The sequence below is a fragment of the Haliotis cracherodii genome, unplaced genomic scaffold (genome assembly GCF_022045235.1).
Source record: "Haliotis cracherodii isolate W230 unplaced genomic scaffold, xgHalCrac1.p SCAF_11, whole genome shotgun sequence".
NCBI classification, from domain to species: domain Eukaryota; kingdom Metazoa; phylum Mollusca; class Gastropoda; order Lepetellida; family Haliotidae; genus Haliotis; species Haliotis cracherodii.
Window position 1 is genome coordinate 8,915,531 of NW_027266266.1, and position 135,413 is coordinate 9,050,943.

The 135,413-nt window shown below is 40.2% G+C and overlaps 5 protein-coding genes and 1 pseudogene across 7 annotated transcripts; all 6 read left to right on the plus strand.

Annotated features, from left to right (window-relative positions):
- The first annotated feature begins 3,091 nt into the window (after positions 1-3,091).
- On the plus strand, positions 3,092-49,603 carry LOC139456182 (zinc finger protein 721-like; annotated as a pseudogene).
- Positions 49,604-62,316: 12,713 nt separating this feature from the next.
- On the plus strand, positions 62,317-65,333 carry LOC139456070 (zinc finger protein ZFP2-like). Its single transcript, XM_071237575.1, has 3 exons — positions 62,317-62,350; positions 63,088-64,620; positions 64,957-65,333. The coding sequence occupies exons 1-3, from the start codon at positions 62,317-62,319 to the stop codon at positions 65,331-65,333; spliced, it is 1,944 nt and encodes a 647-aa protein (XP_071093676.1).
- Positions 65,334-74,702: 9,369 nt separating this feature from the next.
- LOC139456190 (zinc finger protein 658B-like) lies at positions 74,703-88,631 on the plus strand. 3 transcript variants are annotated; one of them, XM_071237745.1, is made up of 6 exons: positions 74,703-74,796; positions 85,888-85,979; positions 86,046-86,191; positions 86,360-86,521; positions 86,690-87,014; positions 87,183-88,631. In XM_071237745.1, the coding sequence occupies exons 2-6, from the start codon at positions 85,916-85,918 to the stop codon at positions 88,319-88,321; spliced, it is 1,836 nt and encodes a 611-aa protein (XP_071093846.1). In that variant the 5' UTR covers positions 74,703-74,796; positions 85,888-85,915; the 3' UTR covers positions 88,322-88,631. The 3 variants fall into 3 exon arrangements, with proteins under 3 accessions (XP_071093846.1, XP_071093845.1, XP_071093844.1); XM_071237744.1 differs by lacking the exons at positions 85,888-85,979; positions 86,046-86,191; positions 86,360-86,521; positions 86,690-87,014; positions 87,183-88,631 and adding exons at positions 80,106-80,263; positions 80,306-83,667; XM_071237743.1 differs by lacking the exons at positions 85,888-85,979; positions 86,046-86,191; positions 86,360-86,521; positions 86,690-87,014; positions 87,183-88,631 and adding an exon at positions 80,106-83,667.
- Positions 88,632-107,976: 19,345 nt separating this feature from the next.
- LOC139456195 (zinc finger protein 658B-like) lies at positions 107,977-110,766 on the plus strand. The gene is made up of 3 exons (XM_071237750.1): positions 107,977-108,037; positions 108,975-109,132; positions 109,217-110,766. The coding sequence occupies exons 1-3, from the start codon at positions 107,988-107,990 to the stop codon at positions 110,764-110,766; spliced, it is 1,758 nt and encodes a 585-aa protein (XP_071093851.1). The 5' UTR covers positions 107,977-107,987.
- A 13,891-nt stretch (positions 110,767-124,657) lies between these two features.
- LOC139456071 (zinc finger protein 791-like) lies at positions 124,658-126,978 on the plus strand. The gene has a single exon (XM_071237576.1). It carries the CDS (start codon positions 124,658-124,660, stop codon positions 126,566-126,568), a length of 1,911 nt encoding a protein of 636 aa, XP_071093677.1. The 3' UTR covers positions 126,569-126,978.
- Positions 126,979-131,567: 4,589 nt separating this feature from the next.
- Positions 131,568-132,913, plus strand: LOC139454802 (zinc finger protein 501-like). Its single transcript, XM_071236428.1, has 2 exons — positions 131,568-132,067; positions 132,386-132,913. The coding sequence occupies exons 1-2, from the start codon at positions 131,568-131,570 to the stop codon at positions 132,891-132,893; spliced, it is 1,008 nt and encodes a 335-aa protein (XP_071092529.1). The 3' UTR covers positions 132,894-132,913.
- The last annotated feature ends 2,500 nt before the right edge of the window (positions 132,914-135,413 follow it).

Genomic DNA, 135,413 nt, shown 5'->3' on the forward strand with positions numbered 1-135,413 from the left:
TATACAAATGGTCGATACAGTTTCTGTCAGAACGGAAACCATTTTGTTCCTGAGACAATATACTGTTCTCCTCAAGCCAGTTCCTGATTCTCTTTTCAAAACGCCTGCATATATTTTACACAGACACAAAACGTACCTCTATACGACAGACGATTAGTCGGGACACTTTTATCTTTTGGCATGGGGCTAATAAGTCCTTGGTTCCACTGTGTAGGTAACACAGAATAATGAAAGCAGTAACTGACTAATTTATGCAATACTTTTATGCAGTGAGAGTTTTGTAAAACTTCAACTGGAACACCATCCAGATGGACAGCTTTGCCTTATTTGGTGTGTTAAATCGCTCGTTCGACTTCCTGGTATGAGATGGGCATGTTGAGTTCGAAAGTATCCATCTGCACGTGCTCTGTACCGTAACGTACACGTTCACACACTTTATAATAGTGGTCTTCATCAAACGAGCTGTTATCACTGCCGTTATAAAGCATGTTGTATGAGTCCCTCCAGTGTTCCTAGGTAACATTATACTATTTCTGTGTTTTTGTGGGGGGTTTATTCTTTTCGTTCCAAGTGGGTAGATGAGACTTGGTTAGAATACGTGTATATTTGTGACAGCTTAAAGCTGGTGACATTTAGTGAACTTTAGAAATGATGAGGAATAATATTATTTTTGTCAATTTGTTAATAGAACTGTGTTGGTTGTTGTTAATATCACTTTTATTCAGTGTGGGGAAATGTCATATATACCACGAAGTGGTCATAACATTGACACTGGACGATGAGCTATTTGTTTATCAATGTTTACTATCGATGTTAACTATGTAATGAGGAACATCAGTTGAATGAATGCTTGGATGCAGAGAGCATGTATACACGTAAAAGCAAGAGTAAAAAGACCACAAAGGTGGAAACAATGTAAGCCAACAGTTGGTGATTAGCAATGGACAAATGGAACAGAGACGTTAATTAGCACTAAATGGTAATCAGCAATGGACAAATAGAAGTCAGTTGCGTGGCACAGACCAATTAAATCGATAAGTGCAAGCATTATCAGATGTTCCCTGGCCACGATGTATGGCTTTCCACAATGGTGGAAAGACGATTATGAGGTAGTAAACACCACAAAGAAAAGGGACATAACTCCACGACGCTTTCAAGTAATCCATTTTAACGCAATTAACTTGGTGAGAATTTGCCGTGGATAGTATCTTGTCTAAGTGTTTTGTTCATGAAGAACCAAACTGTTCTAACACAAATATCAACATTGAAGTCGTGTTTGTTTAGTATTGTCCTAGTGCCAATATTAATAATTCTCTATTCATAAATAAATATAATAATCAAGAGTTCACACATGCATATCTGCAGTCAATCTTCGGATGTCTCACAAAAACAACTCACATCAGTTGTAAAAACATGTCGCCAGGCCTAATTTAGTAGATGCATGCCTGTTTACATGACAATCCTTACCAGACAAACAACACGCCGACCAATAACGATAATCCCCCCTCAAAGTGCCAGCCTCTGTCTCCAATAACCATAATCCGCTAGAACAACCTGTATTGTATCAACCAGGAACTAAAGGTGATAATAAATGGAATTATTGTCTTCGGAAAATAACCAATCAGCGATTGCTGTGCGTCCTTCCACTATATAAGTAAGTAGAGTGCCAAGCCATACTGCATCCGAATACATTGATTCTATCTGAAGGTAAGATATTTTCATGTGTTCTTTTAAGTTGATTTCTCTTTGTTAATATTGTATACTTTCAACTACGTGCGTAGGTTTATTGTGAAGTTTACGAGATTACGCTACTGCGATATTTGTATGTCGATTAAAATATGTCTCGTTCATAATATGAAGGGGCGGTCGGGTTTCTGGTGTCCCCCGCCGTGATATGGCTGTAATCTTCATTGGACAAGACGCATCTGTTAGGCATCCAATTTGCATCAATCAGATACTCAAAAGAATATTTCAAAATAAACAAATATATATTTAATGTTGGACATTTGTCAAGTATTACCTTGTCATTTCTCAACCTTTCGTGTCAGAAGTATACAATGAAAGATGCGCAAAGGCTTTTACATGGAATTATCAGGGCAAGTGTACATGCATAAGGTTCCACTAAGTGGATACGGGGCACTGTTTATATTTATTTTGTAAAGTCGGACAGAAATAAAGTAATAAATTAAATACTTCAAGTATTAAAATATAGATGTATGAAGCAATTGTTTATATTCTGAACGAGAGTACTTCGTGAATCGTTTGTCACTAACGCATACCTGGTAAATCGTGACACGTCAATGTTCTGTGAATCAAAAGATCAAAAATAATTCCAGGACTAAGATAATTTTTCCTACAAATGCATATTTTATTAGAAATAGTTGTAATGCAACGGGATCTATGAACCAAGTGACAGAAAAAGAGACTGGTCCCTGGCGCCGTTGAGGCGAAGGGCAGGGTACTAGTTTGTTACTAGCGACATCAGCGGTCCGAGCTGTGACTGCTGTCACAAAGCCGGGTGGTTGTACCCAGTGACGACAGTTTTTGATAGCGCAAATTTCGCCGATTATGCCTTCCCCCCCAATATGCTGTGGGTAGCGGAAATATGGAACGCCCAGTATAAGAACTAGAAAAATATCACTTTTTAATCGGTAATTGTGGTGGAATGATAGGGTCTATCTCATTGGCTCTGATATCTGGCCTCTGGATGTTACATTATTGTATTCTCTAGCGTTGGCGATTTATATTTGCAACACAGCCATGTCTATTCTCTTGACAGCATGACGCCTATGCCCTTTTAAGTATTACAGCAGTCATGGTACGGTAGCTATATACACTTCAGGGAGAGATTGTAGAAAAGATAACAAATAACCCCATTGACATATTATAAGATACAAGATATAATGGATGTGTTGAATGTAGAAACACATTTACAGTATCAGGTAGTTTATCATGATACATATTGTGTCATATTGTGTGGTCCTAGCCCGAGTTGTGATTGTGAAAACATCTGTAGGAAATGCATTCATTTGATAAAGGATCGTCACAACGCATTTATGTTTTCAGTGAACACGATACCAAGAAGTTGATAATGGAAGCACAAAGCCAGCCACAGAATACTGGCTCTGTTACTGAAACACGTGTGACCACCGTCTGTGAGAGTGAATTGCTGGAAACAGATCGTCTCAAGAAACACTGTGTTGCTGACACGCTGGAAACAGATGATCTCCAGCAACACAAAGATCGTGGTAGTCCTTCAAAGCGATCAAAGTGTGGAAAGTGTGGGGCAACATTTATTAAATCAGGTGCCATGAAAAGGCACATGCTTTGTCACAGTGAAGTCAAGCTTCATCAGTGTGACGAATGTGGGAAAGGATTTACTCAATCATGCAGCCTGAAGACACACATGAGGATTCACAATGAAATCAAGCCTTTTGAGTGCAGTGTATGTGAGAAAACATTTACATTTTCAAAAACTCTACAGAAACACATGAGGATTCACACTGGGATGAAGCCCTATCAGTGTGTTGAATGTGGGAAAAGATTTACACAATCATACAGCCTGAAGGTACACATGGGTAGTCACAGTGAAATCAAGCCTCATCAGTGCAATGTGCGTGAAAAAACAAATTCACTGTCCAGTTCTCTGCGGAAACACATGTTAATTCACACTGGAATTAAACCTTATCAGTGCAATGTATGTGAGAAAACATTTACATTTTCAAAAACTCTGCAGAAACACATGAGGATTCACAGTGGAATCAAACCCTATCAGTGCAATGTATGTGAGAAAACATTTAAACTATCAGATGCCTTTCAGAGACACATGCGAGTTCACACTGGAATCAAGCCTTATCAGTGTGTTGAATGTGGGAAAAGATTTACACAATCAGGTAGCCTGCAGACCCACATGAGGATTCACAGTAGAATCAAGCCTTTTCAGTGTGTTGAATGTGGGAAAAGATTTACACAATCAGGTAGCCTGCAGACCCACATGAGGATTCACAGTAGAATCAAGCCTTTTCAGTGTGTTGAATGTGGGAAAAGATTTACACAATCAATTAGCCTGCAGACCCACATGGGTAGTCACAGTGAAATCAAGTCTTATCAGTGCAATGTGTGTGAAAAAACATTTACATTATCAAAAACTCTGCAGAAACACATGAGGATTCACAGTGGAATCAAACCCTATCAGTGCAATGTATGTGAGAAAACATTTAAACTATCAGATGCCCTGCAGAGACACATGCGAGTTCACACTGGAATCAAGCCTTATCAGTGTGTTGAATGTGGGAAAAGATTTACACAATCAGGTAGCCTGCAGACCCACATGAGGATTCACAGTAGAATCAAGCCTTTTCAGTGTGTTGAATGTGGGAAAAGATTTACACAATCAGGTAGCCTGCAGACCCACATGAGGATTCAAAGTAGAATCAAGCCTTTTCAGTGTGTTGAATGTGGGAAAAGATTTACACAATCAATTAGCCTGCAGACCCACATGGGTAGTCACAGTGAAATCAAGTCTTATCAGTGCAATGTGTGTGAAAAAACATTTACATTTTCAAAAACTCTGCAGAAACACATTAGGATTCACAGTGGAATCAAACCCTATCAGTGCAATGTATGTGAGAAAACATTTAAACTATCAGATGCCCTGCAGAGACACATGCGAGTTCACACTGGAATCAAGCCTTATCAGTGTGTTGAATGTGGGAAAAGATTTACACAATCAGGTAGCCTGCAGACCCACATGAGGATTCACAGTGGAATCAAGCCTTTTCAGTGTGTTGAATGTGGGAAAAGATTTACACAATCAATTAGCCTGCAGGCCCACATGAGGATTCACATTGGAATCAAGCCGTATCAGTGTGTTGAATGTGGGAAAAGATTTACACAATCAGGTAGCCTGCAGACCCACATGAGGATTCACAGTGGAATCAAGCCGTATCAGTGTGTTGAATGTGGGAAAGGATTTACACATTCAGGTCACCTGCAGTCACACATGAGGATTCACAGTGGAGTCAAGCCGTATCAGTGTGTTGAATGTGGGAAAGGATTTACACAATCAGGTAATCTGCAGTCACACATGAGGATTCACAGTGGAATCAAGCCGTATCAGTGTGTTGAATGTGGGAAAGGATTTACGCAATCATGTAACCTGCAGTCCCACATGAGGATTCACAGTGGAATCAAGCCGTATCAGTGTGTTGAATGTGGGAAAGGATTTACACAATCATGTAACCTGCAGTCACACATGAGGATTCACAGTGGAATCAAGCCGTATCAGTGTGTTGAATGTGGGAAAGGATTCGCACAATCATCTAACCTGCAGAAACACTTGAGGGTTCACAGTTGAATCAAGCCGTATCAGTATATTGAATTGTGTGGATTGTAATCTCATAAGTGAATGAGTGTGCATAACAACTGAGAAATGATAAATCAGCCGTCGTGTTATCGGGTATCCTTTAATTCATGCATGGGCTACTGACACCTAGAGATTGGTGTATTCCATCTGATCTACATAACTACAGATATAGTGGGGTCAAGATTAGACTTTCTCCATTTATATACCAATTATTATCATTTGAAAACAAATATCTTGGTGGGTAACTCTTTTTTATGGTTATCCATCATCAAGACACACATTATTATTTTTCAAAATCTTTCATGGTCACAACATGGGAAAACGTTTTGAAAGTACACCAAAATGTGAAATGAAGTGTGTTAATTATCGGCAAGCATTTGGGGCCATTTACTAATTGGACGACGATGTCAGTTGTAGAAACCATTTACAAAAATAGAAACAGACCTTCTGGTATTCCGTTTTCGTGGTTTTATTTTCATATTGACGTTTGTTAATTTCATTGTCAGCCTTTTGTGATAAAGGCTATATTCAAGCCTGCGTGGGTACACTCTGAGGTTGTTTAACATATATAATATGCAATTTAATTGCCTGTAAAAAGAGCCAATTCTGGATTCTATGAACTGAAATATATTCTGTGGCGTTTACTGATTCTTTCTGAATAAAATATTGAATCAATATGAATCGTTAGTAGCTCCCTTGTTGGTCACACTTCATAATGACACTTGTCGGTTAGAGTAACAGACGTGCATATGATCTTCTGATAGGTAGAATGATGGGCTACAGATTAGACAACTGTCTGGTTGGTCACACTGCAAAACGACACCTTGCCAGTCTGGATTGGTGGGTTGGTTGGTTTGTTGTTTAACACTGCACTCAACAATATTCCAGCTATATGGAAATAATCGCGTCTGAACCAGACAATCCAGTCATGGATATGATGAGCACTGATCCACGCAGTTGGGATCGATGACATGCATGAACCAAGTCAGCGAGCCTGACCACCTGATCCCACCAGTCGCCTCTTACGACAAGCATGTGTTGCTGAAGACGCATTCCACCCCGGATCTTCATGGGTCGCTAGTCTGGGTGACAGACTTACTTAGTTTGGGTTTTAATGTGCGCTGTCTGACATGTGTATTTCGCGCACGGGCCCACCAGGCCATTTAATAATGTGGTGGAGAAGGTCAGGCAACCTGGAGGGGGTTTATGGTTGCTTAATCTATTTTGGCGGAATTTTTTTGTTTTCAAATATGCCATGCTAAAAAGGTGGGTTAAACTAAAGAAGTTTGTGTGGTTGTGTGTTTTTATGATTTGTGGGTTATATTTTATTGGTAGCTTGTTTGTTGTGTTTTGTTTGTTTGTTTTCTAAATGTGGTCTAGTAGGCCTGTTTGGGGTTAGATAATCTAGTTCTAAGTCTTTGCCTAGTTTAATAACATTGGTGGCGCTATTAGGTGTCTGAAGTATTAGTTTTGGTCGGTGTTTGTGTTTGTGTTTTTGATAGTGTGGATAAGGGTTAAGAGTTTTTAGTGTTCTTTTTGGGGGCTGTTCCAAATTTCAACACTGAAACAATGTCATGTGCCTGCTGAGTGTGTTGAATGTGAGAAAGAATTTACAGCCAGGTAGCCGGAAGCCACACATAAGGATTGTGTCACTTCAGAAACCTATGATTATGGGTTCAAATCACGGTAAACATCAGATCCGGGTTAGAATAGGTCTTCAGAATCCATGCTTGCCGTAAGAGGCGACTATGCTTGTCGTAAGAGGCGATTGGATGGTCAGGCTCGCTGACTTGTTTGATGCATGTCTTTGATCCAAACTACGTGGACCGATGCTCATGATGTCAATCACTGGATTGTTTTGTTCAGATTCGATTACTTACAGACCGACGTCATAAAACTGGAATATTGCTGAGTGCGGTGTAAAACAACAAACCAACCAACAAACAAACATAATGTGTCAAAAAACCCGTAACAGGACCACATTCGAATGTCCAAAGATCAGCTGTGAAATGACCGAACAACATACACATCACCGGCAAAGACAATAGGGCGGTCGGGTAGCCTAGTGGTTAAAGCGTTAGCTCATTACGTCGAAGACCCGGGTTCGATTCCCGACATGGGTACAACGTGTGAAGCCCATTTCTTGTGTCCCCCGCCGTGATATTGCTGGAATATTGATAAAAGCAGTGCAAAATCAAACTCACTCATTCACTTGAATTTATTAATAGCAAATTTCCCCACTCCAAACTGTTTTTTTTAAGAATTAATAAGTGGAAGTGGGATGGGGACTATTTTAAGTTTCTCTCCCATTTACCACTAATTTAAATAGGATGCTGGAAACGAATATACACTGCCATCTTGACTGACTGTAGATAGTATTTGTGATCTCAACAATCACCGGGCGTGTCCATGCAGAGAGGATCTCATTTAGGCACTTGCTCTCTAAGCATGCTGAGTATTAGTGCTGAGGAATTCCATAGGTAGTAGTAGTAAAATGTTTATTAAAGTGTCACGCGCACAACATGTACAATATAAAATCGATGCACATAAGATAAAAGGTGTTAGAGTGCGTCCAGCCAGACATTGGCTTATGAGACACTGCATACAATATAAACAAAATACATACATAATATATATAATGTGAGTGGTGGGAAGTTTAGCTACGAAATCAGAAGACTCCCAGGAAACAATAACAAACTCCTCGATTCAACAACGAAAGAAAAAGAAAGGATAGGTAGAGAGAGAGGTAATTTAATAATCATGGCGACGACTGTCGCCTTTTAAACATTTTAAAAAGCATTGCAGCAAGCAATTTTTGTTAAACGTTTGAATTCATTAAGTAAATAAATTTCTCTTCTTCGCATATCACATTAAAATTTCGGTTGTTTTCTTTAGCTGCTCAATATAAATCATGCCGTAAATCTTCATAAAAACAGCATTGTAGTAAAAAATGACATTCATCTTCCACCAAATCAAAATTGCAATAATTACATAACCTCTCCGATAGTGGTATAGGTGGCATGAAATACCTGCCCATCTCAACAAACAAATGAAAGATTCCAAATCTTGGCTAAAATACGGCGGTGGTCTCTAACCAAAATATTTTAACATAGAAATCAACAGAAAGTGTACACTTATATTTTCTGTAGGTATGTAACTTATTTCCTTTCACATTACCCGTATCATTCCAAAGCGAAGTGTGCCAATAAACTGCGTCATCTTGAAATAAACCGTTTTTAATATACCTAACACAGCGTTTAACACCCCATCTGATTTCCAGTAAGTGAGTACAATTATACTGGTTCAAAAGGTTCATAATTTTACTATCCCAAGATGTGGTAATTTAATTCTTTATTCATGTACATGTGTAGGCCAGCGGCCCATGGTACAATATTCGGTCCATCATTAACATTTATAGGGTTAGTGTTTGGAGTCTAACATTCGTAGCATGGTATATAAAAGTTGCAACATTTCTAATTACAGTTTCATTGTTTACCGCCATAAGCATATTGAATTTGGCAAGAGTAGGATGTACAAAATACTTCTGTGGTAAATACTGAAGACGAAGTTCATCATAAGCGTTACAAATTAATAAAAAATGATATTCATTCTCGACATATCTTTGGTTGCAACTATTGCACAATCTCTGCTCTCGTGGAGTATTAACGTATCTACCAGTCTCAATATGGAGAGTGTGGGAGCTACAGCGAAACTGGGCTAGTGCAACACGAAATTTGTTGATAGTGATAGCAGACAAATGCAACTCTAGACTGAATGAATTTTTGAAAAGTGTATAATGGAACATTTTAGAACTATTTGCTAAAGACCAATGCCAGTCAATGCCAGGCAAATAACATATTGGTTCTCCCATATATATCCAAATCCAAGGCTGTATAAAAGAGTTTTGACTTTTGTAGCCCAATTAGTTTTACCATGTGTGGCTAGCTGAAATAACATATCATAACTTTTCTTAGGATATCGTGAATTTGGTAGGGACATAAGTTTACACCAATATTTTATACAGCGTTTATACGCAGAAATGTACAGTGGGTATCTTCCACACTCTCCTCGCACAACATGATTGGGAGTAGACGTTTTTAACACCTAGCAGACGTTTACAAGCAAGAACATGGATACTTTCTATTTCTTTGCAGTTTTCAAAACTCCACATTTCAGCCCCATATAACATAATTGGAGCAATTTTTGTATCGAATATTTTAAAAAATAGTTTCAGTGGAATAGGTTTAAGTGATGAAAGGGATTTTAGAACCGAGAACAATACCCGTTTAGCCTGTAATGAAGCATTGTAAGTATGTTTCGACCATGATAAATTCTTTGAAAATACAACTCCCAAATATTTGTACGATGATACACATTCCAACTGACAACCACTGAAATACCATTTCTCAGATCTAGAAAGTACACCACCATTCTTAAAAACTACTATTTTCGACTTATCAAGATTTACCTTAAGGAAATAATTATGGCAATAGTGTTCGAGTACATCGATGCGTTTTTGGAGGCCATATACAGTATCTGATATAAGAATTACATCATCAGCAAAGAGTAGCAGGAATAGTTGAATTATGCCTGGATGGAGCTGGATTCCGGGTTCACAGTTAGCCTCAATGTCAACAGCTAGATCATTGATAAACAATGAAAACAAAAACGGGCTCAGTACACAGCCTTGACGGACACCCAAGTCACAATCGAATACATCTGAGAAGTTATTGTTAAACTTTACACAGGAACGTACAGTCGTATATATGGATTGTATACATTTAAACATTTTAGGTGACACACCACTGTTATTCAAAACTATCCATAGTTTTGATCTGTTTATAGAGGCGAACGCTTTGGAGAAGTCTACAAATAAAGCATATAGTTTACCTCGCTTCTTCCCCAGGTAACGCTGTATAACTGACTGTAAAATAAACATATTATCAATTGTGGAATAGCCACAACGAAATCCTGCTTGCGACTCCACAACTTTATCATAGGCATCACACCAAGCCTGCAACCTTCTATTTAGAACAGAAATATATAACTTGCTAAAAATACTTAATACTGTAATCCCTCGGTAGTTATCGGGTGTATTAGTATCCCCTTTCTTGTGTAATGGTACAATTTGGCCAGTCGACCAGGAAATCGGAAAATAAGCGGAATCAAACATAACGTTAAACAGACGGGTAATATAGGGAACTAACACATCGCATGCGTATTTGAACATTTCAGCAATAAGTTTATCACTGCCGGCAGCTTTGCCTGTTTTCAATTTGTTAATTGCCTCAATTACCTCCTGCTGTTCAATTGGCGAGTCTAAGATAGTTAAGTCATCAAAATTGTTATCTGGCACAGTGTTATCTTCATCCCCCATTTCTGAATCGAACAACCCCTTAAAATGTGAAAACCATTGCTCAATATTTATATTTGGCTTAGGACGGACAGTGGTAGCAGACAGACGTTTCAAATTTGCCCAAAATATTTTACTGTTATCCAAGTTAGTCAAAATGGTACTCTGTACATTGTCTTGATATAACTTCTTTTTTTCACGGATAACATGTGTATAAGTATTTCTTGCCTTAATATAGTTACAAAGTGATGACGAATCTTTTAGTGATCGGAAAACCTTAAGAAGCCTATATCTTTCACAGCGGTGGCATTCACACTCCTTATCGAACCATGGCTGTTTACTTCTAGAAATATAAGAAGGGCGTTTCATACATTTCGCAGCGGTACATAAAACATCTGAAAATACCTCAACTGCTTTATCAATTTTACCTGAAGCGATAAAATCTGAACACTTGTCAAGCATTGAAATAGAATTTGTAGACAGTAAACTGTCTCTTAAAGTTTGAGTTTTGTCCTCGTTCCACACAAAGCGGTAGCTGTCCCCTGGGTCTCGTGCAACACGCTCACGGTCTCTCGATCCAGCTTTGGCACGTGCGTGAAATGAACATGTAACTGGCATATGGGTCGACTCTGTTCTATTTGCAATGTCAAACTGTTTGCACAACATAAACAATGGAGGGGATGCAACAATATAGTCGATTACGCTTGTGCCATTGTGGCTGATGAAGGTATAATCACCTTTTGCCGCGTCTGATCCACATCGGCCATTGAAAATGCACAAATTCAAAGCACTACATACGTTTAGTAAAATCTTACCAAGGCGATTAACAGTAGTATCACAAGAGAAACGTTTGGTGATCACGTTGCCATAAATATCAGAAGGTTCCTGGATGCCAAGCCTTTCAGCAATATCACTCTCTGCGGCATCGGGCTCATTACCGGTTCGGGAATTAAAGTCACCTCCAAGCATGATAAACATATCACCATATTTTTGTATAACATCTAACAAGGATTCAAATAATAAACTTATTCCACATTTTGTTGGTTTACCCCTGTACCAAGTTGACCCATCAGGATTGACATAAACACAAGCTACCAATACATCTTTTTCTAGCTTAAATACCGATTTATCCAAAATAACATATATCACATTCTGTCCAATAATGTGCTCTTTGACATAATTGACTAGAGACTTTCTAATAAGTACTACAATCCCCCCCGATAATCTCCCAAAAGATGACAATCTCTCTGCAGACAAAACATATGGCTGGTAATCACCAAGCTGTTGATCAAAATCACAGTCCTTGGCCCATGTTTCTGTGAGTCCAATAAAGTCAAACTGTGTGATATATGAAACAAATTCATCGTCTAGAAGTTTGTTAGTAATACCGGAAATGTTCCAGAACAAGAAATCTGAAATTGATTTAGTAACACAGCGATAATCCGGCGCTCGGCCACACCTCTATTTATCATTAGTATCTGTGTCCTGCCTATCTGAATGCTGTTGGTAATCCTTAACTACAAGGGCACCATTCTTGTAGTAGCCTTGCTTGTTATTACGTCTCAAATCCTGGAGTAAAACATCTAGACCCTCGGTGAATAATATTAGACAGGCGCTCCTGCTGCATAGATTTAAGTCTGAAAAGATATCTGAAACATTCTATTTTCTGAGTAACCCAAACTGAGCACCAGCCCATCTCCCCTCTACTTGCAAGAACAGGAGCATATTTATTTAAACCAAGGAAAATCCTGGCGGTCTATTTTGCACAACCACAACGTCTTTAACACTATGTAAGCCCTATGTACTGGCACCATAAAACAAAACTGTTTTAAACAGTGATTTATACAACTTCGTAAAAACATCATATAACATTCCACCAGCATAACTATACTTAGTGCGCAGAGCAGATACCGCTCTACTAGCGGACTTACAAAGCTCTTTCATGGTCTTGTGCATGTCTTAATATTCGTTTAAACACAATCCTAGATAACGGTAACCACTCTCATAAGAAATGGAGTATTGCCACACGAAAACTGATAACAAGATCTAACGACAGATTTCTTCCGAAAATGGACAATTTGTGTTGTCATCATTGATGCTTATACGCCATTTTAAACACCAAGTAATTACAATATCTAACATATTTTGGAGATATGCTTCCCAATATCATCAGCGTATAACAAAATGGATAACATTTTATCTCCGTGGCTAGATCATTTCTATATATAGAAAATACAGTTGGTGACAATTTGCAACCTTTCTTAACACCCTTGGAAACATTAAAAGAATCTGTTATATAGTCATTAACGCGTACTTCACATCTCACATCTTGATATAGGGCTTGAACAGCTTTCAATATCTTCCCTTGTACTCCAACAGACATAAGTTTAAACCATTGACAATTGCGGTCAGCATACTTTCTTTAAGCCTATAAAACAAACATAGGTTCATAGTCAAGCTCATTTCCTATTATTTATCACATTATATAAAGTATACAAATGGTCGATACAGTTTCTGTCAGAACGGAAACCATTTTGTTCCTGAGACAATATACTGTTCTTCTCAAGCCAGTTCCTGATTCTTTTTTCAAAACGCCTGCATATATTTTACATGGTATAGACACAAAATTAATACCTCTATACGACAGAGGATCAGTCGGGACACTTTTATCTTTTGGTATGGGGCTAATAAGTCCTTGGTTCCACTGTGTAGGTGACACAGAATAATCAAAGCAGTAACTGACTAAGTTATGCAATACTTTTATGCAGTGAGAGGTCTGTAAAACTTCAACTGGAACACCATCCAGATAGACAGCTTTGCCTTTTTTGGTGTGTTAAACCTCTCGTTCGACTTCCTGGTATGGGATGGGCATGTTGAGCTCGAGCGTATCCATCTGCACGTGCTCTGTACCGTTACCTACACGTTCACACACTTTATAATAGTGGTCTTCATCAAACGAGCTGTTATCACTGCCGTTATAACACGTGTTGTACGAGTCCCTCCGGTGTTCCTAGGTAACATTTTATTATGGCTGTGTTTTTATGTGGTTTATTCCTTCGTTCCAAGTGGGTAGATGAGACTTGTTTAGAATACGTGTATAATTGTGACAGCTTAAAACTGGTGGCATTTAGTGATGATGAATACTATTATTGTTTGTCAATTTGTTAATAGAACTGTGATATAAAGTATATGTTGTCTGTTGTTTACATCACTTTTATTCAGTGTGGGGAAATGTCCTTTCTACCACGAAGTGGGCATAACATTGACACTGGACAATGAGCTATAGCTATTTGTTTATCAATGTTTATGTTTGAGAGAGCATCTATCGATGTTAACTATATTATGATGAACATCAGGTGAATGAATGCTTGGATACAGAGAGCATGTATACATGTACACGTAAAAGCAAGAGTAATGGACAAATGGAACACAGAGGGTTAATTATCACTGAATGGTAATCAGCAATGGACAAATAGAAGTCAGTTGCGTGGCACAGACCAATTAAATCGATAAGTGCAAGCATTATCAGATATGTTCCCTGGCCACGATTTATGGCTTTCAACAAATGAAGAAAAAACATTTTCCACTATCAGGTGAAAAGACGATTATGAGGTAGTAAACACCACAAAGAAAAGGGACATTACTCCGCGACGCTTAGAAGTAATCCATTGTAACTGAGTTCACTTGGTGAGAATTTGTCGTCGATAGTATATTGTCATAATGTTTTGTTCATGAAGAACCAAACTGTTCTAACACAAATATCAACATTGAAGTCGTGTTCCAAAATGTATTCGGATGCAGTGTGACTTGGCACTCGAACTGCACCTACTTATATAGAGGAAGGACGCACAGCAATCGCTGAGGCAAAATATTAATTATTCATTTGCAAATAAAATAAATATAATATTCAAGAGTTCACACATGCATCTTTGCAGTCAATCTTCGGATGTCTCACAAAAAACAACTCACATCAGTTGTAAAAACATGTCGCCAGGCCTAATTTAGTAGATGCATGCCTGTTTACGTGACAGTCCTTACCAGATAAACAACACGCCGACCAATAACGATAATCCCCCCTCAAAGTGTCAGCCTCTGTTTTCAATAAACATAATCCGCTAGATAACCTGTATTGTATTGTTCACCAGGAACTAAAGGTGATCATAAATGGAATTAATGTCAATGAAAAATAACCGATCAGCGATTGCTGTGCGTCCTTCCTCTATATAAGTAGGTGCAGTTCGAGTGCCAAGTCACACTGCATCCGAATACATTTTGGAACGCTAGCAACACGTATATCATCATTCATTGATTTTATCTGAAGGTAAGATATTTTCATGTGTTCTTTCAAGTTGATTTCTCTTTGTTAATATTGTATACTTTCAACTACGTGCGTAGGTTTATTGTGAAGTTGTATTGTCAAATATATTTTGAATATCCTATAACGTTTTATGAGTGTTTTGAACATCAAATTGTTCCACTGTTCCAACTATATGTGTCACCTAAGTATGTTGTTTAAATCTTCGGTCACCAAAATAGAAGTACAGTTATTCCTAATCAATATTTGGTAACGGTTTGATAAATGATAAATAAAGTAACAACAACGTTTTGTAAGTAAATTATTTTATGTCGTGAATGAGCATTGGACTACAATGGTCATCGGTAACAGTCAACTTTTTTCGTCTAGGAAGTATACATGTAACTCTAAAAGCTCAAAATAAAATAGGTCATGGGACATGTATTAACGACGGTGAGTCGGTTGACTTTATTACCCTAATAATCTAAAATGACGTCCATAATTTCAAACTGACAGTAGCATTGAGAATCACGAGTATTGATTGGGAGACTGTGACTGTGATCAATGACTGTGTTTCCCATGACATAAATGACAACTTGAATAGATAAACAATGAAGATACTCAAAAGAATATTTCAAAATAAACAAATATATATTTAATGTTGGACATTTGTCCATTATTACCTTGTCATTTCTCAACCTTTCGTGTCAGAAGTATACAATGAAAGATGCGCAAAAAACTTTTACATGGAATCATCAGGGCAAGTGTACATGCATAAGGTTTCCCTAAGGGGATACAGGACACTGCTTATATTTATTTTGTAAAGTCGGACAGAAATAAAGTAATAAATTAAATACTTCAAGTATTAAATTGTATAGGTATGAAGCAATTGTTTATATTTTGAACGAGAGTACTTCGTGAACGCACACCTGGTAAATCGTGAGACGTCAATGTGAATCAAAAGAACAAAAACAATTCCAGGACCAAGACAATGTCTCCTACAAATGCATATTTTATTAGAAATAGCTGTAATGCAACGGGATCTATGAACCAAGTGACAGAAAAAGAGACTGGTTCCCCTGGTGGTGTTGAGGCGAAGGGCAGGGTACTAGTTTGTTACGAAATAGAGACCCAGAGACGACAGTTTTTGATGACGCAAATTTCGCTGATTATGCCTTTTCCCCCCAATATGCTGTGTGTAGTGGAAATATGGAACGCTCAGTATAAGAACTAGAAAAACATCACTTTTTTATCGGTAATAGTGGTGGAATGATAGGGTCCATCTCATTGGCTCTGATATCTGGCCTCTGGATTTTGCATTATTGTATTCTCTAGCGTTGGCGATTTAAATGTGTAACACAGCCATGTCTATTCTCCTTTGACAGCATGCTTACTTACTTACTTACTTTGGAGATTTAACGTGCGCTTTCCGACTGATGCGTATTTCGCACACGGGCCCGGCCAGGCCATTTAATGTGTTTCCGAAAGGGGCGAGGGTGGTCTGTGCAACCCAAGAGGGGGCTTTAGGGGTTGCTTATATAGAATTTGGGAATTTTGAGATTTGGAATAGATGCTGATGGGGTTGGGGAGGAGAACTAAGGGAGCTGGGTATGGTGGATGATTGTTTGTTTATGTGATTTTGATTTGGTAGGTTATTATGGTTTTAGATGCGTTTTATTAGTTCCGTTTTTATTAAGAATACGCCTAAGGCCTTGAAGTTTTCTAGTTTATTTTGTGGGTTTAGTATTGCTTCTAGAGTGAGAGCCTTGTTTAGATTGAGGGTGGTTTGTAATGCGGTTCGATGTGTTAGGTAGTGTGTGCAGTGGATGAGTGCGTGTTCTGGGGTTTCTGGTTGTTTGCAGTGTGGGCAGTTACCTGTAGTGTGTTTTTTAAATTTTTTTAGGTGGTTATTTAGGTTGGTGTGTCCTGTTTGGAGTTTAGTGATTACTCTGTCGATTTTTTTTGATGGATGGAGAATTTTTGGTTTGGTTAGTGGTTTGCTGAGCACTCTTTTGATTTTGCTATTTGAGTTTAGATATAGGTTATGCCATTTTTTTGTGATTTTTTGTTTGTTTACACTTTTAATTTCTGATTTTGAGATGGGTAAGTTTAAGCTTATTTCTGGGATTTTAAGGGATAGTTTAGCTGCTTTATCGGCGTTTTCATTACCGTATATTCCTACGTGGGCGGGTATCCACAAGAAGGTTATTTGTTTGCCTGCTTTTGTTAGGTCGTTGGAGCTTTTAAGTATTTGATTTATTAATTTAGGTCGGTTTTTGGTATTTTTGTTTTGGAGGGCTTGTAGTCCACTTAGGGAGTCAGTAAGTATTAGGATTTTTTGGTTGTTTTTGGATTCTTGATTGTGGAGGGCTGAGGCCATGCCCATTAGTTCGGCCGTGAATATTGATTGGTTATTTGGGAGTCGGAAGGATTGTGTGGTTTTAGTTGGTTGTGTGGTATGGACTCCGAAACCCGTGTATTTGGAGGTCGGATCTGAGGATCCGTCCGTGTAAATGTGACACCAATTTGGCCAATTTTTGTGTATGTATGCTAGTGTGGTAGTTTTAGCTATGTTTGGGTCGGTTTGTTTATTTATTTGGCTAGCTAGTGTTGTGTCTATTTTGGGTATTTTAAGTTTAGGGGTGAAGATATTTGATTGTTTGCAGTTTTGTTTAAGATTTTTAATTTGGTGTTCATTTAGGTAGTTTGTTATTCTTTGGGATATTGGGGTAAGTAAGGGGTGTTTACGAGCTAGAGCTTGGTTTTTAGGGCTGATGTTTTGGTTTATTAAGTTTTGGATGAGAGGGTTTGATTGGGACGCGGCCCAGAAATTTAAGCTTAGCTGTTCCCTGCGTAGACTTAGTGGCATTTCTCCTGTTAAGGCCTGAAGTGAGGTGTAGGAGGTGCCATGTTGGGTGCGTGTAATGAGTTTGAGAGCCTGATATTGTATTGAGTCAAGTTTTTTGGATAGAGAGTTGTTTAGGGTGTTGTATATGGCGCAGCCGTAGTCTAGTTTTGATCTAATTAGGGATATGTAGAGAGAGAGGAGAGTATCTTTGGAGGCTCCCCAGTTAGAGCCAGTTAGGCATCTTAGGGTGTTTAGGTCTTTACTGCATTTAGTTGTTAGGTTTTGGATGTGAGCATCCCAGGTGAGATGTTCATCGAAAATAAGTCCTAAGAATTTGGTTTGTTTTTGAAATTTGATTGTTTGGTTGTTTAGCTGGAGGATTGGGGAGGCGGGTTTCATGTTTTTATGTTTGAATACTATTCCTGTTGTTTTTTCTGAGTTAAGGGAGAAGCCCCATTTGTCAGCCCATTGTTGTATTTTATTAAGAGATTTTTGGAGTAGATTTGTGGCCATTTTCATGCTTTTAGTGCGGATCCAGATGGCTCCATCATCCGCGAATTTTGATGTGTTTACTTTAGGGGATAGACCCTCGAATAGATCGTTTATCATTATATTGAAGAGGGTGGGGCTGAGGATACTGCCCTGTGGAGTGCCATTTTCTAGGGGACATTGGTCCGATAGAGTTTGGTCTATACACACGGTTATTTTACGATTGTTTAGGAAGTCCTGGATGTAGTTATCTGACCTTTGAGTCCTATTTTTTTAAGTTTTTGTATTAGCCCATCGTGCCATACCATGTCGAAAGCTTTAGAGAAGTCTAAGAAGATGCCTGTGGTATATTGTTTATTTAGTTGTCCTGTCTTAATATCTTGTTCTAGTCGGGCGAGGTTATCTAGGGTTGAGCGGCCAGGAGTGAAACCGCTTTGATCTGGGTTTATGGTGTTATTTTGGGTTAAGTAATGTTGTAATCTATTTTTAGCCATTGATTCCATTACTTTACATAAGTTTGAAGTTAGGGATATTGGTCTATATGAGTTAGCTTGATTAGCTGGTTTATTAGGTTTAGGGATTGGTATGACTAGGGCCTGTTTCCAGGGTGTAGGAACCTGTCCGTTTAGGTAGATGAGATTGTATAGTTTGAGTAGTGCCTGGAGCAGTTTTAGGGGGAGTTTTTTAATTATTTGGTAAGAGGTTAGGTCTAATCCTGGGGCTGTGCCCTTTTTCCTGTTTTGGATTACGTAGAGGAGCTCCTCCATTGTGTAGGGTTGATTTATTTCTAGATTGTTATTGTTTGGTTCTTTTGTGGGTTTGTTTTCTGTTTTAAGTTTATCTTGGAATTTTTGGCTGAAGTTGCTGTTACTGCTAACGGCCGAAAAGTGGTTGGCGAGATTATTTGCTTTTTGGGCGGGGTTGGTTGAGTTGTTAATGTTAGGTTTTTTTTTATGTCGTTTTAAGCCTCTAATGGCGTGGATTTTGCGCCAGACCGTTCTGGCATCTGTACGGTTATTTATACCTTCGCAGAATTTTTTCCAGTCTCTACTTTTGGCTATTTGGACTAGTTTTTGAACCTGGTGGTTTAGTTCGTGGGCTATGTTTAAATATTTGTAGTCGCGTTTTGCTTTATTGAAGGCTGATTTACGTTTTCGTCTAGTCTGTTCTATTTCCTCATTCCACCATGGTACCGTCGGTTTGCCTGTCTTAGATACTTTGAAGGGGATGGAGGTTTTGGCTGCGTTTATTATATAGTCTGTTAGGTTTTTACAATAGGTTTCTGGATCATTATTTTCTATTTCGTTTAAGTTAGCTTCGTTGCAGATATCTTGGAATTGGTCCCAGTTAGCTTTGTTGTAATGGAATTTTGGTTCTTGGTTTTCTGTTTGGATTGGTACGTTTGTATTTCCTATGGTTATGTTTATGGGGAAGTGGTCGCTACCTAGCGGGACGTCGTGCACTTCCCATTGAGTGCTTTGGGCTAGATCTGCGGTGCATATGGTTAGGTCGATAGCCGACATTTTTTGGTTTATCTTATCGTACCTCGTGGGTTGGTTGCTATTAAGGAGTACTAGGTCGTTTGTTTCTATCCATTCGGAGATTAATTTGCCATGATTATCTATTTTATCATCTATGCTCCATGTAGGATGGTGAGCGTTAAAGTCTCCTAGGAATATAGTAGATTTATCGCTTATTTTGAGTAGTTTGTTTAGATCCTCAGGTTGGACTTTTTGTTCCGCCCAGTGGTAAATATTTATGATGTTTATGTTTCGGTTATTTAATGTGATTTTAATGCCGTTGGCTTCTAGGTTTGGCGTGTCTATTTTTATTTCTTCGTAATTTATATCTTCCCTGATAAATATGATTAGTCCTCCTGCGGCTCTTCTTGTTTTCGGTTTAGCTCTGTCAGTTCTAACTGAGTTGTAGTTAGGTAGTGTGAATTTCGATTTTTTTGAGAATTTGGTTTCCTGTATACAAGCAATGTGAGGGCCTTTATTTAGTTTAAATTTAGTTTTTAGTTCATGGCCGTGGGAGGTGAGTCCGTTGGCGTTCCACTGAAAAATATTTAGTCCTTCGAATATTGGGTTCGGGTGATTGGTGATTTAGTTTTTAGTTTTTATTTTATTCGGTGAGTTCTTTTAGATGGAGGTTAAAGGTTAAAGAGGAAGAAGGGAAGATCGGTTAATTTTAGATTGAAAGCTACTTTGTGGAAGGATTCCATACTAGCTTTTGGTGAGTTTTGACTATGCATATATGCTAGGAGTAAGGTGAGGTTATTTAGGTTTGGGGTGTTGGCTGGTTGGGAAGTTTGGTTTGTTTTAGTTGGAGTAGTGTCTATTGTTTCCTCAGTAGTGGAGAAATCTTCGTCATGGGTTGGATTAGGTTTAGCTGGTTGAGTTTCCATGGGGGAGGCATGTGTTGTGGAGGGTTGTGAAGGTGTTGGCGGGATGGGTGTAGCTGATGTTTTCTTAGTGTTTGTGTTTTGTTGTTGTGCTTGCTTGTGGGAGAGCGTTGTTGCCATATGGGCTGTAGGGTGCTTGGATGAGGGTCGTGTTGTGGTGGTCATTTTGAGGTTTGTTTTGCATGCGGGGGTTGATGTTTTGGGAGGGTTCGTGGTTGGTTGAGTGGCTGCTTGTGTGTGTGAGGTGGGTGCGGTTTCTCGGTAGGGGTCCCAGACAGAGCTGTCGGTTATGGGTGTGGTGTTTGTTTGTGGGATGGTGTTTGGGTGTGGTGTAGGGAGGAGTGGTTTAGATGCAGGTGTAGCAAATTTTCGTGTTTAGATTTTAGCCGTTTCTATGTTTATGTGTTTTTTGGCCTGCTGGGTGAGTGTGTGTCTGTGTGGGCATTGGTTTGAAAGTGAAGTGTGTTGGGTGGATTTGCAGTGGATGCACCAGGGTGTGCATGTGCCTGGGCAGTCTGTTTGTGCGCATTTTTTACATTTAGTTTTAGGGTAGGTGCATTGGGAAGCAGTGTGGTTGTATTTGAGGCACTTTGAACATTGCTTAACCTGCTTTATATAGGGTTTGACTTCTAAGTTTGTGTGGGCTCCGAAGGATATGTGTTTGGGGGCTTCAGGGAATTTAGCGGTTTTTTTAAAGTTGATTATGACAATGGAGGTTGGGACCGTTTTTCCGTTTCTAGTTGAGGTTATTCTGCGCGTGCTGGTGATTAGGGGTTGAGGGTTTTGGTCTTGGTTTATGTTAGCTTCTAGAGAGTATAATTGTAAGTCCTCAGTTGTTTCCCTTGGGTTAACCCTAATTACGCCTCGTGTATATTGTTGCCAATTAGGTGTTTGTTTGATTACCGTGACGTGGAATATTTGAGTTATTTTATTTGCTGCGTTGTAAGATTCTCGGTTAGGAAAGATTATCTGGTATCCTTTGTTGGCTTTTTTAATATTGTTGTAATTTATTTTTTGTCTTTTGAACCAAAGTCCTATTTTGTCTGCCGAAAGTTCTAGTGAGAGAGTGGTGCCTGAGCCTGCTGAGAAGAAGTAGAGGGCGAAGGTGGTGAGGAAGGCGGCCGGGGAGGGTGTTTGCGATGGAGGTGGAGTGGATGTGTCGAGTTTGCGTTTTTTGGTGTTTTGTGGTGGCGAGTTAGCTGGTTTGGTTGGGGTGGTGTATGTCGTGTTTTCGCCATACTCGGTCGGGACAATGTTTTCGAGTGACCTCCCAGAAGTGTTGACAGCATGATGCCTATGCCCTTAACGTATTACAGCAGTCATGGTACGGTAGGTGAATACACTTCAGTGAGAGATTATAGAAAAGATTAATATAACAAATGACACCATTGACATATCATAAGATACAAGATATAATGGATGTGTTGAATGTGGAAACACATTTACAGTATCAGGTAGTTTATCATGATACATATTGTGTCATATTTTGTATGGTCCCAGTCCATAGTTGTAATTGTGAAAACATCTGTAGGAAATGCATTCATTTGATAAAGGAAAGTCACAAGTCATTTTTTATGTTTTCAGTGAACACGATACCAAGAAGTTAATAATGGAAGCACAAAGCCAACAACAGAATACTGCCTCTGTTACTGAAACACGTGTGATCACCGTCTGTGAGAGTGAATTGCTGGAAACAGATCGTCTCAAGAAACACTGTGTTGCTGACACGCTGGAAACAGGTGATCTCCAGCAACACAAAGATCGTGGTGGTCCTTCAAAGCGATCACAGTGTGGAAAGTGTGGGGCAACATTTATTAAATCAGGTGCCATGAAAAGGCACATGCTTTGTCACAGTGAAGTCAAGCTTCATCAGTGTGATGAATATGGGAAAGGATTTACTCAATCATGCAGCCTGAAGGCACACATGAGGATTCACAGTGGAATCAAGCCTTATCAGTGTGTTGAATGTGGGAAAACATTTACACGATCAAATACTTTGCAGACACACATGAGGATTCACAGTGGAATAAAGCTTTTTGAGTGCAGTGTATGTGAGAAAACATTTGCATTATCAGATGCCCTGCAGAGACACATGCGAGTTCACACTGGAATCAAGCCGTATCACTGTGTTGAATGTGGAAAAAGATTTGCACAATCATGTAACCTGCAGACCCACATGAGGATTCACAGTGGAATCACGCCGTATCAGTGTGTTGAATGTGGGAAAGGATTTACACAATCATGTAACCTGCAGTCACACATGAGGATTCACAGTGGAATCAAGCCGTATCAGTGTGTTGAATGTGGGAAAGAATTTACACAATCATCTAACCTGCAGTCACACATGAGGGTTCACAGTGAAATCAAGCCGTATCAGTGTGTTGAATGTGGGAAAGGATTTACACAATCATCTAACCTGCAGAGACACATGAGGGTTCACAGTGGAATGAAGCCTTTTGAGTGCAGTGTATGTGAGAAAACATTTGCATTATCAGATGCCCTGCAGAGTCACATGCGAGTTCACAGTGGAATCAAGCCGTATCAGTGTGTTGAATGTGGAAAAAGATTCACACAATCATGTAACCTGCAGACCCACATGAGGATTCACAGTGGAATCAAGCCTTATCAGTGTGTTGAATGTGGGAAAGGATTTGCACAATCATGTAACCTGCAGTCCCACATGAGGATTCACAGTGGAATCAAGCCGTATCAGTGTGTTGAATGTGGGAAAGGATTTACACAATCATCTAACCTGCAGTCACACATGAGGATACACAGTGAAATCAAGCCGTATTAGGGTGTTGAATGTGGGAAAGGATTTGCACAATCATCTAACCTGCAGAAACACACGAGGGTTCACAGTGGAATCAAGCCGTATCGGTATATTGAATTGTGTGGATTGTAATCTCATAAGTGAATGAGTGTGCATAACAACTGATAAATGATAAATCAACCGACGTGTTATCGGGTAATCCTTTAATCCATGCATGGGCTACTGACACCTAGAGATTGGTGTATTCCATCTGCTCTACATAACTACAGATATAGTGGGGTCAAGTTTAGATTTTCTCCATTTATATACAAATTATTATCATTTGAAAATAAATATCTTCAAGAAGGTGGGTTAACCAGATTTTTATGCTAACCCATTATTAAACACACATTATTATTATTCAAAATCTTTCATGGACACAACATGGGGAAACGTTTTGAAAGTACACCAATCTATGTTAAGTGTGTTATTTATCGGCAAGCATTTGGGACCATTTACTAATTGGGCGACGATGTCAGTTGTAGAAACCATTTACTAAAATCGAACCAGACCTTCTGGTATTCCGTTTTCGTGGTTTTATTTTCATATCACGTTTGCCAATTTCATTGTCAATTCAGGAGATTTAAACTTTACATTTGTCAGCCTTTTGTGATAAAGTCTATAGTCAAGCCCGCATGTGCACTCTCTGAAGTTGTTTAACATATATGATATGGAATTTAATTGCCTGAAAAAAGGGCCAATTCATGATTCTATTAACTGAAATTTATTCTGTGGCGTTGACTTTTTGAATGATCTGTTACTGAATCTTTCTGAATAAAATATTGTTTAAATCAATATGAATCGTTAGTAGAATGATGAACAACATGCCAGACAACATCAGCTCTCTTGTTGGTCACACTTCATAATGACACTTGTCGGTTAGAGTAACAAACGTGTATATGATCTTCTGATAGGTAGAATGATGGGCTACAAAATAGACAACTGTCTGATTGGTCACAATGCAAAACGACACCTTGCCAGTCTGGATTGGTGTGTTGGTTGGTTTGTTGTTTAACACCACACTCAGCAATATTCCAGCTATATGGCGGCGGTGTGTAAATAATCGAGTCTGAACCAGACAATCCAGTCATGGATATGATGAGCACTGATCCACGCAGTTGGGATCGATGACATGCATGAACCAAGTCAGCGAGCCTGACCACCTGATCCCATCGGTCGCCTCTTACGACAAGCATGTGTTGCTGAAGACGTATTCCACCCCGGATCTTCATGGGTCGCCAGCCTTGGTGACAGACTTACATAGTTTGGGTTTTAATGTGCGCTGTCTGACATATGTGTATTTCGCGCACGGGCCCGCCAGGCCATTTAATAATGTGGTGGAGAAGGTCAGGCAACCTGGAAGGGGTTTATGGTTGCTTAATCAATTTATGGCGGAATTTTGGTGTTTTCAAATATGCCATGCTAAAAAGGTGGGTGAACTAAATGAGTTTGTGTGGTTGTGTGTTTTTAGGATTTGTGGTTTATATTTTATTGGTAACTTGTTTGTTGTGTTTTGTTTGTTTGTTTTCTAAATGTGGTCTCGTATAGTAGGCCTGTTTTGGGTTAGATAATCTAGTTCTAAGTCTTTGCCTAGTTTAATAACATTGGTGGCGCTATTAGGTGTCTGATGTATTAGTTTTGGACGGTGTTTGTGTTTTTGTTTTTGATAGTGTGGATAAGGGTTAAGAGTTTTTAGTGTTCTTTATATGGGGGCTGTTCCAAATTTCAACACTGAAACAATGTCATGTGCCTGTTGAGTGTGTTGAATGTGAGAAAATATTTACAGCCAGGTAGCCGGAAGCCACACATAAGGACCCACACATAGGTCTTCAGCAATCCATGCTTGCCGTAAAGGCGACTATGCTTGTTGTAAGAGGCGATTGGGTGGTCAGGCTCGCTGACTTGGTTGATGCATGTCTTCGATCCAAACTACGTGGATCGATGCTCATGATGTCAATCACTGGATTGTCTTGTTCAGACTCGATTACTTACAGACCGACCTCATAAAGCTGGAATATTGCTGAGCGCAGCGTAAAACAACAAACCAACCAACAAACAAACATAATGTGTCTAAAAAACATAATAGGACCACATCCAAATGTCCAAAGATCAGCTGTGAAATGATCGAACAACATACACATCCACGGCAAAGAAAATAGGGCAATATGATAAACGAAAATGTCCGCATCTGTTGTGCTTGGATGTGGTCACCATGATCATTGACAACAGTTACCCATAGAGGCAATGAAATGCCGAATATCGCGTTTAAGAATGTTCTGCCAGTCTTTCTGAAGTACAACAGGCAGTGCTTGGAGTGTCTGCTTTGTTGGATTCCGTCGGGGCACACGGCGATCCAAAACATCCCATAGATGCTCAATCGGAGAGAAATCGTGTAAACCTGTGCAATATGAGGTCATCCGCTTTCTTGTTGAAAAGGTCCACTGTTGACGTAAATGAACGCGATGGCGTGATGTTGCACGATGTCGTCTCCATGTGGTCTTCTGATAGGTAGAATGATGGGCTACAGACTACAATATTAACTTTCTCGTTGGTCCCACTGCAACACATGCAATCAGTGAAACGTCCAAAGATACTGCTGGTAAAACAATGTAGAAAGTTTATTGCTGTACGATGTGATGATGCATATTATTATTGTTTGTCAATGTTTTAATAGAACTGTGATATAAAGTATATGTTGGCTGTTGTTTATATCATTTTTATTCAGTGTGGGGAAATGTCCTATATACCACGAAGTGGTCATAACATTGACATTGGACAAAGGGCAATATATTTGTTTATCAATGTTTATCTTTGAGAGAGATCTATCGGTGTTACCTATGTTATGAGGAACATAACGGTATGTTCTTATTCCTTCATCAGGTGAATCACTGCTTGGGTGCAGAATGCTCTGAACCGCAAAAGAAACGTCACCCAAATTAACATTGCATGAAAAGTTGTCATTTAAATATCTTGGTAATTTTTGTCAAAGTTTCTAAAATTTAACATTACCTTGTCCGGAAAAAATAAATTTGATGATAAAAACATAAAGCAGATAACAACAAAACCGATCGCCCAAACGCATCACGGCAACGGCCATGGTAACCCGACGCACGTGAGTTCCGTGCAAATTGAATGCACATGTGTTCCCCCATTTCTTGCCCTATAAAAATCCACCCAGATCAGATAACATTCATTCGTTATTTAATTGCGACCACACATCAACACTACAGATGACAGACCACTTAGTGGAAGACCAAGGGTCACCACCCGACGTCAGCATCGTCAGATTGCGCGACAGCATCTTCAAGATCGCTTTGTTACTGCTGCGGAAACTGCTCGACAGACCATGGGGACACACCAGTGACACATTAGTGGGACGTCGTGCGTCAACGATTGACGAACGGACACCTCCACTGTCACAGGGAGTTGCCATGCAATGCCATTATGCATCCAGAACAGTTAAGTACTGGTGCAGACTGATCCACAGCCACAGCCACAGCATAGACTTCCCCACCAAGCATAGAAAGTGATTAAAACTCTTGATGATAATGGTATTAATACTTGGGCCTCATCTACAAGAAATATTTTATTTAGAATATGGTTTTGAATCTTTGTACCTGGTATGTCTGTCTCAAGACATTGACTCCAATTCAGCATTTACGGAGATTTGGGGCAGTGGGGTAGCCTAGTGGTTAAAGTGTTCGCACATCACGCCAAAGTCCCAGGCTTGATTTCGGACATGGGTACAATGTGCGAAGCCAAAGTCTGGCGTGCCGCTGTGATATTGCTGGAATATTGCTAAAAGCGGGGTAAAACCATACTCACTCACTATGACTGCTTCTTTTTCATTTGGCACCTCTCCCTACATCTAAATGCAATTATTATATATAGTTATACCAAGGAATTTTGTCCGTCCATCCTTCCATCCGTCTGTCCTTCCGAAGACATGTTTTGTGTGATCTATAACTTGAAAACTACAACGCAGATTCAACTGTTGAACACTGTTTATACCTGTAGGAGAGATGCAGTGCGAAATGTGATTACAAATACTGTATTTGGATTTTCTGAAAAAATACATGTGTTTTCCTATTACTTGAAAACTACTGCATGGATTCGTTACAGATTTAGGACACAGTTTCCAGTCTAACAGAAGAGGTACAATGCAAAGTTTGATTTTGATATGTGTATTTTCTGAAAAACTTAGATCACTTCATGATATCGTTGACATGAAGTGGACAAGTCTTTAGAAGAAGACTTGAGGAATCCTGTTCAATTCCCGCACCAAGATGGCTTCAGTTATCTAAGTGCGTGTCTCCCAATCTTGTCCAAGACATGCTCAATTGGCACACGTCCGGTGATTAAGATAATGTGTGGCAATATTGAACAATGGATTACCATCTATTGATAATTTATATAAAATATAAACTAGTGTCCAAAAGAAACGATACCAACTTATTTTCAAAATTGTTTTTTACTAAGTGAATTGTCTAGTATGAAAACATGCCAATTCGTATTGCACATCCCAAACACAGCATAGTCGATAAAAAATACCGGGAACACGTGATCACTTCCGGGAAAAAACGTAAATTTCGTGAAAGTGACATTTCCCTCTCTAGCATGTTCTGCACGTGCATAAAAACTGTATAAAACGGCTGATCAGACACGTTGATATCACAGCAACAAAAAGAACACAAGATAAGCCACGTTTGACAGCCATCGAGAGAGAGAGAGCCGTTGGAATGGTCCAACAAGGAGCGTCACACGTCGACGTCGTTAGAAGGTTGGGCTGCGCACGCATCACTATCACCAGGTTGATGCAGCGGTTACGTCAGACAGGTCAGACGTCAGACAGGCCCAGGAGTGGAAGACCACGAGTAACCACGCCCCGTGAAGATCGTTACATCCGGGTATTACACCTGAGGAACCACACCGTAACAGCGACGTCCACGGCGGCTACAGCACTGGGACACAGGATCAGTCGACAGACAGTCTACAGGAGACTCCGGCAGTATGGTATCCGGCCACGTCATCCCTACCGCGGACCGCTCCTGACGCCTCGACACCGGAACAACAGACTGATCTGGGCCAGGCGAGTTCGACGTTGGCAACGGCGGGACTGGGCACGTGTTATGTTCTCTGATGAGAGCAGATTCCTCATCTTCAGAAACGATGGACGGCAGCTTGTATACCGACGATTTGGTGAACGTTTGGCGCCTGCCTGTATCCAATAGGTCCGGCCGTTTGGAGGTGGAGGGTTAATGGTTTGGGGTGGCATATGTGGTGACGTCAAAACGATGCTTGTCGTAATTCGTGGAAACCTGAATGCACAGCGTTATCTTGATGACATCCTACGGCCTGTTGTGGTGCCCTTTATTCAGCAACAGCCTCATGGACTCCTTTTCCAACATGACAATGCAAGGCCACACACAGCAAGATTGACACAGAACTTCCTTGCCAACGCCAACGTACAGGTTTTGCCATGGCCCGCATGTTCACCGGACATGAATCCCATCGAGCACTTATGGGACCACCTCGATCGGCAAATCCGACGTCGCCGTGTGCCTCCAGTCAACGTCCAGGACTTGGAACGATGTCTCCTCGAGGAATGGCAACGCATCACCCCCAACGTCATCAGACGTTTGACGTCATCAGTCCGTAGGCATGTTCTGGCATGTATTGATGCTCACGATGGACATACCCGCTACTGACTTGACTTTGAGACGTGTGATGTGACATTTCCCGTTGTTTCTGTGATCAGTGCTCTAACGAAATGTTCATTTTTCGACCCCACCCATCTTTAAAGGCTTGTCATATTGGTTGTACAGATTTTATTGAAATGAAATTTTTGTACAGATGTTGTGAAAGAATTTCTCAAAAGCATAACACCAATCCTAAACTTCTGCATTGTTTAGTTTTTCTTTTATGTCGTTGCAAACAGGTGGTATCGTTTCTTTTGGACACTAGTTTACATCTAAAATTAACACAATCAACGCCCATTTGTTATCAAATGTTTTCTCTGTTATCATTTCTTAATATTATCTACATATCTTTAATGGTCTTAACGTTATCCACATTGTACAAGTTGTGTTTCTTTTGTGGTTGAGTATAATTATATAACCTGTATTACCACTCACTCACTCACACACTCACATCACGTGACTATAAACTGTATATACTTCCAGTCCCTGTCGGTGCATTTATGCAAGCTTAATGTCTCTTTAGGGATGTTTAGATTAGATGACAGAAAGTTCATGCGTCTTCTGCTATTGAACGAAAGTTCTATTTATTTCAAAGTCTTCTGAACGATTGTAACTGAATACCGAAGCGCATTATCTCTAAAAACCAAGATGGCAAATAATTGGCATGCACCAAACTCCCTTGTTAATCATTAATCATACTGTAATCGGTCGACTCATCAGAAAACGGGGGCACGGGTGGCCCTGTCGTCTAGGGCACCGCGATTCACTGTGCAGAGTTGCGTCCCTTGGACACGCCAGAAACCTATGATTGTGGGTTCGAATCCCGGTTCGCCCCGGATATGTTTCTAGGTTTGTCAGCACCATACCCGTGCTCGTGGGTTTCACCGAAGTTGTAAACGTCTGAGACCTGCATCGCTTCGGGCTTTCCTCCCACATTAAGCTGACACGCCGTGATATGACTTGAATACTGTTAAAAGCGACGTTAAATCAAACTCACTCATCAGAAAACCCATATTGACTGGACATGTGAGTGACTTGCCGAGATCAGGATGTCCATTGAAGACCAGTGCCAGAGAGGACAGGGTCCTTGTACGCCAGGCAAAACGGCTGCAAACTTCACCTAGCACTGTTATTCATCATCACTGGCCATGGCATACCCACAACAGAGTGGCCTTTTGCACCATCGGCGTCGACTAAATGCAGCAGGATTAAGGGCCAATAAATCATCCACATCCTCTCACAATATCACATGCTGGACCTTTTAGCGGTTTACCAAGACACCACTTTGGAAGGTTTTGGTGTGACTCATTTTGAGAACCATGCATTTACCACACGTCCTGCCTTAATGGATGACAATGCCCGACCCCACCGAGCACGAGTTGTGAATGACCATCTCCAGAACAACTCTGCCTGTGCTTTCTCGAAGCCCAGGCCTGGGCCCACATGCACAAAGCGATCTCAGCGTTACGACTATTGTAGGCCTATGTTAAAGTATGGCCTGGGAGTTACGATCATCCAATCCAGCAATTATATGGGATCGGTTGGGACGTAGAGTTAGAGCCAGAGACCCTCCAGCATAAAATCCCCAAGAACTGACTCGGGCATCGCTTGAGGAATGACAACACATCCCTCAGTTGAGGATCAGATGTCTGATGTTGACCATGAGGAGGCCTGCTGACGTGATCCGTGTACAGGGTGACAACACCAGACATTGACACTATTGATCATTTGACTGTCTTTGACGAAAATCGGACCGGACTTTCTGGCTTTGCTTTTTCGTGAATTTATTTTCATTTCGATGTTTGCTTTTTTTATTGTCGATTTGACAGGTCAAGGCTTCACATTTGCAGCCTTATGTGATATCTGGCTATATTCAAACTATAGTCCCACTCTGGAGTAAATGGCGTATCGTCAATACTGATGGGCTTGTATACACTACAATGGAGGAACGCACAGTAAAACAGACCCGTTAAGAATTGACAATTATATCACAGACATCCACGGGTATATAGTTATACCATGAAGCAAGGGCGTAGTGATTGTTGTTTAAAGTTGTTATACGTTGTTGATATACAATTTAGCTGCTGAAAAATAAGGACCATTTGGGGTTTTGATTACACGAACTGAACTATATTCTGTATGTAGGCGTTAATTCCGGATCCATGGTGAATGCAATTTAAACCGTACCAGCATGAATTGTACAACTCACATGTCATGAATGTCCACACGTGGTCCACGAAGAACTTGGTCAGTTTACTTTTATCCAACAGGCTCGGCAACTTTAACTGACTGGTTGGTCACACTTCAGTATGAGACATTGTCAGTCAGAGTGACATTCGTGCGTATATAGGTTTTCAGAAGATGATACAATAGTCATTACCCTTAGCAAATAACGACCGCCTCCGTCGTCCAGTGGTAGAGCGTCCGCCAAGAGAGCGGGCGGTCAGGGGTTCGATCCCCAAAAGACGTTAAGAGATGGTACTTGTTGGCGCTCGGCGCTCGGCTTTAAAGGGCGAAAAACCCACGCTTGCTGTAAAAGGAGACTCTGCTGGTTGTAAGAGGCGATTAACGGGATCGGGTGGTCAGGCTCGCTGACTTGGTTGGTGCATGTCATTGATCCTAGTTGCGCGCGCGCACGCGTGTGTGTGTGTCTTCGTGTGTGTGTGTGTGTGTCTTAGTGTGTGTGTGTGAGTGTGTGTGTGTGTGTGTGTGTGTGTGTGTGTGTGTGGCTGCTTTTACTCGTCCGGACTAATTCCGATTTCATAGCGCTAACCCACTGAGATACCATACCGCAGTTTCACATAAATACCCCACTCAGATCCCACGCACACTCCGAGCCGGCCATTCTTTGTTTTAGCCCCTGCAGGTAACAACAAGTACCATCTTTCAACGTCTTTTGGTATGACGCAGCCGGGTATCGAACCTCCGACCTTCCGCTCTCCTTGACTACGGAGGCGGTCGGAGGAATATAAACACATACACGCAGCTTAGACTAAATGTAATTTGATTCATTTCATATCACAAAGGAAAACGCTTAAACAGTGTTGATATAAGTATCTATATCCATCAAAGCAACACATAAGTGGTGGAAAATAACAACTTTCTCAAACCTCCCCTCGCATGACGCCGTGCAATAAGATATATTGTTACACCTCTATTAAGAATCTGACATTTCCATATCACGTGATGAAACAATACATTTCAATGTAGACCCACTAACATGTGACTGACACTGACCTCGAGTATTGACTCACCATTGCGTTAAGATACACATTTATTTGTTTTTAATTTGAGAAAGTTGAGAATCAGAACGATGTAAACAACTTTTAAAAGAAACTTTATCTTGTCTCACATATGTATATTGATACGGGTACATACGAAATATATAAATAATTATGAAAATATTTTTTAAAACATTCCTCACTGCAAATTATTACAGAAAACACGTTTTGTTATTCGGACGCAAACATCAGAGGGAGTCACGCTGTGTCCTTGACTGGTTTACCTGTCCTAGAGCGCAAGCGCTCCTCGCCCGCAGTCGTAAGGGACGAAGGGCAGGGGACCAGTCAGCTCTATCTGACCTATTTCTCCACACAGCATTTCGCTGCACCTATTTCGTTGACCTATTTCCGTGTGGCAAAATACAACAAATAATAACTTCCTTATGTAACAATGTCCTTATAAAGTAAAACCAGCACAAGGACACCCCAGCCCATCATAAATCAGATATAGGGGTACAGCAAGGTTGTATTCTATCACCAACATTGTTAATTCTATTTATTAAAAGATTTTGAATATTAGTTTGTTAAAGAAAAACATGGCCTCACTCACTGTTTGTTGATGATATGGTTCCTCTATCCGATTCGCCGGCCTAACTTCAGGAGCTTCTCAATAATCCCTAAAAATACTGCACTGGCAATAAACCAACTATCAACATCGAAAATAATTAATGTAGTTATACTTGTCAATAAAACTGACAATCCAACATTCAAATGGTAAGTAGCTGGACAAGAGATTAATGTTCCAGACAGATACAATTACTTAGGTGTTGTATTTCATCAAAATTATTAATTTAAACAATGTGTAGAATTTCCAAAGAGCATATACTATGTGCTCTTCTAACCTGTTTGAATTTAGACGCAAATGCCTGGTGCAAAATGTTCAAGGCAATTGTTGAACCTGCTGTCCTATATAACTGTAAGGTGTATTGACGGAGTTCTGCATAGGTATATGGATATATTTTTACAAACAAAATTTGGAAACGTGTTCTCGGAGTCTCTCAATAAACACATAACTGGGCATGCAGAGCGGAGCTTGGTTTGTTACCCCTATTTGTTAGGATCATTAAATCGATTGTTCAATTCTACAAACATAATTGACAATCTGCTGTCTTAAAACATGCTTTCAATGAATCAATAACTATGGCCAAACATAAAATTAGATGGTACTATAAATTTGACGACGCGCATGGGGAGCCGGGAACCAGCTTAAGGGCAGGGTAAGCAGGTTCCCGGCTTCTTTTGCGCATCGTCAACTTGGCTCTTATAATGTGGTAGAGACGGGGCCCAGCTACAGGATAAGGTACAGGTTAGACTGGTTCCCGGATCCTCCGCTTGGTGTCGCTGCTCTTGCTCCGCTTTCCAATGAAGCTGTCGCAGGAACGAACAGGAACCAGTCTAGGTACTGGTTCATTCTGAACATAGCTCCCCTAGCGGAGACTTCGGTCGTTACATGCAGCCCGCAAAGCAGGGAGGCCGAACGCTAAAGTTGACTCTCGAATGTAAGTAACTGCAACTGAATGAACAGATCGTAAGATTTAACAGTGAATGACTGAGAAGGGAGATAATTTCATAACGTCTGCTTATGGACTGGTCTCGTTTGTTTAGTGATTCCTAGCTATTTATCCATGAACTTTAACAGCCTGCAACCTCGGGGTATCGCGGTACTTGTCATGAACGCTGAACGGAACAAAATGCACTCACTAAACTTATTTTATGTGTCTCTCTATATCAGATGTCATTTATTTTATCTAACAATGCATATTTTACTGATGAAAGTTCATTATTTACATTAGTTGCGCCGAGTAAAAGCCGGGCCTCGCGCTCAGTTTGACAAGGGAGAGAACTGCATCGTATCGCGGTACAGAGAAAAGTTGTCGATGGAGGTCCGAATTGGACAAAAAGAGGACATAGTTCTACCTACCACTTACTGTGATGATGCCAGAATTCAGTGATTTGTCCAGACAATTTCATAAACAGCACAAGTAAAATTCTAAATGTTATAAGTAATAAGTATTCAATGCATAAGTATTCAATGCAAAAATATTTAAAGGGGCTCTGATCTAAAGCAATTCCCTGGGACTGGTTGTTGCCTTTGTTATTGTTTTTTCCCAGTGAGTACCCGGATGTATAGCAGAAATCTAGACTAGTTCGCGACCTGTGCTGCCCCATTCGTAAGCGCATTAGCCACCTTTGTGGGTAGCAATAGGGGCGTATGGTCACATTGATCAACAAAATGAAATACAGTTTTCGAGATAATAAGGAAATGTAGGTATCGTTGTGGGTAGCATCGGTGATGGTGACGAAGTTTTGATAAGTCACTTGCTTGGTAATTTTGTGATTTTCGTTTACAGTATTTTGACTTGCAACACAAAGTAAATATTTCACCTGAGCATTGCTTTTTTATAGTGTGTATATTTTTTTACTGTCAAAATTGTAACATTTTAAAATTTATTAAACGCCTAAATATTCAGTTATTTTACAAATTGACTGAAAAACATTTCCATCTGTTTTATTATGATAACAAATTCCAAACATTTTGTTGTTTAATGTCATCACCAAGAGAAATGTTATGTTGAAAAGTACATTTTTCTATGTCGTTTGGCTTCTAATCCTACATAATAATCTATTGTGGTGTTTTTAGGCCCTTTTGATCGTCTTAAACAATTTTATTTAATCTGGACAGATTCTTCAGTCAAAATGACTGAAATATTTACACAATTTGTAAAATGTGATTCTCTCAGGCAATTTATTAAAGTGTAGGGTTATCATGGTTATACCAGAAAACATGGATGACAACAAGGGAGAAGTAATCGTATTATCGACGCAATCTGAAATCCGAAAATGCTTTCACTGCATGGATACTTTTTTTTTATTATTAAACTATAACCATCTGGGGTATTTCCAAATGACGACATCTGATGGGCTCCGCCGTTCTTTTTGTCTGTTTATTTAGGCTGAAGAAATTAATTTACATGCGCCCTTTGTCGAAATCCTTAGAGATCACAGTTAACCAATCAGTGTTCAAAAATGCGTAAACAAATATTGCCTCCAAGTTTATTTAGTTGTCCTTGCAGACGGTATGCCCTGTCTCTGGTCACACTCAGTTGCGTTGCGTATCATCCGGGTATCATCCGGGTACTCACGGGGAAAAAACAATAACAAAGGCAACAACCAGTCCCGGGGAATTGCTTTAGATCAGTGCCCCTTTAAGAAATCAATAACAAAATATAATAAATGATATTTTAAGTTTGTTTTGAAAAAAAATCTGATGACAATAATTTGAACTAGAATTTAGTTTTTGTGTAACCTTGAGATTTCAGTGATGCCTTCAAATTACAAGGTATGTCATTATCACAAGGCAAAGGAGGTAACCCATAGTGGTCCAGACTGTTATTATTTACAGACCGCTGTCATATAGCTTGAATATTGCTGAGTTTGGCGTTTAGCAACAAACAAACAAACAAAGCATATAGTCAAATACAGTTGAGGTTGGCTGTTTCATCATCAATGCTACTTAGGGAGTTCCCACGCACAATTATGATGAAAATGTTTTAAAGTATTTTGGAGTTTGCAGAAAGCTAACTGTGTTTTAGAGCTGCTCTTAGTCCAGACTCCTTGGTTTCAGTGACAGTGACAGATTTGCATAGAGAGAACAGTGGTCTGACAAGTGTAAGTGGATGTACTTTCAGACTTTAAGAGGAACCCAAATCCTCACACTTATGTAATGTGTAATGATGTTGACTGCAGTGCTAGAATCATAATATTGGTATGATGAATAGTTTCCAAACGAGTCAACGAGTCATCATTCTGCCATTTAGCATGTTTTGGATGCATGTGTTAGTATTCTGACATGAGGTCATGTCTAAATTAGTTGGTCACAGGGCCTGTGTTTTTTCTGTTTATGGGGAAAGTATCCTGGGTAGAGGAGAATGGCCACTGTTTCGCTCTGATGTAATCTGATCACCCAAAGTTCCTGTTCTTGCATAAAAGTCTCTGCCTGCTATTAATTTCACTTTCCATATGCTCAAGTTTTCAGGGGGTATTTAGAGATTATTATATGATTATGAGCATGCGTGTCACACTGACTTAACACAACAAGTGTCAGAATTCTTGTGTTTCCCAATCATCATCATGCCAATGGGGGAGTGAGGTTAGTACATGATTTCTTACAAGAGTTTTGTAAAATCAGTATGACACACGTGTGAGCATAATAATTTCTGTATCACCCATTATTCATTATTCCTTTTGAGCTGCCCTTTCAAAAAATGCACCGATCACCAACGCTGTCCTAGAAAAACACTATTTGTTGAATGACGTCAACAATCTTCAGCTATGGCATTGTTTCTAGTGTGGCTTCATTCTGACCTTACGTTTCAACAAGATTCAAATGATGTCAACAATGCTAAACAATAACCTAGTGCGGGAGAAGTGATATTTGTAGAAATGAACATTCGATTTTTATGAACATGGTTATGTCTAACCCTGTGGGTAATACACATATATATAACTCCAATAATCCTCAGTACTGTTTAGTGCCTTGCCACAGTCTGTTATCCACAGCGTGTCCTCATCAGTTCTGTCAGGTGAGGTGAGGTGAAATTGGGTTTAACGTCGCGTCCAAGAGCTCACACAGATACCATGCCAAAGTTTAACATGAACATCCCACTCAGACACAGTATACTGACTCCGAGCCGACCAGTCCCTGTTTTAGCCCCTTAATCATCTTTTTACGTCTTTTGGTATGAGCGGCCGGGGATCGAACCCCGGACCTTCTGTTCTCTGGGCGGACGCTCTACCACAAGGCCACGGGGCAGTTAGATCTGTTTGGAATTGGAATGTCGGAAATATATTCTTTACTGTACATGAGAGCTGTGCCACCTCTAGTATCAACACCAGAAGTTCTTTGCTTAACTATAACATTGTTCTGTTAAATATATTTCTAATATCTTCTATTTCATCTTGGCTAATCCACCACTCTGTTGAGCCTATGAAATCTGGAGCTTCTACTCTACTAGTGAGTGAGTGAGTTGGTTTTAACGCCGCTTTTAACAGTATTCCAATTATATCAAGGTGGGCAGCTTAATGTGGGAGGAAAGCCTGAAGGGATGCAGGTCTCAGACATTTACCATGTTTACCACTTTGGTGAAACCCATGAGCACAGGTATGGTACTGACAAACCTAGAAACATAATCAAGGTGAATCGTGATTCGAACCCACAAAATCCAATCGCCATGTAGAGCTACCAAGTTTCTTCCATTCTGGGTGTGAGGGTTTCTAAAAAAATACCCAATTCATTGACATCTTCAGTATTCAGAATTGTCTTATTGCAACGATAGACCATTAACAATGTTATGATGTTATAATAATGACATCACTATATATTATATCTCTCCCCGTCGACATCGTTGTCAAAAAATATTTTGAAAATCATTGACCACAGAATCCATAAGTTTGGATTAAGGCTTCAAAATTTGACCCCGACTGCGTCATACCAAAACCACGTTAAAAGATGGTACCTGTTGTTACCCTATCAGGCGCTCGGCATTTATGGGCTAAAACAAGGACTGGTCGCCTTGGAGTCAGTATACTGTGTCTGAGGGGGGTATTCATGTTAAACTGCGGCATGGTATCTCAGTGAGCTAGCACTATAAATCGGCATCAGTCTGGACTAGTACAAGCAGCCACACACACACATACATGGGCATCCATGTCACTATATTAGTGCAATAATCTTGGACGCGACGTTAAGCCCCATTTCACCTCACCTCAAAATTTTATGTAACTTCCCAGCGTCTATCATGAAGAACTACTCAACATAGGCATGATAGGAGCAAAGCCAACCGCAAAATGCCACCCAGGTCTATGAACAGTAAACGGTAAACAGGTGAAGGTAATTAATAGATAAGTGGGTAATTTCTTGCTAATTTGGCAGGAATTTGATTCTATCCCACAGTTTTCTCAAATGGTAGTTTTCTGAATTTTGCATATTTTCTTTGATGTGTGCAATGCCGTATTCAGCAATGGTGGATAAAATTACATATATTATGGATGTCAGGATGTAAATAAGTTCAGATTTTGCGTATGAGCAGATGTTTTCAACTATTGGTAGTGTTTTTCCAAGTAAATAAATTGTGAGTGTCACATGTCATCTACGCTTGTCAGCAGTTTGTCTATTTTCGAAAGTTTATGAAACGAAATCCTCTAGGATTATACATCTTTGTGAGTATGCCCCCAAAATGAAGTTAGATATAATTACAGGATTGTTAGAGTTGTGGGGGATCACAATGTACAGTTGTTGGAGATTGTGTCCGGTTCAACCAATCGATGATGTAATCATTCATAAAGTTTTTGTTTATAATTGTTTGAAACAAAAATTGCTGTTTCTTAGAAATGAAGAAACTAGAGTGTTTTCTGTTCATCAAAGAACAAAGATGATCAAATGAAAAATAGTATCATATAAAGAAAATATCTGACTATGCGTCCCTTGACATCAAGTGCCTTCGAGTCAACAGTGGCAGTTATGGTTGTGTGCCGACAACTTTGACAAATACTTTTTTATCTTGAGCGATTTTCTTTTTGAGGTACATAACCACTTAAAGTTTTGATATTTAGAAAACTGAGCATATATTATTTATATGACACGTAAAGCCTACTTGGCAAACAGTTATTGCTTGTATTATTTGTGGGTGTGGTTATGCTATTCGCCTTTTGAACCCATTGGACAATAGTATTCAGAGCCTTAAATAAGACACTTCAGTTTGAGGAGTGACGTCCCTTAAGAGTAAGTGAACACTTGCCCTTTGCGGTCCACAGAATTTTTTTTTTTTGTGAGTAACCAAAGGTATCATGATACATATCCTATCATCATTAAATTATGTATGGAACCAACCCCAGCGGTTTTCTTCTCGAAACATCTTCAGGCAATGCATAAACGCAAAAAAAGAAAATGACAACTCATTTATGTTTTCAGTGAACATTATAACATCCACAAGTTAATAATGGAAGTACAAAGCCAACAACAGAATCCTGGCTCTGTTACTGAAACATGTGTAGTCAGGGACTGTGGGAGCGACTTGCTGGACAAAAGTGACACCGAGAAAGAATCTGCCATTGACACACTGGAAACAGGTGATCTCAAGGAACAATCTGCCATTGACACACTGGAAACAGGTGATCTCAATGAACAATCTGCCATTGATACACTGGAAACAGGTGATCTCAATGAACAATCTGCCATTGACACACTGGAAACAGGTGATCTCAATAAACGATCTGCCATTGACACACTGGAAACAGGTGATCTCAAGGAACAAAAGGCAAAGCAGTTTCAAAGGTGTAGTGAGCGTGGGAAAACTTTAACACAACCAAGTAATCTGAAGACACACATGAGTATTCACAGTGGAATCAAGCCTTACCAGTGTGGTGAATGCGGGAAAGGATATACATACTCAGGTAGCCTGAAGTCACACATGAACAGTCACAGTGGAGTCAAGCCTTATCAGTGTGTTCAATGTGAGGAAACGTTTACACAATCAGGTAATCTGCAGAAACACATGTGGATTCACAGTGAAATCAAGCCTTATGAGTGTGGTGAATGTGAGAAAATGTTTACATCATCAGGTAATCTGCAGAAGCACATGAGGATTCACAGTGAAATCAAGCCTTATGAGTGTGGTGAATGTGAGGAAACGTTTACACAATCAGGTAATCTGCAGGAGCACATGAGGAGTCACAGTGAAATCAAGCCTTATGAGTGTGGTGAATGTGAAAAAAGATTTACACTACCAAGTAACCTGAAGACACACATGAGGATTCACAGTGGAGAGAAGCCTTATCAGTGTATGGAATGTGAGAAAAGATTTACACTATCAAGCAACCTGCAGGGTCACATGAAGATTCATACCGGATCCAAGCCCTATCAGTGTGGTGATTGTGGGAAAACGTTTTCATTCTCAGGTAACCTACAGAGACACAAAAGGATTCACAGTGGAATCAAGCCTTATCAGTGTGTTGAATGTGGGAAAGAATTTTCAGATTCAGGCAGCCTGAAGGCACACATAAGGATTCACACTGGAATCAAGCCTTATCAGTGTGTTGAATGTGGGAAAGGATTTACACAGTCAGGCAGCCTGAACACACACATGAGGCTTCACAGTGGAATCAAGCCTCATCAGTGTGTTGAATGTGGGAAAGGATTTACGCTGTCAAGTTACCTGAAGAAACACATGAGGATTCACATGAGGTTTCACAGTGGAATCAAACCATATCAGTGTGGTGAATGTAAGAAACAGTTTACAGACTCAGCTAACCTGCAGACACACATGACTATTCACAGTGGACTAGCCTCATCAGTGTTCTGAATGTGGAAAACAATTTACACAATCATCTAACCTGCAGACACACACGAGGAGTCACGGTGGAACCAATTGAATAAATTGAGTTTTAGTGTATTGTATACATTACAACTGAGTCGCCATTTTCCTGAGACGGCCTGTATCAATTCTCATTGGTCGCCTGCAGGATGTGGTCACTGTCAAACACGACAGTCCATGACATCACGGAGGTGTTCTTAGGGGGGGACATGTCTGGGAAGTGTGCATGCCACGGCAATTCACTGACGTTGTTGGCTGCAAACAATATCTGTACTATTCTGGCTGTTTTGGATCTGGCATTGTCAAGCTGATAAAGGACACCACATGAGAGTTTTTGTAGAAGTGGTAGGACTACAGGACAAACAATGTCATCCTTGTAAAGTAGAGATGTCTAATTTCTATCGACGATGACCAGTGGTGTTCTCTCCTGCTGACAAATTCCTCCCCGCACCATAACATCCCCCTCCACCTTTCGGCATGACCTGAACGCAACATGCCACTGTTCATTCTCCCCTTCAGAAACGCTGTCTTCCATCAGCTCTGAACAGACAGAACTGACTTTCATCAGTGAAGACCCTCAGCCAGTCCGGCCTCATCTCAATCTCGATGACGATGTTGTGCAGTCAATGGCTGTCCACTGTAAGGTCTGTAAGCCCTAATTCCTTGAGCCCTGAGTCGCCTGGCGAGTGCCTGCCTTATAACCATATGTCCTAAGGCATTCGTCGCTGATGATGTCACAGTCAGGAATTGATTCTGGAGATGCAAAGTATTCAAGTACCGGTTTTCATTGGGCGTAGTTACCCTGAGTCTGCTGTTCTTGGCCTGTCTGATGTCTGCTTGGTCTGTCTTTACCATTGCATCAGGTTAGTCGAAGTAACATGGGAGCAACCAAAAGTTCCATCAATGTGGGCATGGCTGTCCCCCGTCTATATCATACCCAGGTCCTGGGTATGTTTGGGTGTCAGTTGTGGCATTTTTGTAATATTTTTTTTATCAGCATGAGTGTCTGACATGTAACTTCAGCTCCCCGAGTGTCACGTTTTTCACTCTTTCGCATTTTATACAAATTAATGTGTCATAGATAATTGTTGTGTTTGGGCAATGTGTTGTCCATTGATTTAGTTTGAACTTAAGTTTGATTTGAAATCATAGTTTTTGCAATTACATTTTTGAAGTGGTAAAAATTCTTTTGGCCATCAGCATGATCAGTGTATGTACAAAATATAATTATTTAGAAAGAGCCTTTTATACCATGTATGCAGAGTGACTCATCTGGTGCTGTTATTGGATGATTTTTTGTAATATTTTTGTCTTTCAATCATCTTGTGATTAACATGATTAAAACTGACCATGTATTTCTATATTTAGTGCTGTCTTTTTTAACATTAGGACTCATGCTAAATGTGATCACAGATACTTTCAAACAAGTGACATTTAGTGCAGAACTCAGAGTGGTGTGTCTTGCTTCATGTGCTTGGAAAAGGAAGTGACTAAGCTTGTCATTATCTTTGTTTTTGTTGCTACTTTGCGGCCAGACTGTGCACATATGTACATATAATATAATAGCTGTTGAATACTTAGATACCTTTAAAAAAACATGATCTAAGTACTAAAGGCAATAAACCATTAATTCCTTTTAAGGAAATTGGCAACATCAGAAGCGCTTGTTAAATCTCCAACATCATCATCATCATCATTTAAGGAAGTGTAGGGGCGGTCGGTAATCTAAGCATGCTGAGAACAGCATTGAAATTTTTGCACACCTTGAACATGTTGAAATCTGGTATTGTGCCCAGATCTGGTCACATGGGCAAAATGTAATCAGTGACACACACCCTAATTTCAGCAGCGATATGTGCCTTAATATTTCGTGTCATTTTGCTTTTGTCGCTGATAAGGCCTCAATTTCTTCCATTGTTATTACTTATTTGCTAGATTTAGATTGTTATCTGAGAGGGTCTGTCATTTTTTCTGATATTTAGCCTCTGGATTCCATTTATTTTGCATTTGTTTTAGGATGACATGATTAAATTGATCATAAATAGAGTTATGATTTGATGACATAATTGATTTATTTCACTCATGTGTTTTTGTATGAGTGTGCTTGTAAAAATGTAGAGATAAATGGCATTATAAAAATACAGAAGAATATGATTCTTGCGAACCCTCTACCTCTATTACCTCTATTATATCTTTGCCCTAAATCCTGAATGTTGGCGTCAGTCACACTGACTTAAATTTTCAGATTCAGACATCCTCTTCACTGTCAATAACACAGTTAGTTGTTCCCAAATAGCACTGTAACCACCCAAGCTATGACATGTGCAATGGCGTGAATCTCAGTGTTTTCCTGTGTGTGCTAGAGTCAACACCTATTGTTATAGTTGTAACATTCTAGCACTTGGTATTAGTCACATTAATCTAAGATTATTCTAATAGTTTTTTATAAAACAGACACAGTAAGTAAATAGTTATAGCTGCTAACTGGAGTGATGATTGTATGCATGTGAGCATGGTGAGTAGAAGCTGATGTGTGGTGTGTTTGCGAGGTCGTAATGGAGTCTCATTCTACTCCCGGTTGCAAGAAGTGTGGTCGGTTTATGATCACGGAAGATCCTCATGGTAACTGCTGGAGGTGCAGAGAGACAATATGCACAGAGGAGGCAAGATGTGAAGTTAGCCTTCTTAAAGTTAGCTGAGGCTGTAACTAAGGCTAAGAGGCGTGAAGCGGCCAAGAGAAAAGTTGAAGTCATCACGGCAACCGACAGTGATCAGGCCTATGATTCTACCCTAAAACCTTTTACTCCTACTCCAGCAAAACAGCCATCTCCTGCACTCTCCATGAGTCTGATATAACAACTATTCAAGCAACAGCAGGAGATGATGAAGGCCATGTTTGATCACCATCAAACGATGGTACCCAAGCCAGCCGCATGGACCACACGAGACAGTCCAACCAACCTGCCAGCCGACCAAGACGAGGATTACCGTACGGGCTCCTGTCAGCAATCAAAAGAATCAAGCCATTCAGAGACTAGCGGAGACCAACAAAACCAAAGGTTTTTATTCTCTGGTCATCCTAGTTCAGAAGTAAAATACGACCGACATGAGGATGATAATCGACCAAAAGATCCTCAACAAGAAATTCCTGGTACCTACGCCAGAGTTCCAGATTGACGTTGAAGACAGGAGATTGGCTCATCAGTCTTGACCAAATAGATGCCTGTCTTCACGTCCTGATACATCCATTGTCACGGAAATACCTGTGCTTCGCAATCGATGGTTGAAGTTATGAGTTCTAGGTCTTACCATTTGGGATATCAATAGCCCCTTGGCTATTTACCAGGATTACAGCGCCAGTCATCAGGTTTGCCCACCACAGCTAGTATGAATCCATGGATACCTGGACGATTTCCTTGCTGACGACCAAGAGGAAGCTCAGCTACACTAGAACATGATAGCCGAACATCAGAACATGAAGTCTGAGACCACTTGGGTTCAAGACATCATATACATCGGAGTGCGATTCCAGCAACACAAGGGTTACACCAGTTACCTCCCAACTTAGTACGAGACCTGAATTGGTGGACTCACTGAGAGCATGTGATGAGCGGCATCCCTCTGACTTCTCCGATGCTCGAACACAAATCTATTCACAGATGCGTCAGATTTGGGATGGGGAGCCCATATGGATGATCTCACGGTACAGGGATCATGGAGCTCCAGAGAGAAGAACCTTCATATCAACTGCAAGGAAATGAAGGCCATCTATCCTGGCATCAAAGAAGCGTTCAAAATCATCCATCCTCAAAGCCATGGTTAACACCACAGTAGTGGCTTACATCTAGAAACAAGGGGGAACCAGATCCAGCATCCTAATGACAGAGACTACACAATTGTTTGCCTTGGCAGACTCTATTAATTGTCGGATGGAAGCGAGACATATACCCGAGAAACTGAACATCCTTGCCGACAGTCTTTCCCGCCAGGGCAGAATAGTGGCATCCGAATGGACCTAACATCCCCAGATTTTTGTTTGGATAACCATGTTATGGGACACACCACACCTAGATCTATTTGCCAGGGATCCATCACCAACAGCATCAGAGAGTGAGTACACCCTTGATTATCCTGATAAATAAGTGTAGGATGGATAAGGAACACCTGGAGTATCAACTGCCTCCAGTGACCGGAAGTGACTTCAGAACCGGAAGGGATAGAGCCGCTAGTGAGATCGTAACTGGAAGTGACATCAGCACTGGAAATAGCACTACAAGGTCCATCTAATCAGGAAATGATATTTTGGTAGAAATAGACTATTATCCAATAAAAGGGAAATGACAAACTGGAAGTGGTGTCAGCATCGGAAGTGATATCAGTACCAGTATTAGTGCCACAAATCCAAATTTAACAAGAAATGACGTCATTGGGTAGAAATTATTACTAACAAGATCAGCAAATATACTGAACAACAAAAGTTCCTGTGACATTGAATAAGATTTAATGCAAAGTTATGTTTTTTACCAAATCTGAAACAATTTCAGTTGGCAACAGATAAAGGACTCCTGCAAGTGTTCAAATGGTTTAATTTTCCATACTGATTTCATAAAAAAAACCATGAACATGCCAAAATGTCAATTTACAAATCAATAGCGTGTGTGTCCACCTCTGGTTGCGATGCAAGCAACACAAATTCGTCTCATGGAATGGACCAGGCTTCGTTCACACAAAGTCCTGGGGGATATCTGTCCATATCTGCTGGAGCATGTTTCGAAGTTCCTGGAGTGTCGTTGAAAGCGCCGATCAATCTCATCCCACATGTGCTTGATTGGTGAGAGATCAGGGGAGCGAGCCGGCCAGGGGATGACATTCACGTTGTTTTGTTGAAGAGAATGCTGAAAAAGTCCAGCAATATGAGGCCGGGCGTTGTCATGTTGAAAGGTAATGCCTGGGCCATGCCACGCAAAACAGGGCCTATGATCTCATCGCGGTAGCGCTATCATTGAGATTTCCCTCTACCACTATCAAACGGGTCCTCTGTCTTGCTGTAATCCCACCCCATACCATAATGCTACCGCCCCCGAACCGATCTTTTTCCATGACACAATGATTGACGTAACGTTCACCTCGACATCGGTAGACACTTGAATCTGAGACTCGTCAGTGAATAGAACTTGTCCCCACTGCATGGCCGTCCAGCATAGACGCTGACTGCACCACTGTAAACCTCCTTGATGGTGGTTTCCTGTCGAAATGGGACGTCTGGCGGGTCTTCTGGCAACAATCCCTACACATCTGAGGCGTTGATATACAGTTTGTGAAGATATTCGTCGAGGGCCAGGGATGCAGTCACTGTTGCTGGCTGGAATCGATTTCGTAGGTGTGTTGTTCGAATGCAGTTGTCTTGTCTATTATTGGTTACGGGTAGCATGCCACTTCGAGGATGGTCACTGACTGCATTCGTCTGTTGCCAGCGTTGCCATAAACACCAAATGGTGTTTCTGTGGACGTTAAATTGTCTTGCAACATCATGTTGACTCGATCCTGCTTCAAGCATACCAATGGCTTGCATACGCTCATTATTGGACAGGCGTAGCATTTCGTAATGTTGAATAATTGCGTAATTTTGTTGTTTTTCTGAGTGGTTGTTGTCAGCACGATGCTAAACAATGCATATGGAATCCCGTTAACGCACATGTTTTATACCCATTCTTGGGTAGTGAAATGCATGGGGCTTGCAAAAAAGTCAATTTTTGCATGGAATGCATGCTTTTCTGTAGCAGTTGCATTTTTGTAACTTGATCCCATACATGTACTACAATATTGAAAACCAAACTTTACTTGTTTGAAAAATACACTATAATATTGGTGTCACAGGAACTTATGTTGTTGAGTATATAACAGTAACTCTGATGAAGGTATCACATATTTGACCGATTCTTGATACATTCTGATTTTCCTCACATCTCGAGTCAGGATTAGAATTAGTGAATAATGGTTTCCAGAAGAGATTAATGTCAATTTCACAGGGAGTTACTATAGGCAGAACCCAACAGGTCCCTCTGGTATATGCTGGCAAAGATGTAATAGAGGTAGAGGATTCGCAAGAATTATCGAACAATATAAGAATACTACATCTATTACATCAGGAGCACTCCCGCCTACCTCCCCAATTCATCTACCTCAAGTGTAGTTAGAGTGGGGAAAAAAGTGAGATTCCTGCCATTGCACACGCCATAGCTTGGGTGGTTACAGTGCTATTTTCATGATTTGGGAACAACTAATTGTATGATTGACAGTGAAGAGGGCGCCTGTTGAAAATCTGAAAATTTTAGTATTGTGACTGAAGCCAAAATACAGGATTTATGGCAAACAGAGGTAGTATTCTTGGAATTATTAACAATGATAACTATTGTTCAATACATGTATTTATTATTTTTACATATTTTTTGCACCGTCGTATATATCATTTGTTCATAACTTTCCAACACATCCAGCGATTTATTCTTAAAGCGAAACACATGTGAAAGTTTAAGGAGGGGAGTTGGATTTTCTCTCCTTTTGCAATATTCCAGCAACACCAAGGCGGGGACACCAGAAATGGACTTCTCACATTGTACCCATGTGGAGAATTTAACTCGGGCCTTCAGCGTGACAAGCAAACACTTCAACCACTAGACCCAAAATGTTATTAACAGTAAATCAAATTATTTATATCTTCTATTCTGCATTACTGTTTTGAATGTTTTTATACAACTGGAATATTTGTTCATATTTATCATGTTTATACACATTTAGTTTATTAGAAAATTCTGTGCTTTGCATACAGAAACAGTGCCAAGTACATACATGATAAGGGCACAATAAACAATGACAGTATGGACAAACGGTTAAAAAATTATGTTTCTTTGTTGTTTAATGCTGCGCTCAGCAATATTCCAGCTATATGACGGCGGTCTGTAAATAATCGACTCTCGACCAGACAATCCAGTGATTGACATCATGAGCATCGATCCACGCAATTTGGATCAATGACATGCATCAACCAAGCCTGACCACCCCATCCCGTTAGTTGCCTCTTGTGACAAGCGTAGTCGTCTTTTGTGGCAAAAGCATGGTAAGAGATTAACATGATTAATGTGTGCATTGCTGCAAATGCTTACATATAACTGAAGTAAAGTAGAGTACACACACAACAGGAGATCAGGATATTTCTAGACTGTAGACTGTAGACATCAAGGACAATTATGTATACAAAATGATCACATATTTGCCACTTTGTTATTTTATGAGTTATATCTCAAGATATCTCAGTCTGTCATACAAACCCTGAAACAAATATTTCCAGTACAGCCAATGCAAGTCTATAATATTTGGCAAGTCACTTGATTTAATGCAGTAATGCAGTATCTGAAAATGAAATGAATCTTTGGGCTCCTTTTTATTATGTTTTATGACAATAATTTAACAACTGTTTTTTTCTTCTCTAAGACATGTTCATTACAGTATGTTCAGGGACTAGATGTTAGTCTTATATGGTCCCTAGCCCAAGTTGTTATTGGTGGAAACATCTTTGGGAATGCATTAACAAGGGAAAGTGACAACTCTTTTATGTTTTCAGTGAACACCATAACATCCACAAGTTAATAATGGAAGTACAAAGCCAACAACAGAATCCTGGCTCTGTTACTGAAACATGTGTAGTCAGGGACTGTGTGAGAGAGTTGCTGGAAACAGGTGATCTGAAGAAATTCAAAGACTGTGGTGGTCCAGCAAAGCAGTCTCATAAGTGTAGTGAGTGCGGGAAAACATTCATTAAATCAAGTGACTTGAAAAGGCACATGCTTTGCCACAGTGGAGTCAAACCTTATCAGTGTGTTGTGTGTGGGAAAATGTCTAAAAAATCAGGTGACCTGCAGAAACACATGAGGATTCACAGTGGAATCAAGCCTTATGAGTGTGTTGAATGTGGGAAAAAATTTACAGAATCAGGTTCTCTGCAAAAACACATGAGAAGTCACAATGGAATGAAGCCTTATCAGTGTGGTGAATGTGGAAAACAATTTACACTATCAGGAAACTTAAAGACACACATGAGAATACACAGTGGAATCAAGCCTTATAAGTGCATTGTGTGTGAGAAAACATTTACAGTGTTAGGTACTCTTAAGAAACACATGGGGAGTCACGGTGGAATCCAGCCTTATGAGTGCGGTGAATGTGGGAAAGGATTTACACAATCATACAGTCTGAAGGCACACATGAGGACTCACAATGGAAGCAAGCCTTTTCAGTGCAATGTGTGCGAGAAGACGTTTTCACAGTCGGGTAACCTGCAGACACACATGAGGATTCACAGTGGAATCAAGCCTTTTGAGTGTGATGAATGTGGGAAAAGCTTTACACAATTAGGTACCTTGCAAACACACATGGGGATTCACAGTGGAATCAAGCCTTATCAGTGTGTTGAATGTGGGAAAGGATTTACACACTCGGTTAGACTGAAATCACACATGAGGATTCACAGTGAAATGGATTGAAATCTCAGTGTAATGAGTCTGTATTTTGCAACTGATAACATGTTGATTGATCGTTTATCGTGTTTATCAGTTAATCATTTAATCCATGTATGGCATTTGACACCTTGAGATGGGTGTGTTTCATCAGCAGTATATAACTACATATATCGGGCAGGATAGATAAAACTCCCTGCATAGATATAAATGTAATATACAAATTGTTATTATCCTGTTATTATCTTTAAAATATATCCTAAAGGAGATGGGTAATTCAGAGTGTATGCTGATCCATCATAAAGACATTCGACAACAACTTGTTATTCTATTATTATTTGACATCTTTGATCATGTACATATGGGAAAATATAATGAAAGTCAATCTGTGTATGTGTGCGTGTGTGCGTGTGTGCGTGTGTGTGTGTGTGTGTGTCTGTGTGTGTGTGTGTGTTCGGCAATCTTATGGGACCATTTTCGGCAATCTTATGGGACCATTTTCGGCAACCCATTTACTATAATCATACCAGACTTTCTGGTACTTCATTTTCATATTATTTTCCCTTTTTTCATTGCCAAGTCAAGAGATTCCGACTTCAAATTTGCCAGCCTTTTGTGATAGATGGCCATGGTCAAGCTTGCATGGGTACACTATGAACATGCTGATGTGAAGGTACTGAGGAACTTAGTGGTGGGTATCGTCAATACCTGTTTGTTTGTGCACACTACAACAATGGAGGGACGCACAGTACATACAAACCCGTGAAGACTTGGGAATAACATCTGCATTAAAGTCACTTTAGATGACACATCCACTGGGGGTGAAATGATATATCTGCACTGGTGCATCAAGACTTTTCATACAATGATACGATACAAGACAATACACTTTCTAAAATAAATTACCTACTACACATTTAATGACACCTTCCCCCACTCCTGCCTTTTTGTGGGTTAAATATTGCAAAATGTGGTGTAATTAGCTTTTCAAGTTCACCGCTTATGAAAGCCACTACAAACATGTGTCTACAGCAAGCTTTTCCTTTTGAACCTGCTCTGAAATATTTATTGTCATGAAGCTTCAAGAAGGTATCATATTATGTGTATCGTGATACAATTGGGATCGATGACATGCATCAACCAAGTCAGCGAGCCTGTGGTAAATAAAGAGCATGGTCAGTTTACTGCTCCAAGTTGTTTTGTCAGCTGCAAGCTGGACAATCCTCCAGGCAAGACAACATTAACTGTCTCGCTGGATACACTACAACACCATGTCGGTCAGTGACAGATGTTAGTGATTAATATGTTCACTCATTGATATATATTAGAAAGTTTTCGTTCCATGGTCCAGTGCTAGAGCTTCTGCCCGGAGAGCAAAACGTCCAAGGTTCGACTGCTGGCCGCATCATCATAAAAGATGGTACTTGTTGTTACCTTTCCTGCTGCTCGGCATTAAGGGGCTTAAACAAGGACTGGTCGTCTTGGATTCATATACTATCATTCATGTTATTGTGGACAAACTCCTTCACAAACAAAACACATCAACACATTTCATTGTTATTGTCTTTTATTTATGTCACCCTTTCAGACATTGGATAATAAAATATTCCATACCAATTTTGAAACAATATTTCAGAGAGAAAGGCCTCAAGTTGTTAAAGTCGCTGACCATATGAGATCGGACATAAGCTATAAATCTTATTGTAGGTCTTCCTGAAACGATTGTTACTGCCTTCAAGGAACAAACCGTATGACGTTGACACAGTCGTACTGGTGTACATGATGCTGTTGACATTGATAGATATATACAGTGGTAAAGTTATTACTAATCTTTGCATAATTAGTCTCTCAAAAAGTACCAATACCTCACTATGTGGAGGGGCGGTCGGGTAGCCTAGTGGTTAAAGCGTTCGCTCGTCACGCCGAAGACCCGGGTTCGATTCCCGACATGGGTACAATGTGTGAAGCCAATTTCTGGTGACCCCCGTCGTGATATTGCTTGAATATTGCTAAAAGCGGCGTAAAACCATACTCACTCACTCACTCACTACGTGGTAACTGTGCCAACGTTATGCTGTTGGCCGGTTCCCGTGCCTCTCGACAGTTGTTAAAGCGTTCGCCCGTCACGCCGGAGACCCGGTATCGATTCCTGATATGGGTATAATGTGTGAAGCCCATTTTTGGTGTCCCCGCCGTGATATTGCTGGAATATTGCTAAAAGCGGCGTAAAACCATACTCACTCACTCGACAGAAAGACCCGCTACACGAAAGTGAGCGCACGGTTCACCGCAGCGAAATGCTGTATGGGATAGATCCAGATTGGGACCCTGCCATTGCCCTCCTCGCAGCCTCATGCGAGGGGCACATGCGATCTTGGGCAGGCAAACCAGGATGATTGTGCCCGAATAAGACAAACGTGTTCAGTGTAACAATTTACAGTTAGGAATGTTTTAAAACTATTTATGTATTTCGTATGTACGCACACCATTATACATACATTGACATATGTGGGACAAAGATAAAGTTTTTTTCGGAAGTTTGTTTACACCTTTCCACCTTTTCTTCTACTTTAAGAACCAATAGCTTTGTGACGAGCGCGACCTCAATACTATGAAAAATCTGACGCATTCGGCGCTTTTTCGACACAACCTAAAATGTGTTTGCCATGTAAATAAAATTGTCAGCCAGAAAAAGTACAAAGTTTTATTTTTTTTTATAAATGTCTGCTTTTGCGGCTGTAGCTGAAAGAAAGCATGTGGTTTCAATACAAAATCTATGCAAGGGACATGCAGTGTTACCTTAAAAAAGACAGTATACTAGTATATGGTTAAAGTCAAGTACATTGATGGTGTAGGAACCTAAAAACAATGTGCGTATTGTGTTGTCGTTTGCGCTGGGTTATGAATTTTCTCAATTGTATAGGAAAAGTGCACAATAAATTCTGCAAGTTAAATATTCTTATATTAAATATTGGAATGTGGTCTCTTCCCTCAATGGATTAATGCCCGTTCTAGAGTTATAGCCTACTGGATAAGCGTCACCAGGAAGCCTTCTACAAGAGATTCTAATCGATGTTGCGATCTATTAAAGAAATTAGGAATGTTGGAGATATTAATTGGTTTTCATGTGTACGAACTACCTCATTCCAGACTGAGTTTTACATGTCTGGATTTCCCATTATGTCGGAAATAAAGATCTATTGTTGTGTCTGTTTAATACTGTCACAATATGAAACAGGCACGATAGAAATAACAAATCCCAGTGAGTGCAGCTACGATGATATCATGAAAGTAGTTTGGAAACGCCAAAGTCAGATTAAAATCTTTTAGTGACAATTTCACGAAACTTGATAACACGGTCACTAAAAAATTCACGTAATTTGATAACAAGGTCACAAAAATGACGATCGAGTTCAATCATGATATTGCTAAGCTACGGGAGGAAAACGCAAATCTACGACACAGCCTGTGCATCGTGGAAGATCAGGATGAGGTTTACAGGCTAGATCTCGCCCAAATAAGCTTGTGTTTCATGAGCTAAACGGCGAACTAGGAGGAAACTGAGATGGGTCCGAACGTCTAGTGCATGAATTCGTGAAGACACAAGTCGAGATGATGAACGCAGACGACGTTTTTATAACGAGGGCACACCGGATTAACAGTAAAGAAAGATTACTGAAGAATCCAGACGACGGGCTATAGCTAGAACGGCACCTTAGCAAAACGTCGACGGGCGAAAACGGCACTGATTGGCGAAAACGTCACCTCGCCTCAAGCGATATATGGTAACTCGGAAACACCAATAATAATAATTGTGAAATGTTAAATCAAGTTTACATTAGAAATTAGCCTCTACTCCAACTATATACCAACTTAGCCTATACGCAACTCGACGTATTGTGAAAACATAACATGCTTTGAAGTGAAATAAATGAAATTGAACTCACATCGTCTGTAACAAACACATATTATTGTGAAATGTTAAAACAAGTTTTCCTTAGAAATTAGCCCCTTCCACCAATGAACTCACCGACTCTGATTGGGAGGCGCAGCCAACTTATTGTGAAAACAGTATACGCCTGGAAGTTTTAAGTACCTTATATTTACCCGATTTAACTCAATGTCTAGCTGAAACTGCATTTAAATACATCAAATACATGTAAATAAACCATAAATATACTACTGGGGGCACGGGTGGCCCAGTTGTCTAGGGCGCCGCGATTCCCTTGGGCACGCCAGAAACCTATGATTGTGGGTTCGAATCCCGGTTCGCCCCGTTTATGTTTCTAAGTTTGTCAGCACCATACCCGTGCTCGTGGGTTTCACCGAAGTGGTAAACGTCCGAGACCTGCATCACTTGGGGCTTTCCTCCCACATTAAGCTGACATGCCGCGATATAACTGGAATAATGTTAAAAGCGGCGTTAAACTCTAACTCACTCACTCACTATTAATGCTTAAATCACTGGATGGGGTTGGAAGTACCAACATGGCTAATGGGACACAAATTAAAACACATAATGTATACATGAGAAGCACATGGTACTAAAATAACATATCAACACAAAACATGACACAGCATTGCTCAAAAATCTGTCTGGCTCACCCGTGCCAAAATTCATCATTTCCACACCATACCCTTTTACCCATAACTCCGCTCAGCCACCCGTCCATCCACCGACTCCCACTCACAACTCCCCCCTCGCCCCCACTCATACACACCCACCCGCACCCAACCATCTTCCCCAGCACCGAATCATCCGTCCACACACTCGCCAGACCCACACTTCCGCCCATCTACCCACCCTCACATCTATGGACCCATCCACCCACACAGACAGACAGACAATAGTTTATTAACGTCTCACTTCTGTACATACATAAAACAGCTTTGTACAACTTGACATAGATAGAATGTACAGAACCATTCAATAGAATTATGAGAGACAAATTATCATAAAATTTATACATAAATGATGTAAAGATGATATAGTAAAAAGTTATCCATATAAAAGATGTTTTCTACGATTAAGACTTAAAAAGCAGACTTTGGCAAGTATAAAACACACACTGGAGTCACTGAAATTTAAACAAAGTTTGTCGATATCAGGTATATCTAAAACATTATAAGATTTAGCAGTACATTCATTAAAGGAGTTGCCCTGATATCATCATGTAATACGCAGTGAAACAAAACACGGACCTCGTCTTCTACGCTGCCACACACCTATCTATCCCTCACTCAAGTGTCATTATAAGCTGTAGTCCCCGTTTGCTTAGTGTAATTGCAATAAAGTAGTTGTAGCGTAATGAATCATCACATTGCAACCAATGGCCTTTATATAAGTAATTACATGGCGTGATATGAAATTGCCTACTTTTTCATTGATAACTAATGCATTCGTTGAGGCTCAACAAAACAAAGATATTGTCTTTTCAACTTCCGTTTACATATCTACCTCAAAATGCTTACTTCAGTTACTTAAGTACATTATGGCGTGATATGCAATAGGTATATGTTTAAGCATACGCATTGAAAATGTCTACCGGCAGATAGAAGGTATCATTTTAATATGCTTCAGGATCTGAATCTGATATCATGTAATGCTCTTTCTCCTGATACATGTTGTTCTCGGGGATCAGATGGTTATACAATCTTAGTTAATATCAACAGAGAGTGGAAAGCTCGGTCTATCACTGTAACACAGACCACGCAAATTGGGTTTAACGTCGCGTCCAAGATTATTGCACTTCGCGTTCAAGATTATTGCACTTCTATGGCATATGTATGTGTGTGGCTGCTTGTACTAGTCCGGACTGATGCCGATTTATAGTGCTAGCCCACTGAGATACCATGCCGCAGTTTTAACATGAATACCCCACTCAGACACAGTATACTGACTCCGAGCCGACCAGTCCTTGTTTTAGCCCGTTAATGTCGAGCGCCAGACAGGGTAACAACAAGTACTTTCTCTTAAGGTATTTTGGTATTACGCGGCCGGGTATCGAACCCCGGACCTTCCGTTCTCCGGGGGGACGTTCTACCACTAGACCACGGAGGCGGTCCAATAGCTATTAAACTAACACAGCGACACTACTGTGCTATTTATGTAATAGCATGAATGTAACATAAATGGTTAGTACTTTTCATAACAGACACAACCTGAATTGTACAACTGACAAGTCATGAATGTCAACGCATGTTCTATAAAGAGGGTGCACAGATATCCCGGTGGTCTACGGCGCCGTAGTTCGCAGTTCAGAGTTGCGTCCCTTAGGCACGTCAGAAACCTATGATCTTGGGTTCGAATTATCGGTGTGAATAACGTGGAAAGGGTTTACACAACCAGGAAGGTTTCACAGACTAAGGTAACCTGCAGAAACACATACAGATTAACGGTGGAATCAAGCCTTATCGGTGTGAATAACGTGGAAAGGGTTTACACAACCAGGAAGGTTTCACAGACTAAGGTAACCTGCAGAAACACATACAGATTAACGGTGGAATCAAGCCTTATCGGTGTGAATAACGTGGAAAGGGTTTACACAACCAGGAAGGTTTCACAGACTAAGGTAACCTACAGAAACACATACAGATTAACGGTGGAATCAAGCCTTATCGGTGTGAATAACGTGGAAAGGGTTTACACAACCAGGAAGGTTTCACAGACTAAGGTAACCTGCAGAAACACATACAGATTAACGGTGGAATCAAGCCTTATCGGTGTGAATAACGTGGAAAGGGTTTACACAACCAGGAAGGTTTCACAGACTCAAGTAGCTTGCAGTCACACATGAGGATACACATCAGAATCAAGCCCTATCAGTGCATTTTGTGTGAGAAAGAAATTACAATATGAGGTAATCTGAAGGCACACATGAGGATTTACACTTGAATTCAGCCTTCTCGGTGTATTGAATGTGGGGTAGGATTTACAGTGTCAGGTAACCTGCAGTCACACACGAGGAGTCACAATGGAATCAATTGTGTGAATCGAGCTTGGGATTTGGGAAAGAAATTTATATACGATGTCACAATGCCTGTAGAGACTCATGAGGATTCACAGAGTCAAAATATATCAGTTTGTTGAATGTGGGAAAAAAATTACAGTCAGAAGGAGAATATGTTCATATTTCTCCTGAATCATGGTGGTGACATAGATAAGCTGACAAACTAAACACACATACAAAGTAATGAGACACATTTAAAACACTGGGCTGGTCTTAAGAGAAGAGGTTCATAAGAGCATGTCATAAGTGAAACAATTTTTTTTCAGCATTTGATAATATGATGGGAGATGTTTATTTCTTCAGTGATTCAGTTCTGGGCATTCTAGTATAAAATGAATTCCCTGTTTCAATTGGGAGTCGGTGACTGGAGCTTCTGACTTTAGTAAGCCAAATACGTAAATTATGAGGTGAAATACTGTCCAAGAGCATTGGTTTTGCCCTCGGAGGGTAGCTCAGGGTGATGACGGAAGGCAAAACTCAGGGTTGAAGGGTTGAAGACAGCAGCTATGTTTCTTGTTGATGGGTTGTAATAAGTCGGAAGGGTACAGGTTGCTGATAGAGTGACAGAACGAACACTGAGACCGAGTGGCCATGTTTGTGGATGGGGAGACCCGCTCTGTCACTTACACAAAGTCAGGAATTCTGACGGCGATGAAGCATTGTAGACGTGGTCGTTGGTGAGGCGACGGCCTTAGCTCCATGACTTGCCCTACAATCAGTTCTGTCGATGATCTGGGCCCGTCTCCCTGACTGATCATGGTTGTTGTTGCGTTAAGTGTGTAATATGTCGCCTTCTGCCTTAGCAATTTCGGCTGACCTGTCTCTCTTTGGGACATATGTGTGTGGGAGTTCTCCTGTTTCTACTTGTAGTGCTACTAGTGAAGTGCTTGTTGCAGCGCCGTTGGCCAACTGACCATGACCATGCCAGCCAGGTTTTCTAGATAGAGGAATTAGGTACCGTGGTGCAAAGTTAGTGACCCATGTGCTAAAACACACGTAAGATCCAGCGATGTGAGGAGGTGTTAATTGACAATTATAGATAACGCTGGTGATTAAGGGCCTTGCCCTGAGGGCGCTCATGATTGGGGGTACGTCGAATGTTTGCTTAATAAACAAAGAAGACAAAAAAGGTAGAATTTCGGCGTAATTTTGAAATATATTGAAACAAATAGGTATATAGTTTGGGATAAATAAAGTTTTAAAGAAAAGTATTGACATGGTTTGCTCAATAACAATACAGTAAATAATCTTCTATTTATGTGTTTGTGCATGTTATTGATAACATGAAAGCATTTACCAGTGATATTACGTTGAATCATTTTGTACCATAAGCCATAATTCCAAACCGTATCGAAAGCCTTAATAAAATCAACCAAAACGCAATACAGACTCTTATTATACGAAATAAGAATACGAATACGAAACATTATGATTCAGCAACTCTGATATCATCATTTATCCCCAATTAATCTACTCTATTTTGATGGATTTAGTTCACAGTTAGTCAGCTTTATTCGTTTAGGAAATTACAAATGAACACTTGATCAATGAAAAACGCCCTTGTGCGAGCTCTGCTGAAACTAACAAATTATTTAAAGAAGTACGGTAATTAGGGAAGCTATATTACCGCGACACATCTGCAAATACGTCCATAATAAATGTTGACCTTTCAAGCTGACAGTAGCAATGTGAATTTTAGGCGTAGTTCTGACTATTGTATTGTTTTAATTGTGAAAACAAGTACTAGTCTGACACTATTTACGTAGGTATGATACCATTACAGTTTGCAACATGCTCTATTATCTATTATTTGATATAATATAGCTTACAAGAAATTTTGATATTTGATTGAATTATTTGGCCTATTTTCAATAATTCAAATTCAGCTTTGCCCAAGTTGAAAGTCAACGTTGAAATATCAACACCTCACGGTAATTGAGCACAAAGGAGGGGCGATCGGGTAGCCTAGTGGTTAAAGCGTTTGCTCGTCACGTCGAAGACCCTGGTTCGAATCCCGACATGGGTACAATGTGTGAAGCCCATTTATGGTGTCCCCCGCCGTGATATTGCTGGAATATTGCTAAAAGCGGCGTAAAACTATACTCACTCACTCACTGAGCACAAAGGCCGTTCATTCAGCTGGTGTGATCACTACGTTTCACAGTTTTAATCCCTGAAGTAAATGGACGCCTTCTTTAGCGTAGGTGAATCCCCCTTTGTATTGTTTCGGTTAACTCTGCGAGCATTGTTAAATCCAGGAACAACAGATGAAACGAAATCAGATTTAAATTCAATATTAACCATACATATAAAACAATAAAGATACAGTTCGACCAATCAGAGCATACTGTGCGTTCTATCTCATCAACTGTTTGGGTATTATGGGTGGGTACATCAATCTAAATCACTCTGCTCCTGTTATAAACTTTGTAACGCACGAGTTGCTCTATGCCCTCTGTATCTCTACGTTGTCCTCACTCGTAGTTTAAGGTAAGTCCTGTATGTTTTGTTACCTAAATAACAATTGATTCTTTATGTTTAATCGGTGTACTTAAACTGTCAACATTGTTATTTGTATTTGCTTCTCAGCGTTAGCAATATTATTTTATTATTCATTTTAAAAGGTTTGCATAAAGAAGTCATATCATGAGTTGTATGCTAAAAACCATTGTATGACCTGTTGTTAGGGAAGCATGGTATTCTTTTTTCCACACAACATGTATTTTCACTTGGTACAGGTAAAGAGGATTGGTAACACCCTAAGCCTAATGTGGGCACTTGTTACAGGTACAGTATCACATAAATATCTTGTTGGACCACTTTTCTTTTTATGAAATATGCATAATTTGTGAAACGGGGGATAGGCCGGTGGCCAATGTTTCCGTTGGGGAGACCCGCTCTTAGACAGGCAGGATGGCAATTTTTCATCCTTACATAGTCGTTGGTGAGGCGACGGCCTTAGCGGACACCACGAGTAGCCGCACGACCCCGTCTCCCTGATTGACCCGAGGTGAGGTTTAAATTGACATTTATAAATAGGTGGGCCCTGTCCTGAGGGGGGCGTATTTACTGTATACATTAAACAGACAAAGAGGATCAAATTTCGGCGCACTTTGAAACATATTGAAATAATTAGGCATTTTAGAAAAAAAATGAATTTTAAAGAAAAGTATTGAAATACCACCGAAAGATGAGCTTTTGTCCGCAAAGGCGTTTTAAATATAGGGACAACATTGAAACTCAACAGACCGTTACACAATTTAAGAATTTGCTTCACGTAATGGGAGATAATGGTATACACTGGGAAGCAGATTATGCCAAATCATTCACAGTCGCCTCAGGTTTGGCTGCAGCGATCTTAACACAGATCAGTGTAATAGTTATATCTTTGATACAAACACTTGTTCCTGTGGATATCATACCGAAGATGCTCTACACTTCTTTTTTTTGTGTGTACAAATTACTATGCTCTTCAAAATGAAATGTATTTTTACCAACATGGTTATTCTTTACAAACAGTGCTATGAGGAAATTCGGATTTGAGTAAGGAAGAGAAAATGGCAATATTAGATTCTATTCAACACTTTACATTAAAAACTGGTAGATTTTCAGTTAAATGATTGTTTACAATAAACTGCAAATAGATGTATTATATGTACACATCTATCTTGGCATGTACAATTTATTTGTTACATCTAACCTTCATTTATGTATTCGTTGTAATATGTCCTATGTGTAATGGAGCGGTATTACCATAAGCGCTTCGTTGTTTACCAATCCATTTTCACACTTTTGTGAAAATATATATGTTTAAACCATAACATCAACAGGTTAACAAGTAGTTCCTTCTGCCATTAATCATGACTCAGATGATTCAAATGACATAAGATAAGATATAGAAGTATACAAATGAATAACCGAATTTCAATTCCATTTCAAGACATTGCTAAAGATGTCAACATCTTCAACTTCTTCAGATTCTTTATTACTATAATATACCACACAGTGGTAAATGGGATATCTCAATATGGTTATAGTGCCTAAGTGGGCAGTGATAGAGAATATATAAGTGAAATATTATGTTTCTCGACGCAAAATCTTAAATATATAAACAAAGGTATCCAAATGTATTAGGGTGACGAAAATTCTTCATCATACATATAGATATGATTATATACAAAATCAACTTTAACAAAACATATTCTTGAAAACTAGAGGACTGCTGTTGGAAGCTGGTCAAGTGACAAAAATGGCGCTTTGCGAAACGAACAGTCTCAATTGACGAATTAACCCAGACATTTACAGTTTTTAAGGAAACTATTTCGAGGGAATAACAAACGAGAAGAAGTGATATTAACTCCATAAACAACCGTCCGTCTGTGGACCTGACGTAAAAAGAACGTCAACAGTTTGTGTACGGGCTCGTCACTTACGACAAAGGGAGACAATTTAAGGGGAGGTAACTCTTGTATGACAATAGTTCCGTCAAACTGTTATGTTAACTGCAGTGAAATACCAAGTGTTATGTTCACTGCAATGAAAATATTACTTTTCTCAAGTTCGGAAATCTCAGTCTTTCACACTGAAGTATATAATAAAATATATATCAGATGTGTGAAAAAATACATTGTGTTAATGTACATAGCTTCCTTAATACAGAGGGGTCACAAGTGGTCCTGTCGTCCAAGGCGCCGCGATTCCCTGTGCAGAGTTTCATCCCTTGGACACACCAGAAACCTATGACTGTAGGTTCGAATCCCGGTTCGCCCCGATTATGTTTCCAGGTTTGTCAGCACCATACCCGTGCTCTTGAGTTTCACCGAAGTGGTAAACGTCTATGACCTGCATCTCTTGTGGCTTTCCTCCCACATTAAGCTGACATGACTGAAATATTGTTAAAGCGGCGTTAAACACAATTTCACATTTGTTATCACCTGTTCGTCTGCCTGGAGTCTCTGAAGGGATACTATTGAGTGTTTTTTTATTGTGCATAATATGATGTTGACCGCTAGCTTCACCTTTCAAGTCGTGTATGCTTTCATCAACAACAAAACCACGTGTCAGTTTGGTGGCAGCTCTTTATTGTATATCCTTTGATATAATATACGGCTTCATATTCCTCGATCCTCCGATAGGTGTCGCTTCACACAGCGCAGACAGAATAGCACCGAATACGAGTCTAACCAGTCGAAATAAAAGTCCATAATATGCAAAGATTGAATCCGCGAAGAAAAGGCCCATCTGTATTTCAATGATTCAGACTTGAAAGATGTTTCAAGTGTGCCTCTTTATGGTCTTCCTAGCATGTTTTTCCTCTCCCCCCCCCCCCCCGCTACCCACCATCACCCCCCCACCCCACCCCCCCCACCCCCCACCATCACCCCTCCAGATTACACATAATGTATATCTGCCAACTTACAAAACCCTAAAATATTTCAGTCAGCAGGGGTCCATCTGCCGACTTTAGGCGCTAAACATCTTGGGTAATTTCACTATCGCAAGATAACAGAGCGAAGGCATCCTGTTTAGACTTTTACAGATTGCAGCATAACCGTAGCATTTCATGAACTAAAGGTAAGAATTATCATTACTTAGAATTAGTAAGAAAGCTAACACTGTCTTTTTTAATGATTTAACAACTGTCCTTGGTTAGATTCCTTTTGAAGTATAGTCCAGAGACAGAACGAAGTATGGTTTATTTCACGATGAAGCATTGTTCTATCATGACGTCAATTATGGAGATTTGAAACTCGATGACGTCGTTTATTTGACGACGTTACTTATGAAAGGGTGTCTTTTGAGTTGTTCCCCGTAGATGTAGCTGGGCAACGAAGATTAACGCTATTGCCGACTGATCACATACAACAGCGGTAGAGATGTGCCAATCGGTATTGGGAGAAAAAGGTGCAGGTAGTCGACGTGAGGATTTTGAGAATATGCGGGAAATACCCACCTTACGCCGATTATGCATCATTTTCTTCCATTGTCGCATGCTGGCCTTAGCAGAAACATTGAACGCCCAGTATAACAAGGAGAATACCACTTTTGATCCGTTATAATGGACCTCTGGATAATATTCATGTTAAAATCCATTTATTTTGCATTTGTTATATTATTACTTCAGGAAATTAGTCATAAATATACCTAATAATTTGGAAGACAATTAATACATACCATCTTTTTTTTTATCGTAAAACTGCCGAGGCTAATTTTGATAATACTATAGATGGCGTTATTCGTTATTTTCAAATGTCTTTATAGCAAATTTCGATCGCACATACATGTAACAATACATCCATGTGTGCAATAGCACCACAGACATTATATTGCAATTACTTAATAAGACACTTCAGTTTTGAGATTATGGAAAAGATTATTACAAATCACACAGTTGCCATGTTGTTTGTGGGAAATTATGCCAGTGTCAGTGTCAGTGTCAGTTATTTATCATGATACATGTCATATCACCATTAAATTGTATATGGTCCCACCCCTGGTTGTTACTGGTGGTGTTCTTGTGGAAACGTCTTTTGGGATTGCATTAAAGTGACACCTGTATTATGTTTTCAGTGAACACCATAACTTCCACAATTTAATAATGGAAGCACAAAGCCAATGACATATTCCTGGCTCTGAAACATGTGCAGTCAGGGACTCTGAGAGAGAATTACTGGAAACAAGTGATCTCAATGCAGAGCCTGTAACTGACATGCTGGAAACAGATGATCCCAAGAAACAATCAATAACTGACATGCTGGAAACAGATGATCCCAAGAAACAGTCAGTAACTGACATGCTGGAAACATGTGATCCCAAGAAACAATGTGTTACTGACACACTGGAAACAGATGATCGCAAGAAACAATCAGTAACTGACATGCTGGAAACAGGTGATCCCAAGAAGCAATCAGTAACTGACATGCTGGAAACAGATGATCCCAAGAAGCAATCAGTAACTGACATGCTGGAAACAGGTGATCCCAAGAAGCAATCAGTAACTGACATGCTGGAAACAGGTGATCCCAAGAAGCAATCAGTAACTGACATGCTGGAAACAGATGATCCCAAGAAGCAATCAGTAACTGACATGCTGGAAACAGGTGATCCCAAGAAGCAATCAGTAACTGACATGCTGGAAACAGGTGATCCCAAGAAACAATCAGTAACTGACACGCTGGAAACATGTGATCCCAAGAAACAATCAGTAACTGACACGCTGGAAACAGGTGATCCCAAGAAGCACTGTGTTACTGACATGCTGGAAACAGGTGATCCCAAGAAGCAATTAGTAACTGACATGCTGGAAACATGTGATCCCAAGAAGCACTGTGTTACTGACATGCTGGAAACAGGTGATCCCAAGAAGCAATTAGTAACTGACATGCTGGAAACAGGTGATCCCAAGAAAACATTTGCAGCTTCAAGTAATGTGAAGAAACACATGAGGATTCACGGTGGAATCCAGCCTTACAAGTGCACTGAATGTGGAAAGAGATTCACAGCATCGAATAACCTGCAGAGACACATGAGGATTCACAGTGGAAACAAACCTTATCAGTGTGTTGAATGTGAGAAAAAATTTACAGAACCATCTGACCTTAAGAAACACATGTGTGTTCACAGTGGAATCAAGCCTTATCAGTGTTCTGAGTGTGGGAAATATTTTTCACGACCATGTCAGCTGCAGACACACATGTGGATTCACAGTGGAATCAAGTCTTATCAGTGTGGTGAATGTGGGAAGGGATTTACACAATCAAACAGTCTGAAAGCACACACGAGGACTCATAATGGAAGCAAGCCTTTTCAGTGCAATGTGTGCGAGAAGACATTTTCACAATCAGTTAATCTGCAGACACACATGAGGATTCACAGTGGAATCAAGCCTTATGAGTGTGATGAATGTGGGAAAAGCTTTACACGGTTAGGGTCCCTGCAGACACACATGAGGACTCACAGTGGAATCAAGCCTTTTCAGTGCATCGTGTGTGAGAAAGCATTTACAGTATCCGGAAGACTGAAGACACATATGAGGATTCACACTGGAATCAAGCCTTATCAGTGTGTTGAATGTGGAAAAAGATTTACAGAACCATCTGACCTTAAGAAACACACGAGGATTCACAGTGGAATCAAGCCTTATCAGTGTTTTGAATGTGAGAAAAGATTTACAGAGCCAGGTAGCCTTCAGAGACACATGTGTGTTCACAGTTTAATCAAGCCTTATCAGTGTGCTGAGTGTGGGAAATACTTTTCACGACCATGTCAGCTGCAGACACACATGTGGATTCACAGTGGAATCAAGTCTTATCAGTGTGGTGAATGTGGGAAAAGATTTACAGAACCATCTGACCTTAAGAAACACATGTGGGTTCACAGTAGAATCAAGTCTTATCAGTGTGGTGAATGTGGGAAGGGATTTACACAATCAAACAGTCTGAAAGCACACATGAGGACTCATAATGGAAGCAAGCCTTTTCAGTGCAATGTGTGCGAGAAGACATTTTCACAATCAGGTAATATGCAGACACACATGAGGATTCACAGTGGAATCAAGCCTTATGAGTGTGGTGAATGTGGGAAAAGCTTCACGCAGTTAGGGTCCCTGCAGACACACATGGGGATTCACAGTGGAATCAAGCCTTTTCAGTGCATCGTGTGTGAGAAAGCATTTACAGTATCCGGAAGACTGAAGACACACATGAGGATTCACACTGGAATCAAGCCTTATCAGTGTGTTGAATGTGGGAGACAATTCACAGAGTCAGATAGCCTGCAGAAACACATGAGGATTCACAGTGGAATCAAGCATTATGAGAACATTGTGTGTGAGAAAACATTTACAGCATCGGGAAGACTGAAGATACACATGAGGATTCACACTGGAATCTAGCCATATCAGTGTGTTGAATGTGGGAAAAGGTTTACACTGCCGCGGAATCTTCAAAAACTCATGAGGGTTCACATGGGAATCAAACCATATTAGCTGTTTTGAATGTTGGAAAGGATTTTTGCTGTCATCGCGTCTGCAGACACACATGAGAAATCACAGTGGAATCAAGCCTTATGAGTGTGTTGAATGTAAGAAAGGATTTACAGAGCCAGGTAGCCTTCAGAGACACATGAGGGGTCGCAGTGGAATCAAGTCTTTTCAGTGTGGTGAATGTGGGAAGGGATTTACACAATCAAACAGTCTGAAGGCATACATGTGGACTCATAATGGAAGCAAGCCTTTTCAGTGCAATGTGTGCGAGAAGACATTTTCACAATCAGGTAATCTGCAGACAGACATGAGGATTCACAGTGGAATCAAGCGTTATGGATGTGATGAATGTGGGAAAAGCTTTACACAGGTAGGTTCCCTGCAGACACACATGAGGATTCACAGTGGAATCAAGCTTTTTCAGTGCATCGTGTGTGAGAAGGCATTTACAGTATCCGGAAGACTGAAGATACACATGAGGATTCACACTGGAATCTAGCCGTATCAGTGTATTGAATGTGGAAAAAGGTTTACACTGCCGCGGAATCTTCAAAAACACATGAGGGTTCACATGGGAATCAAACCGTATAAGTGTGTTGAATGTGGGAAAGGGTTTCCGCTGTCATCTCGTCTGCAGACACACATGAGAATTCACAGTGGGATCAAGCCACATCAGTGTAATTATAATCTGCAGAGACACACGAAGGTTCACTCTGAAATCAAGCCTTATCAGTGCATTGTTTGTGAGAAAACATTTACATCTGCAAGTGGTCTCAAGCAACACATGAGGATTCACACTGGAATTCAGCTTTAGCGTGGTGAATGTGGGATAGGATTTACAGTGTCAGGTTGCCTACAGTCACACATGAGGAGTCACAGTGTAATCAATTGTTTGAATTGAGCTTGTATGCATGTTTACATTACAACTGCTAAATAATAAATAAACCAACGTGTTACCGGTTAATCATTTATTTCCTGCTTGGACCTTTGACACCATGGGAGTGTTCCGTCTGTACTGAATGACTACGTCGTTTGGTATGACGAGGCTGTGGATCGAAGCACCGATCTTTGTCTCTCCGGACAGGCGCTCTTCAACTGGACCACGAAGGCGTTTGATGTATCGTCAATTGCGTCCATGTGTAAAGAACAGTATTGCATCTACCTAAATACAAATAAAACCTCATTGATGTTGGTTTACACGTTGGTCAAAGTGAAAACCTTTTCCCTCAGCATTCTCTACACATTATCTATCAGAAGTATTCTGTCTGACTTGGTCCGGGCTTTTAAACACGTTAAAAGCAACGAAAGCCTCGCATATGGATCAAAATAAATACCACTTTATAATGACACAAGTCGTGGCATATATAACACACACGTTCATCAAAGTTAAGCTATTTTCCATCTAATTTTCAGTCACAAGTGTTGGCCTGTTTTCGACCCGACTTCTGTTAAACAGTGAATAGAAACTGAATCAGCCTCAGCATCAAGTGTATCATTAGCTGCTACGAAGATATGCATGTGAAAATAACAGACTCTGTCCATGAATTGTTTCCATTGTGTAAACGATGTTTTTAATTACGATAATTCACAGTACCTTTAGTAGTATTATAGAATTCTTTATTCATGAAGAAGTTAGGCCTCCGGTCCATGTTCACACAAGTGATCAGTCAGCATATAATGTATGTGACATAGACATCAGTCAACAATGATCTTGCTGACGCAACTTGCATTACAAATAAACATAGCCACGTGTCTGGCTACATTCGCATCCGTTGATGACAAAAAACATATTGTATTTGTGTCATGTTGGATATGATATAAATGTAGTTGATCTACATGTAATTCTCACGCAGTGTTGGACACAAACCATCCAAAATGGTATTCTTCTTCAACGTAACCTTCCTTACAAAGAGTGCACAGCCTTTTATCTCTATTAAACAGACTGCCAGTTTCTATTTTGATACCATGGTACCGGCAACGAAATTGTGCCATGCCCACACAGGATTTTGAAATTGTAATATGCTTAAGGCATAATTCTGTTCCACAGTTACCTTTGAAAAAGAATAATTTCTAGCTTTAGAATTGCTGAAAGGAAGTTGTGGCAGTCCCGTTCAAACGGACATCCTAACCTTGCTATTTGTTCCCCGAGGCTGGAATTGACAATTAATATTTACTCTTTAATGATTGTGTTTCCCATGCATAGCCAAATCCAAGCTGAAAAAAAAAATACTTCAATATAGAAACCAAATTCTTTTTATCATTATTTTCTGCTTGCAAACTGAAAGGCCATAGGCCCATAGTTCAACGTATTTACAAGGTGTGGGTGTTTCTTCTAACTAACAATGCATGATGTATGTACAATGCAATATTTTGTAATAAAGAAATATTTGAGGTTGACATGAGTATGCAAAACAAATTAATATTTGGGTAAGTTATAAACTTCTTTGGAGTATACTTGTTTCTTAATTGACGATAGAATTTACACACAAGCATTAAATGGCACTTATTTTCTACAATATTAAGGTTACAAGATGTACAGATATTGTAAAACTTTTTAAATATACCTTTATAGATATTTAAATCATAATATCCTTTTCTGAACTGCACTGTTATTGTAACAGATATCAGATATTCTTCGAGTATTTATTTTTGTTTGAAGAGAGAATAGGGATATGTACACTTGCTATTTCTTAGTTTTTCTATCCACATTTGCTGAAAACAGTCTTTAGCTCTTTGGAGTAATAATGTCATAAACATCTTGACATTTCCAACACCCTGATCCATCAATGCGTATCCAAGGCCTAAACTGAAAAGGGTGATTTTGATATTTGTTGCCCAATTATATTTATTGCATGAGTGACTGTCATTTTGATCCAGATAGAACAGCATGTTATAGGCTTTTACTGGGTATCGCGTGGATGGAAGAGCCGTTAGTTTAACCAATAATTTATACAGCGCTTAAGCGAAAGTATAATTCCCAAAGTATAATACCATTTGGGGAGGGCGAACTCCAATTACACGTTTACACGCTTAAAGATGAACTTTTTCTATACACTCATATTTTCTATAACCCCATATTTCTGATCCATTAAGTAAAATTGGCATTATCTTTGTATCAAAAAATTGAAAGAATAAATTACAGGGCAGATCATCATATTTTAACAAACTTTGTAGGATTGACATCAACACTTTCTTAGCTTTAACAGATGTAGATTCTAGATATTTATTCCCACTCAAAGTCCTAGTAAACAATATTCCAAGGTAAGTATAAGATGAAACTACCTCTATATGTGCGTCTTTGTATATCCATTTCTCTAATTTTGATAATTTCTCACCGCTTTTAAAAACAAGAACTTTAGTGTTGTTTAGATTGACGGACAGTGTCCACTTGTCCCAATAATGTTCCAAAATATTGATTTGACGAATCAATTACCGAATCAGAAAAAAGAACAACATCGTCAGCAAAAAGTAAAAGGAATATTTCTATTAGATCTGGATATAACTGGATGCCATTTTTAGATTTTGAGTTAATTTCAAGAACAAGTTCATTTATAAAGAAAGAGAACAAGAATGGGCTTAATACACAACCCTGACGCACTCCCAAAGGGCAATCAAACATACTTGTAAGGTTATTGCCATTGGTTCGTTCACAAGCTTTAACTGATTCGTAGATGGCTTTTAATGATTTTTCCATCTTTGATGCCCACCCATGTTTACCAAATAAGTGTCAGAGTTTTTTCTTTGAACGGAATAAAATGCCTTAGTGAAATCAACAAAACATAAAGCTTATTATAACACTTTTGTGAATATCTGACGTTTGCCACATACACTAATCTAATCCAAAATCTAATACAAAGGGTATCTGCCACATTCTTCTCAATACTGTGTAATTTGGTGTTGAGGTCAAAGGAAACGTTAACATGCAAACATGGGAATGGTTTCTAGATTTGCTATACTATCCAACCCCCGACATCCGACCTATACAATCAAATAGGCATAAGTTAGCATCAAATATCCTAAAACGGATAGAATGGAATTGACTTATACCTGTGTAATGTCCTTAATATGATAAGAGAGGCCGCACTTTTAGTACCCTATCACGGGATGACGTTTTACCGAACGCACGCACTCAATACATTTCCCTCTATAATATCATTGTTCACTTGTAACTGAGTTCCTGTTTTGTTAAATGTTTTTTTACACGATCAGGGCTTTCGATTAAGTTTATAAAATAAATAACCAAAGTCACCCAGATCCAGTCTTATTGCTCTGTCATCATCTATAAAGTCGGGTTCACTAGCTGTTCTGGCATTAAAGTCACCTCCAAGGAAAAAATACGCTTCATCCAAATGTTGTAAAATATCAAGAAGTGAGTCTTGTAACATTCAGATACAATATTTTTTACGGATTCAGTCTGATACCACATAGTGAGTGAGTGAGTATGGTTTTAAGCCACTTTTAGCAATATTCCAGCAATATCAGGGCGGGGGACACCATAAATGGGCTTCACACATTGTACCCATGTCGGGAATCAAACCCGGGTCTTCGGCGTGACGAGCCAACGCTTTAACCACTAGGCTACCCGACCGCCCCGATACCAAATAACACATCTTTATCCGATCGAAATAGTGACTTAGATCGTGAATATAGCATGTTGGGAAATCAATGTTTTATTCACATACATATTGGCTAGAGGGCGTTTTATCATCACAATGATCCCACCAGACAGCCTGCCCTGCAAAGCAATTCTCTCTGCATGTAAATCAAACTTGATCAAGTCATGCAGATATAAGTTTCACTAAGACTAAAGAAATTAAACTGAATTAGAAATGTGAGAAAGCTGTGGTCAGTAAGTTTGTTCCCAATGTTTAAGTTATTCAAAAATAGACTCTGCATTTGGATTGGCTGATTGACAGGAATCTTGGCTGTGGTCGTATTGATACAGTATGTGAAGGCATATCAGCTGACTTTCATCACAAATTCTGGTAGATTTGAACAAACTTAATGCTCTAAACACTCACATATAATATATACGTATCTTGTTCACAGTATGTAGTAACAAATTATATAAAATAATCACATCAGAGGGGGAGGATTTGAAATAAGAATGTTCTTGTTTATCAATCCCATTTTTAGTCGAAATAAGAACATTTACAGGATCAGGCACTCTGCAGACACACATGAGGATTCGCAATGGAATCAAACCTTATCAGTGTGTTGAATGTGGGAAAGGATTTACACACTCACGTAACCTGCAGACACACATGAGGATTCACAGTGGAATTCAACCTTTCCAGTGTGTTGATAATAGGAAAGATTTTTAACAGTCAGGTTTCCTGAAGATACGCATGGTGATTCATATAAGTGGAATCAAGACTTATAAGCGCATTGTGTATGAGAAAGGATTTACACTTCATACTATGCAGAAACACATGAGGGCTCACAGTGGAATCAAGCCCGATTAGTGTGTTGAATGTTGGGAAGGATTTACAATGTCAGGTAGCCTCCAGAGACACATGGTGATTCCCAGTGGAATCAAGCCCCATGAGTGTGTTGAATGTTGAGAAGGATTTACAATGTCAGGTAGCCTCCAGAGACACATGGTAATTCACAGTGGAATCAAGCCCCATGACTGTGTTGAATGTTGGGAAGGATTTACAATGTCAGGTAGCCTCCAGAGACACATGGTAATTCACAGTGGAATCAAGCCCCATGACTGTGTTGAATGTTGGGAAGGATTTACAATGTCAGGTAGCCTCCAGAGACACATGGTGATTCCCAGTGGAATCAAGCCCCATGAGTGTGTTGAATGTTGGGAAGGATTTACAATGTCAGGTAGCCTCCAGAGACACATGGTGATTCCCAGTGGAATCAAGCCCCATGACTGTGTTGAATGTTGGGAAGGATTTACAATGTCAGGTAGCCTCCAGAGACACATGGTTATTCACAGTGGAATCAAGCCCCATGAGTGTGTTGAATGTTGGGAAGGATTTACAATGTCAGGTAGCCTCCAGAGACACATGGTGATTCACAGTGGAATCAAGCCCCATGACTGTGTTGAATGTTGGGGTGGATTTACAATGTCAGGTAGCCTCCAGAGACACATGGTGATTCCCAGTGGAATCAAGCCCCATGACTGTGTTGAATGTTGGGGTGGATTTACAATGTCAGGTAGCCTCCAGAGACACATGGTTATTCACAGTGGAATCAAGCCCCATGAGTGTGTTGAATGTTGGGAAGGATTTACAATGTCAGGTAGCCTCCAGAGACACATGGTGATTCCCAGTGGAATCAAGCCCCATGACTGTGTTGAATGTTGGGAAGGATTTACAATGTCAGGTAGCCTCCAGAGACACATGGTGATTCACAGTGGAATCAAGCCCCATGAGTGTGTTGAATGTTGGGAAGTATTTACAATGTCAGGTAGCCTCCAGAGACACATGGTGATTCACAGAGGAATCAAGCCGCCTGAGTGTGTTGAATGTGGGAAAACATAATACAGTATCAGATGCTCTACAGAAACACATGAGGATTCACGGTGCGTTGACGGTTTGAATTTCATTTGACAATTTTATTTCGGAATAAAATATTGTTTAAATCCATATGAATTTGAGAATGTACATTATAGATATATCGAACCTGATATCACATCAATATGTGATAATAATGTAAACATGGGCTTTAAGGGGACATGAGGGATCTGACGTAGAATACTTATTGCATATTTCAATGTATTTAGAAGAAGTACTAGTAAATGTCCTCAGGCAATGATTGTGAAATACACACACACACCATACACATACATACATACATACATACATACATACATACATACATACATACATACATACATACATACATACATACATACATACATACATACATACATACATACATACATACATACATACATACATACATACATACATTCCAGGTTCTGCTTGCGTATTTTCGAAAACATGTAAAACTATTCTAGGGCCATTGGCAACGTTTTGAAAATGATCATTGGTGATTTGATAAATAACACATACACGTCATCACTAATGTGCCCATTTTTGTAATTGAATTCAAACCTAGAAACATAATGGCTAATCGTGATTCGAAACCACAATCATAGGTTCCTGGCGTGTCCACGGGACACAACTCTGCACAGCGAATTACAGCGCCTTAGACGACTGAGCCACAGCAACCATGACTGTGCTACAACAGACATCTATGAGAATTAAGAACTGATCCATTGCTTGACAAAGCTGCCGGTGTACATTTTCGTTTCAATGTATATAAAACGAAAAAAAAGTTCTATATTAATTCAAAAGATTTTTATATCAAGAATCGACAGTTAAATTTCTCTCACGCAGAAAAAAACACATTCCATCAATACCTAGTTAATTATAGTTATGAAAATGTGTTTAATCATGATTTAATCACTATATGAAACTTGGTTTCATTACGGATGTGACACTAGACTGCTTGGCCAACTTGGGTGAAGTGAGTGAGTTTTAACACGGGTATGATGCTGACAAACCTACAAACATAATCGGGCCGAACCGGGATTCGAGTGAGTTGGGTTTAGCGCCGCTTTTAACATTATTCCAGTTATACCACGGTGTGTCAGTTTAATTTGAGAGGAGAGCCCGAAATGATGCAGGTCTCGGACGTTTACAACTTCTGTGAAACCCATGAGCACGGGTATGGTGCTGATAAACTTAGAAACATAATCGGGGCGAACCGGGATTCGAACCCACAATTATAGGTTTCTGGCGTGCCCAAGGGACACCACTCTGCACAGCGAATCGCGGCGCCTCAGACGACTGTGCCACCCGTACCCCCTCTTAACGGTAATGGGTCCGCGGAAGCCGTTATGTTTGGTCAAAAATGAAAAACTCAAAATGTGAAGAAAAATCGAATGAAATGTAAGGAAAACATTTTCCTACTTCAGATAGAAAGATTTTAAAGTGTTTGCGTATTTGAAAAACAAAAATGAACATGTCATTCCCAAAATATGATGAATGGTTGTTATCATATATTTAGCATAAATATGTTTGACCTTTTCCATCAGACTATCAGATTGTTATCGGTGTATTCCTTATTCCTTATTCCGTATATCGGTTTATCGTTGCTCTCGTGGGCTAGCTTTACCCTTCACTGGACTGCTCTACTATTATAAGGTACATCCCATTGTTAGGGGTATTGGGGGTTGAGGTTTTGCATGTATTTGCATGTATTTGCATGTATTTGCATGTTTTGCAGCTGAACCCTATGTTACATGTTTTATGAACAGGTCTCATCGCAGTATCCTAAGCAAGATACGCTGTGGCACATTACCCTTACAAATTGAATTTGGTAGATTTGCTAAACCTATCACACCTTTACAGGATAGAATTTGTAAAATATGCAATAATAACGCCGTAGAAGATGAGATACATTTTCTCATCAATTGTCCATTTTATTCTGACTTAAGATATGATTTATGGTTGAGAATTATAAAGTCTGATCCTACATTTATTTCATTCACTCCTACGGACAAGACAGGACTCTTAATGAATTGTAACACGTATATAAAACTTCTTGCCACATTTATTTAAAAAATACATGTTTGCACTTAGGTAACATTTTATTATCTATAATTGTAATCCTTTTTATTGGATTTCGCAATCCTGTAAGTATATCATATAAATAATGTTTTTCATTGTTCATTGTGTCTCAAATGTGTGAAGCCCATTTCTGGTGTCCCCCGCCGTGATATTGCTGGAATATTGCTAAAAGCGGCGTAAAACCTTACTCACTCACTCATTGTGTCTCATAGGCCTTTAATTGCCTGATATTGTATGTAATGTATGCACGTTTGTATAATGTGTACACATACAACATGTGACACATGAATAAAACATTTTCTTCTAATTTTCTTCGTCTGTATTCCGTCAAATAGCTGGAATGTGCTGAGTGCGGCGTTAAACAACAAAACAAACAACACTTCTTCTGTATTGATTTTGTTGTATTTAGGTATTGAACAGTGTCTGAAGTCTCTTATTCTCATTAAATATTTCGTCCATCAAAACACATTTTGTGAAATACGTAAACACGAAGGTGAGCACTTGTCATGAGAAATATAACACGCAGGTAAAAAGTCATAAAAATATGTGTCACGGATCGGTGAATCGAGCTATAGAAAAATAGACTGGTTCCCTGCCTCTGTTGAGACTAAGAGCAGGTTACGTGTCAGCTCTAACAAAAGCTTCCGCAGCGCCCCTAGCGGGGACTGTTGGCGCTATACATATGTATCACTCAACGCTCGGTGGTCATACGCAATGGAGACATTCGAGTGTAAGTGACTGAGGCAGAATACGGGATTACATCGCGAATGACTTCGAAGGTACGCTATTTCATAACGTCTGCTTAGCAGCTGTGTCTAGTTTGTTAGCTAGCTATCCATTTGTATCGGAAAGGCGTGTCTGCTCCCTAAGATCGCAAGAGGGATGTTGTACCAGAAAGGCGTGTCAGCTTCTTTAGATCGACAATTGGTGTAGGATCGCAATGGCATGTCAGCTCCCTACGATCGATATGTTGGATATCTCCTTAAATTAAGGTTAAGTAAAGTAATGGTATAACGAGACATCTGTGGCGCTATAGCGCAGTAATGGAGCTGGTGGTAGCGGACTTCGGCCGCTCGGGGTGCGCACGGTATACTTCCTCGTTGCAATCGATATTAGTGCACTGACTCAACCTCGCATTTTCTCTCCTAACAACAAGACTGGTTGTCCTGGAAGACTGCGCTTGCGTTACTCTAAACGAAACATGGCGGACGTTAACGTTTCTCTAATTTCACATTGAATCCGTTTACATGTTGGAGGAACCCTCTGCTCGTACGATTTGTAGACCGTTCGTCTATTCAGGGGTTTAACCCTGTCTTTCTCCTTTACCAACTACTTTTGCCAGTATCGACAGTGTCACGAACCATGATTGTGCTCCAACGTGCAATGCAACATACATCGTGGGAATCGTAGTCAGATATTACAGATGTGCTAAGGGGACACGGGTGGCCCAGTCGTCTAAGGCGCCGCGATTCGCTGTGAAGAGTTGCGTCCCTTGGGCACGCCAGAGACCTATGATTGTGGGTTCGAATCCCGGTTCGCCCCGATTATGTTTCAAGGTTTGTCAGCATCATACCTGTGCTCATGGGTTTCACCAAAGTGGTAAACGTCCGAGACCTGCATCACTTCGGGATTTCCTCCCACATTAAGCTGACACGCCGTGATATGACTGAAATACTGTAAAAAGCGGCGTTAAACCCAACTCAGCTTAACTCAACTGATGTGCTTAAACGCTTAAAACTATCGAAATACCATTATCTGTTCCAATTCCACCGCATCACTCATATAAACAGGCATCAATATACCATTTGGTCTCTCTAAAAGCGGCGTAAAACCAAACACACTCACTCACTCACAAGTCAAGGGATTCGGCTGTATCGCCAGCGCCAAATCGCCGTGAGGGAGGTGAACCGGGAATGCATACCGTTTTATGATAAAAACGAGGCATACCGAAATACATGAGTAGAAATACACTCTTTATGATATAAACGAGTTATTCAGAGTTATTGACTGTTGCAACTAGTGAGTCTTCTCACGATGCGCATGTGTTACTTGAACTGGCTCGATCACTCTGTAGGTGCTCCCCGAGTTTCACCATAAGCTCCGTGCATTTAATCATGTTGAGTCAACAACAACAAAATGTTTGGGCCGATACTTTAAAACTGCACCCCTACTGTATTGCGAAACGAATATATTTCTTCACGGTTTTCTATACTTATAGGCACCCAAAACTCTACACATGTACCCAGCAAACGTAATTCAAAAACGTTTTTATTATTTCAACAATATCATTAAAGGTACAGTAAACTACGGTTATAACGAACTAAAAAGGGACCCCCCATTTTAGTTCGTAATAACCGTAGTTCGTTATAAGCATATATACAGCATATATGCAAAACATGGCCGGGGCTAACAAGTAAGTTCGTTATATCGGTCAGTTCGTTATAAGCGTGTTCGTAATAACCGTAGTTTACTGTACTCTCGTGTCACTGGTTCATCGATCACTTGATTGTCTGGTTTGTTTACAGGCTGACGTTGCATGGCAGGAGTACTGCTGTGCCGCGTCAGGCAATAAATATTTTTTTATGCAAATTGTATGAATGGCGGCTGCTACCGGTAGGGCAGGACACGCCTACCCTTTACCCGAACACCTGGTGTCATCACAGAATGACCCATTCATGTAATGTCCACAACTGTTTGCCCTTTACACTAAGTGGAATCTGTTTCGGCGGAAAATCTAGGATGGTTACTCTCTTGCATTGACATTTATGTTTACAGACAAAGCGCTTAAGAAGATCAAAATTATAAAGGGGTAAATTGGACCCGTGAAGATTCCGGGGTAGAATAGGTCTTCAGCAACCCATGCTTGCCGTAAAAGGCGACTGTGCTTATCATAAGAGGCGACAAACGGGGTCGGGTGGTCAGGCTCGCTGACTTGGTTGATGCATGTCATCGATCCCAATTGCATGGATCGATGCTCATGATATTAATCACTGGATTGTCTGGTCCAGACTCGATTATTTACAGACCGCCGTCATATAGCTGGAATATTGCTGAGTGCGGCGTTAAACAACAAACCAAACCAAAAAAGAGTTATTGACCATGTTTACAGTTGAAGAGAATCAAGTTACTGTCTGTGTGTACATGTACTGTTGCAGCGAGTCTTCTCACGATTCGAATGTGTTTACAAATAAAGAGAGTCATATGATTCTTGCTCAGAAGTTGTTTGATCAAGGTTAAAATTTCAAGGCCCCGTAAAACTTTCGAAACGTTTTATGGTAGACATGTGAAGGACATTTCCAAGTGAAAACAATGATGCCCGACGCAATTCCCTATTTTGACTTGTACCACATGTTTCCGTGTTTTTTGTTGGGTGAACAGTTGACTTGTCTTTGCATATTTTGGTTGGGGCAGGATACGCTCATCTTTTCGCGAACACCTGGTATCATCACTATTTGATTTGATTAATAAACACAGGCTCAAAGAAATAGTCGGAATCCTACAATCGACTCTGCTTTATACAAAGATGTCTATTGGACATGGAAAGGGTTTTGTCGCTGCATTCAAGCTCATCTGGCGGTCGAAGACAAAAACGACGCTGACCCCAACCATCTATGGAGATGAAATATCCACTCAAAGAGAAGGTAGACACAATCTTTTGGATAACAACTTCTTAATACAGTAAAAAGCGACGTTTCGGTATAGATCCGTATACCGTCGTCAAACAAGACTGAATTGTGTCTACCTTGTCATCCGCCAACTTCTAAGTAATGACTATTAAACAATTTCAACTCGAAGACGTCACCAGGGGGTTGTTGCTGAGGGCGATTACATCCTTCAGTTCTATGAAGACTATCCTTTACAGACAATCCCATGTCACATGACCATCCGACGTCTTCCTGCCTCACGTCCCGAGATACTGCTTGAAGACAAGTCCTCCAACACTGAAGGCGGCGGCCAGTTCCTTGACAGAATCGCCCATGAAATCCTTCTATTCACCGCTACTAAGAATATTGTACACCTATATGCAGCCGATAGTCTATGCTGTGATGGTACATTTTCTACTGCTCCACGCCTGTTTGAGCAGATCTACTGCCTCCATGCTGAGTTCGAAGGACACATGTTCCCCTTAGTATATGAGCTCCTACCCAATAAAACAGAAGCTACATATGTGCGGGTATTCGAATTTTTGCGTGAAAAGGCACATGGCCTGATCCCATTTGCCAGACGACCCAATCAACAGACAGACCAGTCAAGTGTGACCAATGTTACTGCCTGGTATTACTAACGAATGAGCTGTGGGCACAGTAAGCTACTCCAACTAAGATTATGATTGTGTTTATAAGCTGCGTTTGATCTGTGTTTTATTCTTAAGGACTTAGAGTAGTTTTTTTCAATGATTTAGAATATAGGGAACTCAATGAAGATAAATAAAAAACCTTTTACCGTTCAGTTTGTGTTGCATTATTTTCAGGAAATACAATTTTAGGGAAAATAAGAACACATTAAGTACCAGAAGATTAAACTTTTTCATAACCTGAGTATAATCTCACATGTGCCGTACTATATTATATGAAATTGGTAAGGTACGTATCACCACCATGGCTGGTTCACGCAAAGTACAAAGAGTGGAGTGCACTGAGTCTCATAAATGAACCTCACAAGTAGTCCTTGATGGGTCACCCTACTCTAAGAATCGAACCAGAGGCCAGACCACACACTGGAGATGTATCACCAGAACCTGTCGAGGGAAATGTTCCACTGTTTTTGACTTCTTTAAAGCTGTATCGGACCACTGCCATCCACTTGGAGATCCGTCCAGGGAAGAAGCAACACCTATCCAGACTAACTATAATGCAGAAGTAGGCCGACAAACACCAGAACACGTTCCATATGTTCCTTCCTTCCCCAGCTTGAAGAGTATACTCTATCGATACGTCCAACAACCATTCCTGTCCTGCCACAGAGCAGAGCTGATATTCACCTTGAGGGGCAGTGGACCACTACCAGGGATGGTGGAAGATTTCCCATCTTCACAGACGGGGATAAAGACCAGATCCTGATCTTTTCCACTGATGAGAAGCCAGCTGAGGTGTCTTGCTGAAGCCGATACGGTCTACATGGATGGTACGTGTTGCCCGTGTCAACTGCAGTCTTCCTCATCAGCATCCCGGTGTCCCCCGCCGTGATATTGCTGGAATATTGCTAAAAGCGGCGTAAAACCAAACTCACTCACTCACTCATCAGCATCCCAGCCAGTACTTCAAGGCATTGAGACGTCGGAAGGGGCCAGAATGACACAAATAGACTTTGGTGATGCTCCCCCGCCGAGCTTAGTGGTCAACAGAGAGTTTGTCAGTGGGCAAAAGACATCTCTTGAATTCTTGGATGCTGTTGGATGTTACCTGAAGCTGGGCTGAAAGAGACGTTGTACTTATCAGTGTATATTGTGTATAGTGTGTCTTTTGAAATAATGTTATGAAATACATCCTGTAAATAATTTAAACTATGCAACTTCTTGTAAACACTTCCATATGTGTATGTAGTGTATTTCTAATAATGTGATAATATTATATCTTACATAAATTATTACCATTTCTACTTCAAAATGTGTGATTTCTTGAATGATTTCATAATCAAAAGTGTATAATGAACCTGTCATACCAAATTCCTCGAAATGTGTGTTTTCGGGTCTGTTCAACTTTAATCAAAGGTAAACAGGCACGTATTGCTTGACAAACCGACCTAGACTAATTCTGGTATAAGCTGTCTTACAAATGGAAGGTTACCAAAAGTGGTAATGGTACGGCAATTAATCAACTGAAGACCCGTTATAGTAAAGACTATTTCAAATCACATAACTGTCATTAAGTACTGGGTGTGGAATATCACTGTGCTCAGATATTATCAGTGTGTTGAATTTGAAAAAAAACCATTTACAGTATCAAGTATTTTATCACGATAGATATAATATCATAATCAAAATGGGTGTGGCTCCAGCCCTAGTTGTTGCTGGTGGTGTCTTGTGGAAACATATATAGGAAACGTATTAATCTGATAGAGGCAAGTGACAACTGTTTTATGTTTTCAGTGAACACCATACCATCCCTGAGTTAATAAGGAAAGTACATTGCCAGCCACAGAATCCTGGCTTTTTTACTGAAACATATGAAATCATGGACCGTGAGGGAGAATTGCTGGGAACAGATGATCTCAAGAAACAATCCGTAAATGACACGCTGGAAACAGGTGATCTCAAGAAACAATCCGTAAATGACACGCTGGAAACAGGTGATCTAAAGCAACACAAAGATTATGGTGGTCAAGCAAAACAGTCTCAAAAGTGTAGTGCGTCCGGGGAAACATGTCTTAAATCGGGCGACATGAAACGACACATGTTTTGTCACAGAGAAGTCAAGCCTTTTAATCATGTTAGACGTCGGAAAACCTTTACAAAATCAGGCGTCATGCAGACTCACATGAGGATCAACAGTCGCTTCAGGCGTTATCAGTGCAATGTGTGTGAGAAAACATTTACACAATCAGGCACTCTGAAGACACACATGAAGATTCACAGTGGAATCAAGCCTTATAAGTGTAGTGTGTGTGAGAAAACATTTACACTATCAGGCACTCTGCAGATACACATGAGGATCCACAGCGGAATCAAGCCTTATCAGTGCAGTGTGTGTGAGAAAACATATACACAATATGGTACTCTGCAGCAACACATGAGGATTCACAGTGGAATCAAACCATTTACGTGTAGTGTGTGTGAGAAAACATTTGCATCATCAAGTGTTCTGCAGACACACATGAGGATTCACAGTGGAATCAAACCTTATCAGTGCAGTGTGTGTGAGAAAACATTTACAGCATCAGGTACTCTGCAGAAACACATGAGGATTCACAGTGGAATGAAGCCTTTTAAGTGTAGTGTGTGTGAGAAAACATTTACAGCATCAGGTACTCTTCAGAGACACATGAGGACTCACAGTGGAATGAAGCCTTATCAGTGCAGTGCGTGTGAGAAAACTTTTACAGCATCAGGTTATCTGGAGAAACACATGAGGTTTCACAGTGGAATCAAGCCTTTAAAGTGTAGTGTGTGTGAGAAAACATTTAAAGCATCAAGTGTTCTGCAGGCACACATGAGGATTCACGCTGGCATCAAACCTTTTCAGTGCAGTGTGTGTGAGAAAACATTTACACTATCATGCACTCTTCAGATACACATGAGGATTCACAGTGGAATCAAGCCTTTTAAGTGTAGTGTGTGTGAGAAAACATTTACAATATCTGGTAATCTGAAGACACACATGAGGATTCACAGTGGAATCAAGCCTCATCACTGTTTTAAATGTGGGAAGGGATTTACACATCCGTGTAGACTGAAGAGACATATGACAAGCCACAGTGGAATCAAGCCTGATGAGTGCACTGTGTGTCGGAAAACATTTACGTCACCAGGTAGTCTGAACAGACACATGATGATTCACACTGGAATCAAACCTTTTCAGTGTAATGTGTGTAAGAAAACATTCACAGTTTCAGATTCTCTGCAGAGGCATATGAGAATTCACATAGGAATCAAACCTTATCAGTGTGTTGAATGTGAGAAAACATTTACACATTCAAGTAGTCTGAAGACACACATGACCGTCCACAGTGGAATCAAACCTTATCAGTGTATTGTGTGTGAGAAAACATTTACACATTCAAATAGTCTGAAGGCACACATGATCATTCACAGTGGCATAAAACGCTTTCAGTGTGTTGAATGTGGGAAAACATTCGGACTATCATCTTACCTGAAGACACACATGATGATTCACAGTGACATCAAGTCTTATCAATGTGTTGAATGTGATAAAACATTCAGACGATCATCTCACCTGAAGAGCCACATGCGGATTCACAGTAGAATCAAGCCTTATCAGTGTGTTGAATGTGGGAAAACATTTAAATATTCAGCTCGCCTGAAAACACACATGAGCATCCCCTGTGGAATCAAACCTTATCAGTGTGTTGAATGTGGGAAAGGATTTACGTTATCTGGTACTTTGCAGAGACACATGAGGATTCACGATGGAATCAAACCTTATCAGTGTCTTGTGTGTAAGAAAACATTCACAGTATCAGGAAGTCTGCAGAGACACATGGCCGTCCACAGTGGAATCAAACCTTATCATTGTCCTGTGTGTGGGAAAACATTTACATATTCATTTGGTCTGAAGACACACATGAGCATTCACAGTGGAATCAAGCCTTATGAGTGTGTTGAATGTGGGAAAACATTCGCACAATCAGGTGGCCTGAAGTCACACATGAGGATTCACAGTGCAATCAAGCCACATCAATGCACTGTTTGCAAGAAAACATTCAAACAATCAGGCTATTTTAAGTTACACATGGAAAGTCACAGTGGAATCAGGCCTTATCAGTGTGCTGATTGTGGCAAAACATTTGTACGCCCAAGCGGCCTGCAAAGGCACACATTGATTCATAGTGGAATCAAGCCTCACCAGTGCACTGTGTGTGACAAAACATTTAGAACATCAGCTTTTCTGAAGACACACATGGGGATTCACAGTGACATCAGGCCTTATGAATGTGTTGAATGTGGAAAAGGATTTAAACGATCACATCATCTTCAGAGACACATGACAATTCACAGTGGAATCTAGCCTTAATCAGTGCGACCGCCTCCGTGGTCTAGTGGTAGAGCATCCGCCCGGAGAGCGGAAGGTTCGATCCCCGGACGCGTCATACCAAAAGACGTTAAAAGATGGTACTTGTGGTTACCCTATCTGGCGCTCGGCATTAAAGGCTAATACTAGGACTGGTCGGCTCGGAGTCAGTATGCTGTGTCTGAGTGGGGTATCTATGTTAAACTGCGGCATGATATAAATCTGCATCAGGCCGTACTAGTACAAGCACACACACACACACACACACACACACACACACACACACACACACACACACACACACACACACACACACACACACGTCGCTATATAAGCGCAATAATCTTGGACGCGACGTCAAACCCAGCTTCATCTCACCTCATCTTAATCAGTGCACTGTGTGTGAGAAATCATTTAGAACATCAGGTAACCTGAAGACACACATGAACATCCCCTATGGAATCAAACCTTATCAGTGTGTTGAATGTGGGAAAGGATTTACGTTATCATTGGGTTGAACGCGGTAAAAGATTTACACAATCTGTTCACCTGCTATCACATATGATTAGTCACAATGGAATCTAGCCTTACCAGTGCATTGTGTGTAGGAAACCATATACAGTATCAGATGCTCTGGAGAGATACATGAGGATTCTTATAGGAATCTACCCTTATCAGTGTTGGTTGAATTGAGTGGTATGATTATGTACAGTACAATTGATAAATGATAATTCACTTGATCGGACCAGACTTTCTTGTATTTTCGTGATTTTATTTTCATATTGACGTGTGCATATTTCATGTTCAATTCATGAAATTCAAGCCTCACATTTGCCATGTATTTTTTTATGAAGGCTATTTTCAAGCTCTCATGGTTACATCCTAGTGTAAGGTTTTTTCCCCACTACAACGGAGGAATGTGAAGTACAAACAGTCCTGTCGAGACCTGACAATTATACCGGTTACATATACTACTCAAAATATGATAAGGATCACTAGGTGATATGTGTGTAAGTTACCACAAACATAACAAAAGACATGACTCTGACTCAGAAACGTGTTTAATCATGTTATGAATGAAAATTCATGAACGGCATGAACTTGTATCAATATGGAATGTTTGAAATCTGCAACAAAAAAAAGAAGGCATTTCATTAAAAAATGTTAACAGCAAACAAGAGAAAGAATTACACAGTTATGAGGGATAGTCCATCATTACACTTAGTCGATGAAGAGTCAATATCGAGTATGACCTCCCCTTGCATCAATGACGGCCTGACAACGTCGAGATATGCTGTCAATAAGCACCCGGATGTTCCCAATGGGAAGGTTGTTCCACTCTTCCACGAGGGCATGTCCGAGCTGTGCCAAAGTCGTGGGTTGTGCTCTACGGCGTGAAAGGGCAACCTGCAGCATGTTTCAGACATGCTCAATCGGGTTCAAGTCCGGCGAGCGCGCAGGCCAATCCATGCGGACAATTGTCTCCTGCTTAAGGTACTGCTCAACCACCCTGGCGCGATGAGGACGGGCGTTATCATCCATCAGGATGAACTCAGGGCCAACAGCACCAGCGTAGGGTCTGACGTACACATCGAGGATCTCATCCCGGTACCTCACCCCCGTCATTGTTCCTCTCTCCAGGACATGAAGATCTGTCCTTCCATCTCTGTTGATTCCACCCCAGACCATGATGGAACCACCACCATAACGGTCATGTTCACTGATGTTGGCATCATGGAAACGTTCACGTTGTCGTCGCCACATCCGCTGCCTCCTGTCTGTAAAGTCCAAACAATACCTGGACTCATCGGTGAACAGAACTGGAACCCAATCGGTCCGTGTCCAAGTGACATGATCTTCAGCCCATTCCAATCGCTCCCGCCGGTGTCGAACAGTCAGGGGGATTCGGACACATGCCCTTCTCGAGTAGAGACCTGCATTGTGAAGACGATTCCGTATCGTCTGAGTGGACACATTCACCCCCGAGGCGTTCAGGAGGTCGTTACGTAGGCTGGTTGCTGTCCAGAAGGGATGACGTCGTGCCTGAAGAGCCACAAAATGATCTTGGCGTTGGGTTGTCGACCTCTGACGACCACCCCCATGTCGGTGTGCTGCTGTACCAAAATTTTGCTGTCAGTACCAGGCCCTGCTTTCAACGCTCTGGCTGACGTTTAGTGCATTGGCAACGTCATACATCTGTACAATTTCATGACGTTTTACACCTTCGAGGCCGTTAACACTGACATCATTAGTAGGGGCTTCGTGTAAAGTTCTGTTGACTCAAACCCTTTTTTTCAGGGATAATTACGTATTAGGCAACAAGTACTTATGTAACAGCTTTATGTCGTCATTATTCCACAGCATAACCCTATCACCTGTGGTTCTTGTCATTCCCCTGGTCATCAGTGCAATACCTATGGATGTTAATATAAAAAAAGCAAGAGATAACGGATTGAATATTCCAACTGTGTGTCAGGTTTCTTAACGCTTAATTATGTTTTCTGGAGAATTTGTTTTTTTTATACAAGCGCTATACAACATATATTAATATTTATATGAAAAGGCCTGCGTGTGAAGGTAGATTTAAATACGTTTAACTAGGTAACAGAGATGTTAACATCTTTTTACTCGGTAACCTTTTGATCCATTCAAACGATAGTTTTGTTTGTTTGTTGTTTTACGCCGCACTCAGCAATATTCCAGCTAAAAGACGGCGGTCTGTAAAATAATCGAGTCTGGACCAGGCAATCCACTGATTGACATCATGAGCATCGATCCACGCAATTGGGATCGATGACATATTTCAACAGAGTCAATGAGCCTGACCACCCGACCCCGTTAGTCGCCTTTTATGACAAGCATAGTCACCTTTCACGGCAAGTATGGGTTGCTGAAGGCCTATTCTACTCCAGAATCTTCACGGGTCTAATGAACCTGTCATATAAATTCCTCAAAATGTGTGTTTTCGGGTCTGTTCCACTTTAATCAAAGGTAAACAGGCACGTATTACTTGACTTTTGTACAGTATCAAGTATTTTATCACGATACATATACATCACAATATAAATGTATGTGGCCCCAGCCCTAGTTGTTGCTGGTGATGTCTTGTGGAAACATGGAGGCAAGTGACAACTGTTTTATGTGGAAACATGGAGGCAAGTGACAACTGTTTTATGTTTTCAGTGAACACCATACCATCCCTAAGTTAACAATGGCAGTACAAAGCCAGCCACAGAATCCTGGCTTTTTTACTGAAACATATGAAATCATGGACCGTGAGGGAGAATTGCTGGGAACAGATGATCTCAAGAAACAATCCGTAAATGACACGCTGGAAACAGGTGATCTCAAGAAACAATCCGTAAATGACACGCTGGAAACAGGTGATCTCAAGCAACACAAATATTATGGTGGTCCAGCAATACAGTCTCCAAACTGTAGTGCGTCCGGGGAAACATGTAGTAAATCAGGTGACATGAAAAGGCACATGCTTTCTCACAGAGGAGTCAAGCTTTTTCATTATGTTCGATGTGGGAAAACATTTACAAAATCAGGTGTCATGCAGAAACACATGAGGATCAACAGTCGCTTCAGGCGTTATCAGTGTATTGTGTGTGAGAAAACATTTACAATATGTGGTAATCTGCTGGCACACATGAGGATTCACAGTGGAATAAAGCCTCATCAGTGTAGTGTGTGTGAGAAAACATTTACAGTATCAGGGGCTTTGCAGAAACACATGGGGATTCACAGCGAAATAGAGCCTTATCGGTGTGTTAAATGTGGGAAAGGATTTACACACTCTCTTCAACTGCAGGCACACATGACGATTCACAGCGAAATCAAGCATTTTAAGTGTAGTGTGTGTGAGAAATCATTTACAGCATCAAATGGTCTCCATGTACACATGAGGATTCACAGTGGAATCAAACATTTCAAGTGCAATGTATGTGAGAAAACATTTATACATTTAGGTAATCTGCAGGCACACATGAGGATTCACAGTGGAAACAAACCTTATAAGTGCAGTGTGTGTGAGAAAACATTTACACTATCAGGCACTCTGCAGATACACATGAGGATCCACAGCGGAATCAAGCCTTATCAGTGCAGTGTATGTGAGAAAACATTTACACAATATGGTACTCTGCAGCAACACATGAGGATTCACAGTGGAATCAAACCATATAAGTGTAGTGTGTGTGAGAAAACATTTGCATCATCAAGTGCTCTGCAGGCACACACGAGGATTCACAGTGGAATCAAACCTTATAAGTGTAGTGTGTGTGAGAAAACATTTACAGCATCAGGTACTCTGCAGAAACACATGAGGATTCACAGTGGAATGAAGCCTTTTAAATGTAGTGTGTGTAAGAAAACATTCACAGCATCAACTGGTCTCCATGCACACATGAGGATTCACATTGGAATCAAACATTTTAAGTGCAATGTATGTGATAAAAAATTTACAGCATCAGGTACTCTGCAGGAACACATGAGGATTCACACTGGAATGAAGCCTTATATGTGTAGTGTATGTAAGAAAAGATTTTCAAAATCAGGTACTCTGCAGAAACACATGACGATTCACAGTGGAATCAAGCCTTTTAAGTGCAATGTGTGTGAGAAAACATTTACAGCATCAGGTACTCTGCAGACACACATGAGGATTCACAGTGGAATCAAGCCTCATGAGTGCAGTATGTGTGAGAAAACATTTACAGCATCGGGTGGTCTGAAGAGGCACATGAGGATTCACAGTGGAATCAGACCTTATAAGTGTAGTGTGTGTGAGAAAACATTTACAGAGTCAGGTGGTCTGAAGAGGCACATGAGGATTCACAGTGGAATCAAGCCTCATCAGTGCAGTGTGTGTGAGAAAACATTTACAGAGTCAGGTACTCTGCAGATGCATATGATGATTCACAGTGGAATTAGGCCTTATCAGTGTGTTGAATGTGGGAAAACATTCACACAGTCAGGCCATCTGCAGTCACACATGAGGAGTCACAGTGGCATCAAACCTTATCGGTGCATTGTATGCAAGAAAACATTTGCAGTATCAAGTAAACTTCAGAGACACATTAGGATTCACAATGGAATCAAACCTTATACGTGCATTGTATGTGAGAAAACATTTGCAGACTCAGGTACTCTAAAGAGGCACATGAGGATTCACAGTGGAATCAAACCGTATCAGTGTATTGTGTGTGAGAAAACATTTGCAGAATCAGGTACTCTGAAGAAGCACATGAGGATTCACAGTGGAATCAAACCTTATAAATGTAGTGTATGTGAAAAAACATTTACAGAATCCGTCACTCTGAAGAGGCACACGAGGATTCACAGTGGAATCAAGCCTTATCAGTGTATTGAATGTGGTAAAGGATTTATAACGTCAGCTATACTTCTGAATCATATGAAGATTCACAGTGGCATAAAACCCTATCAGTGTGTTGAATGTGGGAAAACATTCACACAGTTAGGCAACCTGAAGACACACATGAGGATTCACAGTAGCATAAAACCTTATCAGTGTGTTGAATGTGGGAAAACATTCACACAATCAGGCAGCCTGAAGTCACACATGAACATTCACAGTGGAATCAAGCCTTAATCAGTGCACTGTCTGTGAGAAAACATTTAGAGCATCAAGTAATCTGAAGAGACACTTGTAATTTGAAGATATACTTGAGGATTCACAGTGGAATCTAGCCTATGAATGTGTTGAATGTGGAAAAGGATTTACACATGCATCTCATCTTCAGAGACACATGGACATTCACAGTGAAAACAAGCATTATCAGTGGGTTGAACGCGGTAAAGGATTTACACAATCTGTTCACCTGCGATCCCATATGATTAGTCACAATGGAATCAATATTAAAATATATTAATATGTATACGTAAAGGTCCATGCAACCATAAGACACACATGAGGATTCACAGTGGCATAAAACCTTATCAGTGTGTTGAATGTGGGAAAACATTCACACAATCAGGCAGCCTGAAGTCACACATGAGTATTCACAGTGCAATCAAGCCATATCAATGCACTGTTTGTAAGAAAACATTCAAACAATCTCTCTATCTTAAGTTACACATGGAAAGTCACAATGGAATTAGGCCTTATCAGTGTTTTGAATGTGGAAAAACATTTGTACGTTCAAGAGGCCTGCAAAAGCACACACTGATTCACAGTGGCATAAAACCTTATCAGTGTGTTGAATGTGGGAAAACATTCACACAATCAGGCAGCCTGAAGTCACACATGAACATTCACAGTGGAATCACGTCTCATCAGTGCAATGTGTGTGAGAAAACATTTAGAACATCAGGTAATCTGAAGAGACACATGAACATTCACAGTGGAATCAAGCCTTAATCAGTGCACTGTCTGTGAGAAAACATTTAGAGCATCAAGTAATCTGAAGAGACACATGACGATTTACGCTAGAATCAAACCTTATCAGTGTATTGTATGTGGTAAACGATTTACACAATCTTGTCACCTGCAATCACACATGAACATTCACAGTGGAATCAAGCATTGTGAATGTGTTGAATGTAGAGAAGCACGATCTTTTCTTCTGTAGTAACACATTAGGATTTACAGCGGAACGAAGTCTTATCAGTGCACTTTGTGAAAGAAAACCATTTACAACATTGGGTTCTCTGCAGAGACACGTTTGGATTCGCAAAGCAATCTAACTTCATAGTGCCTTGTGTTTAAGATACATTTACTGGACAAGGCACTCTGCAGACATACATGAACATTCGCAGTGGAGTCAAACATTATCAGTGTGGTGAATGTGGGAAAGGAATTACATTATCTGTTCACTTGAAAACCCCCCACAATGATTCGCTGTGGAATCAAACCTTAACAGTGCACTGTGTGTGAGAAAACATTCACAAAATTAGGTAATTTGAAGATATACTTGAGGATTCGCAGTGGAATCTAGCCTATGAATGTGTTGAATGTGGAAAAGGATTTACACATGCAGCTCATCTTCAGAGACACATGGACATTCACAGTGGAAACAAGCGTTATCAGTGGGTTGAAAGCGGTAAAGGGTTTACACAATCTGTTCACCTGCGATCCCATATGATTAGTCAGAACGGAATCAAGCCTTACCTGTGCATTGTGTGTAGGAAACCATATACAGTATCAGATACTCTGGAGAGATACATGAGGATTCTTATAGGAATCTACCCTTATCAGTGTTGGTTGAATTGAGTGGTATGAGTATGTACAGTACAATTGATAAATGATAATTCACTTGATCGGACCAGACTTTCTTTAATTTTCGTGATTTTATTTTCATATTGACGTGTGCATATTTCATGTTCAATTCATGAAATTCAAGCATCATATTTGCCATGTATTTTTTTATGAAGGCTATTTTCAACCTTTATGGTTACATTTGGGTGTGAGGGTTTCTTTCCACTACAACGGAGGAATGAGCAGTACAAACAGTCCTGTCGAGACTTGACAATTATACAATTGACATAACCCTATCACCTGTGGTTGTCGTCATTCCCCTGGTCATCAGTGCAATACACATGGATGTTAAGTATGAAAAACAAGAAATAACGGATTTAATATTCCAACTGTGTGTCAGGTTTCTTAATGCTTAATTATTTTTTCTGGAGAATTTGTTTCTTATACAACATTTCAATATTAAAATATATTAATATGTATACGTAAAGGTCTGCGTGTGAAGGTAGATTTAAATACGTTTAACTAGGTAACAGAGATGTTTTACTCGGTAACATTTTGATCCATTCAAACGATAGTTTTGTTTGTTTGTTGTTTTACGCACTAAGCAATATTCCAGCTATATGACGGCGGTCTGTAAAATAATCGAGTCTGGACCAGACAGTCCAGTGATTGACCTCATGAGCATCGATCCACACAATTGGGATCGATGACATATTTCAACCGAGTCAACGAGCCTGACCACCCGTCCCCGTTAGTCGCCTTTTACGACAAGCATAGTCGCCTTTTATTGCAAGTATGGGTTGCCGAATGCATATTCTATCCGGAATCTTCACGGGTCTCAAACGATAGAAGCACATCACACTTGAAATTGGAAGCACAGCAAAATTGTTTTTTTCGTATAATCGATGGTACAGTATGAAAACAAGGTTTAGGTAGATTTTTATTGATATTCAAGACATCTATTTCAATTCAGTTGCTTCACCACTGTACATGCATAATTGTTATAACGTCACTGTATTGTTCCATCTGTGCATTGTTTCTCACTAACAATTTCCTAAAAATACATGTAGCTGAAACCCCCTGTCAATATTACCTTGTTCACCATGTGCATCAGGTTTGTGTAGCCACGCCTCTACACATTCAACCGCCTGTTTCATTTCGATACATGTGTAGTTGGTTGTATTTGTGCGTTTGCGTTTATTTATATATGTCAAAGAAAGACCCTCATTCTTTCTTTATGAAACGAAACGTCGGTATGATCACACACAAAACTTTATTATTAGGGCTCCAAGCCGAAAGGCTGTAGAGCCCTATTGTAATCGTTCGATTTATTATTATTATTTATTATTATTATTATTATTATTATTTATTATTCCGCCGATTTTTGTACCAGGCCTAGCAAAATAACCACTTGCCTGATTGTCTTCAAATTTTGTATGTGTATGTGGACCGTTGGGTACTAGTGCCCGCCAAAAAGCCAAGGCCGTAGGCCCAAAGGCCAAGGGCAGATAACTGAAAAACAAGTATTTCTTGACGATATATTTTGCCCTGCTGCTCCACAACCGTTTGTCCGTTTACTTTCAAATCGTGCATGTATCTGCTGCTTTAGTTCTTTGATATTTTTTGTTCTTTGACTTTGGTCATTGGTCACGTGGTTTGGCAGCCATATTGGATTCAAGGTTTTCACAGGGTTTTTTGGGCACCTGTCTTCAAATACTATCTCCTCTGAATCCACTGCATGAAATGATTTCAAACTTTCTGAGAATTGTCTCCATACAGAACACAACAAATTAGCATAGCCGTTTTTTTATATCTTTTTTAGTTGCGGCCAAATTGGATTTCGATTTTGATAATTTTTTTCACCAAAATTTTACTTTAAAGATCATATCTTGTAAGGTTCTCCACAGAAACTATTGAAAGTTTGCATGAAGGTTTGATACTATACTTACCTCATTTTTTTCTGGGTTGCATACTGAAAGCACCACCGCTTGGTAGTATTACTTTTTAGTAAAAATTATTGAGTTCAAATTGACTTGAGTACAAATACTGAAGGAAGCGCCTCATAAATCTACTATAAACCCCCATTCACTGGCTTTGCAGATACTCAAGCGTTCTCCACAGTCTTGTTCAATATTATGTGTACTACCCTTGACGAACAGAGTTAGAATTGGCCTTTTTCAACCGATGCATGTCTCAAGAGGCAACTATGCTTGTCACAGGAGGCGACTAATCGGATCGGGTGGTCAGACTTGCTGACTTGATTCTTCATTTCTCAATTGCCAATTATTACGGTACCTTATTTTTGACGGCGTTGTTAAAAGCAAACCATTTGCGGATTAGAATAGGGGAAACTGTGGCACACGCCAATTTGGTAGCGGCAATGTCCTGCAAACGGTGACTATCTTTTGACAGAGTTGGTACAACCAAACCATGTGCGGATTCGAACATGGTCGAAGTCAAACTTGGGTTAAGAATACACTGGGATACATGTCATGATGTCTCACAAGCGGTTTATTACATTTAACGGCATTGGTACAAGCAAACCATTTTGGGATTCGAACATGGCCGAATTCAAACATGGGTTAAGAACACGCTGGGACACGTGTGGTGATGTCTCACAAGCGGTTCATTACATTTGATGGAGTTGGTACAAGCAAACCATATGCGGATTCGAACATTGTCGAAGTCAAACATGGGTTAAGAACACACTAGGACACGTGTGGTGATGTCTCGCAAGCGGTTCCTTACATTTGACGGCGTTGGTACAAGCAAACCATTTGAGGATTCGAACATGGTCGAAGTTGGAAATTGGTTAAAACATCCTGGGACACCCAGGCACATGTCAATTTAGTAGTGGTGATGTCTCACAAGAGGTTCCTTACATTTGACGGCGTTGGTACAGGTAAACCCTTTGAGGATTCGAATATATGAACGAGGTGGGAAACAGGTTTTAGCACTTTATCTCAACAATGCGACAGGAACCCGGGGCCCGGAGGAACGCAGAACGATAATCCGTTTGACTTGAGCCCAACTGACAAAGAAGTTACAGCCTGAAGAGTCACCAACCCGAAAGGCTGAAGAGTCCCAGTGTTAGCGTTTGATTTAATATTATTATTATTCCGCCGATGTTTGTACCAGAGCTAGAAAAATAACCACTTGCTCGATTATGTTCACATTTTGTGTGTGTATGTGGACCGGTAGGTACTGATGCCCGCCAAAATCCCAAGGCCGTAGGCCCAAAGGCCAAGGGCAGATAACTAAAAGAACAGAATATTTTGAAGATGTATTTCGCCCTATTGCTCCGCAACCGCTTATCCGATTACGTTGAAACCTTGCATGTATCTGCTGCTTGAGCTGCTTGACATCTTTTGTTCTTTGACTTTGGTCATTGGTCACATGGTTTGGCAGCCATATTGGATTCAAGGTTTTCACAGTGTTTTTAGGGTACCTGTCTTCAAATGCAAACAACTTTGAGTCCACTGCATGAAATGCTTTCAAATTTTCTGATAATTGTCTCCATACATAACGCATCAAACTTTAATAGCCGATTTTGGATATCTTTTTTAGTTACGGTCGTATTGAATTTTGATTTTGATCATATTTTTCAACGAAATTTTGCTTTGAAGATCATATCTTAAAAGGTTCTCCACAGAAACTATTGCAAGTTTACATGAAGTTAGTGTGCCATATGTATCTCATTTATTGTTATTGGTTGTATGCTAAAAGTAACACCGCTTGGTGGTAATATTTGATCAATACTTTGGACACCCCTGGAACACGGCAATTTCGTAGCGGCGATTTCCTGTGACATCTTTTGACAGAGTTGGTACAAGCAAACACTTTATTCGAACATGTTCGAGGTCGGGAATGGTCTTAAAACAGACCTGGACACTCTGGCACACGCCAATTTCCTTGCGACGACACCCTGCAAGTGGTGCCTACATTTGACGGAGTTGGTTCAAGGAAACCCTTTGAGGATTCGAACATGGACGTTTGGGCACAGTGTTACTTGGAGCCCGCCATTGCTGCTTGCAGCTTTAATTTCATTATGTTATTGCCTGTTTGCTAGTCCATAAAATAAACAAACCAATATTGTTTTTTTGTACAATGCCTTTGTCAGTCAGAATGTATCAGGGGTCGAACACTACCCCACAATTCCCTACTAGTAGAGGGTCAATTCCCCACACCCATCAATATCTTTATGAATGAACATGAATTTATTGTGTGGAGTACATACAAATTTCACAAAGTATATGCTGTACTTTTTGTTTACGTGGAGGAGTGAGTATGGTTACATGCCACTTATAGCAATATTCCAGAAATATCACTGCGGGGACACCAGAAAATGGGCTTCACACATTGTACCCATGTCGGGATTCGAACCCGGGGCTTCGGTGTGACGAGCGAACGCTTTAACCACTAGGCTACCCGACCGCTCCCTTACATGGAGGAAGGTATTAAGTTTAAATGCAAATGATTTGCTAACTGTTTCTAATAACTAGTATAGGATATTGGAAATGGCTAAAACTGGAGAAAGCATGACATTAGTGATATGTGTGACATGTTGTCATGTTAACGTTATTCTTGACAATTTCAAAGAAATAAAACAAATAGAATTTAATTAAATATGAAATTGAGAGAAGAAATTAGAAGCCAATGTTTTTCATACAAACGTCTCCTTTAATTAAACAGCGGTTGTTATTTTAGTACTTGTCTAGAGGAATCCCATTTCCAAAACCTTCTTTCACTCTGTTACGGTATATAATGTAAAATACTCTGTAACAGTATATAATGTAAACATACTCTGTTACAGTATGTAATGTAAAAATACTCTGTTACAGTATACAATGTAAAAATACTCTGTTACAGTATACAATGTAAAAATGTTCTGTTACAGGATACAATGTAAAAATATTCTGTTACAGCATATTATGTAAAATTACTCCGTTACAGTATATAATGTTAACATACTTTGTTACAGTATATAATGTAAAAAAACTCTGTTCTGTATATAATGTAAAAATATTATGTTACAGTATATAATATAAAAATACTCTGTTACAGTATATAATGTAAAAATATTCTGTTACAGTATATAATGTAAAAATATTCTGTAAAAGTATATAATGTAAAATTACTCTGTTACTGTACATAATGTAAAATACTTGGTTATAGTATATAAAGTAAAATACTCGGTTACAGTATATAAGGTAAAATTATTCTGTTAAAGTATATAATGTAAACAAACTTTGTTACAGTATATAATATAAAATTACTCTGTTGCAGTATATAATGTAAAAATATTCTTTTACAGTATATAACGTAAAATTACTCTGTTATAGTACATAATGTAAAATACTCGGTTATAGAATATAATGTAAACATACTCGGTTACAGTATATAGTGTAAAAGTACTCTGTTACAGTATATCATGTAAACATACTCTGTTACAGTATATAATGTAAACATACTCGGTTACAGTAGATAATGTAAACATATTCTGTTACAGTATATAACGTAAACATACTCGGTTACAGTATATAATGTAAAAATACTCGGTTACAATATATAATATAAAAATACTCTGTTACAGTATATAATGTAAACATACTCGGTTACAGTACATAATGTAAAATACTCGGTTACAGTATATAATGTAAAATTACTATGTTACAGTATATAATGTAAACATACTTTGTTACAGTATATGATATAAAAATACTCTGTTACAGTATATAATGTAGAAATATTCTGTTACAATATATAATGTAAAATTACTCTTTTACAGTAGATAATGTAAACATACTCGGTTACAGTATATAATGTAAACATACTCGGTTACAGTATATAATGTAAAAATACTCAGTTACAGTATATAATGTAAACATACTCGGTTACAGTATATAATGTAAAAATACTCGGTTACAGTATATAATGTAAACATGGAAACACAACTATGACCATGCAACAAAGCATTATCAATGGACTTATTAATTTGCTTATTGTTGATATAAATATGTTGAAATTAATTTGTATAAATGATACATCATCAGGGCACTTACATACACTGCAATGCTACAATGCGAAAAGTTTCCTCAGGGAAACACTACGCAGAAAGTTTGTAACGTTTCAACGACGACGACGACGATGATGATCGATGATGATGATGATGACGATGATGATGATGAAGAAGAAGAAGAAGAAGGTGATGATGATGAAGAAAAAGGAGAAAGGACAATATCTTATCAACGTGTCACATATTGCACGGTACAATAAATCACAAACAATGCAATATCCGGCCGCAGGACCAATGAGAAACGAACATTCACTATTGACATTTCTTTGAAATTTAAAATAAACATATTTGAGCAGTGTCACCTACTGGGCTTAACGTTATAGCAATAAATTTATCACACACAGCGATGAGCGCTTATCGGATGATTTACAAGTTCATCATACACACGCAGCGCTAGACACTTATTTGTATAATATACAACATTTTCCATACACACAACGCTAAATGCTTATACAACTTCCTCGCACACAGCGCTGAACCCTTATTGGATAACTTTACAACTTCCTTCCACAAAACGAAGAACGCTTATTGGATAATGTACAACATCTTCCTCTCACACAGCGCAGAACGCTTATTTGATAATATCCAACCCCCTTCTCTCACAGAGCACAGAACGCTTATTGGATAATGTACAACATCTTCTTCTCACACAGCGCAGAACGCTTATTAGATCATGTACATCTTCCTCTCACGCAGCGATGAACACTTAATGCATGACACACATCTTCCTCTCACACAGCGCTAAAACGTATTGAATAATATACACATTTTCCTCTCAAACAGCTCAGAATGGTTATTGGATAATATACATCATTCTCTCACACAACGTTGATCGCTTATTGGATGATATGCAACATCTTCTTCTCGCACAGCACAGAATGGTTATTGGATGATATAAATCATCTTCCTCTTACGCAGTGCTAAAAAAATAATTATTTTTAGATATGTCCCCTCTATATCACGATGAAGCATCTTTATTTTCTCTGACACCTGTCAAATGCGACCTTTCTTCTGATTGGTCCAATTATTTAAACTTCCTTTCTCACCTGCCGTCCTCATCATGCATTCTGCATGAGCTCTTATGGAGAGTGGTCTCTTATTCCCAGGTCAGAACCATTTCAATATTCCTATCTTTTTCACATATTTGTGTTGCATTCTTTGCGTGTATGTTTGCCGTAAAAGGTGACTATGCTTGTCGTAAAAGGCGACTAACAGGATCGGATGGTCAGGCTCGCTGACTTCGTTGATGCATGTCATCGATCCCAATTGTGTGGATCGATGCTCATGATATTAATCACTGGATTGTCTGGTCCAGACTCGATTATTTACCGACCGCCGTCATATAGCTGGAATATTGCTGGGTGCGGCGTTAAACAACAAACAAACAAAACAAAACCTTTGCATGCATGGTCTTCAACCACGTGATACTCCATTACCCCATATAAATTAGAATCGTTTCCTTTTGGCTTAAATTAGATGATATTATTCTGTGTGAATTCTTATGGGGGGGGGGGGGGGGGTCTTTTTTCCTCACACACAGTGCTGAACACTTATTGAATAATGTACAACATAATTTATACACACAGCGCAAAATACTTATCGGACAAAAAAAAAATTCTCACACACAGCTATGAACTCTTCCCGAATAATTTACAACTTTCTCACACTCATTTCTGAACTCTTATTGGGTAATGTACACCAACAAATGTACAATTAGGTATTTAAGTAAATCATGTCTTTATTACACGGAGAGTGGCGGGCGTCGACAAAGAGAGTGTCCGCGGGTCAAGGGATCATGGGTCCCGAGTCCCGCAGGTCGACCGCTAACGCGGCCGTGTCTCTTTCGCATACCAGCACAAACATAGAGTTTTATACATGATAACAAATACATTTAAAGAAGTACGTGCTGATGAATATCATACAATTTAGTTTGAAAGGACATGAATAAATTGACTTTATGTGACTGACATTTATGCTTATCTGTCTATAATGAAGCTGAGTGAGTGAGTTGGGTTTAACACCGCCGCTTTTAACAGTATTCCAGTTATATCACGGCGTGTAAGCTTAATGTAGTAGGAAAGCCCGAAGTGATGAAGGTCTCAGACGTTTACCACTTCGGTGAAACCCACGAGCACGGGTATGGTGCTGACAAACCTAGAAACATAATCGGGGTGAACCGCGATTCGAACCCACAATCATAGGTTTCTGGCGTGTCCAGGGGACGCAACTCTCTGCACAGGGAATCGCGGCGCCTTGGACGACTAGGCCACCCGTGCCCCCATAATAAAATTGAGACTTCACATGCATGACCTGTGGCATGTCGCTTGGGGCGTCAATCAGCAATCCTAAATGACAAATGACGGACACCATCACAAAGGACGGACAGTGTAAGCTGTGACATTTATTTATATATAAGAACTTTTATTGTGTGACGTAATTGCGCCAAGTGTGCCAGACGATTTATCCTTAAATGACTTAACTTCTAACTTTATGTTTCTTTATGGTCATAAGTTATGGAAACATGTATGCACATTGTAAAGATATGTCCATAATAAAAGTAGCTAAGGAAGAGAATTTATGAATGTCAACTTCTTTATTATGAGGAACACAACGTTTCGGAGAATTGCTCGGGCCTTATTGCCTAGCTGGCTTCAATTTGCCCCTTGCTATGTCCATCCTTACACCTATCAGTGCTAATCCCCCCCATTTGCCCAGTGTCCATTACCAAATTACCAATTACTTAGCAATGATAACTGAAGTGTTGGCTTCCATTGTCTATTGCTAATCACCTATCAGCGCCAATCATCTGTTGGCTTCCTTTGTTGGCTTGTACCCTTTGTTATTTTTCATCTTTTTTTATGTTATTAGGTTTGTTACTTACTTACTTACTTACTTACTTTGGAGATTTAACGTGCGCTTTCCGACTGATGCGTATTTCGCACACGGGCCCGGCCAGGCCATTTAATGTGTTTCCGAAAGGGGCGAAGGTGGCCTGTGCAACCTTAAGAGGGGGCTTTAGGGGTTGCTTATATAGAATTTGGGAATTTTGAGATTTGGAATAGATGCCAATGGGGTTGGGGGGGGGGGGGGGGAGAGAACTAAGGGAGCTGGGTATGGTGGATGTTTGTTTATTTATGTGATTTTGATTTGGTAGGTTATTATGTTTTTAGATGCGTTTTATTAGTTCCGTTTTGATTAAGAATACGCCTAAGGCCTTGAAGTTTTCTAGTTTATTTTGTGGGTTTAGTATTGCTTCTAGAGTGAGAGCCTTGTTTAGATTGAGGGTGGTTTGTAATGCGGTTCGATGTGTGAGGTAGTGTGTGCAGTGGATGAGTGCGTGTTCTGGGGTTTCTGGTTGTTTGCAATGTGGGCAGTTACCTGTAGTGTGTTTTTTTAATTTTTTTAGGTGGTTATTTAGGTTGGTGTGTCCTGTTTGGAGTTTAGTGATTACTCTGTCGATTTTTTTTGATGGATGGAGAATTTTTGGTTTGGTTAGTGGTTTGCTGAGCACTTTTTTGATTTGGCTATTTGAGTTTAGATAAAGGTTATGCCATTTTTTGTGATTTTTTGCTTGTTTACACTTTTAATTTCTGATTTTGAGATGGGTAAGTTTTAGCTTATTTCTGGGATTTTGAGGGATAGTTTAGCTACTTTATCTGCGTTTTCATTACCGTATATTCCTACGCGGGCGGGGATCCACAAGATAGTTATTTGTTTGCCTGCCTTAGTTAGGTCGTTGGAGCTTTTAAGTATTTGATTTATTAATTTAGGTCGGTTTTTGGTATTTTTGTTTTGGAGGGCTTGCAGTCCACTTAGGAAGTCGGTAAGTATTAGGATTTTTTTGTGGTTTTTGGATTCTTGATTATGGAGGGCTGAGGCCATGCCCATTAGTTCTGCCGTGAATATTGATTGGTTGTTCGGGAGTCGGAAGGATTGTGTGGTTTTAGTTGGTTGTGTGGTATGGACTCCGAAACCTGTGTGTTTGGAGGTCGGATCTGAAGATCCGTCCGTGTAAATGTGACACCAATTTGGCCAATTTTCGTGTATGTATGCTAGTGTGGTAGTTTTAGCTATGTTTGGGTCGGTTTGTTTATTTATTTGGTTAGATAGTGTTGTGTCTATTTTGGGTATTTTAAGTTTAGGGGTGAAGATATTTGATTGTTTGCAGTTTTGTTTAAGATTTTTAATTTGGTGTTCATTGAGGAAGTTTGTTATTCTTTGTGATATTGGGGTAAGTAAGGGGTGTTTACGAGCTAGAGCTTGGTTTTTAGGGCTGATGTTTTGGTTTATTAAGTTTTGGATGAGAGGGTTTGATTGGGACGCGGCCCAGAAATTTAAGCTTAGCTGTTCCCTGCGTAGACTTAGTGGCATCTCTCCTGTTAAGGCCTGAAGTGAGGTGTAGGAGGTGCAATGTTGGGTGCGTGTAATTAGTTTGAGAGCCTGATATTGTATTGAGTCAAGTTTTTTAGATAGGGAGTTGTTAAGGGTGTTGTATATGGCGCAGCCGTAGTCTAGTTTTGATCTAATTAGTGATATGTAGAGAGAGAGAAGAGTATCTTTGGAGGCTCCCCAGTTAGAGCCAGTTAGGCATCTTAGGGTGTTTAGGTCTTTACTGCATTTAGTTGTTAGGTTTTGGATGTGAGCTTCCCAGGTGAGATGTTCATCGAAAATAAGTCCTAAGAATTTGGTTTGTTTTTGAAATTTGATTGTTTGATTGTTTAGCTGGAGGATTGGGGAGGCGGGTTTCATGTTTTTATGTTTGAATACTATTCCTGTTGTTTTTTCTGAGTTAAGGGAGAAGCCCCATTTGTCAGCCCATTGTTGTATTTTATTAAGAGATTTTTGGAGTAAATTTTGGGCCATTTTCATGCTTTTAGTGCGGATCCAGAGGGTTCCATCATCCGCGAATTTTGATGTGTTTACTTTAGGGGATAGGCCCTCGAATAGATCGTTTATCATTATATTGAAGAGGGTGGGGCTGAGGATACTGCCCTGGGGAGTGCCATTTTCTTGGGGACATTGGTCCGATAGAGTTTGGTCTATACCCACGGTTATTTTACGATTGTTTAGGAAGTCCTGGATGTAGTTTATTATCTGACCTTTGAGTCCTATTTTTTTAAGTTTTTGTATTAGCCCATCGTGCCATACCATGTCGAAAGCTTTAGAGAAGTCTAAGAAGATGCCGGTGGTATATTGTTTATTTAGTTGTCCTGTCTTAATATCTTGTTCTAGTCGGGCGAGGTTATCTAGGGTTGAGCGGCCAGGAGTGAAACCGCTTTGATCTGGGTTTATGATGTTATTTTGGGTTAAGTAATGTTGTAATCTATTTTTAGCCATTGATTCCGTTACTTTGCATAAGTTTGAAGTTAGGGATATTGGTCTATATGAGTTAGCTTGATTAGCTGGTTTATTAGGTTTAGGGATTGGTATGACTAGGGCCTGTTTCAAAGGAATAGGAACCTGTCCGTTTAGGTAGATGAGATTGTATAGTTTGAGTAGTGCCTGGAGTAGTTTTAGGGGGAGTTTTTTAATTATTTGGTAAGAGGTTAGGTCTAATCCTGGGGCTGTGCCCTTTTTCCTGTTTTGGATTACGTAGAGGAGCTCCTCCATTGTGTAGGGTTGATTTATTTCTAGATTGTTATTGTTTGATTCTTTTGTGGGTTTGTTTTCTGTTTTAAGTTTATCTTGGAATTTTTGGCTGAAGTTGCTGTTACTGCTAACGGCCGAAAAGTGATTGGCGAGATTATTTGCTTTTTGGGCGGGGTTGGTTGAGTTGTTAATGTTAGGTTTGTTGTCCTTACATGTACATATATATGCTCTCTGCCTCATGGCATTCATTCCAGTTGCAGTTTGTACCCCAAGCGAGCAACACTTCCCAAGCCAGCACAGAGCATTGCCTGATAGCCAGCCAAGGAAACTCCATCATCGGTAATTATAACGTTATCCTTTCATCCTTATTCACATACTCTTATTAAAATCACTCTCACCCACGCCTGCGGAAGCGCACAACACTTCCGGGAGGTCACTCGAAAACATCGTCCCGACCGAGTATGGCGAAAACACGACACACACCACCCCCACCAAACCAGCTAACTCGCCACCTCAAAACACCAAAAAACGCAAACTCGACACATCCACTCCACCTCCATCGCCCACACCCTCCCCGGCCGCCTTCCTCACCACCTTCGCCCTCTACTTCTTCTCCGCAGGCTCAGGCACCACTCTCTCACTAGAACTTTCGGCAGATAAAATAGGACTTTGGTTTAAAAGAGAAAAAATAAAATTACAACAATATCAAAAAAACCAACAAAGGATACCAGATAATCTTCCCTAACCAACAATCTTACAACGCAGCAAATAAAATAACTCAAATATTCCACGTCACGGTAATCAAACAAACACCTAATTGGCAACAATATACACGAGGCGTAATTAGGGTTAACCCAAGGGAAACAACTGAGGACTTACAATTATACTCTCTAGAAGCTAACATAAACCAAGACCAAAACCCTCAACCCCTAATCACCAGCACGCGTAGAATAACCTCAACTAGAAACGGAAAAATGGTCCCAACCTCCATTGTCATAATCAACTTCAAAAAGACCGCTAAATTCCCTGAAGCCCCCATACACATATCCTTCGGAGCCCACACCAACTTCGAAGTCAAACCCTATATAAAGCAGGTTAAGCAATGTTCAAAGTGCCTCAAATACAACCACACTGCCTCCCAATGCACATACCGTAAAACTAAATGTAAAAAATGCGCAAAAACAGACTGCACAGGCACATGCACACCCTGGTGCATCCACTGCAAATCCACCCAACACACTTCACTTTCAAACCAATGCCCACACAGACACACACTCACCCAGCAGGCCAACGAACAGATAAAAATCCAAACACGAAAATTTGCTACACCTGCATCTAAACCACTCCTCCCTACACCACACACAAACACCCTCCCACAAACAAACACCACACTCATAACTGACAGCTCTGTATGGGGCCCCTACCAAGAAAACGCACCCACCTCACACACACAAGCAGCCACTCCAACCACGAACCCTCCCACATCTCAAATAGCCAAAACATCAACCCCCGCATGCAAAACAAACCACAAAACAACACGACCCTCATCCAAGCACCCTACAGCCCACATGGCAACAACACTCCCCCCCTCAAGCAAGCACAACAACAAAACATAAACACTAAGAAATCATCAGCTACACCCATCCCGCAAACACCTACACAACCCTCCACATCACATGCCTCCCCCATGGAAACTCAAACAGCTAACCCTAATCTAACCGATGACGAAGATTTCTCCACTACTGAGGAAACAATAGAAACTACTCCAACTAAAACAAACCAAACTTCCCAACCAGACAACACCCACAACCTAAATAACCTCACCTTACTCCTAGCATACATGCATAGTCAAAACTCCCCAAAAGTTAGCATGAAATCATTCCACAAAGTAGCTTTCAATCTAAACTTAACCAATCTACCCTTCTTCCTCTTTAACCTCCGTCTAAAAGAAGTCACCGAATAAACTAAAAACTAAATCACCAATCACCCGAACCCAATAATGGAAGGACTAAATATATTTCAGTGGAACGCCAACGGACTCACCTCCCACGGCCATGAACTACAAACTAAATTTAAACTAAATAAAGGCCCTCACATTGCTTGTATCCAGGAAACCAAATTCTCAAAAAGATCCAAATTTACACTACCTAACTACAACTCAGTTAGAACTGACAGAGCAAAACCCAAAACAAGAAGAGCCGCAGGAGGACTAATCATATTTATCAGGGAAGATATAAATTACGAAGAAATAAAAATAGACACGCCAAACCTAGAAGCCAACAGCATTAAAATCACATTAGATAACCGAAACATAAACATAATAAATATTTAAGTCCAACAAAAAGTCCAACCTGAGGATCTAAACAAACTACTCAGAATAAGCGATAAATCTACTATATTCCTAGGAGGCTTTAACGCTCACCATCCTACATGGGGCATAGATGATAAATTAGATAATCATGGCAAATTAATCTCCGAATGGATAGAAACAAACGATCTAGTACTCCTAAATAGCAACCAACCCACGAGGTACGATAAGATAAACAAAAAAATGTCGGCTATCGACTTAACCATATGCACCGCAGATCTAGCTCAAAGTACTCAATGGGAAGTGCACGACGTCCCGCTAGGTAGTGACCACTTCCCCATAAAAATAACTATAGGAAATACAAACGTACCAATCCAAACAGAAAACCAAGAACCAAAATTCCATTACAATAAAGCTAACTGGGACCAATTCCAAGATATCTGCAACGAAGCTAACGAAATAGAAAATAATGATCCAGAAACCTATTGTAAAAACCTAACAGATTATATAATAAACGCAGCCAAAACCTCCATCCCCTTCAAAACATCTAAGACAGGCAAACCGACGGTACCATGGTGGAATGAGGAAATAGAACAGACTAGACGAAAACGTAAATCAGCCTTCAATAAAGCAAAACGCGACTACAAACATCTAAAGTTAGCCCACGAACTAAACCACCAGGTTCAAAAACTAGTCCAAATAGCCAAAAGTAGAGACTGGAAAAAATTCTGCGAAGGTATAAAGAACCGTACAGATGCCAAAACGGTCTGGCGCAAAATCCACGCCATTAGAGGTTTAAAACGACATAAAGAAACACCTAGCATAAACAACTCAACCAAACCCGCCCAAAAAGCAAATAATCTCGCCAACCAATTTTCGGCCGTTAGCAGTAACAGCAACTTCAGCCAAAAATTCCAAGATAAACTTAAAACAGAAAACAAACCCACAAAAGAATCAAACAATAACAATCTAGAAATAAATCAACCCTACACAATGGAGGAGCTCCTCTACGTAATCCAAAACAGGAAAAAGGGCACAGCCCCAGGATTAGACCTAACCTCTTACCAAATAATTAAAAAACTCCCCCTAAAACTACTCCAAGCACTACTCAAACTATACAATCTCATCTACCTAAACGGACAGGTTCCTACTCCTTGGAAACAGGCCCTAGTCATACCAATCCCTAAACCTAATAAACCAGCTAATCAAGCTAACTCATATAGACCAATATCCCTAACTTCAAACTTATGTAAAGTAATGGAATCAATGGCTAAAAATAGATTACAACATTACTTAACCAAAAAAAACATCATAAACCCAGATCAAAGCGGTTTCACTCCTGGCCGCTCAACCCTAGATAACCTCGCCCAACTAGAACAAGAAATTAAGACAGGACAACTAAATAAACAATATACCACCGGCATCTTCTTAGACTTCTCTAAAGCTTTCGACATGGTATGGCACGATGGGCTAATACAAACACTTAAAAAAATAGGACTCAAAGGTCAGATAATAAACTACATCCAGGACTTCCTAAACAATCGTAAAATAACCGTGGGTATAGACCAAACACTATCGGACCAATGTCCCCAAGAAAATGGCACTCCCCAGGGCAGTATCCTCAGCCCCACCCTCTTCAATATAATGATAAACGATCTATTCGAGGGCCTATCCCCTAAAGTAAACACATCGAAATTCGCGGATGATGGAGCCCTCTGGATCCGCACTAAAAGCATGAAAATGGCCCAAAATTTACTCCATAAATCTCTTAATAAAATACAACAATGGGCTGACAAATGGGGCTTCTCCCTTAACTCAGAAAAAAAACAACAGGAATAGTATTCAAACATAAAAACATGAAACCCGCCTACCCCAATCCTCCAGCTAAACAACCAAACGATCAAATTTCAAAAACAAACCAAATTCTTAGGACTTATTTTCGATGAACATCTCACCTGGGATGCTCACATCCAAAACCTAACAACTAAATGCAGTAAAGACCTAAACACCCTAAGATGCCTAACTGGCTCTAACTGGGGAGCCTCCAAAGATACTCTCCTCTCTCTCTACATATCACTAATTAGATCAAAACTAGACTACGGCTGCGCCATATACAACACCCTTAACAACTCTCTATCTATAAAACTTGACTCAATACAATATCAGGCTCTCAAACTAATTACACGCACCCAACATGGCACCTCCTACACTTCACTTCAGGCCTTAACAGGAGAAATGTCACTAAGTCTACGCAGGGAACAGCTAAGCTTAAATTTCTGGGCTGCGTCCAAATCAAACCCTCTCATCCAAAACTTAATAAACCAAAATATCAGCCCCAAAAACCAAGCTCTAGCTCGTAAACACCCCTTACTTACCCCAATATCACAAAGAATAACAAACTACCTCAATGAACACCAAATTAAAAATCTTAAACAAAACTGCGAACAATCAAATATCTTCACCCCTAAACTTAATAGACACAACACTAGCTAGCCAAATAAATAAACAAACCGACCCAAACATAGCTAAAACCACCACACTAGCATACATACACGAAAATTGGCCAAATTGGTGTCACATTTACACGGACGGATCTTCAGATCGAACCTCCAAACACACAGGTTTCGGAGTCCATACCACACAACCAACTAAAACCACATAATTCTTCCGACTCCCAAACAACCAATCAATATTCACGGCAGAACTAATGGGCATGGCCTCAGCCCTCCATAATCAAGAATCCAAAAACCACAAAAAAATCCTAATACTTACCGACTCCCTAAGTGGACTGCAAGCCCTCCAAAACAAAAATACCAAAAACCGACCTAAATTAATAAATCAAATACTTAAAAGCTCCAACGACCTAACTAAGGCAGGCAAACAAATAACCTTCTTGTGGATACCCGCCCACGTAGGAATATACGGTAATGAAAACGCAGATAAAGCAGCTAAACTATCCCTCAAAATCCCAGAAATAAGCTTAAACTTACCCATCTCAAAATCAGAAATTAAAAGTGTAAACAAGCAAAAAATCACCAAAAAATGGCATAACCTTTATCTAAACTCAAATAGCTAAATCCAAAAAGTACTCAGCAAACCACTAACCAAACCAAAAATTCTCCATCCATCCAAACAAATCGACAGAGTAATCACTAAACTCCAAACAGGACACACCAACCTAAATAACCACCTAAAAAAAATAAAAAAACACACTACAGGTAACTGCCCACATTGCAAACAACTAGAAACCCCAGAACATGCACTCATCCACTGCACACACTACCTCACACATCGAACCGCATTACAAACCACCCTCAATCTAAACAAGGCTCTCACTCTAGAAGCAATACTAAACCCACAAAATAAACTAGAAAACTTCAAGGCCTTAGGCGTATTCTTAATCAAAACGGAACTAATAAAACGCATCTAAAAACATAATAACCTACCAAATCAAAATCACATAAACAAACAAACATCCACCATACCCAGCTCCCTTAGTTCTCCCCCCCCCCCCCCAACCCCATCGGCATCTATTCCAAATCTCAAAATTCCCAAATTCTATATAAGCAACCCCTAAAGCCCCCTCTTAGGGTTGCACAGGCCACCTTCGCCCCTTTCGGAAACACATTAAATGGCCGGGCCGGGCCCGTGTGCGAAATACGCATCAGTCGGAAAGCGCACGTTAAATCTCCAAAGTAAGTAAGTAAGTAAGTAAGGCATTCATTCACCCGATGAAGGAGTAAGCATATACTCCAAAACGTTGTGTTCCTCATAATAAAGAAGTTGGCATCCATTTATTCTCTTCATTATGTGAATCACTTCTAAATGCCTTTCAAAGACCCGACAAACGTAGCTGTATGATATTATCATGACAAAAACAGGACACGCGCAGAACACGTTACAGAAATAGGTATAACGGGAACGGGGAGTCAAGTTATAGTAAAACAGACTGGTCCCCTGCCTCTGTTGAGGCCACGAGCAGGGCACCAGTCTATTCTAAAAATAGCTACACAAACGCCCCTAGCGGGGATCACTACACTCCAGCCCAGTGATCGATCTCAGGGACGGAAGGTGTTCCGTCGCTTTGTATGTGTAGCACACAACGCCGGGAAGTCGAACACGAAGGCGACATTCGGATGTAAGTAACTGCAACATATTACACACTACATTGTGGATGACTTCGAAGGTAGATCATTCGATAACGTCTGATTTTGGAGTTGTGTCTCTGATGTCTCCCTGTCAACCTCAGCTGCGACGATGACAGCATCGACCGAGAGCCGACAGTTAGAAATTAAGATAGTCTTGCCATGTCCATTGAACTAAATCGGCACCTCGTCGAAAACGGCACCTCGCCTAAAGCGAAAACGGCTCCTATTACTGCAACAAATTAAATTAAACTCATATGGTCACATGCAAACACAGATATGAAATGTGAAATGTTAATTGCCTGAAAACAAGTTTACATTATCACAACTGTGACCAGTGACTCGTTATGTTTGTGGCACTGGGCTTTCTGTAGCCTATCATAGAGAAATTGGCCGAACTGAACATGACTTTCATTTTCGCTGTTTAAGATGCGTAGATCACGTTATAGAAGAGATGATTGGCAATAATATTTGTGAAAAGATACTTGACAACGATGAATAAAGAATAACCGTGTATAAAGCATATGCACTACAGCATAAATCGCCAGAAGCGGTACCGTTTTTCGCCAGAGAAATCGGTGACGATTTGCCGAGGTGCCGTTTTAGCCTGCATCCGGTCATGGATACACTGTTCCAATGTATAGCCTCGAGTTCTGTGTTTTCGAGCCCCTAAGACGTATTCCGCCTTATACTACTGCTACTGATTTGGTCTACTGGGTATGGAAAATCACGATGCTAATAAATTATCAGTGTGTTCTATGTTGGACATTATCTCAGTATCTTTATCAAGTATTTTATCATAATTCATATCATATCATCAAATAGTATATGGTCCCAGCCCTGGTTGTTATTAGTGGTGTACTTGTGGAAATATATTTTGAAAATGCATCAACACGATAAAGGAAAATGATAACTCCTTCATATTTTCAGTGAACACCATAACATCCACAAGTTTGTAATGGAAGTACAAAGCCAACCACAGAATCCTGGCCCTGTCACTCAAACACGTTTAATCACAGACTGTAAGAGAGCATTTCTTGAAACAGATGATCTCAAGAAACAATCTGCTACCGAAACATTGGAAACAGGTGATCTCAAGAAACAATCTGCTACCGACACATTGGAAACAGATGATCTCAAGAAACAATCTGCTACCGACACATTGGAAACAGGTGATCTCAAGAAACAATCTGCTACCGACACATTGGAAACAGGTGATCTCAAGAAACAATCTGTTACTGTCACATTCGAAACGAATAATCTCAAGAAACTATCTGTTTCGGACACGCTCGAAACAGGGAATGCCAAGAAACAGAGAGATTGTGGTGGTTCACCAAAGCAACCTCATAAGTGTAGCGCATGTGGGAAAACATTTGCACAATCAGTTAAAATGAAACGGCACATGCTTTGGCACAATGAAGTGAAGTGTGATGGTCCAGAAAAGCAGCCTCAAGTCAAGCCTTATCAGTGTGATGAGTGTGGGAAAACGTTTACAAAATCACGTGGCCTGCAGTTACACATGAGGCTTCACAGAGGGATCAAGCCATATCGGTGCATTGTATGTGAGAAAACATTTACGATTTCAGGTAGTCTGAGGAAACACATGAGGGTACACATTGGATGCAGGCCTTATCAGTGCAATGTGTGTGAGAAAACATTTTCACAATCAACTAATCTGAAGAAACACTTGAGGATTCACAGTGGAATCAAACCCCATCAGTGCATTGTCTGTGAGAAAACATTTTCACAACCACGTGGACTGCAGACACACATGAGGATACACAATGGAATCAAACCTTATCGGTGCGTTGTGTGTGAGAAAACATTTACACACTCAGGTAGTCTGAAGAAACACATGAGGATTCACAGTGGAATCAAGCCTTATCAGTGTGTTGAATGTGGGAAAACATTTACATTATTGGATGGCCTGAAGTCACACATGTGGATTCATAGTGGAATCAAGCCTTATGAGTGTGTTGAATGTGGGAAAAGATTTGTAGGCTCAACTGGTCTGCGGGGACACATGGGAATTCACAGTGAAATCAAGCCTTATCAGTGTGCTGAATGTGGGAAACAGTTCACATTATCGACAAGGCTGAGGTCACACATGATTATTCACAGTGAAAACAATCCTTATCGGTGTGTTGAATGTGGGAAACAATTTACAAATTCAGTTAACCTGCAGGCACACATAAAGAATCACAGTGGAATCAAGCCTTACCAGTGCGTTGAATGTGGGAAAACATTTGCACATTCGCATCACATGAGGATACACATGAGGATTCACAGTAAAATCAAGCCTTATCAGTGTATTGAATGTGGGAAAGGATTTATAACGTCAGCTATACTTCTGAATCATATGAAGATTCACAGTGGAATAAAACCTCATAAGTGTGTTGAATGTGGGAAAACATTTACACAGTTGGGTGCACTGCAGACACACATGACGATTCACAGTGGACTCAGGCCTTTTCAGTGTGAAGTGTGTCAGAAAACATTTAGATTACCAAGCGTCCTGAAGAGACACATGATGATTCACACTGGAAGCAAGCCTCATCGGTGTAATTGGTGTCCGAAAGCATTTCCACTATCAAGTGATCTGAAGAAACACATGAAAATGCACAGTTATATCAAGTCAAAGAAGTGCGTTGAGTGTGGAAAGGGATTTACAGTATCACGTTACCTTCAGTTGCACATGAAGATTCACAGTGGAAACAAATGAGTGAGTGAGTGAGTGAGTTGGGTTTTACGCCGCTTTTAACAGTATTCCAGTTATATCACGGCGTGTCAGCTTAATGTGGGAGGAAAGACCGAAGTGATGCAGGTCTCAGACGTTTACCACTTCGGTACGGTGCTGACAAACCTAGAAACATAATCGGGGCGAATCGGGATTCGAACCCACAATCATAGGTTTCTGGCGTGTCCAGGGGACGCAACTCTGCACATCGCAGACTGGGCCACCCGTGCCCCCGGAAACAAATGAATGAATTGAGTTGAAGTGTAATGTATACATTACAACTGGTAAATGACAAATCAATCATGTCTTGTCAGTTAATCTTTTAATCCCTCCTTGGGACTTTGATACCAAGAATGTGTACCATCTTTTCAGTATGACGACTGTTATTGGGTACTCAAGATAAGATTCAGTATATGATGTACAAACAATTATCATGTAAGTATAATAATCTTTGAGGATATTGTTTCACAGAGTGTATACTAATCTATCATCAAAGCAGTTTTCAACATGTTTGATCATCTTCACGTGGGAAAAGGTTGTGAAAGTGAAAGATCTGTTATATAGGTATGGATGAGAGTATTGTTTATGTTCATGTGGATGTGTTTATGTTCGTTTTGTTTGTTGTTTAACGCCGCACTCAGCAATATTAAGGCTATGTGACGGCGGTCTGTAAATAATCGAGCCTGGCGCAGACAATCTAGAGGTTGACATCATGAGCATCGATCAACAGAATTGGGATCGATGACAGCGAGCCTGACCACCCGATCCCGTTAGTCGCCTCTTACGAATAGCACAGTCGCCTTTTACGACAAGCATGGGTTGCTGAAAACCTACTCTATGCAGGATCGTCAAGATTAGTTCATGTTTATTGTCTTTGTCGTTTTTCATAAATCAAACGTGTTTTGACAACAAGAAAGAAACACTTTGTCGTTTCAGACGGCGTGATGTACTGTGCAGAGTTCTTGCGCCTCCTAGACGTACTAGAAAACTATGATAGTGGGTTTGAATCCCAGCACCATACAAATACACCACTCAGGGATTTCCTCCCACTTCAGGGGTGGTCGGATAGCCCAGTGGTTGAAGCGTTTGCTCGTCCCACCGAAGACCCGGGTTCGATTCCCGAGATGGGTACAATGGGTACATTTCTAGTGTCCCCCGCCGTGATATTGCTGGAATATTGTTAAAAGCGGTGTAAAATCATACTCACTCACTCTTCCCACAGCAAGGTGGTTTGCTGTGAAATAACTGAAACTTTGCTCAAAACGACGTTAACCAACGTCGTGACGTAAGTCCTTGGATGGTTGACCATGTTCGGCTGTTTGGCTCCTGAGAGTTGCCAGGGCTGCGGTCTTGCCCCACACTGAAGCACATGTAACACATGTGTTGTATCTTTGGGCAAGTGACTTGGCTCGGCATTTACCTCTGTTCAGCCAGCCATCGCTTAAATCGATGAATTCGCTGTGCAGGGTGGTATTCCGTGCCAGAACCAGTTCCCAGTTCGTCCTGATTATGTTTCTTCCTCCCACTTCAAGTTGACACGCCGTGACACGACTGACATACTCTTCAGAGCGGCGTTAAACAATAGTCACTCACGAATTTCACAATAATGTTTTTGCGATGTCTGTATTTATATCATACATACTTAATCGGAGTTTGTATTTGTAAAGTTGTGACTGAGTTCGATCTTGATAAAATGTCACTTTGTCGTATTGTCGAGCTTTTTCAAAACAGCAAGTTTTTACATGTTATCAAGTATTGAATGTATAATCTAATTTGATTTGTTGAATGTGAACCAGCTCTTAACCCTATGAATACAATCTGAATTGGACCAAATTTGGCCTTTGTTATTTTTGGCAGACAGACAGACAGTTGATTTCGGCAAACACTCAAGAATATTACATCTTTCACTTATTTGATGATTTAAACAGTGCTGCCGCAAGTGGTAGTTCCAGATTTTGCATTTTCCCGATTGTTTGTGATCTACCCTTGCTAATATATGGGGAGGTGTTCTCACTAATCTGAATAACCCCAGTGTTATTGTCCTTGATAACGACAGTGTTATTGTCCTTGATAACGCCAGTTATCACAACGTGCGTGGACCGGGCACAGGCACGCAAACCATGAGCACTGTTATCTCCCTTCTTGCAATGTCGTATTCAAACCATCTCACACCAAGATACAGCCTATGGAACAGATCCGACTGAACAAAACGCCCAGGGTAGACAAACTAGTAGAGCATCACGGTCACTCCGTCTTACGTCAGACAATGTGAGCTGAAGTTGACATAACTCATCTGGGCCAACTGTTATACAGGGTAGACAAACTAGTAGAGCATCATGGCCACGTCATCTTACGTTCACCCGTCAGACACTGTGTTTGTTTATTGTTTAACGCCGCACTCTGCAATATTCCAGCTATTAGTGACGGCATCAGATAATGTGAGTTCAATCCAATAGGGCTCATCTGGACCAACTGCAAAAGGTTTACACCTCGAGGAACACAACCTTCAAGCCGAGAGATGTCAAAACTCTTATACATGCTTCTTTTGCAAGAATTACCTTGACATTAAACATCAGTACCGCCAACGTGATGGAGTCATGATATGTTAAAACTGGCATAACCAGCGAATTATATAACTTTGTAAACACATTGAGGGGGCCACCAACCCATTGCCTTATTCGTAGCAATTCAGAGACCCAGGGCTCAACTTGTCGACTGAGCCAAAGCCCTGGCTGTGATATTGTAGTCTAAATGCTCCTCCAAGAGATGGCGGAGATATGTCTTTCTATCAACTGTATTTTAACACAGTATTGCAACAATTGAATACTTGACATGATCGAGGTGTAGCCTGAGTACGAACGTGCATTACCTTAGATTTATCCCCATTAATTTGCATATCATTATTCACACACCAGCTTCCAAGGTAATCAAGCCAGATTTGGAGATCCGAGTCTGTTTCCGCCAAAAGAATTACGTCATCAGCATATAGTAGAAAGCATATGAACTCTGCCTTCACAAATAATCCAATACCTAAATCCTTAAGAGTAAGTGCAAGGTTGATTAGAAATAGGTTGAACAGGAGAGGCGACAAAAGGCAGCCTTGTATGACACCTCATTTGACCGAAAACCTATCGTAAAATCATTGACTCTCACACAAATTGAAACATTATCATAAAAAGAGTGTAATCCTTCTCCACATTTTACCTCTACCCCTATTTCACTTAGTCTGAGCATAATATACGTATGTTCACTAAATCGTAAGCTTTCCTAAAGTTGACGAAGCTGTAAAAATGTTTTTCTTTAACCTACTTTCTACGATTGAAGTCAGTGATGATAAATGGTTTATTGTGCTCCTATCCTCTGTAAACCCATTTTGTTCTTCCGCAATAAAACTTGAATTGTCAGCCCAAACCTATTATTTAGGACATTACGGTACAATTTGTACACCACCGAAACTAAACTAATCACCCCATATGAGAGGGCATCTTCAGGGTCTGCTGAGTTTAACTTCGGTATAGGATTAATAAGGCTCCCAGGCCATATTTCTGGGATCTGACCTTTACTGTGGCAAATATTAAACTGTTTTTTAATAAAAGAAATGTGTTATTGTTCCTTAACACTTCAATAGGAATATCGTCCGGTTCCGTGGCCTTCCCATTTTGACCTTTGACATTGTTATGTCATCCTCAAATTATACATAGAAGTGGAGGATCTATTATTGGTACATTTAACAACTTACTGCTTGTGTTATTTACACTCAATAAATTAGAAAACCCATTCTTCCATTCTTCCAAAACATAAAAATAAGAAGTAGTCACAGAACCATCCAGTAATACACTCTCTTGCGCCGCTTACTACCTACTCCAACTCGACCTACAGTTTTCCAGGAAAAACGACAGTCTTCATTAGCGGCCTTCATAATAGTGAGTGAGTATGGTTTTACGCCGCCTTTAGCAATATACCAGCAATATCACGGCGGGGGGACACCGGAAATGGGCTTCACACACTGTACCCATGTCGGGAATCGAACCCGGGGCTTCGGCGTGACGAGCGAACGCTTTTAACCACTGGGCTCCCCGACCGCCCCCTCCATAATTTCCCTCTGCACTTTATCTACATTTTGCTGTTTACAACGTTCAACACGTCTATCGAAATGCTTACGTTTCGTTACATATATAGATTGAAGGTATTTCTTATTTAAAACCCTAAGTTTAACCAGATATTTTCAGCAACACACGTATCGTTCTCTAACTCAGTCAAATGTTCGTTCCACAACGGCTTTTTGCATCGTCTCATTTTATTACTATTCACATCGGATGTTAATGTTACAGTTTTGTAGAGGAGTTTATCTGACATTTCACCTTACCATGATGCCACACCAAGTATCATATGCACTATCTGTGCCAGACTGTGAAAGTCTGGTGTTCTCCAGGGATGATATAGGTTGCTGAAGTAACCCTACGACCTCTGAGACCGCCTCCGTGGTCTTGTGGTAGAGCGTCCGCCCGGAGAGCGGAAGGTCCAGGGTTCGATCCCGGGCCGCGTCATACAAAAAGACGTTAAAAGATTGTACTTGTTGTTACCCTGTCTGGCGCTCGGCATTAAGGGGCTAAAACAAGGACTGGTAGGCTCGGAGTCAGTATACTGTGTCTGAGTGGGGTATCCATGTTAAAACTGCGGCATGGTATCTCAGTGAGCTAGCACTATAAATCGGCATCAGTCCGGACTAGTACAAGCAGCCACACACACACATACACGTGCATGCACGTCGCTATATAAGTGCAATAATCTTGGACGCGACGTTAAACCCAATTTCACCTCACCTACGACCTCTGGACTTGACATGCAGACTGGGTCAATATCAATATGAGTTAATGTGTATTTCTCATAACTTATCGTGTGTGGAGCGTTCTCGGTTATGGTCGCAACAGGTTCTTGTCGTATTGCCATTTGATGAGCTAGTGGTCCGGGGCTGTGGGTCGATACCGGTGTCGCCCGATGACCGGCTTGCCGTTACCCTCGCAGCTCCAGCGCGAATAGTGGAGATCTTCACGAGGACAAATATAGTAGTCCACTACTGCAAGGCCCCGTGTCGACACTAATGTAATGTCATTGACCATGCGAGTTTAAACCGTAAGATCCAGGATAAGAATAGGTCCCCAGCAGACCATGCTTGCCTTTAAAGGCGACTATGCTTTTCGTAAGAGGTGACTAACAGGATCGGGTTGTCAGGCTCGCTGACTTGGTTGATGCATGCGTTGATGATATCAATCACTGGATTGTCTAGACCACCAGACTCGATTATGTACGGACCGTCATAAGTTATTTGCTTTCATTACCTCCAATTAAATAAATCTCTCTCTCGTCCGTCAAAACCAGATTTGCAAAAAAGTTAACCGGAAGGGAGGTGTGTGTGTTTGGGGGGAATGTTCGCGATAACCATACTGTGCTTGCAAACCTGGGACAGCTCAACGGGTTCCTTCGGCAAGAATGGCAAGCAATGCCCCAGGCAAAATTGCGGACAATTAGGAGGTCAATGGGAGTTCGATGTGCAGCTTGCGTCAGGAACCAGGGTGGCCACACTCATTATTGACTGGTCAGAAGGATTCATCTATTAAATGTTACAGATATACAGAGACAGGCGGACACGTACATGCACACACACGCACGCACGCACGCACGCACGCACGCACACACACACACGAGAGATAAGACAATACATTTTTCATCCTTCGTGGATTCGCGACGGAGTGAGGGCCATAACTGAAACACCAATTCCACTGGTGCTACATGCTTGTTTATTTGTAATTTGAATCATTGCTAGTTCACAAGTAACTTCATCACTTACTTTTATTCCTTAGGTGAAAAAGCTTTAAAGATCGAAAGTTCTCAGACAACCGTGCGCGTGTTCTACAATTCTGAACTGTCAGGAATGTTTCCATTGTTAAAGTCGAGGTGTATGCCCTTAAAATGTTTGACGATGCCTTCATTAAGAGGACCCGAGGGTGTATGGCCTTAAGATCTATTACGATGCATTCATTGTGAGGGCCTGGATGTATGATTAATGAGGACCTGTGTGAATGCCCTTAAGATCTATTGCGATGCCTTCATTGTGAGAACCTGGATGTATGATTAGTGAGGACCCGTGTGAATGCCCTTAAGATCTATTGCGATGCCTTCATTGTGAGAACCTGGATGTATGATTAGTGAGGACCCGTGTGAATGCCCTTAAGATCTATTGCGATGCCTTCATTGTGAGAACCTGGATGTATGATTAGTGAGGACCCGTGTGAATGCCCTTAAGATCTATTGCGATGCCTTCATTGTGAGGACCTGGATGTATGATTGTTGAGAACCCGTATGAATGCCCTTAAGATCTATTGCGACGCCTGAGTATGCGTCCTTGCGATGTATAAGAATGCCTTCAACGTGAAGACTTGGACTGACCAAGCCACGTCCGGACTGTGATGTTGGTGACCATGAACAACTGAACTTACTGATCACAGCACAATCAGTGACACAAGCAATTCGGAATCAAAACCAAAATAAAACTCCCGGATGTGATGTTTTTTGTTCGTTGCTGCATTCCGATGACGTAACTTAAGCTAGTGCAGGGAGATTACAGGAACAAATTAACTGCATCAGAGATTTTTGTATGAGATGGGTATGGCTTTAAATGTCGAAATATATAAAATAAAACATAGTTTTCAGAAAGGGATGTCCACTATGGCACTGCGAAAAACGAATCTCATCTTACAAGCACCTCGCGCCAAAACTAATCAATCTGCAGTCACAGACATCAAGCAAATGAAACAAAGTCAATTCATAATTTTAGAAACAATACACAGAAAAAAACGGTGAGTTCTGATACTTTATATACATTATGTTTTACATTTCGTTTGTGTTCAGTGTTTGGATTTAAACTTGATGCTGAATGAAAATTACTTAGGTTGGCTTACTGATAAAGTTCCAGGCATAATAAAGGTCTGTAAATGAATTTGGGCAAGCTCTGCTCAGTAGCTGATTATTTACGTGTATTCCGCCATGATGGCCATTTCCTGCTGACAAGTGGTGATTCTTTAAATTATTTCTGCAATCACAAAAAAAAATTGGTCCCTATTCATAAAAGTGGATGGGCATAACATTGATTTATAGAGGCAAGATACATAAAAGGTTATATATTGTAACTTCTTTTATATCTATAATATGCTTACTTGCCCGTATAATATTTATTTGATTACGTGTAATAGGTGTAATTAAGCCTTAAACTTCATGGGGTAGGTGAACCAAGTTTTGAGGTGAAGGGCAGAGTACCAGAAACCTTGACAACATTGATGTAATTAAGTCTGTGAAAGAAAGTAAAAAAGTCTCGACAGATGTTTAAGTGTTGATACATACGAAATATAGTTAAAATATTTGGCCATTCGGCATAATTAATTGGAAGACAGAGAAGCCGTTTTGGATTGACGGCTTCCCACCTAAACAGATAATTAACTTCATCTCCGAAAGTTTAAGAATTACACAGTGGACAAAATCTGTTTTCCCTACTTCCATTTTTCCCTATTTTGCCAACGCCCTGTTGGTAGATTACACACACCAAATTTTCACTTAAGACAATGTCCATATGGTGTGAATCGATTTTCATTAAAACACAAATTCTTGTGGATTAAAGTTACACTTCAAATGTTTATGGCTTGTTGAACTGAAACTGGAAGATACAAACCTATTACTGTAATGGCGACAAGAGATATCAGAACTGCAAACTCACAATCATAGAGCAAACCACATAAGGTAAACTGGTGCTAAATAAATTCTTTAAACAAAAGTGACTTTTGAAATTTCATATCAAATTTATTTTAATTTCATATGTATTCAGTGTTTGCATTTAAAATGAGTTTTCTAAAAATCAAGGAACGCAACTCTGCACAGCGAATCGCGGCGCCTTAGACGACTGCCCCCCCCCCCCCCCCCCGATAATAAATGATCACATTTAGAAATTCATACATTCTTAGCCTTACTCTATTACTTTATCACATTTAGAGATGTATCGTCAGCAAAAAAAGTAATGTTTTTAAAATATCTTTGAAAGAGACAGTGGAATATTTCTAACACTAAAGAAGAATATTCACAGAAACCCTGTCATATCCACGCCACGTTTTCGGAAAGTGACTTTGGTAGTTTTGCTGCTCATTAACACTAGGTCAGTTATATAACAGTGTGTCAGAGTAATGAGGACGGAAAGACTGCTGGGATCACAGAACTAGTAGATAGAACTACCAATATAGTAGTCCACTACTACAAGGCCCCGTGTCGACACTAATGTAATGTCATTGACCATGCGAAGCGTGAAGATCCGGGTTAGAATAGGTCTTCAGCAACCCTTGCTATCCGTAAAAGGCGATTATGCTTGTCGTAAGACGCGACTAACGGGATCGGGTGGTCAGGCTCGCTGACTTGGTTGATGCATGTCATCGATGCTCATGATATTAATCACTGGATTGTCTGAACTTATCGATCATCTTGTGGAAGAAACAAATGATAAAACAAATATGGATGGACTTATTGACTTGAAAAAGCAGTGCACCGCAATGACAAATAAATTCTTTCCACATTCAAAGCAAGAGACAAGAGTCTACAGTTCATATTGATAAAAAATAAAATACGCAGGAATATAATGCCATGAATAATTCAATATCTATATGATGTTTTCAGACTTAAATTAGTATTTCAGAGTGATTGAGTCTTTGTTTCATGCAGCAGTATATCATTTATATCACAGTGTCAGGTCCGTGTGTGGGGAAAGCCCGCATGGATCCTATAATAAAAAAAACCATCCTGAATATTTATAAATATGAGTGTGTGAGTGAGTGAGTGAGTGAGTGAGTGAGTGAGTGAGTGAGTGAGTCTGGTGTTTTAGCAATGTTCCAGCAATATCACGTCGGGGGAAACCAAAAATGGCTTGTACCCATGTCGGGCATCTAACCCGGGTCTTAACCACTTAACTAAGACCGCCTCCGTGGTCTAGTGGTAGAGCGTGCGCCCGGTGAGCGGAAAGTCCGGGGTTTGATCCCCGACCGCGTCATACCAAAAGACGTTAAAAGATGGTACTTGTTGATACCCTGTCTGGCGCTCGGCATTAACGGGCTAAAACAAGGATTGGTCGGCTCGGAGTCAGTATACTGTGTCTGAGTGGGGCATTCATGTTAAACTGCGGCATGATATCTCAGTGAGCTAGCACTATAGATCGGCATCAGTCCGGACTAGTACAAGCAGCCACACACACACACACACGCGCGCGCGCGCGCGTACATGCACGTCGCTTTATAAGTGCAATAATCTTGGACGCGACGCTAAACCCCATTTCGCCTCACCACCTAACTACCCGACGGCCTCCAAAAATATGAAGGTCTGTAGTGGGGCAACATTGACCAGAAGTTCTGAAATGGTATTTATTTCTTCCTTATTCATTTCTGATGACAAGATACACGATCAAGTTATTTACAAGCATTTTATAAATTCTGCTACCACAAAAATATAATACCTGTTCATAAAAGTATCATGTGCATAGCATGTATTTATAGATACATTATACATACACGGTTAAATATAATTATTATAATGCATAAAAGTATATTTTAACATTATGTCTATCTGTAGTATGCGAATTTGATAGTATATTATTGATGTTTTGTTTTTTCAAAGTTATTTGCTTTCATTACCTCCATTTAAATAAATCTTTCTCTCGTCCGTCAAAACCAGATTTGCGAAATACTTTAACCAGAAGGTGTGTACTTGTAAAAAACAAAACCCGTGCTGAAAACGTCCTAGAAAAGTCGGTGATCATCTGTGAATGAATTTAAAGGAAATTAGACTGGTCCCACGCCGCTGTTGAGGCGAAGGGCAGGGTACCAGTCTATGCTAAAAATAGTAACAGCTTGCGATCGCGGTTGCACATGTCGCCCGGTAAAGCTGGCAGACATACACAGAGCGGAGTCTTGAATGTAAGTATCTGCGACAGATTATATGATTACATCGCCAATGACTTCGAAGGTAAATCCTTCCATAACGTCTGCTTATGGAGTTTCGTCTCGTTGGTCAGTGATCGTTGCTTTTAAGTAATGTTTTACGCAATCCCCCATGTTTCTCGCCAAGCGACTAGCGTGGTTGTTTATGTAGGCTGCGCCTTGCGCTACACTGACTCAGGCAATGACTCCACGATCGATAGCGACCTCCACGAGACAAAAGAAACATGGCGGACACTTTATCGGCTGTTAATATCAGAAAGGCGCTTGGACTGATGTTTGGAAAATGTTCTTGGCCTTTATAACAATACCATTGTAATGTATCAATCACGAGAATAACGCCCGTTGTTGCTTTTGGTGAACGAAAACATTCTCTAAAGGGGCATTCACACGGTACAACTAGTTGTATACAATTTGTCGTATGCAACTAGTCGCACGAACTGAAGATGTATACAACACAGCATTCACACGGCGGCGCGTTTCATACAGCGCGGGTCTCGCGAGATCTCAGACCAAAGGTTTGTGATTCACTACATTATCGCTGGAATCCTGGTTGCCGAGTTAATGTTCACACGCAGTGTTTTGAAAAAATGAACGCTGTGCGAGAATTGTGGTCAAATCCCACCATTGACGCTACATGCTGGATATAAATAATCACTGTGTTATAATCATAAAAGCAAGATTATTTATTATAATTATATGTATGACATATACCATTTGTACATAACTTTCCAACACACCTATGTGCATTCTTTTTCTTTTTTTCAAAGGATGACACAATGGCCATTGCCCTTTCAAAATATAACAATGGTACAAATGGAACAGCAATAAATCAGTTGAAGACTCTTCAGTCTGAGTTTATAGGAAATACAATTTCAGATCACACATTGGCATGTTACCCTAACTACTGGACATGGAAAATCACTGTGCTTAGATATTATCAGTGTGTCAAATGTGCAAATAACATCTACAGTATCAGGTATTTTATCATGACACAAATCGTCATAAAAATGTATTTGATCTCAGCCCTAGTTGTTATTGCTGGTGTATTTTGGAAACATTTGTAGAATATAGTTTCGAGCAATGGTGCGGGCTTCCTATCTTAAATATATCAGGGGATTCCTCTTTGCGTTCATGGCTGTCCATTCACAATATCTCACGTTGGCTATACAGAGCACCAAAACGATGAGGGGGCAAGGGTGGCCCAGTCGTCTAAGGCGCCGCGATTCGCTGTGCAGAGTCGCGTCCCTTGGGCACGCCAGAAATCTATGATTGTGGGTTCGAATCCCGGTTCACCGCGATTATGTTTCTAGGTTTGTCAGCACCATACCCGTGCTCGTGGGTTTCACCGAAGTGGTAAACGTCTGAAACCTGCATCACTTCGGGCTTTCCTCCCACATTAAGCTGACACGCCGTGATATAACTGGAATACTGTTAAAAGCGGCGTTAAACCCAACTCACTCACATCACAAAAACGATGAAATGCTTCTTTCAGTGTCTTTGCTAAACAAGTGTGAAGTTTTGTAAAGTCTCATTGTCTCACCACGAAATAAAGTTTTCAAAACGTGTCAGGTCACTGTGTGGTGGATGTCGGTATTGGGATTTGTGAATGCATTTCAAAATCGTTTTGCATGTGTAAATACTAAAGAGTGTCTAGTCTGGCAGTTTTTGGAAGATCTGTAGAGGTACAATCAGTTAAAAGATGTTATACATGAATTATATTTCATTTTTTCTCTGTAGTCAAAGTTATGTGGCTACAATTAGGCATGACTACCCACAAACCTGTTCTTCATACATACACAAAATGTGGTCGAAATAGGACCAGTAGTAGTTCTGGAGAAGAAAGTTCCCTCTTTAACTGGCTGTAGATACCAGTGTTACGGATTCGCCAGGACCTGGGCTATCAGTCGCACACATGACATTTCACATAAGATCTCTTGTCTTTTTTGCAGGGAGACTTAATAACCCCAACGATTACAATAGGCTCTTGCCTTCAGACAGGGAGCCCCAATAAAAGTCCCTTATTTTCGCGATTTTAGCTGTTTTGACCCCTGGATCGGGTACCAGGACTTACAACATTTTGAAAAGCAAGTGCAAGGACACCAAGGTCACGTGGTCAAGGTCATTTAGGTAGGCCGTTAAACGAAAATGGACTTTTTTTGTGCGACCTCAGACGCGACTATAGTTGCCTGTATGTCGGAAGCGATTAGTGTTTATGCTTTACCCCATATATTTGAAATTTGGTTAAAATAATGTCCGCCGTCCGTCCACGGGTCTGTCCACCAAAAAGTTGTTTTGACATTCACTCCTTAATCGTTCAATGTACAACACTGTAAATTGGCAGAAACATTCCCATGGTCTCTATCTACTAATGCTGTGAAAACCAACTCACTCCGGTACATGTTTTGTATCCATGGCAACCTGAAGAAAAACATCTTAAATCCAAAATGGCGACAAAACGGTTATATTTAGCACTTCTTTTGACCCCGATCGAAAAAATTATCAGTAAGCTATACCGGTGCCACATGCAAAATCTGGAAGCAATTAGGTCAATAGTGTCTTGAGATATATGATGTTTTATGCCGGTTTTATCAGTTATTGCATTCTGACAGTCTTCACTCCAATATGGCTGCCAAACGACACAACTTTTGACAAGCAGCTAAGAACATGAAATTTATGCTTATACACGTACGTCATGCAGTGCTTTCTATGAAGAACTTGAGCAGTTACGTCGTTTGCAAAGAAAGTACTAAAATCCAATATGGCCACCAAACAAATCACATTTTGACTTGCAATTAAGAGCAAACATTTTTTAACATACAAAGTCTTTTGATTAATGCCAATTTGCAATCATTTTTTTCGAAAATATAATGAACATTCGTCTTTTCTATGAAACTTTTATGTAAAACTTTACATCAGAAACAAACTCCAATATGTCCGTTACTAATCAATTCATCTCAAAACACTTAGTACATTTTTATGTTTTAACTATGGCGACAATATCTGCACATTTTCAAAGTCCTGCACCTGATACAGGCAGTGAAAACTATTGCGGAAGATGCGTACCCAACAAAAATCACAAATCCGCTATGAACATTTTCAATCCAATATGGCCGCCAAACCGCGTGACTTTTGACATGCTGCAACTGCTTTGCATAATAAGATTCCATGTAAAACTCTCATTACGAAGTCATGCAAAAATGTTTTTGACTTCGGTCGGAAGTAGCATTCAATATGGCGGGTATCTGTAGACATATCTTAGCCTACTAATATACCGTTCGTATTGTGATGCATAGAGACAAGTATGTCAAGCCAAGGTTTGGTGCCTTTGGTCTGGTAGTTTCAAAAAAGTAGATTTTGGCAGCTAAGTAGTGAGAAAAGTGCTAAAATGCATGTCGAAAACCTTCAATCCAATTTATCTGCCAAACGGTGCGTTTTAGCTACCATGGTCCTGCAGTACAAAATGATGGGCATCTGATTGCGCTGCCGCATGGCAAATCTGGAAGTCACCGGACAATAAGTTTCGAAGATTATTGCCTCTGAGGTTGACACTTTGATGAGTTGTCTGCCCTACGCCATTGTGCCCATGACGCTGGGATTTTTGTGGTACCCGCTTCACACTGGTACCGATGTTGCTGTAAGGGTGCCGATTTTGGAGAGATTCTGGCCAATGGCTGTTGAATTATGATTGGTACAAAACAACAACTGCGTAATAAAAAAAAATAATACCCCTAACGATTACAATAAGGCTCTTGTCTTTCAGACAGGGAGCATTAAAAAAGCATTATTCTGATACAGGAAAGTGACAATTTCTTTATGTTTTCAGTAAACACCATAACAAACACGAGCATATAATGGAAATACAAAGCCAACCACAGAATCCTGGCTCGCTCACTGAAACATGTGTTATCACGGACAGTGTTAGAGTGTTGCTGGATCTCCAGAAACAATCTGTTACTGACACGCAGGAAACAGGTGATCTCCAGAAACAATATGTTACTGACACGCAGGAAACAGGTGATCTCCAGAATCAATCTGTTACTGACACGCAGGAAACAGGTGATCTCCAGAAACAATCTGTTACTGACACGCAGGAAACAGGTGATCTCCAGAAACAATCTGTTACTGACACGCAGGAAACAGATGATCTCCAGAAACAATCTGTTACTGACACGCAGGAAACAGGTGATCTCCAGAAACAATCTACTGTTGACACGCTGGAAACAGGTGATCTCCAAAAACACACATATTCTGGGGGTCAAGCAAATCTGTCTCCTATGTGTAGTGAGAGCGGGAAACCATTTAAGAAATCACGTGACATTGTGACTTATGAATGTGTTGTATGTGGGCAGACGTTCGAGAGATCAGGTTCTATAAGGTCACACATGAAGATTCACATTGGAGTCAAGTCTTATCAGTGCATCGTGTGTGAGAAACTATTCACGTGTCCAAGTGCTCTGCAGATACACATGAGGATTCACAGTGGAATCAAGCCTTATCAGTGTGTTGAATGTGGGAAAACATTTTCAACCTCAAGTAGCCTGAAAACACACATGAGGATTCACAATGGAATAAAGCCGTATCATTGTGTTGAATGTGGGAAAACATTTAGACAATTATCTAATCTGCAGGCACACATGAAGATTCACAGTGGAATCAGGCCTTATCAGTGCAGCGTGTGTGAGAAAACGTTTAAACATTCATATACTCTGCAGACACACTCTTGGATTCACAGTGAAACCAAACCCCATCAGTGTGATGAATGTGGGAAAACATTTGTACTAGCAAGAAGTCTGCGGACACACAAGATGATTCACAGTGGAATCATGCCTTATCAGTGCAGTGAATGTGGGAAAGGATTCAGAGAGTCTTGTAACCTGAAGTCACACATGAGGATTCACACTGGAATCGAGCCATATCAGTGCATCGTGTGTGAGAAAACATTTAAACATTCACATAGCCTGCAGAACCACATGAGAATTCATTGTGGAATCAAACCTTATCACTGCGTGGAATGTGGGAAAACATTTACAGAATCAGGTACTCTGCGGTCACACATGAAGATCCACAGTGAAATCAAACCATATCAGTGTGTTGAATGTGGAAAAGGATTTAGACGGCCAAGTAGCCTTAAGAAACACATGAGGATTCATAGTGGAATAAAACCTTATCAGTGTGTTGAATGTGGGGTAAAATTAGGAGACTCGAGTAACCTGAAGAGACACATGAAGACTCACAGTAGAAAGAAGGCTTATCAGTGTGATGAATGTGGGAAAACATTTACTGTATCGAGGAAACTGAATATCCACATGAGGATGCACGGCGGAAACACGCTTCATCAGTGCATTGTGTGCCAGAAAACATTCACAGAATCAAGTACCCTGAAGACACACATGAGGATTCACACTGGAATAAAGCCTTATCAATGCGTTGAATGTGGGAAATCATTTGCGAGATCAGATAGTCTTCTGACGCACAAACGGATTCACAGTGGAGTCAAGCCTTATCAGTGTGTTGAATGTGGTAAAGCATTCAGAGACTCTAGTTGCCTGCGGGCACATATGAGGATTCACAGTGGAATAAAGCCGCATCAGTGTTCTGAATGTGGAAAAACATTTACTCTGTCAGGTACTTTACAGAAACACATGACGATTCACAGTAGAGTCAAGCCTTATCAGTGCAGTGAATGTGGGAAAGGATTTAGTTTGTCACGTAACCTGAAGTCACACATGAGGATCCACAGTGGAATCAAGCCTTGTCAGTGAGTTGAATGTCGGAAGCCATTTGCACTCTCGTGTTCTCTGAAGTCACACATGAGGATCCACAGTGGAATCAAGCCTTGTCAGTGAGTTGAATGTCGGAAGCCATTTGCACACTCGTGTACTATGAAGTCACACATTAGGATCCACAGTGGAATCAAGCCTTGTCAGTGAGTTGAATGTCGGAAGCCATTTGCACACTCGTGGTGTACTATGAAGTCACACATGAGGATCCACAGTGGAATCAAGCCTTGTCAGTGAGTTGAATGTCGGAAGCCATTTGCACACTCGTGTTCTCTGTAGTCAAACGTGAGGATCCACAATGACATCAAGCCTTGTCAGTGAGTTGAATGTCGGAAGCCATTTGCACACTCGTGTACTCTGCAGTCAAACGGGAGGATCCACAGTGGAATCAGACTCCTGTGGAAACAGATGAGGATTATCAGTGGAATCAAGCCATATCTGTGTGTTGAATGTGAGTAAACATTTTCAGAATCACGTAATCAGCAACTACACATGAGGACTCACAGTTGAATGAAAACGTATCAGGGCATTGTCTGTCAGAAAACATTTATGCTATCAGATAATCTAAGGACACACATAATGATTCATAGTGGAATCAAAAAAGTATATGTGTGTTGAACGTGGGAAAGGATTTACACTCCAGAAACACATGGCGATTCACACTTGATTGTAACTTTACTTTGAATGCTACACTGTAGCAAGTTGGCGTTCCCTGTAGCGTATTTTGATAAATGTTAAAGAAACAAAAGTTCTACTTTACCTCCCCTGTTCTGTTGTATTTACACATTGTTAAAACAAGATGATTCATAAACTACGTCAAACAAGTATAGGACGTATGTATTTCAGACCGCCTCCGTGGTCTAGTGGTAGAGCGTCCGCCCGGAGAACGGAAGGTCCGGGGTTCGATCCCCAGCCGCGTCATACCAAAAGACGTTAAAAGATGGTACTTGTTGTTACCCTGCCTGGCGCTCGGCATTAATGGGCTAGAAACAAGGACTGGTCGGCTCGGTGTCAGTATACTGTGTTTGAGCGGGGTATTCATGTTAAACTGCGGCATGGTATCTCAGTGAGCTAGCACTATAATCGGCATCAGTCCTGACTAGTACAAGCAGCCACACACACAAATACACGTGCATGCACGTCGCTATATAAGTGCAATAATCTGGGACGCGACGTTAAACCCAATTTCACCTCACCTCACACGTAACTTCATCACTTCGTTTTCTTCCCCGGGTAAATAGGTTTCTAATCCTGTATGACAAATGAGGATAAATATCGAAAGTTATCAGACACGTTCTCCTAACAACCGTACGTGTGTTCTACTAGAAGTCCAAGGTGTATGCCCTTAAGATGTATGGAATGCCTTCATTACGAGGACCCAAGTGTGAAAAGAATTTAGATGTACGGCGATGCCTTCTTTGCGAGGACCAGGATGTATAATTAGCGAAGACCCGACTGTGTATGCCTTTAATGTCCATCCTACATTACATAAAGGTACCATATTGTCTTTATCATATATATTCCATGGCATGAATATTAGAAGCTCTTTAATGTCCATTATGAACCTGACTATCTAAATTGCAATGGGCCGATGGTCTACAGGGCGAAATGAATAATGAACAAAGACTAAGGAACAATGCCCTTAAAGATATATTGTGATGCCTTCATTGTGAGGACCTGGATGTATGATTAGTGAGGACCCGTGTGAATGCCCTTAAGATCTATTGCGATGCCTTCATTGTGAGAACCTGGGTGTATGATTAGTGTGGACCCGTGTGAATGCCTTACCTTTTCCCTGTGAACATCTGCACATGCTTCACGTGATTTTCGAGAAAAGTGAATTTAATTACATAAAATGCAATATGTGCACAAAGTTACACGTATGAAATTCTGGTAAAAAACTTGAGCAGGATTGTACTCTCTCATCACATGAAACCGTTTAAAAAAAAGGGGCATGCCTCGACTAACCGCAGAGCAGAGGGAGAGAGTCATCGGTATGATGCAAATGGGAGCGACGCAGGGGCACGTTGTCAGGATCATGGGCTGCTTCAAGTGCACAATCGCCAAACTTGTCACACGTCACAGCAAAAGTGGTAGTACTGTAGACAGGCCAAGTAGTGGAGTGGAAGACCCAAGGTCACGACCCCACAGGAAGACCGGTATTTACGGGTGCTTCACCTAATGTCCAGATTCCTAACTGTGACCTCATCTGCAAACAGCCTTGGACATCATGTCAGCAGAAGGAACGTTGCTAGACGGCTCCGCCTGTATGGTCTCTCAAGGGCATGGCGTTAACGTTTCTACGCCGACGACAGATGGGCCAGGTCTGTACAGCAGTGGCAGCAGAGAAATTGGCGAAGTGTGCCCTACACCGACGAGAGTAAGTGCTAGCTCTTTAAGCCTGATGGGCAGGTTCGAATCTAACGACGACGTTTGGTTGGTTGGTTTGTTGTTTAACGCCGCACTCAGCAATATTCCATCTATGTGAGGGCGGTCTGTAAATAATTGAGTCTGGACCAGACAATCCAGTGATTAATATCATGAGTATCGATCCACGCAATTGGGATCGATGACATGCATCAACCAAGTCAGCGAGCCTGACCACCCGATCTCGTAAGTCGCTTTAACGACAAGCATAGTCACCTTTTACGGCAAGCATGAGAATGCTTAGTTGGAGTCACATAAGTCACCGGCTTCCACTTCTCCATGTTACAACCGGCCAAAATCTACTGTACTGGAGTGAGTGAGTGAGTTTGGTTTAACGCCGCTTTTAACATTATTCCTGTTATATCGCGGCGTGTCAGCTTAATGTAGGAGGAAAGCCCGAAGTGATGCAGGTCTCCGGCGTTCTCCGCTTCGGTGATAACCCACGAGTAAGGTGCTGACAAACCTAGAAACATAATTGGGGGGAAACGGGATTCGAACCCACAATCATAGGTTTCTGGCGCGCCCAAGGGACGCAACTCTGCACAGCGAATCGCGGCGCCTTAGACGACTGGGCCACCCGTGCCCCTTACTGTACTGGAAATTATACCTAAAAATGATAGCGGGCCTAGAATACATATTACTTTGGGAGAACTGGTACTTTCATGAACTCTGGATCGAGGCGCTGCTATCAGTGTTTTGAGTCTTGAAGTTTTCAATGACTCGGGCCTGGTGAAAGAAATCCCTGTTTAAAAGTCAGCAGTGACTTCAAGGAATAAGTCAATATATAATACCTTTGGGAAATTATTAACATACATGTAACTTAATGTTTGTAGATAAATGCAGCACGCTCATGTGCGAGCTCTGCGTCAAATAATTACCGTAATACATCTACAAATACGTCCATCATTGATGCTGCATAATTTCAAGCTAACATTGACATGGTGAATGTGTTTTTTGGGTTATTGTACCATTAAAGTTAAGAACAAGTTCCATTTGGATACTATTTATGTATAAATAAATAATGTAATGTACGATTATTTGATATGTCTAAAGAATTAATTGAAGCGAAATGCTAATCATGAATGGGTATGTCATAAGAAACCAAGACGCTTATTATCTGTAATAATATAAGTTCTAATTATTTGTGTTGTTTGTATCATTAATTGAATTGAAATGTTTATTGAATGACACACTTCATCTGAATAAATCTTGGGACGTAAGCAACTATGATGTTATCAGTTATCCTCAATTCATCTATTTTATTTTAAGGACAAATTACAGTGAGACATCACGTTCTCAACAAGGTCATGCCACTGGGCGTCTTCTTGTAATACTACTCCCAAAAGCCTTACTTATATCACAGAACACTGCACTTACTTTCTTACCATTATCTAAAACAGTAACTATCTCATTGTGTAAGTGCTTGAGTTAACATTGAGTGGATATAAGTTCCGACTCCATTGTAGCCCGCAGTGCCGGTAGTGTGTACTCACTGACAAAGAACGAAATGAAGCTATTTGACACATGTCTAAAATTTTCTATTTACTATAGAAAGACGCGGGACGGGTGGTTTGAAAATGTTGGCATTTTCATGTCGCAACGTATTCGTCACGCCCGTTGTTAATTCGAGTGAAGAAAAACATTTTGTAAGCTGTAAGTCCTCGTCACATGGGCGAAATGTCAACAGTGACACACACACACACATTTTCAACAGCGATATGTGCGTTAATATTTCACATAATACTTGAGACTGAACGACCACGTTAATGAAATATCGTTAGCATCTTTATTGTTGCAATTTGATGAAGCACATTTCGACGATAATGCCTCATTTTATTCCTCTGGACTTTATTCATATGAAAATCCATATATTTGCATAAGAGAATTACCGGTAACGGCGAAGCATTATAAATTATGAATATATTCATTATTTGTAACTATTTTTTATTCACCTGCTGAAGGAGAAAGCATATACTCCGAAACGTTGTGTTCCTCAAAATAAAGAAGCTGACATCCATAAATTCTCTTCCTTATGTGTATCACTTCTAAATGTTTTTCAAAGACTTGATTGTTATAGCATGTACTATTTCTACATAACTTTCCAACACATCCATGTGTATTCTTTTTATCACAGGTTGACACAATAGCCATTGGCCTTGAAAAATACAACAGTGGTCATGAAACAGCATTAATCAACTGAAGACACTTCCATTTGAGTTCATAAAAAGGACTATTTCAATCACTATGTTGGCATGCTAGGCTTTGTTTAAGATATGGAAATACTGTGCTAAGATATTATCAGTGTGTTGAATGTGGACAAACATTTACCATGTTTCCAGTATCGGGAATTTTATCGTCATCAAATGGTGTATAGTCCCAGCCCTAATTGTTATAAGTTGTTGTTTTCTATGGACAAATATTCAGGAAATGCATTGACATGATAAAGGAAAGTGAGAACTCTATTATTCTTTCAGTGAACACCATAACATCCACAGTAACGGAAATGCAAAGCCAACCACAGAATCCTGACTTTGTTACTGAAACACATGTAGTCATGGACCATGAGAGAGAATTGTTGGGGAAAGGTGACCGCAAGAAACACTCTAAAACTGACATGCAGGAAACAGCTGATCTCCAGAAATACTCTGTTGCTGACATGCAGGAGACAGGTGATCTCAAGAAACTGTCTGTTGCTGACATGCAGGAAACAGGTCATCTCAAGAAACACTCAGTTACTGACACGCTTGAAACAGGTGATCGCAAACAGCACAAATATTGTGGTGGCCCAGCGAAGCAGTTTCAGTGCAGTGAGTGTGGAAAAACATTTACGAAATCACGTAACTTGAAAAGGCACATGCTTTGTCACAGTGAAGTCAAGCCTTATCAGTGTGTTGAATGTGGGAAAACATTTGCACAATCAGGTGACCTGAAGAAACACATGAGGATTCACAGTGGAATCAAACCTTATCAATGCATTGTGTGTGAGAAAACATTTACAGAATCGGGTACTCTGAAGACACACATGAGGATTCACAGTGGAAACAAACCTTATAAGTGTAGTGTGTGTGAGAAAACATTTACAGCATCAAGTAGTCTTCAGAAACACATGAGAACTCACAGTGGAATCAAACCTTATCAGTGTGTTCAATGTGAGAAAAGATTTTCACACTTGGGTAACCTGCAGCGACACACGAGGACTCACAGTGGAATCAAGCCTTATCAGTGTGTTGAATGTGGCAAAGAGTTCACAAAGTCACGTAACATGCAGACACACATGATGATTCACAGTGGAGTCAAGTCTTATCAGTGTGTCGAATGTGGGAAAACATTTACACGATCATGTGATCTACAGAAACACATGATGATTCACAGTGGCGTCAAGCCTTATCAGTGTGTCGAATGTGGGAAAGGATTTAGTGTATCTGGTATCCTGCGGACACACATGAGAACACACAGTGGAATCAAACCTCATCAGTGCATTGTGTGTGAGAAAACATTTACAGAATCGGGCACTCTGAAGACACACATGAGGATTCACAGTGGGATCAAGCCTTATCAGTGTGTTGAATGTGGGGAAACTTTTACACAATCACGTTGCCTGAAGTCACACATGAGTGGTCACAGTGGAATCAAGCCTTATCAGTGCATCGTGTGTGAGAAAACATTTAAAGACTCATATTACTTGAAGTCACACATGAGGATTCACAGTGGACTCAAGCCTTATCAGTGCATCGTGTGTGAGAAAACATTTTCTCTCTCACGTAATCTGAAGACACACATGAGGATTCACACTGGAGTCACGCCGTATCAGTGTGTTGAATGTGGGAAAGGATTTGCACAGTCAGGTAGCCTGAAGAGACACATGATGATTCACAGTTAAATCCGTTAATTTCATTAGTGAATGAGCGTACATTACAACTGATAAATGCTAAACCAAGCGACGTGTTTTCGGTTAATCCTTTAATCCATGCATGGGCTTTGGACACCTGGAGGTTGGTGTATTCCATCTGCTCTGCATAACGACAGATGTTGCAGGGTCCAGATTAGACTCCCTCCATATGTATACGTTTTATTATTATTTAAAAAAATATCTTCAAGGAGAAGAGACAAGTGTGTGCTAACCCCCCGTTTTTCAACAACATGTTACTCTATCATTACTCAAAATTGTTGATTATGTACACATGAGAAAAGGTTGTGAAAGTAAATAATTCATTTCTATGTATCAGTGTATTTATGTAAAATATGGGCCATTTTTGGCAATCATTTGGGGCCGTTGCCCTTCACTAATAGGACGACGATGTCAGTTGTAGAAACATTTCACTAAAGTTGGACCAGACTTTCCGATATTCCGTTTTCGTGATTTTACTTTCAAACTGACGTTTGCTTATTTCATTGTCAATTCAAGTGATTCACGCTTTACATTTGCCAGCTTTTTGTGATCGAGGCAATATGCAAACTATATGCAGGTTACACTCGGAAGTGAAGGCTTCTATACACTGCAATGGATGGATGTGCATAATAAATAAGATCAATTTCTGGGTTTTCATTCTATAAACTGTTTTTGCTTTTCTTACCATCGATATTACCTGATTTTTAACTTGTCTAAACTTGCGCCAATGTCTTGGTGTGTTACGACATTTAGCTACCTCAGGCTGACAGGTTCTACTTCGCACAAAGGAGCGTATTGACTATTCATTCAGGGTTCATCTTTGATCCTATTATTACCTCAATGGTAGTGGTTGGTGTCGTCATATACACAGACATAGTTTTTTCCACATATAACCACTCACAGTGGTACATGGACATTGATGCAAGAAAGTCATTTGATTAACAGAGGACTCTCGCATGAGAATGAGAATATACACTAAAAGTTAGGAAGTATACAGGAGACAAATCTGCTGAGGTTTCTGAACACTGAGACTTTAGGAGTAGAAAATAGTTGTTGAAGTTTGGGAGAACAGGTAGTTTCATCAATTGTGGATCCAGGCGCTGCTGTCAGTGTTTTGAGTCTTGAAGTTTTCAATGACTCGGGTCTGGTGAAATAAATCTCTATTTAAAAGTCAGATGTGACATCTCTTCAAGGAATAAGTCAAAATATAATACCAGTTTTAGGACAAGTTTTACGTCCCATCACTATTGGTGATTTTCAAATAGACCAATTATGTTAATACCGCTCTAGCAAAAAATAATAGAAGCAAAAGTATATTCATCAAGTAATATTGAGACATGTTGGTTATACATATATATACATTACAACCGAATAAGCACAGTTACGTGAAGTTGATGGAAAGGTGTTCAATTTCCAAGAAAAGAAAAGAAAGTCATTAACTATTTAATACTTAGACCAAATGATAGAGCAACTAACCCACTCCTGTCTTGCTACAGACAATCCAATTACTCAATCTCAACTTGACAAAATGGGAGACGGGCATGACAATCCAAGTGTCACAGAAATGAACCACACGCAGGAACAAAATCCTGCCTTTGACAGGAGGATACGTTAGCACAGTAAATGCCAATGTCAATAGTCAATTTCTTTCCTTTCCAATAACAAAACTGCAGTTTTCGTATAGGAGATGTCTAATATTGATTTGTGCATATGTTTTATTTCAGGTTTGTCAATGAAGAAAAATATTTCAAGGTTCTCTTTGAAGACTGCACTGTTGATGAGGAATCATTATTACATGATTGTAATGCACGGAGCTGGGCCCACATCAATCCACGCGATAGATAATTTGCTACAGTGTTACAAGGTTATTGGAAACTTCAATCGCTCATATAGGTTGGGAATGTCTTCTAGGTCTTCTTGTCTTCTTGTTTTGAATACTACCCCATACTCGGATTATTTTCAGTAACTCACTCACTCACTAGGTATTAATATGCATGGAAACCTTTCCTACAAAATATTGATGATAGCTCATCTTTGATTTCAAGTTAATATTTACGTTTATATTCGTGTTTCTTTGGCCTTAATCCAGGAGACCTCTTCAACCAGCATGAGTCGTATTGTTTTTAGGTAAAACTGCATCGCCACAAGCTTAGAAAATAATAACAAAGTCAGGCTTCATATTGGTGGTTATTAGATACACATCCTATGTGCGACACACATGTTGTTACACAGCCTAGGGATATATATACTGGAGTATATAGGATTACCACAGAGACCAAGGTATACATTGATTGTCATTCTGGAGCTTTAGCATGTTATTGTAAAATGTTATGATATGACGAAAAGAAAGGCGGGCGGGAAATCAATAAAGCGATGATATTTACAGGATAATTACGGGATTGCTTCAGTGTTGTTGTCGCCATTTAATCAAGAGATCTTTAATCGGTTAGTAGGTGTCGGTAGTTTTCCGATCAAACATGGTGTCTTTGTGTAACCTCCAACCCCAGAGAG

Coding starts and splice junctions, on each gene's coding strand:
- LOC139456071 (XM_071237576.1), top strand. CDS start 124,658: ATGGAAATACAAAGCCAACCACAGAATCCTGGCTCGCTCACTGAAACA.
- LOC139456195 (XM_071237750.1), top strand. CDS start 107,988: ATGTGTAGCACACAACGCCGGGAAGTCGAACACGAAGGCGACATTCGG. Junction 108,038..108,974: donor CACGAAGGCGACATTCGGAT/GTAAGTAACTGC, acceptor TCATATTTTCAG/TGAACACCATAACATCCACA. Junction 109,133..109,216: donor TACCGAAACATTGGAAACAG/GTGATCTCAAGA, acceptor CATTGGAAACAG/GTGATCTCAAGAAACAATCT.
- LOC139456070 (XM_071237575.1), top strand. CDS start 62,317: ATGTGCCAATCGGTATTGGGAGAAAAAGGTGCAG. Junction 62,351..63,087: donor ATTGGGAGAAAAAGGTGCAG/GTAGTCGACGTG, acceptor AAACATGTGCAG/TCAGGGACTCTGAGAGAGAA. Junction 64,621..64,956: donor GAAAAGATTTACAGAGCCAG/GTAGCCTTCAGA, acceptor TTTCACAATCAG/GTAATATGCAGACACACATG.
- LOC139456190 (XM_071237743.1), top strand. CDS start 80,191: ATGGACCGTGAGGGAGAATTGCTGGGAACAGATGATCTCAAGAAACAA.
- LOC139454802 (XM_071236428.1), top strand. CDS start 131,568: ATGGACCATGAGAGAGAATTGTTGGGGAAAGGTGACCGCAAGAAACAC. Junction 132,068..132,385: donor AGTGGAAACAAACCTTATAA/GTGTAGTGTGTG, acceptor GATGATTCACAG/TGGCGTCAAGCCTTATCAGT.